This window comes from Phacochoerus africanus, chromosome 12, assembly GCF_016906955.1.
Source record: "Phacochoerus africanus isolate WHEZ1 chromosome 12, ROS_Pafr_v1, whole genome shotgun sequence".
NCBI lineage: Eukaryota > Metazoa > Chordata > Mammalia > Artiodactyla > Suidae > Phacochoerus > Phacochoerus africanus.
The window spans coordinates 626,779-770,957 of NC_062555.1; the positions used below are offsets into that span (position 1 = coordinate 626,779).

Below are 144,179 nucleotides of genomic sequence, written 5' to 3' on the forward strand. Positions count from 1 at the left end.
TTAAAATAGGTTCTTATAGGGTATCACAGAAAGTGAAGTCAGTCAGACAAATACAAATATCATATATCACTTATATGTGGAATCAAATGAAATGATACAAAAGATCTTATTTAAAACACAGAAACAGACTCACGGTTTTCAAAACCAATCCTATGGTTATCATATGTGAAACCACTGGAGGAGGGAAGAATTGGGAGGGTGGGGAATAACATGTACATACTGTCATATATAATAGATGATTAATGATAATAAACAGTATCATTTTAAAAATTTTAATGTTCTTTACTCCATGATACTCTCATAAAACTCTGACAAATCCTATTGGCTCTACTTTCAAAATATATCAAAAATCTGATCATTCCCTATTCTCCTTCCTTGCCAACTGAAATAGCCTCCTGCCAAGTTTCCCCTCTTCTTTTATTCTGACCTCCAAAAATTGGTTCTCCTTGAAGCAGCCCAAATTGTCCTTTTTAATCTCATTCTGATGACATCCCTCTGATCTTCAAAACTCTATACAATACTGAAGTCACCCACACATAATTTAATGAACCACATTTAATATTTACAGGAAAAATAAGGGTAATCTCCATTTCATAATTGAAGACACTGAGACTCAATATCTAATTCATTTTCTGAAAGTCACACATCTTAAGTGATAAATCAAGAATCAAATCTGTTTGATTTATCTCAAAGTAATTTAAGGTCTTACATAATAAAGAATGTCATGTAATTATGAGCCTGGTTCCAATATGTAGTTAGTCTTACATTGTGGCAGCATGTTCACAATTTTAAGACTGACTTTTTAACTCAATATGGAGCCCTGGAATTCTTTCATGCAGTATAACAACACTGGGCAAAATGCTGCCTTATTTTTTTTGTTTTGTTTTTTTGCCTTTTCTGGGGCTACCCCCACAGGATATGGAGGTTCCCAGGCTAGGGGTCTAATTGGAACTGTAGCTGCTGGCCTATGCCAGAGCCACAGCAATGTGGGATCTGAGCCATGTCTGTGATCTACAGCACAGCACATGGCAACACCATATCTTTAACCCACTGAGCAAGGTTAGGGATCAAACCTGCAACCTCATGGTTCCTAGTTGGATTCATTAACCACTGAGCCATGATGGGAACTCCAAAAGGCTGCATTATTATCTGAAGGAAAATATTTTATTTGATTCAGCTATTGGTCTATTTTCTCCATGGAGTCTTTGGATTATTCAGAAGGTCATTTTTATGAGAAATGTAGATTATTTATAAGGAATTCCATGGCACACACAGAAAAAAAATAAAATAAGTTTCCTTATCACATTAGGAAATTTATCAAAATGACATGAAAATTATATTTTACATAGGAAGATAGAAAATAGCCATTTCCCAGGAAAATTTTTCCAAGGTATCTTCTTTCCTACTAAATTTAGAAAGAAAAAAATAATATTGGATTATTTAGCCTTTCTCACTCTGTCATGTTGACATGACCATACTGTTGACTTGAGATTTCAAAAGACATTCCTCTGATTTCTTTCTTCTGGCATGTGTTAAGTCTAAGAAAGGATCTCCTGAAAAATTTATGTCTTTTACTAAATGGCTAGCATCTTCTTTCTAATAGGGGTGAAGATAATGGGACATTTTTATCCCTTTTACTGTATTTATCACTGAGTCTTGGAATTGGAATATGCCCAAGGCTGATTCTTGCTTCATTAATTCACTGGGTTTTCCACAAAGGTTTTAAAGAATATCCATATGTAAAGATACTACTAGACCAAATAATGTAATTGGGATCAGAAAGATGTAATATGGAAAAACATAGCTTTAGAACCATTGTGAGACTACTGCCAAATAGTCAAGGATAAAACATTAACCTAGTCATTTTGTCCCAGGGAATTTAATTATGATGTATTTCCCCATATGCCATAGCAAATTTTGCTATCCTATTATTTAATACTCAATTTATCCAGCTTAAATTCTAGCTAGACATAAAATATTTTTATTATCAATTTAGATGTAATAACTATTTCTCCAATTATTTTAATAAATTGTCCCAATTTATTTTTCATTTTTTTATCTTTTTATATAATGACTTTTTTCCATTATAGCTTGTTTACAGTGTTCTGTCAATTTTCTACTATACAGCATGGTGACACAGTTACACATACAACAATATATTCTTTTTTCTCACATTATAATACTCTATCATAAGTGACTAGACACAGTTCCCAGTACTACACAGCAGGATCACAATGTCCACTGACAAATGATTGGATTAGGAAGATGTGATATATATAATGGAATACTATTCAGCCAATTTTTATTTATATTTAATTATTTGTATAAGTGGTATATTTATTTTAATGAATGTTATTTTTCCATTATAGCTGGTTTGCAGTGTTCTGTCAGTTTCCCGTTCTACAGCAAAGTGATTGTTACAAATATATATATATATGCATATATATATATGCTTTTTATCACATTACTATGCTCCATCACAAGTAACTAGATATTTTTCCAAGTGCTATACAGAAGGATCTCATTGCTTATCTGTTAAAAATGCATTAGTTTGCATCAATTAATCCCAGATTCCCAGTCCATCTCACTCCCTCCCACTCTGCCCTAAGCAAGCACAAGTCTGCTCTCCAAGTATATTAGCTTCTTTTTTTGTGGAAAATTTCATTTGTGCCATATATTAGATTCCAGATATATGTGATATCATATGGTACTTGCCTTTCTCTTTCTGAGTTACTTCATGTCATATGAGAGATAATAATTCCATCCATGTTGCTACAAATGACATTATTTTGGCCTTTTTTATGGCTGAGTAGTATTCTGTTTATATATATATATATATATATATAGAAAATGTGATATATATATATCACATTTTCTAAATCCATTCATCTGTTTATGGACACTTAGATTGTTTTGATGTCTTGGCTACTGAGACTAGTGCTGATATGAACATACAGGTGCATGTATATTTCTCAAGGAAAGTTCTTTCAGGGTATTAATGGGTAATATGGTAGTTTTATATATAGCTATATAAGGTAGCTCCATACTGTTTTCCATAGTGGTTGTACCAATTTACATTCCCACAAAAAGTGTAGAAGTGTTCCTTTTTCTCCACACCCTCTCCAGCAGTTGATATTTGTGGACTTATTAATGATGCTCATTCTAATTGGTGTAAGGTGGAGGTTCATAGTTATTTTGATTAGGCTTTCACTAATAATAAGGGATATTGAAAATTTCTTCATGTGCTTGTTGGCCATATATATATCTTCCCTGGAGAAATAGCTATTCAGGTTTTTGCCCATTTTTCAATTGGGTGGTACTTTTTTTTCTGTGGACTTATATAAGTTGTATATTCTAGAAATTAAGACCTTTTCAGTTGCATCATTTGAAATTATTTTCTCACATTCTGTAAGTTGTCTTTTTTATTGTTTCATTTGCTGTGCAGAAGTTTTCGGTTTGATTAGGTCCATTGCTTATTTTTCTTTTTATTTCTGTTGCCTTGGGAGACTGACCTAAGAAAATATTTGTAAGGTTGATGTCAGAGAATGTTTTGCCTATGTTCTCTTCCAGGAGTTTGATGGTATCTTGTCTTACATTTAAGCCTTTAAGCCATTTTAAGTTTATTTTTGTGAATGGTGTGAGAGTGTGTTCCAGTTACGTTGATATATATGTGGCTGTCCAGGATTCCCAGCAATACTTACTGAAAAGACTGTTTTTTTCCCATTTTATATTCTTGTCTCCTTTGTGAAAATTAATTGACCATAGGTGTCTGGGTTTATTTCTGGGTGCTTAATTCTGTCCCGTTGGTCTGTATGTCTGTTTTTGTACCAGTACCACACTGTCATGATTACAGTGGCTTTGAAATATAGTCTGAACTCTGACAGAGTTCTCCCTCTTGCTTGGTTTGTGTTCCTCAGAATTACTTTGGCAATTCTGGGTCTTTTATGGTTCCATCTAAATTTTTGGATTGGTTGTTCTAGTTCTGTAACAAATGTCAACCAGAAATCAAAAGAAAATATTACATTCAAAAAACAAAAAGAAAAGTACACAAGAATAAAATAAATGGAAATCATCCACCCAAAAAAGAAAGGAACAAAGGAGAAACAGAATCAAGTGGAAAACAACATTTCAAGTGGCAATAAATACGTATTTATTAATAACTACCTTAAATTTCAGTGGAATGAATGCTCCAGTCAAAATACACAGAATGGAAGATTGGATAAAGAAGCAAAAGCATACAATATGATGTCTACAGAGAGGGACTCAACTTAGGGCAAAGGTGAGTCTCTACATATAGATTGTAAGTGAGGAGATGGGAAAATATATTTCATACTAATGGCCAAGACAGGAAATCAGGAGTGGCAATACCCATATCAGGCAAAATAGACTTTAAAATGAAGGCCATAGGCAGAGCCAATATGGTGGAGGAGTAGAGGGACATGCTCGCCCTCTCCCACAAACACAACAAAAAAAAGCACATCTACAGAATAAATGACTCGCACAGAACAGCAACCAATCACTGGCAGAAGAACCTAAACTCCAATAACGGCAAGAAGTTCGTGACATTACGGGGCAGAACGGGAGAAAGGAGGAGAGTGAGAGAAGGTGAATCCGAGTGGGACGGGCACTCCCGAAAGGGAACTGTGGAGGAGAAAGGGATCCCGCACCCTGGAAAGTCAGCTACACGGGGGAAAGATCAAACAAACCGGAGGAATCTCCAGATGCAGAGAAGAGTGTAGCAGTAAGTTGGAGTACAGAAAAGCCGATCAAGAAACGAATGGACCATCTGAACTATGGGCACAGTCACCAAAAATTGAGACGCCTGGGTGGGGGCTGGGCACTGAGTCCTCGGCTCCAGAGGTTAGTCCCTGGGAAAGGGCTGGGGGACGCCTGGGTGGGGGCTGGGCACCTAGAACTCGCCCAGGAGAGTTGGTCGCTGGGAAAGGGCCGGGGGACGCCTGGGTGGGGGCTGGGCACTGAGACCTGGGCTCCAGAGGTTAGTCTCCGGGCTGGGGGGGCGGGGCAGAGCGGAAACTGCTTGGGAGGTCTAGAAACCATTTGAAGGGGCAGAGACTGCCTGGAAGACTAGAAAACAAAGCTGTCGCAGAGGAAGGGAGCAATACTCTAGGGGCAGGGAAGCGGAAAGCCGCATCAGAGGGAACCTGGGAAAATAGCCTGGTCTGCGCCCGTGCTGGGGAGGGGAGAGAAGAAGGGGTGGGTCCCCATAGAATACCCCCCACACCACAGCAAGCTTACAGGCCCGCTAGCTAGCTGAAAGCTGTGGTTTCCAGTGCATCCCCTCCCCCCACTCCCCCCACCCCCTACGCTCTTGCCGAACCTGGGGCTGCCTGCCATCCAGGAGGGCTGGCCTCAACAATTGCCTGAAGCCTACCACCACAGGGGCTGTCCCTGCACAGGCCTGCTTGCCCTTTGGAGGGGCTACACTTCCGCAGAGTAGCACCAAATACCACCAGCCCCCGAGAAGGCCTGCAGCCCAGAAAAGCTAGAACAAGCCTAGCCAGGCAGTGAATAGATCTGCCTAATTCCCGGACGTTTTTTCTGAGTCGGGCTGCCCCGTGGAGGAGCCTCTTGGGTTTCCAACGGCCCTGCTACCCGCCCTAGCCCCCAGGGGGTGCCCTAGTGGTTCAGCTGTATAGGACTGCCAGCTCCAGGCAGGACCCCCTACAGCCCAGAAAAGCTGCAACAAGCCTGGCCGAGTCGGGAAAAGATCTCAGGCGGTTTTTCTGAGTGAGGCTGCCCCAGGGAGGAGCCTCTTGGGTTTCCAGTGGCCCTGCTACCTCCCCAAGCCCCTAGGGGGTGCCCTAGTGGATCAGCTGCATAGGACTGCCAGCTCCAGGCAGGACCCCCTACAGCCCCGAAAAGCTGCAACAAGCCTGGCCAAGCTGGGAAAAGATCTCAGACGGTCTTTCTGAGTCGGGCTGCCCTGGGGAGGAGCCTCTTGGGTTTCCAGTGGCCCTGCTACCCGCCCAAGAACCTAGGGGGTACCCCACTGCTGCGGAATAGTTGTTCAGCACCACCAGCCCCCTAGAAGAGCCCCTGCAGCCCAGAAAAGCTGCAACAAGCTTGGCCAGACTGTGGAAAGATCTGCCTACATTCTCAGGCCAGCCTTCTGAGTTGGGCTGCCCTAGGGAAGAGCCTCTTAGGTTCTCAGCGACCCAGATAGCTGCTCCAGCCCCCAGGGGGTGCTACACTCCTGAGGAACAGCTGCCCAACATCACCAACCCCCTGCAAGAACCCCACAGCCTAAAAACACCAGAGCAAGCTCTGCATGACCAAGTGAAATCTGCTACCATCGTGGTGTGGACCTCCCAGTCCTGTCTGCCCTCAGGAAGCCCTCCTTTGCTTCAAAGAAACACTGTTAGCCCCATCAACACTCCAGAAAAGCCACACTGCCTCAAAGAAGATTGACCAACAACACCAGCCCTCAGGAAATATTCCACGGCAGTGACAAGGCAAACACTGCCCAATAACAGAGAGTACAACTCCCTCAAGAGAAAGAAAACAACAAGCAAGATGAAGAAGCTGAGAAACCACCACCAGTCAAACCAACAGGAGAACTCACCTACAGCAGTCAACAATGAAACAGATCTCTGCAGTCAGACAGACCTGGAGTTCAAAAGAGAAATAGTGAAAATACTGAAGGAATTAAGAGAAGATAGGAACAGTAATGCAGATACCCTCAGAAAGGAACTAGAAAATATAAGGAGGAGCCAAGAAAAACTAGAACATTCATTTGCAGAGATGCAAACTGAACTAAGGACAGTAAAAACCAGAATGAATAATGCAGAAGAACGAATCAGTGATATGGAAGATAGAATAATGGAAATCACTCAATCCGGTCAACAGACAGAAAACCGAATCAAAAAACTGGAAAGCAATATAAGAGACCTATGGGATGATATAAAGCGGGCCAATCTACGCATAATAGGAATTCCAGAAGGAGTAGAAAAAGATAAGGGAATGGAAAATATATTTGAAGAAATTATCGCTGGAAACTTCCCAAATCTAAAGGATACTGGGTTCAAGATACAAGAAGCACAGAGGGCCCCAAAAAACTTGAACCCAAATAGACCCACACCAAGACACATCATAATAAAAATGGCAAAAGTTAGTGATAAAGAGAGGATCCTAAAGGCAGCAAGAGAAAAACAGAATGTTACCTACAAGGGAAGGCCCATAAGAATATCAGCTGACTTCTCTACAGAAACACTACAGGCCAGGAGGGAATGGCAAGAGATATTTAAAGTGCTAAAAGGAAACAATATGCAACCTAGAATACTCTATCCAGCAAGAATATCATTTAAAATAGAAGGGGAAATAAAAATTTTTTCCAACAAACAAAAACTTAAAGAATACTGCAACACAAAACCCAGGTTAAAGGAAATATTGAAAGGGCTTCTCTAAACCAAAAAGAAAGGAAGGAAAGGGAAGAAAAAAGAAAAGAAAAAAAAAAAGAAATAGAGGAAGAACTAGGACTGAGGAAACCGCAATCAGAGAGCAGTGACTCAAATAAGTCAGCATACAGATGTAATCATGAACAGGCCTCAAACAAAATAAAATTAAAAAGAAAAAAATAAAAAAGAGTCATCAAAACCATAAAATGTGGGCAAGGGATGTTAGGAAGTAAATAACCCTTTTTGTTTGTTTGTTTGTATGTTTCTCATCTTAATTTTAATATAGTAATGAAGTGTTTGAACTTACAGGACCATCAGGCTAAAACACACAATTATGGGAAGGGGTTAGCATACTTAAAAAACAGGGCAACCACAAGCCAAAACCAAATATTGCATTTGCAAAAATGAAAAAAAAATACACTCAAGCAGATAATAACAGGAGACCATCCAAACAAAAAAAAAAAAAAAAAAAGAAAGGAAGGAAGAATGGAGAAACATAGAATCAACTGGAACACGAGGTTCAAATGGCAATAAATAATCATCTATCAATTATCACCTTAAATGTCAATGGACTGAACGCCCCAATCAAAAGACACAGAGTGGCTGAGTGGATAAAAAGGCAAAAACCTTCAATATGCTGCCTACAAGAAACTCACCTTAGGACAAAAGATACATATAGATTGAAAGTGAAAGGGTGGGGAAAAATATTTCACGCCAATAGACATGACACAAAAGCAGGAGTCTCAACGCTCATATCAGACAAAATAGACTTTAAAACAAAAGACATAAAGAAAGACAAAGAAGGACACTACTTAATTATTAAGGGATCCATCCAAGGAGAGGATGTTACTATCGTCAACATATATGCCCCAAATCCAGGAGCACCCAGATACATACAACAAATATTAACAGACATAAAGGGAGATATTGATGAGAATACAATCAGAATAGGAGACCTTAATACCCCCCTCACATCAATGGACAGATCCTCTAGACAGAAAACCAATAAAGCAACAGAGATCCTAAAGGAAACAATAGAAAAGGTAGACTTAATTGAAATCTTCAGGACCCTACATCCAAAAAATTCAGAATACACATTCTTCTCAAATGCTCATGGAACATTCTCAAGAATCAACCACATATTGGGACACAAAGCGAATCTCAATAAATTTAGGAGCATAGAAATTATCTCAAGTATCTTCTCTGACCACAATGCCATGAAATTAGAAATCAACCATGGGAAAAGGAAAGAGAAAAAACCTACTGCATGGAGACTAAACAACATGCTACTAAAAAACCAATGGGTCAATGAGGAAATCAAGAAGGAAATTAAAAACTACCTTGAAACAAATGATAATGAAGACACAACCGCTCAAAATCTATGGGATGTTGCGAAAGCAGTGCTCAGAGGGAAATTTATAGCAATACAGGCCTTTCTCAAAAAAGAAGAAAGATCCCAAATTGACAACTTAACCCTCCACCTAAACGAATTAGAAAAAGAAGAACAAAAAAGGCCTAAAGTCAGCAGAAGGAAGGAAATTATAAAGATCAAAGAAGAAATCAATAAAATAGAGACTCAAAAAACAATAGAGAAAATTAATAAAACCAAGAGCTGGTTCTTTGAAAAGGTAAACAAAATTGACAAACCCCTGGCCAGACTCAATAGGAAGAGGAGAGAAAGAACCCAAATAACCCAAATTATAAATGAAAAAGGAAAAATCACAACGGATACAGCAGAAATACAAAAAACCATAAGAGAATACTATGAACAACTATACGGCAACAAGTTTGACAATCTGGAAGAAATGGACACTTTTCTAGAATCTTACAGCCTGCCAAAACTGAATCAAGTAGATCAGATCAACTGAACAGACCGATAACTAGAAATGAAATTGAAGAGGTCATAAAATCACTCCCTACAAATAAAAGTCCAGGACCAGATGGCTTCACATGTGAATTTTATCAAACATATAAAGAGGAATTGGTGCCCATCCTCCTTAAACTCTTTCAAAAGGTTGAAGAAGAAAGAATACTCCCAAAGACATTCTAGGATGCCACCATCACCCTCATTCCAAAACCAGACAGAGATACCACCAAAAAAGAAAACTATCGCCCAATATCTTTGATGAATATAGATGCAAAAATTCTCAACAAAATCTTAGCCAACCGAATCCAACAACATCTCAAAAAAATTACACACCATGACCAGGTTGGGTTCATCCCAGGTTCACAAGGATGGTTCAACATATGCAAATCAATCAGCATCATACACCACATTAACAAAAAGAAAAAGTCAAAAATCATATGATCATCTCAATAGATGCATAAAAAGCATTTGACAAAGTCCAACATCCATTCATGATCAAGACTCTCGCCAAAGTGGGTATAGAGGGAACATTCCTGAATAGAATCAAAGCCATTTATGATAAACCCACAGCAAATATAATACTCAATGGGGAAAAACTGAAAGCCTTCTCACTCAAATCTGGAATAAGACAGGGATGCCCACTCTCACCACTGCTCTTCAACATAGTTTTGGAAGTCCTAGCCACAGCAATTAGACAAACAAAAGAAATAAAAGGCATCCATATAGGAAGAGAAGAGATCAAACTGTCACTGTATGCAGATGACATGATTCTATACATACAAAACCCTAAGGACTCAACCCCAAAACTACTTGAACTGATTCATAAATTCAGCAAAGTAGCAGGATATAAGATTAACATTCAGAAGTCAGTTGCATTTCTGTATACCAGCAATGAAATATTAGAAAAGGAATACAAAAATATAATACCTTTTAAAATTGCACCTCACAAAATCAAATACCTCAGAATACACCTGACCAAGGAGGTAAAGGACCTATATGCTGAGAACTATAAAACTTTCATCAAAGAAATCAAAGAAGATGTAAAGAAAGGGAAAGATATTCCATGTTCCTGGATTGGGAAAATCAACATTGTAAAAATGGCCATACTACCCAAAGCAATCTACAGATTCAATGCAATCCCTATCAAATTACCCAGGACATTTTTCACAGAACTACAACAAACAATCCAAACATTTATATGGAACAACAAAAGACCCAGAATCGCCAAAGCAACCCTGAGAAACAAAAACCAAGCAGGAGGAATAACTCTCCCAGACTTCAAGAAATACTGCAAAGCCACAGTCATCAAAACAGTGTGGTACTGGTACCATAACAGACAGACAGACCAATGGAAGAGAATAGAAAACCCGGAAATAAACCCTGACACCTATGGTCAATTAATCTTTGACAAGGGAGGCAAGAACATAAAATGGGAAAAAGAAAGTCTATTCAGCAAGCATTGCTGGGAAACCTGGACAGCTGCATGCAAAGCAATGAAACTAGAACACACCCTCACACCATGCACAAAAATAAGCTCCAAATGGCTGAAAGACTTAAATGTAAGACAGGACACCATCAAACTCCTAGAAGAAAACATAGGCAAAACACTCTCTGACATCAACATCATGAATATTTTCTCAGGTCAGTCTCCCAAAGCAATCGAAATTAGAGCCAAAATAAACCCATGGGACATCATCAAACCGAAAAGTTTTGCACAGCAAAGGAAACCCAAAAGAAACCCAAGAGACAACTTTCAGAATGGGAGAAAATAGTTTCAAATGATGCAACCGACAAGGGCTTAATCTCTAGAATATATAAACAACTTATACAATCCAGCAGCAAAAAAGCAAATCAATCAATGGAAAAATGGGCAAAAGACCTGAATAGACATTTCTCCAAAGAAGATATGCAGACGGCCAACAAACACATGAAAAAATGCTCAACATCGCTGATTATAAGAGAAATGCAAATCAAAACTACCATGAAATATCACCTCACACCAGTCGGAATGGCCATCATTCATAAATCCACAAATAACAAGTGCTGGAGGGGCTGTGGAGAAAAGGGAACCCTCCTGCACTGTTGGTGGGATTGTAAACTGGTACAGCCACTATGGAGAACAGTTTGGAAATCCCTGAGAAATCTATACATAGAACTTCCATATGACCCCACAATCCCACTCTTGGGCATCTATCCGGACAAGACTCTACTTAAAAGAGACACGTGCACCCGCATGTTCATTGCAGCACTATTCACAATAGCCAAGACATGGAAACAACCCAAATGTCCATCGACAGATGATTGGATTCGGAAGAAGTGGTATATATACACAATGGAATACTACTCAGCCATAAAAAAGAATGACACAATGCCATTTGCAGCAACATGGATGGAGCTAGAGACTCTCATACTGAGTGAAATGAGCCAGAAAGACAAAGACAAATACCATATGATATCACTTATAACTGGAATCTAATATCCAGCACAAAGGAACATCTCCTCAGAAAAGAAAATCATGGACTTGGAGAAGAGACTTGTGGCTGCCTGATGGGAGAGGGAGGGAGTGGGAGGGATCGGGAGCTTGGGCTTATCAGACACAACTTAGAATAGATTTACAAGGCGATCCTGCTGAATAGCATTGAGAACGTTGTCTAGATACTCATGTTGCAACAGAAGAAAGGCTGGGGGAAAAATGTAATTGTAATGTATACATGTAAGGATAACCTGACCCCCTTGCTGTACAGTGGGAAAAAAATAATAATAAATAATTTATAAAAAGAGAGAAAAAAATAAATAAAATGATGGCCATAAAGAAAGACAAAGAAGGACATTGTTTAATACTAAAGGGATTCATTCAAGAAGAGAATATTATAATCATCAATATATATGCCCCTAATATAGGTGTGTGAAGATACAAACAACAAATACTAACATACATAAAAGGAGAAATTGATGGGAATACAATCATAGTAGGAGATTTTAACACCCCACTCACATCAATGGAGAAATCCTCTAGCCTGAAAATCAATAACGCAATGGAGAGCCTAAATGAAACAATAGAAATCTTAGACTTAGTAGACGTTTTCAGGACATTACATCCAAAAAAAATCAGAATATACATTCTTTCCAAGTACACAGGGAACATTCTCAAGGATTGACCTTGACCATATACTGGGGCAAATACTAACCTCAACAAATTTAAGAATTTCAAAATTATTACAAGTATCTTCTCTGACCACAACTACATGACTCTAAAAATCAACCACAGGAAAATAAATGAGAAAAAAACTGGCTACATGAGACTAAACATGTTTCTAAAAATAAAAATAGGTCAATGAGTAAATAAAGGGGGAAATCAAGAAGGAAATTTAAAAATAGCTCAGGACAAATAATAAAACACACCCATTAAAAATCTATGACAATCCATAAAAGCAGTGCTTAGAGGGAAATTCATAGCAATACAGGCCTTCCTCAAAAAAGAAAAAACATCTCAAACTGATAACTTAACAAAACACCTAAATGAATTAGGGAAGAAAGAACAAATAAAATCTAAAGTGAGCAAAAGGGAGGAACTCATATTCATTAGAGAGGAAACCAAGCAAGTAGAGATGCAAAAAACAATAGAAAAAATAAAAAAAATGAGAATTTATTCTTTGAAAATGGAAATAAAATTGACAAACCTCTGGCCAGACTCACCCAGAAGATGAGAGAAATAACCCAAATAAAAAAAAATTAAGAAATAAAAAAGGAGAAATCTCAATGGATACTGCAGAAATACAAGAAAAAGAGAGAATACTATGAAAATTATATGCCAACATATTTAAAAAGCTCTACTAAATGGACAATTTTCTAGAGACCTATAGCCCACCAGAAGTGAATCAAGAATAAAGAGGTCAACTGAACAGACTGATCACTAGAATTGAAATTGATTATGTAATAAAAACACTCCCTACAAATAAAAGCCCAGGACCAGATGGCTTCACAGGTGATTTCTACCAAACATACAAAGAGGTACTTATACGCATCCTCCTAAAACTTTTCCAAAAGTTTGAAGAAGGAGGAACACTCTCAAAAATGTTCTATGACATCACCATCACCCTAATACCAAAACAAAAGATACTACCAAAAAAAGAAAACTATAGGGCAATATCTCTGATTAATATAATTCATCACAAAAATTCTCAACAAAATTTTAGCTAACCAAGTCCAATATACACAAAAGATAATATATCATGGCCAAGTGGGATTCATTTCAGTTTCACAAGGATGGTTCAACATACACAAATCATACAACATCATACACCTTTCTGACTAGAAATCTCTCAAGTTTCTAGTTCCCAAGAGTCAGTTTAGTGGCAGTTCCAGCAAGGATGAGTGGGAGGGGGGGCAGGTAGTGGTACAGCCACAGCCTTTAAGCATATTTTTCAATTCCATGGTTGACCTGGGACCAGTCTGGTGGCCTAGTCATGCCCTAACCTATTGGCCTTCAGAATCCCACAGGAAAGTATGTGCTTTTGCACAGCTGTCAGTGCTGTTAGTCTGGTCTTCCTCCTCTGCTTGAGTCCTCTTCTGACCTGTAGGGACAGACACCCTTTGTTATTTACCCCAAATGCTTCTTTTTACATGTACTCATGTGTATGTGTGTGTTTGCACATGTGTGCATGTATGCACACACACACCCCATGTCTTTCTCCAAAATTGAAGAGTCTGCTCTTACGAGGTCACCATGAAAACCCCCTCGTGTTGGTATTCATGACGGCCTTGTAGGCTATCTTGACAACCAATGCCTACATTGCTTTTTTGGCTTTAATTGTATAGTCAGGACTACAGATTTTCTGTTTTGGGTTTTGTAACTTTGTAGCATTTTATGTAATGTTGTGTTTATATTTTTTTTGTGTAGAGTAAATGGGTTGTGTTAAATAAACCTTGAGTAGAGAGCCAAAAAAAAATAATCATATGCATTCTCAAAGGATTCCAAATTGCCAAAATGATCTTGAAAAAGAAGAAGAAATTAGCAGAGCTCATACTTTCTGATTCTAAAATATACTACAAGCCTGTTTTAATCACACAACTAGTACTGGGATAGACATGGATATACAGACTAATGGAATAATATTGAAAGTCTAGAAATAAAACTTTGTATATACATTTGAGTAATTTTCAAAAAAGATGTCAAGAACATTATACTAAGTGAAAAAAGGTAGTCACACACAAAAAGAAAACATTGTATCATTCCATTTACATGAGGCACTTAAAGTAGTCATATTCATAGACAGAAAGTAGAATGGTAGTTGCCTGGGGCTCAGTGAGCAGAAATGAGTCATTTTGTTTAATGCCTATGGAGTTTCACTCTGAGAATTTGGAAAAATTCTGGAGATGGACAACAGTGATTGCATAAACATGTGAATTGACAATGCCATTTTAAAATGGTTAAAATGGAAATTTTTCATATTTATTTAGCAACAATTTTTAAAATAAATTTAAGAACTAAGGTGATCCCATTAATTGGTTTATGATATGAATATAAACTATAGCACAATAGCCCAAAATATAGGCAAAGAACATTGGCTTCAGATACACCTGGTAATTTGTTTAAGAGGTAAGAATGTCAATCCAGTGACAAAACTACTAAATTAAAGTCTCTAGAACTGCATCTTGAGAATACATCTGTCTTTTACAAGAACCTTCAATAATTAAATTTTTAAAACCAATTTGCCAATATAAATTCAAATACAATTTTTATCCTGCTGTATAGCACTGGGAACTATATCTAGTCACTTATAATGTAGCATTATAATGTGAGAAAATGAATGTATACATGTATGTGTAACTGAGTCAACTTTTTGTACAGTAGAAAATTGACAGAACACTGTAAAACAGCTATAATGGAAAAAATAAAAATCAGTATAAAATATAAATAAATAAATAAATAAATAAATACAATTTTATATTGGCAAATAATTCCCTACCTGGACATTTCCTCAGAGGGGGTGTGTGTGTGTAAAATTTTGATACTGCTCAAATCATAAAGTTATCTTCTTTCCTCTACTCCATTTAAAAGACATTCATTTTATCTTATGGTAGTTTCCCAAAGTCACTTTCTCACACTAGAACTTCCTCCAAGCATTTTTCAGCTCTAAATTTCTGAGAGTGTGTAGGTTTAAGAAGTCTAACAAAGGTGTGATCATGATGGAAAATGTAGCCATTACTTTATCACTGTGGATGGTCGTAGTTGGGTACAAATATACAAATCATCATGGCACAAAGATAAAGATGATCACTGTGATGACAGTGATGTGAGAGACAAAGGAAGAGAGGACTTTGCATCGCATCTCCAAACTATAGGTCTTTAGGGAACACAAGATGATCACATAGGAGCCCGCCAAATGAAAATATTTTAACAAGTAAAGGAACCCACTTTTGGGAGCAACAGAGACCAAGGGTATGTGTATCCCTTAATGGTCTATAACACTGAAACCACAGAAGGGCAGCCTCACTGTGAAGAGGAACTGAGTGGTTACAAGGACAAACTGTACAGCTAATATCACTTGAAAGAGGGAGCCACATTTCTGTCACTCATGATGATTTCATAGTACAGGGTTTTGCAGAGGTCCACATAGCAGACATTGCCAACCACTTTGGGACAGAATGATCTCAGAAGCACCAAAACATGTTCATCAAAGGTTTGAGTTCTGGGAGTTCCCATTGTGGCTCAGTGGAAACAAATATGAATAGCATCATTGAGGACACAGGTTTGATCCCTGGCCTTTCTCAGTGGGTTAAGTATCTGGCATTGCTGTTGTGAGCAGTGGTGTAGGTTGCAGACACAGGTGGGATTTGATGTTGCTGTGGCATAGGTCAGCAGCTCTAGATCTGATTTGACCCCAAGCCTGGGAACCTCCATATGCCATGGATGTAGACCTAAAAAAAAAAAAAAAAAAAAAGACGAGTTCTGAACTGACCTAAAGAGATGAATTATTCTTACAGCAAGTATAAACTAGCACTGCAGAGATCATGGATAAAGAACATCACCCATTTACAAGGAAAAAAGTGACACAAGCAGGAAATGTAAGCACTAACCAAGCTTACGAAAGATGATTTGTTAACTGAAAAGATATATTCTGACTGGATAACAGTTTTTAATACTCCAAAGATATAAACTCTTCTGAAATTAATCTCTCTAATTGAATTTTACTTAAAATAAAACGTTAACACTATTTTGTGACTTAACAATTTTAAACTCATTTTAAATTAATTTTAAACTATTTTTAATTTTAAAGTTATTTATCTTATTTATAACTGAAATTATTATTTTATTTTTAAAAATTTTGAAGTATAAATATGCAAGTTTAGGCATTATTCTGTCTTTTTTTTTCTTTTTTTTTTTTTTTGCTATTTCTTGGTCTGCTCCCGCGGCATATGGAGGTTCCCAGGCTAGGGGTTGAATCGGAGCTGTAGCTGCTGGTCTACTCCAGAGCCACAGCAACATGGGATCCAAGCCACGTCTGCAACCTACACCACAGCTCATGGCAACGCCGGATTGTTAACCCACTGAGCAAGGGCAGGGACCGAAGCTGCAACCTCATGGTTCCTAGTCGGATTCGTTAACCACTGCGTCACCATGGGAACTCGTAGGCATTATTCTGAAAAAGAGTAGCAAATAACTGCTAATCCTCTCACATATCAAAATGTGTTTTTTATCACAGTAAATTATATTATGTGTCAACCAGCACGTGCAAAGAGATCAGTGAAACAGAATCAAATCTTGAATTGGATCCAAATACATTGGAACTTCAGGATAAAATAGTGTTTCTAATCAATGGCAAAATGATAATTATGCAATTTTTTAAACTAAAATGTAAAGAAACAACTAAAATCCATTCCCTAATAACACATATGAAGATATATTCAAGATGAATCAATAGTTTCAATATAAAATATCACATCAAAAATGCTTTTAAATTAAATGCTAAAAAAAGAGTTGAATGTTGGCACAAGTTAGAATTTTTTTATCCTAAGTACATGAAAAAGCAAAAAAAAATTTGAATATAAAATGTAAACAAAATTGATATCAAAAAAATCATTTTACATAGTATAAAATGTTAAAAGCGTATAACTAGCACATATAATATGTTAAAAACACTCAATTTGCAAAGATTATTACCAGATGAAAATTAATAAACAAAGTTGGGGCCTAACTCTGAGAATGAAGATTAGAGAAAATTCTGAGAGAAACATAGGAACTTTATTCTCAACTTCATACTGTACAGTTTGGCTTTCATTTATGTTATTTGTTATTGTCTATGATACTTCAGCTTTTCTTGTAAACAAAAGAATTAAACTAAACAAATTTGTGTATAATACAACCAGAACATAGTAAAGAGGTCAGCATATATAGAGTTAAATATTTTAAATTGTATAAATAAAAATTAAGTTAAATGACAAGGATCTAAATAAAATCATACTGTTTCTGAAAATAGTAAAAAAAATAAATGCACAGTATTATTAAAAATAAATTTAGGAGTTCCTGTCATGGTGCAGTGGTTAATGAATCTGACTGGGAACCATGGGATTGTGGGTTTGATCCCTGGCCTTTCTCAGTGGGTTGAGGATCTGGTGTTTCTGTGAGCTGTGGTGTGATTCGCAGATGTGGCTCAGATCCTGTGTTGCTGTGGCTCTGGCGTAGGCTGGTGGCTACAGCTTCAATTCGATCCCTAGCCTGAGAACCTCCATATGCTGTGGGAGCAGCCCTACAAAAGGCAAAAAAGACAAAAAATCAATTTAACTATGTAACAATCTCCTCAGTAATTCATTATGTATTACTGGCACATTATTGTTTATCATTACACCTTTCTAGGTACAGTGAGACTAAGGTAATTATGAGCCTTACATCCCAGCATGGAAGGAAACTTTTATGAAAAACATAGCTGTACACTTGTGTTCTTTAATTATAATTATCATTAGCTCTTTGAAGAATAAGAAATCAGAATCAGATTTAAGTTGGCCTCTGCATTCCAAAGAAATGGACACTGATGACAAATGTCTCCCTTCATGATGAATGCAAACTTATTTACTATAGGATATGATGCATTTTCTCCAGAACTTATTCATAGCATTAGTCAACTAAGAATTTCTTAGACCATATATTAATGGATTCAACATAGTGCTTACAATTGTATAAAACACACTCAGTGATTTGTCAATGGCAAAGATCATAGCAGGTCTTACATACATGAAAACACAGGGAACAAAGAAGCAGACAACCACAGAGAGATGGGAACCACAGGTCTAGAGTGTTTTCTTCTTCTCTTCCTGACTCAGGTTCTTTAGAGAGTTCAAATGACTCCATAGGAGATGACTAAGAACATAAATGAAATAGAACAACTCAGCTCTCAATTGGATGTAACTAAGAAGCCAGTCACATAGGTGTCATTACAGGCAAGTTTCAATAAGTGGTATGTTGTCACATGTATAATGATCAGCGACATTGGGGTCACAGAATGGGAGTCCATGAATAGTGCTAAATTCAATTACTGAGTGCAGAAAATTTCCAACCCAGGATACCACCAGTAGCACAACACACATATTTTGCTTCATGATAACCACATAATTCAAGGGCTTAGAGATGGCCATAGAGAAGTCATAGAACATCACCAAGAGAAAGACAATTTCTGACCCTTCTAAAACTTGCTCAGTTAAGAGCTGGATCATACAGGACTGGGAGGAAATGGTATTCCCCCCCCCCAAAAAAAAAACAAGTCTAAAATCAATCTAGGAGTAATAGAAGTAAAAAAATGTGAGATTCATAAATGATAAGCTGGCAAGATAGAAGTGCATCTGTGAGTTCAGGGCCTTACCAAAATTTATAGCCACAACAATGAACAGGTTGCCCACCCTGGTCAAACTGTAGAAAAGTAACATAAAAAAAGGACTTTTTGCTCCTTTGGATTCTGTGTGAGGCCCAGGAGGACAAAGGAAGTCACACTGTTTCTGGTTCCATTTGGTCTGTATAGGAATTGACTTCACACATTAAAAGCAATTTACCTATAAATCACTTCAATGCATTATAAGAATAACCTTTTATTTATAGATCCATTAGAATAACATGTATGGACTATATCTGTGTCCAATATATCATAAATATTGTGATTACCAAGCTAAATAAGCCCAAGTCTCCTACCCTCAGTGATATGATACATCATGAGGAATCAGTCAATTCCAGATCCATGTACTAAGTGGCATTAAATGTGTATTCACACAGTGCTAAATGTCATATAATAGGAATATATTAAGCTGGAATCAGAGAAGGCTTCCCAGAAGAAGTAATGCTTCAGCTGATTTTTTTTAATTTAACAAATAAAAAAGAGGGCTTACATCTGCTAACACCAATTATACACAGAGGAGATAAACAACCTACTACTGTATAGCACTGAGAACAATATTTAATGTTCTATGATAAAGCATAAAGGAAAATTGTATTTTAGAAAATAGTGTATCTGTACCATATTTTACATTCCACGTACAAGTAATATCATATGGTATTTGCCTTTCTCTTTCTGACATACTTCACTTAGGATGAGTATCCCTATTTGCATCCAGGTTACCAAACCTATCTACAAAACAAAAATAGGACTCACAGACATGGAGTTCAGACCTGTGGTTGCCAAGGGGGAGTTGGAAAGGAGTGAGCTGGACTGGGAGTTTGGGGTTAGTAGATGGAAACTAATACATTTAGAATGAATAGGCCATGAAATCCTACTCTATAGCATAAGGACTAGAGCCAGTCTCTTGTGATAGAACATTATTGAAGATGATTTGAAAAAATATATATATAGCAGAAATTTGCACAGCATGTAAATCAACTGTATTTCAATGAAAAAAGTATGTGTGTGTATATATATATGTGTGTGTGTGTGTATACCTGAGTCACTTTGCTGTACAGCAGAAATTAACACAAAGCTAAAAATCAATGATACTTCAATTTAAAAAGAAGATTTCATCCCATGCATTGACTGAAGTGGGTGATGGAGTCACACATATCTGTGCACATATTTTCACTTGGTTAAAACTAAGGTTTTAAAACTATAGCTCTAGGAGACAGAATTAAAATGGCAGAATAGGACTGTAGCTCAACTTCTCTCATAAAAACCAGACTCACAACCAAATTCTGAACAATCAAACCAAATGAACTGATACTCTACTCCAGAAGACAAAGAAGAGACCACATCAAGATTGTACAAGAGGTGATTATGTGATATAAGCAATCCCATTCCCACCAGGAAGGAAGCCCACAGAATGGAAAGTAAGTGTATCACAGAGACTCACCTACAAGAGTGAGAGATCTGAACCACACATCAGGTCCCCATGCTTGGGGACTTGGGATTAGGAAAAAGGACCCCCCAGAGCATCTGGCATTGAAGGTCAATGGGACTTATGTGCAGGAGCTCCACAGGACTGGGGGAAATGGAGACACCATTCTTGAAAGTTTCACAAAGACATTCATGTGCACTGAGTGTCAGGTAAGAGTGGAGGCTCTGTTGGAGTGTGGGTTGGAACTGAATGCAGTTCTTGCAGAATCTCCTGGGAAAACAGGGGATCACTGTGGATCATTGTTTGGGAAGGACGTTGGAGGCAACAGTCTCAGGAGTATTCATCAGTGTGTTTCTCTAGAGGTGTCACTTTCAGGAGAATCTGGCCCTGCCCATCAGTGCTGAGAAGCCCCAGGCCAAATAATAATCCAAGTCATATCAGGGCACCACCCATCAGCAAAACAGTCTGCCTAAAAACCCCTCAGGCACACAGCTGCCTATAATCTCACCAAGAGACAAAATAACACCCACTAGAGGGATAAGAATCAGCTGCAACTACCATGGGCAGACACCAGTCCCTCCCATCAGGAAGCCTACAGCAAGCCCCTGGTAACCAACTTCAGCCAAAAGGCAGATGGACATCAGAAGTAAAAAAGACTACAACTCTATTGTCTACAAAAAGGAGACCACATCATAAATGTGTAAAAATGAAAAGGGAGAGAACTATAACTCAGATAATGGACAACAACAAAAAAAACAGAACAACAGTTAAGTGATCTGGAATTTATCAGCCTCCAGGAAAGACTTTAGACTGATGATTGTGAAGATGATGCAGAACACTGGAAAAAGATTGGAGGCAAAGACTTATAATTTACAGCAAATAATGAGCAAAGAAAATAAAAAAATTTAAACTTAAGCAAGCAGAGATGCAAAATACAATAACTGAAATGAAAAATTCATTAGAAGAAACCAATAGCAGAATACAGGGTGCAGAATCAATAAGCGAGGTGTAGAACAGACTAAGGGAAATCACCGAAGAGGAAGAGAAAATAGATAAAAAGATTGAAAAGAAGTAAAGACAGTCTAAGAGTACTCTGGGACAATGGTAAAAACATCAATATCCATATTATAGGAGTGCCAGAAGGAGAAGAGAGAGAATGGGACATAAAAAATATTCAAAGAGATAATACCTGAAAACTTCCCTAAAGTGGGACAGAAACCACTCACTCAATTCCAGGAACCACAACAAGTACTGTATAAAATAAACCCAAGGAGGAACACCCTAAGACACATATTAATCAAACTGACCAAAATTAAAGACAAAGAGAAAATATTGAAAGCAGCTAGGGAAAAGAAACAAATAACATACAAGGGAACCCCTATAAGGTTCCCAGCAGATTTTTCAGCAGAAACTCTGCAGGCCAGAAGGAAGTGGCATGATATATTTAAAATGATGAAAGGAAAAAACCTCCAACCTAGATTACTTTACCCAGGAAGGCTCTCATTCAGATTTGAAGGAGATATCAAAAGCTCCACATATAAACAAAAGCTGAGAGAATTCAGCAACACTAAACCAGCCTTACAACAAATACTAAAGGGACTTCTCTAGGCATAAAGGAAAAGACCATATCCAGAAACAAAAATACCACAAATGACAAAGCTCACCAGTAAATGCATACATCAGTAAAGTTTGGAAATTATCCAGACACAAATATGCTACCCAAATCAGAAATCCTGAGAAGAGGAGGGTATGAATGGAGGACACTGGAGATGTACTTGTAATTAAGAGACCAACAACTTAAAACATATATATACTCTTGTATCAAAACTTCAGAGTAACTGCAAACCAAAAATATACAGTTGATACACACACAAATAAGAACAATCAATTCAAATACAACACTAAAGATAGTCATTAAACCACAAGAGGAGAGAACAAGAGAAGAAAGTGAAGAAAAAAGAGCAAAAACAAATCCAAAGCAATTAATAAAATGGCAATAAGAACATAAATATCAATAATTATCATAAATTTAAATGGGCTAAATGCCCCAACCATAGACTGGCTGAATTGATACAAAAACAAGATCCATACATAAGCTATTTTTAAGAGACCTACTTCCCTTTTATGGTCACATACAAATAGAAAGTGAGAGGAAATAAGGAAACATTCTATGCAAACAGGAATCAAAAGACAGCTGGAGTAGCAGTACTCATATCAGACAAAATAGACCTTAAAATAAAGAATATTATGAGATAAATAAGGACATTACATAAGGATCAAAGGATCAGCCAAAGAGGAAAATATAACAATTGTAAATATATATACACCCAACATAGGATCACCTCAATATATAAGACAACTGTTAACAACCTTGAAAGGAGAAATTGACAATTACACAATAATAATGGGGGATGTTAACACCCCACTTACAGCAATGGACAGATCATCCAGACAGAAAATCAATAAGGAAACATGGGAAATAAAAGAAGAATTAGACCAGATGGACTTAATAGACAATTATAGGACCTTCCAACTCAAAGCAGCACAATACACCTTCTTCTCAAGTGAACACTGAACATTCACTAGGATTGATCACATTCTGGGCCACAAATCAAGCCTAGGTGACTTTAAGAAAATTGAAATCACACCTAGTATCTCTACTGAACACAAGGTTATATGACTGGAAATGAGCAACAAGGAAAAAACTGCAAAAAAACACAAACACTTGGAGACTAAACTCCATACTACAAAACAACACATGGATCACTGAATAAATCAAAAAGGAAATTAAAAACTACCTAAAAGCAAATGACAGCAAAGATACAACACTCCAAATCCTATGGGATGCTGCAAAAGCCATTCTAAGAGGAAAGTTTATAGCAATACAAGACTATCTCAGGAAACAAGAAAAAGCTCAAATAAACAAGCTAATTTTACATCTAAAGCAGCTAGAGAGAGAAGAACAAACAAGACCTAAAGTTAGTAGAAGGAAAGAAATCATAAAGATCAGAGCAGAAATCAATGAAATAGAAAGAAAGAAAATCATGGAAAAGATCAATGAAATAAAAAGATGGTTCTTTGAAAAGATCAACAAAATTGATAAACCCCTAGCCAGACTTATCAAGCAAAAAAAGAGAGAGGACTCAAATCAATAAAATTAGAAGTGAAAAAGGGGAAGTAACAACGGACATCACAGAAATACAAAGGATCATAAGAGACTACTATATGCAACTATATGCCAATAAAACAGAAAACCTAGAAGAAATGGACACATTCTTAGAAATATGCAATCTTCCAAAACTAAAACAAGATGAAATAGACAAGATGAATGGATAAATCACAAGAACTGAAATTGAAACTGTGATTAAAAAACTTCCAACAAACAAAAGTCCAGGACCAGATGGCTTCACAAGCAAATTCTATCTAACATTTAGAGAAGAGCTAACACCTATCCTTCTGAAATTATTCCAAAAAATCTCAGAAGAACGGACACTCCCAAACTCATTCTATGAGGTCCCATCACCCTGATACCAAAACCAGACAAAGATACCACAAAAAAAGAAAACTGCAGGCTAATTTCACTTATGAACATCGATGCAAAAATCCTCAACAAAATCCTAGCAAACCGAATGCAACAGTACATTAAAAGGATTGTACATCATGATCAAGTGGGATTTATCCTTGTGATGCAAGGATTCTTTAATATCTTCAAATCAATCAGTGTAATATACCGCATTAACAAACTGAAGAATAAGAACCATATGATCCTCTCAAAAGATGCAGAAAAAGCATTTGACAAAAATCCAACACCCATTTCTGATAAAAACCCTTCAGAAAGTGGGCATACCGGGGACCTACCTCAACATGATAAAGGCCACATATGATAAACCCACAGCTGACATCATTCTCAATGGTGAAAAGCTGAAAGAATTCCAGCTGAGATCAGGAATAAGACAAGGATGTGTGTTCTCTCCACTACTATTCAATATAGTTTTGGAAGTCCTAGCTATTGGAATCAGAGAAGAAAGTGAAATAATAGGAATCCAAATTGGAAAGGAAGAAGTAAAACTATCACTATTTGCAGGTGACATGATACTCTACCTAGAGAATCATAAAGACTCTACCAGAAATCTATTAGAGTTCATCAATGAATAAGGCAAAGTCACAAGATACAAAATTAATACACAGAAATTGATGGCATTTCTATATACTGAAAATGAAAAATCAGAAGGATAAATTAGGGAAGCAATCCCATTTACCATCATATCCAAAAGAATAAGATACCTAGGAGTAAATCTACCTAAAAAGACAGAAGACCTGTACTCTGAAAACTATAATACACTGGTGAAAGAAATCAAAGAGGACACAAATAGATGGAAAGACAGCACATGCTCTTGGATTGGAAGAGTCAATATTATCAAAATGACTATACCACCCAAGGCAATCTATGGTTTCAAAGCAATCACTCTCAAATTATCAAAGTCATTTTTCACAGAACTAGAGCAAAATATTTTAAAGTTTGTTTGGAAGCACAAAAGACTGAGAATGGCCAAAACCATTCTAAGAAAGAAGAAAAAAGAGCCCCTACATAATTGGTGGTTTGAAAACAGGACAGCCACATATAAAAGAAGGAATTAGAACACTTCATAACACCATACATAAAAATAAACTCATAATGGATTAAAGAGCTAAATATAAGACCCAATACTATAAAACTCTTAGAGTAAACATAGGACAAACACTCTTCCACATTAACCAGAGCAATATATTCTCAGATCCTCTTCCTAAAGCAATGACAAAAAAAAAAAAAAACCCAAAAATCAGCAAATGGGACTTAATTAAACTTAAAAGTTTCTGCACAGCAAGGGAAACCCTAAACAAAATGAAAATACAACCCACAGAATGGGACAAGATATTTTCCAATTAAGTGACTGACAAGGGATTAATCTCCCAAATTTATAAACACCTCCTGCAGCTCAATATCAAAAAAAAAAAAGACCCCATCAAAAAGTGGGTGGAAAAATCTAAACAGACAGTTCTCCAAATAAGATATACAGATGGCCAAAAAACACATGAAAAGAGGTTCAGCATCACTCATTATTAGAGAAATGCAAATCAAAGCCTCTATGAAGTATCACATTACACCAGCCAGAATGGCCATCATCGAAAAGTATAAAAACAATAAATGCTGAAGAAGGTGTGTGAAAAAAGGACCCCTATTACACTGTTGTGGGGAATATAACTTGGTGCAGCCACTTTAAAAAATAGTATAGAGATTACTCAGAAATCTAAAAATATAATTACCATTTGATCCACCAATCCCACTCCTGGGCATCTATTTAGAGAAAAGTGCGAATAGAAAAAACACATGTACTCCAATGTTCATTGTAGAACTACATACAATAGCCAAGTTGTGGAAACAACCTAATTGTCCATTGATAGAGGATTGGATAAAGAAGAGGTGGTACCTATACACAATGGATTATTACTCAGCCATTAAACGGAATGAAATAATAGCATTTTTAGCAATATGCATGGACCTAGAAAATATCATGCTAAGTGAAGTCAGTCAGACAGTGAGACACCAACATTATATGGTATCACTTACATTTGCAATCTAAAAAAAGGACACAATTAACTTCTTTGCAGAGCAGATACTGACTCACAGACTTTGAAAAACTTAATGTTTTCCAAAGGAGCAAGGTTGGAGTTTGGGGCATGCACTGGTGGTTTGGGATGGAAATTCTATAGAATTTGGTTGTGATGATCATTGTACAACTACAAATGTAATAAAATTCATTGAGTAATTTTAAAAAAACTAAAAAATGATAATTTCTTACATATCACTTTGAAATTCTGAAAAGTTTTTTTTTCATAAAAAAGGATAAAAAAGACAGTAGAGGAATTTCATGAAAAAGGTCACCATTCATAAAGTCACAAAACTGTAATACTTGACGCCCACTTAAGGTAATTCACATAATCAGGGTGATAGGTCAAACCATGAATCACTGTCCTGAATTGTCTCCAAACTCGTTGGTAATTCCTAGGGTCTTCAGGTGGAAACTCCTCCTTTCATGACCAATAAATGCTGAAGCAGTTCAGTTTTGTGTCTACAGCACCTAGCTCTCCCTTAATTTTCAAACCTGTATATGTAACATCTCCAATTTTGAACATCTTCAGTTGGATATCAATTTAGTATCTATAAAGATAAATTTAAAATTGTTAACAACTAAATATATTCCCCATCTCCTTAAATGGTAACCCCTTCCATGTGATTGCTCAGACAAATCAATCTCACAGTGTCTTTTAATCCCTTATTGCTTCATGTTATTTATTGACTGTCAAATACTATTTTCTCAGAGTTCCCTTAGTGGTGCAGTGGTTAACGAATCTGACTAGGAACCATGAGGTTGAGGGTTCTGTCCCTGACCTTGCTCAGTGGGTTAAGGATCCAGCATTGCCATGAGCTGTGGTGTAGCTGCACATGTGGCTCAGATCCTGAGTTGCTGTGGCTGTGGCATAGGCTGGTGGCTACAGCTCCAATTGGAACCTCCATATGCCATGGGAGTGGCACTAGAAAATGCAAAAAGACAAAAAAAATACTATTTTCTCTACTTTCCTATTATATCTCAAATTTTATCATTTTCTACTCCATCTCTCTACTTTTATTCTATACTCCAAAAACTTATTCTCCTGAAGGATCCCAAATGATATTCGTTAAATCTTATCTCATTATGTCATTCCACTGCTCAAATCTCCTGGAGTCGATTCCAGTCATACACCCATAATTTAGTGTATCACATTTAATATTTGCAAGTAGTAAGAACTGTAATCCCTATTTTATAGTTGAAGAAACTGAGGCTCAGAGCATCTCAATAATTTTCCCAATATCACACATTTTTAAATAATAAAACTAGAACTGGACTCTAAATTTGGTTTATTTCAAAATGATTTAGTTTGCTACATGATAAAGTCACACAAATGTGAAGGCTTTTTCCCATTATTAACTGTTTAATCTTACTTGTGGAAGGTTTTACTCCATCTGGAGGAAGATTTCTTAAATTACTCATAAATACTTGGAAATATTATCTCATCTTTTTGACAACAAAGGGCAAAAAGCTTCATTCTTACTTAAGGAAATATTTTATTTCATTAAAATGTTTGTCACTTTTCTCCGTGGAGTTTTCTGATTATTCAGAAGGTTTTAATGTGGAATGTAAATTATTCGAAAGGAATTCCATGATGCACAAGAAAAAACAAGTATTTTCCTATCAAGATGAAGTATCAAAAAGACAAGCAAATCCAACTAGAGATTCTTGTATTAATTATTTAACTCAGAGAAAGACAAATACCAGATGATATAGCTTATATGAGGCATCTAAAGTGTAGCAAAAAATGAACCTATGTACAAAACAGAAATACACTTATGGACATAGAGACCAGACCTGTGGTTGCCAATATGGAGGTGGGAGGAGTGGGATGGCCTGGAGTTTAGTGTTAGTAGATGCAAACTATTACATTTAGAATGGATAGACTTGAGGTCCTATTGTATAGCACAGGGAACTATATCATGATCGATCATGATAGAAAATAATATATGACTGGGTCACTTTTCTGTACAGCATAAATTGGTACAATATTGTAAATCAACTATAATTTAAATTAAAAATCATAGCACATACAAAAAAAAAACACAAGCAACTCTTATCTTTAGGAAAATATCAACTAGTCACTTTCCAGGAGAATTTATCTCAAGTAAGTTTTTTTCATACTAAATTCAAAGTAGAAAAATATCTATTGTTTACCCTGTCTTACCCTTGTCATGCTGATATGGCCAAACTAGTTGAAGTTTTGAGAGACATAATTGTGCTGTTTTTACTTTCTTTTATGCACTGCTTTAAGCCTAACAAAGGACCTCTTGAAAACTTGATATCAGTTCTTATAGTGACAACAACTCCTTTTACCCAATGGGGTGAAGATCATTGAATATTTTATAATTTCTTTCCATATTTATTAATGAGTCTTGGAATTGGGACATATCCAAAGCAGGTTCTTACTTAATTTAATTAACTTGGATTTTCCACAAAGTTTTAGAAGAACATCTGTATGTAAAGATACTACTAGACCAAATCACATAATAATGGTCAACAAAGTGTAACATGGAGAAAGAATATCTTTATAACCATGATGAGACTATTACCAGTCAAGAATAAAATAACCCAGTCATTTTGTTCCAGTGAAGATTAATTTATCACATGTATTCTCACTTGCCATAACACATTTTTCTTTCCATTTATTTCATTCACAATGTATCCTGTCTTGAAATTTGTTTAGATATATAAAAATTATCATAGGATTTCCTGTTGTGGCACAGTAGGTTAAAAATCCAACTTCAGCAACTCCATTCTCTGTAGAGACTTGGGTTTGGTCCCTGGCCAGGTGCAGTGGGTTAAAGGATTCAGTGTTGCCACAGCTGTAGTGTATGTTGCAACTGTGGCTCAGATTCAATCCTTGGCTTGGGAACTTCCTTCCATATGCTGCAGGTGCAGACATAAAAAGTAAATAAGCAAATGTAAAAAATAAAAATTTTTCACTGGTTTAGATGTAATAACTAATTAATTTATCCAATTGTTAGTTATTTTTTAAGTTTAGGGTACCGTTTTATACCAGGGCCTGTGTTATCTGTGATGTCACAACTAATAATAAAATGGGGAAAATCATGTAATAGATTTTCCTTGCATGGACATTATATTCTCAAGATAGAGTCAGACAAAAAGAAGGAGACAATTGAATAATGTAGTGATGGTCTTATTCAGTGCTTATAAGACAACAAATATGGTACTGTGACAGGAAATAAGAGGGAGAATTCTGCTATTGATAATGTAATCAGAAGAAGAAATTTGGTAAAAGTTTATATTTAAGCTGAGATTGAAAAGTTAAGAAGTGCTTGCCACTGGAAGCACTGTTACAGACAGTGAAAGTAAAAATTAAGTAAAGTTATCTCACTTCAGAGTTCAGGGTATATATATGTAGAAAACTCAAAGAATTTCCTGGGAATTTCTATTGCAGCAATTCATTAAAATGAGTGAGGAGAGTGTACAGTCCTGTCCTATCCCTGATTTTAATGGGAAAGCTTCCAAACTTAAATGTTGAGTCTGAGGTAAGCTTTGGTTCTGTCACATATAGCCATTTTTATGTTTAGGTACATTCCTTCTTTTGTTGAGATAATTTTATCAAGAAATGATGTTGAATTTCTATATCATTAGTGAACATTCCAAAGAACATATTACGAAAAAAATTCCAAACCTGAACTCCTACTAAATAAAGTTTAGTTTTCCCTCCCCTCCCAAAAAAGAAAACAATACCATTTACAAAAGCATCAAAATAATAAAATACTTAAGAATAAACTTAACCAAGGAAACAAACTCTTGTATGCTGGAAACTATAAAGCATTGCTGAAAGACATTATGGAAGACATACATAAATCAGAAACATTCATGAGCTGGAATATTTAGTGTTACTCCGATGTGAATACTCCCTAAAAAGATCTACAGATTCAATGCAATCCCCACAAATATACCCTCAAAATAAATTTTAGAATAGATTTTTCCCTTTCTGAAAAAATCTCAATTTTTGTTGTAAAAATAGAAAACAATCCATCATAAAATGTATGTGAAATCTCAGCGTATTCCAAACAGCCAAAACAATCTTGAAACACACACACACACACACACACACACACCCACCCACCCACACACACACACACACACACACACAATTAAAGGAAGTACAAGACAGGTAGGAGGGCTAGAGATACGGAATGGTCAAATCCCATCCCCCAGAATTGGGGACACACAAAGGGGAGAATACTTACAATTTGCAGAGTTTTTCCATAAAGAGACTGGGGCCTGAGCCCCATATTGAGCTCCCCAGTCCATAATTCATGCACCAGGAAGATAAGCTCCCAAAACATTTAGCTTTGAAGGTCAGAATGGCTTACTTTGGGGAAATCCAGAAGGCCATGCAAAATAAAGATTCCACTCTTAAAGTTCACACACTAGATCATACATGTTCTAAAATCAAAGGCAGAAACAGTCATTTGAAAATGCCTGGATCAAACCCACTTGTTGATCTTGGAGGGACTCATGGAGAGATAAGGAACTGGGACTCACCCTGGGGAGATATATGCTGGTAGCATCCATTTTGGGGGGCTTTCTCAAGAAAGGACACTGGTGCTAAGAAGCACCATTTGGGAATCCTAGCTCATTTTTAATGATTTTTATTTTTTTCCATTAGAGTTTGCTTACAGTGTTCTGTCAATTTCTACTGTACATCAAAGTGACCCAGTCATATATATATATATATACATATATTTTTTTTCTTTTTCTCATATTATCCTCCATCATGTCCCATCACGAGTGGGACATACTTCCCAGTGCTATACAGCAGGATCTCATTGCTTATCCACTCCAAAAGCAAAAGTTTGCATTTATTAACCCCAGATTCCCAGGCCATCTTACTCCCTCCCCCTCCCCCTTTGTCAAAGGCAAGTTGTATCCCCACAACTAGCCACCAGCCCTGTCCACCATCCAGTCAGCATCAGTCCTAGGAATCCTCAGGCCAAGCCTCAGGTCCTAGGAACCCTATGGACAGGGACATAGCCCCAACTGCCAGGAAGAAGCTAATAATGTAGGAACCCTTGAGCCTTTAAATGTCCCTGGAACTAGGATCCACTCACAAGTTGGCCAACAATAAGCCTATGACCAGCCCCACTCAGAGGGGCAGTCACTGGACATGGAAACACTTGGTGCCCAAAACCACCATCCTGGATCTGCTCTAGGACCAATGACCCCCAAATCCAGAGACTCTAGGACATGGCCCCACCCACCAGGGAGCCAACCCTAACCCCAGGATCTACTGAATCACTGCTTGAAACACCACTAGACACCAGCCATAGGACCATCAAGGATTCTACCCACACACTGGTGGATAGGTACCAGTCCCAGAACCACTGGTATCTAGGGGTGATAACCATCTATCAGTGAGACAACACAAACTTTGGGATCCCTGGTCCCACAGCCAGGGACCCTGGGACCTGGCTCCTCCACCAGAAGGATACTACTAGACCCAAGTCCTGGTCTAACCCATTAGTGGGAAAGCACCAGCTCTGAGATGCACTGAGACAAAGCCCTCCTCCCGCCACAACTGCGACAGACCACAATGGCCCTGTTGCCAGTTCTGTCAATCCCCACTCACCTACCAGGTCAGCACCCTGTTCTGTCCCTTCCCATGAGTAGAATGACACCAGGTCCAGGACACACTGATTTGGGACTAGACTACATTAAACATAGGTTTCCTTTGTTTGTTTGTTTGTTTGTTTTCTGGAGTTTTGTTTTATTTTGCTATTTGAGAAAGATAAGTGAGGACTTATTTATGTAAGAAATACACACCTTAAAGATAAGTGGTCAGAGAGCTGAGCCACTGCCATGCAGTTCTCTGGCACACCAGTTATAAGGGGCATCCAATTGCATGGGTGGAGTATTCACTGGGAAGGTGAGGTTTGAGGGTCATATTCCTTAATTTTCATTCCAGTTCCACCTTTCCAAAGGGAGGAAAGATTTCTGAACTTATTTAACTTTGATCTCAAGTGCCATGGTGTCAGTGCATGATTGGTAGTTCTTATCTGCATAGCTAATTTTACTGTAATTTTATTACAATAACAACTTCATGAGTTTAACTTAACTGTAAACTTATTTTGATATTAAACTATAGGATTTATCTCATTTAAAATTAAACTTATTTTATTTTTAATAGTTTTGAACTAGAAATATGCAGGACTGGGCCTAATTCTGAAAAATAATAGTGATGAAGTCCTGCCAGTCATATCATGTATCTAAATATGTTATGTATCAAAACAACTATATTGTGCATCAAACCACACATGAATAAAGAGATCACTGAAACAGAATAGAGACCTTAAATGGATCCAAATATATTGGGACTTCAGTATTGAATACCAGGATTTCAAATCAATGTCAAAAAGACAATGATGTAACTTTAATATAAAAACTACAATTTAGAAAAACAATAAAACATCATCCCTACTTAAATCCAATATCAACCTAAATTCCATATAAATATTTGCATTGTTCTAGTTCTGCAAAAAAATGTAATGGGTAATTTGATAGGGATTACATTGAATCTATAGATTGATTTGGGTAGTATGGCCATTTTTACAATATTAATTTTTCAAACCCAGGAGCATGGAATATCTTCCCATTTATTTACATCTTATTTAATTTCCCTGATTAACATTTTATAGTGCTGGGCATAAAAAAGTCCTTTACCTCCTTGGTCAGAAGTATACCCAGATATTTGATTTTTGCATTGCTAGTATACAGAAATGTAACTGATTTCCAAATGTTAATCTTATATCCTGCTATTTAATGAATTTGTTGATCAGTTCGGGTAATTTTTGTGTGGAGTTCTTAGGGTTTTCTATATATAGTAACATGTAATCTACATACAGTGAAATTTTTACCTCTTTTCTTTCTATTTGGATGTGTTTTACTTCCATTGTTTGTCTGATTGTTGTGGCTGGGACTTCCAGTACTAAGTCGAATAACAGTGGTGAGAGAGGGCATCCTTGTCTTGTTCCATATTTTAGTGTGAAGGCTTTCAGCTTTTCTCCATTGAGTATTATATTTGTTGTGAGTTTGTCATAAATGGCTTTGATTATGTAAGGTATGTTCCCTCTACACCCAATTTGGTAAAAGTTTTTATCATGACTTTGTCAAATGCTTTCTCTGCATGGAACCACAAAAGACCCATAGGTGCCAAAGCAATTCTGAGGAGCAAAAACAAAGAAGGAGGCATAATTCTCCCAGACTTCAGGCAATATAACAAAGGCACAGTCATCAAGACAGTGTGGTACTGGTATCAAAACAGACAGACAGACCAATGGAACAGAAGAGAGAAACCAGAAAAAAACCAAACACCTAGGGTAAATTACATTTTTTGACAAAGGAGGCAAGAATATGAAATGGGAAAAACACAGTATTTTCAGCAAGTATTGCTGGGAAAACTGGACAGCTGCATACAAATCAATGAAACTAGAACACACCCTCACACCATGCACAAAATTAAACTCCAAATGGCTGAAAGACTTAAACATAAGACAAGACACCATCAAACTCCTAGAAGAGAACATAGGCAAAACATTCTCTGACATCAACCTTATGAATATTTTCTCAGGTCAGTCTCCCAAAGCAACAGAAATAAGAGCAAAAATAAACTAATGGGACCTAATCAAACTGACAAGCTTTTTCACAGCAAAGGAAACCAAAGAGAAAACAAAAAGACAACTTATAGAATGAGAGAAAATAGTGTCAAATGATGCAACTGATAAGGACTTAATCTCTAAAATATACAGGCAACTTATAAAACTCAACAGCAAAAAAGACAACAACCCAATTGATAAATGGGCGAAAGACATGAATAGACATTTCTCCAAGACCAGATGTACGGATGGCCAACAAGCATATGAAAAAATGTTCAACATCCCTGATTATCAGAGAAACATAAATCAAAACTACTACGAGGTACCACCTCACACCAGTCAGAATGGCCATCATTAATAAGGCCACAAATAACAAATGCTGTAGAGGGTGTGGAGAAAGGGGAATCCTCCTGCACTGTTGGTGGGAATGTAAGCTGGTACAACCACTATGGAGAACAGTATGGAGTTACCTTAGAAAACTATACATAGAAATACCATACGAGTCAGCAATCCCACTCTTGGGCATATATCCAGACAAAATCTCCTGAAAAATACACATGAAATAATGCCATTTGCAGCAACATGGATGGAACTAGAGACTCTCATACTGAGTGAAGAAAGTCATAAAGAGAAAGACAAATACCGTATGATATCACTTATATCTGGAATCTAATATAAGCCACAAATGAACACTCCCACAGAAAAGAAAATCATGGACTTGGAAAATGGACTTGTGGTTGCCAAGGGGGAGGAGGGAGGAGTGGGGGTGATTGGGAAGCTGGATTTAATAGATACAAACTATTGCCTTTGGATTGGATTAGCAATGAGATCCTGCTGTGTAGCACTGGGAACTATGTCAAGTCAATTATGATGGAACATAATAATGTGTGAATATACATTGTGTACATGTATGTGTAAATGGGTCGCCATTCTGTACAGTAGAAAAAAATATTTTGGGGATATAACAATTAAAAAATAAAAATAAAAGTGAATCCAAAATAAGGAAATAAATAAAAATTTAAAAACCCCTAATTTCCAAATGAATCAAAATGTTGTATTACACAAAACAGAAAAATATACTTCAGAAGTTAGGTGCTAAAAAAAGGGGCTGAAAAATATTGTGATAAAGGTGAAGTTCTTTTTATGAAAGTTAACCCTTAAATAAATATAAAATGTAAAAATAATTTTCATGCCCAAATTATTCTACATTGTATAAAAAAGTTAAAAACATATAACAAGCCATAAAAAATTTGATACACAATAGCAAAAATTATCTTTTGCTTAGTATATAATTATTTCATAAAAATCAGTATTCAAAAGATCAACAATTGAATAAAATAGATAAAAGACATTAATAGAAAGTTCTCAGAAAAAGAAATACAAATCACATCAAACAAGTGAAAATATACCCAAACTCAATTATATAAAAAGGGTTTTGGTTAAAGAATAAAATTAAAATTAAAGTAATTTTAATCAGACTGTCAGATGGCATCAGTGTTTATCAGATACTGGTTGTTGAGAAGGTGAACAAAAGCATTCTCACAGACTGTGAGCAGGAGTGTAGCCATAGTTACTACAACTTCAAGGATGGCAGCAACTATGAATATCAACACTTTAAATGCATACATTATCTGACAATTGATTTAAATATGTATACTAACAGTTACAGTTCTAGGAACACATATGTGCATATAAAAATATATATTTACTGTGAAATTATATGTAGAAGAAAAAATTTAGGCACAACATGTAAAGGAATGGATAGATTAATTTTAGTGTATATTTACAAGGGAGTATTGTGTGGTTTCAGAAAAAAATAGAATTAGAGCTAAATGGACTACTTTTGAAATATCCTCCAGATATTGCACACTAAAAAAATAACCTTACATATAAAGGAAAAATACATATATTTAAACACAAATACATTCACATAGATTATTACCTCATGGATTTTAAGAAACAGATTAAGTAACTCCCTCTGGAGAAGTAGAATGGAGAAAATGCTCAGAGACAAGTAGGAAATTTATTCTATATTTTACACTATTTTGTATGGCTTTCATATTGACAATTTATTATTATATATTACATTTCAATGTTTCCTTCAAAAATTAGAATTATATTAAAATTGTGTACATAATTAAACTAAAATTTTATAAAGAAGATAGCCTTATATAGCATTAAATATTTCATATATCATAATAAAAGGAATAAATTAAATGATAAGAATAACAAAAATAATACAGCCTTTGAAAATGAGTAAAATATAAACTGCATACATTAGTTAAAAAACAGTGTAACTATATAAATATATCCTTACAACTTGTTACATCTTATTGATCTTTCAATATAGGCATTAAGCCTTTCTAGATGATGTGATAAACAAGACATTATAGACCATATAGACTATGGAAGAAATGGTTATTAATAATAGAGTTGTAGAATTGTATTACTTTATTATATGGTTGCATTCTTTAATTATAATTATCATAAATTAATTGACAGAATGATAATCAGCATTAGAACTAAGAACACTTCTGCATTTCAAAGAAGTGGCCCTCAATGTCAAATGATACCCTTCCTGGTGGATTATGCACTTATGAACTATGAAATATATTTTTTCTCCAGAGTTTCCTCATATCATTTGCCATCTCTGAATTTCTCAGAGTGTAGATTAATGGGTTCAGCATGGTGGTTATGACTGTATAAAACACTCTTACTGACTTGTCAGTGGAAAAGGTCTTAGCAGGTCTTCCATACATGAAATTACAGAGAACAAAGAAGCAGACAACCACAGTGAAGTGGGAACCACATGTCTGCAGGGCTTTCTGCCTCCCTTCCTGACTGAGGTTCTGTAGAGAATACAAGATAATTCCATAGGAGTTGAGTAAGAGCAGAAATACAATACTGAAGATCAATCCTCCATTGGCTGCCACTTAGACACACATGACAGAGGTGTCCATGCTGACAAGTTTCAATAAGGGGTACATGTCACACATATAGTGATCAATAACATTGGGGCCACAGAATGGGAGCCCATAAATAGTGCTCAGTTGAATTACTGAGTGCAGAAAACCTCCAACCCAGGACACCACCAGCAGCATAGCACACACCCATTGCTTCATGATAACCAAATAACGTAAGGGCTTACAGATGGCCACATAGCAGTCATAGGCCATCAGCAACATAAGGATGACCTCTGATCCACCAAAAACGTGCTCTGTAAATAGTGGATCATACAGAATTGGAAGGATAAAGTATTTCCCCCAAAGAACAAGATTGAAATCAGTTTGGGAAAAATAGATGAGGAATAAATGACATCCATAAATAATAAACTAGCAAGAAAAAAGGACATCAGTGAGTTCAGGGTCTCACTGTAAGTTTCAGTCACTACAATAAGCAGGTTGCCCACCATGGTCAAAATATAGAAGCAAAATAACATCTGAAAAGCACTTTATGTTCCTTTGAATTCTGTGTGAGGCCCAAGAGGACAAAGTGAGCCATATTTTCCTTGTTTCCATTTCTTTGGTCCCATCTATTCTGTACAGGAAAAGATGTGAGATGTTAGAAACTGTTTACCTATAAATCAAATGAAAATTTTAAAAATACACATATTATAAGCTTAACATTTTCTATTCATTTGATCAAAAATGCACCCAGCAAATCTATTTGTGTCAAATCTGTCATAGATATTGTAATCACCAAGTTGAAAAAGACATGGTTCATTGTTCTCAGTGATGAGATATATAATGAGGGGTAAGCACATACAGAGCAATTTAATAAGTGTCAGTATAAAATATTCACATGGACAGTTTAAGAACATCTAAATCAACTCTGGCATCTGGGATAGCTTCCCAAGTAAAGCAATTCTTCAGCTGACTTTTAAAGGATATATGAGGGAATGAGAGTGGATGGAAAGGGCATTCCATGAAAAGAGGCACCATGTTTAAAGTCAGAGAAATATGATATTTAAGTGAAGAATTACTTAAATTAATTGACATATTCAAAGTGAGGAGAACAACTGAAGAATGGATCTGTGTATACAACCACTTGACATCTCCAAAGGATATTAATTTGATATTTATTAAATATTATTTTTTAATTTTCCAAAATAAACCTACTCCTTCCTAGGTGTTCTCCATCTCATTGCATGTTACAGAACAGTTTAATGAAAGAGAATATTAATATTCCAATAATATGTATCAATTTTATGCAGAATTATATGTCAGATGCTGTGATCATTCTTACTTAGAGGTTATATATATACATATATATGCATGTATATTCATACATATATTTATAAAATTACACTTAATATATAACATTTAATCTTTAGGGTAACTTGTAGTATTATCATCAATTTTTAGTGGAAGAAATATGCTTAGAATATTTAATTTTCTCAAAATCATATATTTTTTAGTGAGAGAAATGGAATTATAAACTGGTTGATTTAAAAATGTCTGTAATTCTAAGAAGAGTTTTTCAATTCTTCAATTGTTATAAATCCAAGTTTATAATTTCCTACATACTGAATTAATTTACACAATTGAAAAGCCTGGCACCAACTATTAACTATTATAAGTTTACCCTTTGTATTCTTGTTCACAGTCAGCAGGGAGTCCTTTTAACTACCTCATATGGATCTCAAAGTGTCTTTTCAATCCAGTACAACTAGCACGGATAAAAATCTGTATTATTTCTTAAAGACATACTTGATTTTGCATGATTATGTCTGCCCATTTTCTTCAGAGACTTCTAAATATTTCAGAAAATTGTTATTACTCACATTGTAGATGTATCTTAAAAGAATTCCACAATACACAAAGGAAAAAAAAAATCCAAATTAGGGTAATTAATCCAAAAGGCAAATAACCTTCATCACATAAGAAGTTAACTACTAGCTATTATAAAAGTTGTTCTCTGGTAATCACATTTTTTTCTAGTCTTCAATAAATAAACTTTACCATGAAGTTTTATTGACCATCTCATTCTATTGTGGTACTGTGGAAAAACCAATCTTACTGAGATTTTGAGAGGACATTCTTGAAAAAAGTCACAATTCTGAAGAGGATGGAGCCTTCTCTCTGATAGAGGTGAAGATCTGGAATTACCTGTGCCTGGTAACCAGATATAGGAACCCATGCACTTGGAGTTGATTCTTGCTTAATTATATTAAGATTGATTAATTGATTCTTTCTTAATTATATTCACTGTGATTTCCATCAGGTCTTAAAAGAACATCTCTGTGTAAAGATACTGATAGATCAGTCACATAATTAGAGTCAGGAAGACGCAACAAGGAGAAAAACAAAGCTTCAGAACCAATGACAAACTTTTTCCAGTAGAAAACAAAAACTAGCCCAGTCATTTTGTTCCAAAGAAAATAAATTTAATGCTTATATCACCACCTACCCATAGGAAGATTTATTTCTTATTATTTAATACTTATGTTTTCTACCTATAAGTGTGAGGTTTGGTATGTTAAAATTATATCTCCAATTTAGATGTAGTAACAGTATTTATCCATTTTTTTAATTTTATTGAGGACCTACTTTGTGGCTCTGAGCTGTGAACTAGAGAATACAGCATATAGTAAACAGAGGAAAAAAATCAGGATAAAGTGTACCTTCTGCATTGATCTTGAAATATATTCAGTCATTGAAAAAGTGAATAACCTAATAAGGTAATTACAATCTGTGATCATGTGATGAAAACAAAACACTGTTATTTACTGTAACAGAAAATAAGAGGGTGAGTCTACTGTGGATAATCGTAGATAAATAAAAGAACTTTATAAAAATTAACATTTTAGCTGAGATCCAACAGATGAAAAACAGCTACTTTATGAAGCACATGGGGTAAGCTCCAACACTGAAAAGAGCTTGGAGAGTTCAAGACACTGGAAGGACACTGTACCTGAAGGGAAATAGGAAAGAGACAGGGTAGAACAAACTGTGGTTGAAGAGTTGAACAAGACCAAAACCCTGCTGTGCAGAACAAATCTTGGTCAGAAGTTTGGATTTCACTTCATCTCCCTAAAAATTAGAGAAAATAAAGAAAGACATTTTTTAATTATGGAAAGCATCCATCTAATAAACACCTCAAAAGTAATTTAACAGTGATCCTTGAAAGTGCTACCAAGTGCTGTGCTACACTCTGCTAATACCAGAAACCTGCACAGACTGTTAGTTTCCAAAGTGTGAATCCATTTTCCCAAAATAAAAGCCAAAGAGCTAACTTTCTCTATGTCCCTGCAAATTGTGTGAATATAAGTAATTGTTTCCTATCACTAAGAGCATTTGTGCAAATATTTGTGTGGATATCAGTAATCTTAGGCTAAGGAGTTCTGAGAATCAAAGTGGTTCTGAGGAAAGTTGTGACACCTCAGCAGTTTAGCCAGTGGTGGCCTTATCTTGATGCCAACAGGACAGCACCTCCATAAGCAAAACTGTCCTGTCAGGTGTGCTTCTGTAATTGTTAATTGTAGACTATATTCTGTGACTCAAGTCCTTCCAAAGCTTCTTCAAACCAAGTAATTGCATATACTAAATGCATTCTACTAAGCTAAATAGATGTGATTCTGTGTCTTCAGATAAGAACATTCACATGTACCAAACAGATTTAAATTCTCCATTTCAATTTATCAACATTAATAGAATGTCATCAATTTAAGGAGCATTGCAGTTAAAGAGTACCCCACTTTAAAAAATAAAAAGGGAGTTCCCATTGTGGCTCATTGGTAAGGAACTTGACTAGCATCCAAGAGATGCAGGTTCAATCTCTGTCCTTTCTCAGTAGGTTAAGGATCTGGTGTTGCCATGAGCTGTGCTGTAGGTTGCAGATGCAGTTCAGATCTGGCAATGCTGTGGCTGCAGCATAAGCTGGTGGCTACAGCACCAATTCAACCCTTAGCCTGGAAACTTCCATATGCCATGGATGCAGCCCTAAAAAAACACAAAAAGAAAGAAAGAAAAAAGTGTCCCCTTCCACTTTTTCTAACAAAAGCAATAAATCTTATGAGGGTTAAATAGAGATGATAGTAATTCATTCAATAAATATTGTGTAAGCATTCATTCTGGGCCAAGATTTCTTCTAGGTTCTGGATATTTAATATTGAACAAAATACACATTCTATTTATCTTCTGAATAAAGAACTTTCTGCATTTTGCTTTGCACATTCTGCTGACATGCTAAATTGACTTCACATTCTCAGTAAAATAATGTTTTGACCCCTCAGACAGATATTCTCAGGGGAATCAGACCCACATCTGGATCACCTCTGAGTTTTTGGAAGTACAGGCCAAGGTAGAGCAGAGAACAAGAAAGAGGGCTTCCAGTAAGGCCAAGGAAAGTGGAAACCATTCTAGCACCAAGAAAGCTCACAAGACCATTAGATTTCAGAGTGCTCTTCCTCTCAGCAAACACAGATGAATTATATGTGTAGAGCCAAGGAGATGCAGGAGGCTGAGGAAGGGAACTAGCCTGATGGCACAGTTCTGAAGGCAGGGTTCCTAACCAAGGAAAAAAGCCTACCTGCCAGCACAGTTCTGAGGGCAGGTTTTAAAAATAGGGAAAAGGGCTTACCTGGTGGCACAGTTCCAAGGGCAAGTTCTAAAAACAATGAGGCTCACCTGCTAAACCAACAACAATGGAAACAATAAAAAGAGGAAGGCTTTGCACAACAGTGCAGAGAATAAAATTGCTTCTTGGAATAACCAGTCTTTCTTGTTATTTACTTATTATTCATTTTTTCCTGTTATTTGTTTGTTATTCTTTCTTATTTTCCTATATTGTTTTGTGACAATAAAATTGGAACAACAAAAAAATTGGAACAGTAATAAAATAATAAGAGCTCCACTTTGGTTGAATTCCCCCTATTCAGATCCAATGTATGTAAAAACAAAGTATTCATTAGTTTGTTATAAGTAAGAATAGTTTTGGAGTTAGGTAATTGTGTTATGTACAATAGGTTAGAATAGGTTAGACATACATGAAAAAGCATAATAATAATCTTGCTTTTAATGAATTTTGTAGGAGGCTTTTTAGTTTTAGGAAATTAAGTTGCTTTGATATAAAAAATATTTTCTCATACTGTCCTCTAACCATAATGCTTTGAAGTTAGTACCCCAAGCTTTAATCTAAAAAATGAGTTTTTGTAAATGTCAAATTCTTGTGCTTGTGACCTTTCTAGTTGTTAAAGATTAGCTTAAAACAATAACAGGTGGCGTTTGCTAAAAGTAACCACAAAACGTTTTGTACCGAATTGCCTATTTTCATATAATGTTTTTTCCACATGATGTTTTGTACCCATTATCATTTTACATGAGGTATTAATTATATCCATTGGTTTTAATTTAAATCCTTTAGAATATAATGTGTATCTACTGTACCATGTAATCTAAAATTTAACCTTTAAAAATATGACCTAAGCACTGTAATGTAAGTTATAATTAAGCTGTCTATATAAACTGCTACTTATGCTAATAAAATTTGAGCAGTCCAGAGCCCTGAAAGAAAGGACAAAGAGGCTGTCTCTGTGTGCATTGCCAACACTGTCCATCCCCGCAGGCACACCCTGGCTGCTGAAGCTGGACTATGACAATTAGACAATATCTTTTCTTTTCTTTTTCTTTTTTTTTTTTTGTCTTTTTGCCATTTCTTGGGCTGCTCCCGCGGCATATGGAGGTTCCCAGGCTAGGGGTCTAATCGGAGCTGTAGCCACCGGCCTACACCAGAGCTACAGCAACGCAGGATCCCAGCCGTGTCTGCAACCTACACCACAGCTCACGGCAACACCGGATCTTTAACCCACTGAGCAAGGGCAGGGATCGAACCCGCAACCTCATGGTTCCTAGTCGGATTCGTTAACAACTGCGCCACGACAGGAACTCCACAATATCTTTTCTAAAGCAAGTAGGTGGATTAGCTCAACACTCAACCAAGTAATTCTATTACAGTTTAAAAGATAGATACCAATATGTTCATAAAAGCTAACACTGATGAGTATTTCAGTGTCTAAAAGCTTATACAGGTTATTTTATTTGACCTTGAAAATTTCTCCATCATTCCCATTCACTGAAGCTTAATGAAGCTGTGTTTTCCAAAGTTTACTTTACAGGTGGTAAATCTAAGGTATGAGCTCAAACCATCTTCCTCAGACACTATGCTGTTTACCACTATAGTCTACTACACCTTATCACCCATTCTTCAAAGATGTATATAAATTATATGATACATAAAGTCCCAATCAACACTTAAAACTGCAAAATTAAGATTCTTAAAATGAAAGACCAGGTTATCATAATAATCTTTTTCTACAAACAATAAAGCAAGAATAGATGATAGACTTTACCTTTTGGAGGAAGAAATACAAAATAGAGAATGAGACAAGGTGTGCCAGTATGTTAGAGAGTATAGAAAGAGAAATTGGAGAATAGATATTCTAAAATTCCTGTTATACACAAAGTGCTTTATTTTTTTGTTTGCAATTTCATAGGTCATGAACAACTGTATTTTAACAAGAAGTCAAACTGGTTCTGACAACACTCCAACATTTAACCAACAAATAGTTGATATATATATATATATATATATATATATATATATATATATATATATAGTGTTTTATAATGATTATATCTTATTTAGGCCATTGTTCAGATTGCATAATGCAAATATCAATACACTTTTACATACAGTGTTCCTTTGGTCCTGAAAAATAGAAATTATCTTCTTTAACTATTCCCATTTTAATGGATAAAAATTATTTACATTGTTCTCATTATTTACCCATTAAAGCCATCTTTTGGCTAAGAGCTTCTTCACATCTTTTTTTTTAACTTCTGCATTTCTGAAGGTGTAGAATAAAGAATTTAACATAGGTGTTAGCATAGTATAAAATATACCTATTACTTAATTGATCTAAAAGATAATAATCCAAGGCAGATACACAAATATGCAGCACACAGAGATTAAAGTGACAAGAGTGATGTGAGAGATTCAGATGGTGAGGCCTTTCCACCTACCATCCAAACTGTGAGATTTCATGGTGTATAGCATCACACTAGGACACCATCAAAAAAAAAGTAAGTTCAACAGGCATTTGAACCCTATGTTGGCAGCAACAACAACAAAAAACCCCACAAATATATGAGTGTTCTTGATGAGCTTCAACAGAACTCACATCACATACGAAGTGATCAATGTCATTTGTACCAAAAAAGGGCAGCCAATTGGTGAAGAGGTTCTCAACTGTTGCATGGACAAAGCTACCAGGCAGGGTGACTCCTGAGAATGGCCACATGTATTTCAACTTATGATGATCAGGTAGTACAGATAGGCACATAGTAGTCAGAGGCCATACCTGTCAGCAGAATGATCTCAGCAGCACTGAAATGTGATCATCAAAGTTTTGAATCATGCACTTCCAAAAAGAGATGATGTTTCCTTCAGTGAGAATGTCAGTTAACATTAAAGGAGTCAGGGAAGAAGAGTCACAGCTATCTGTAAGAGATAAATAACATGGAAAGAATATGTAAAGCACAACCAAGGAGCACAAAAGACTAAAAAAAAACACCTAATCTCTTCATGGATAGGAATTCTGAAATCACTAAAGATATAAATCCTTGTTAAAGTAATCTTGCTGAATCTAAACATGTGGAAATGTATAGAATTTTTGTGACCTGCTTGGCTTATTATAAATTTAATTTGACAACATGAATATTCAAAACCAGACATAATTCTGAAAAAGAAGAGTAATGTGGAAATATTACTCTTGGATTTTTTTTGGATTTTAAAATGTATTATATCATGCATTAAGTGGGTCATCACTGAAAAGAATGTGGAACAAAATTAGAATCCTGAATTGCATCCAAATACATATGGAGATTTAGCAGAGTTCCTGTTGTGGCACAGTGGTTAATGAATCTGACCAGGAACCATGAAGTTGCAGGTTTGATCCCTGGCCTTGCTCAGTGGGTTGGGGATCCAACATTGCTGTGACCTGTGGTGTGGGTAGCAGACGTAGCTCAGATCCTTTGTTGCTCTGGCTCTGGCATAAGCCAGCAGCTACATCTCCAATTAGACCCCTAGCCTGGGAACCTCCATATGCCATGGGTGCAGCCCTAGAAAAGGCAATATATATATATATATATATACTATATATATATATATATATATATATACACACACACACACACACACACACACACGTATATATATATGTATGTATATATATAGAGAGAGATCTAGAAAACAATAAAATTAGGATTTCAAATCAGTGGTGAAAAGTAATTTTGCAACCAGAAAAAAAATTTCATTCAGAAAACAACAAAACACATCTGTATTTCATTCCTTGCATATCAAAATAAATACATGATAGATCAAAAATTTCACATAAAATAATATCACATAAGTGCTAAAAATTATTAACTTCTAAAGAGACATGGGAAATATTTTGGTTAGAGGGAAATGAGCAAAATCTTTAAGAATGATTAAAAAAACAAGAAAAATATTCATAAAACTGTCTAGATAAATAACCAAATAACAACATATTCAAAAATCTATATTGCATAAGAAAGTCAAAATCAAGTCAAAATTCAGAAAATCAAATCATAAGTAATGATTTTTGAAAGATTATTTTCTCAGTATAGAATTGCTCATAAAAATCAGTATGGAAAAGACTAGAAAAAAAAGAAAGGTTGAAATCATTAATACATTATTCAAAGGTAAATACAATTAACTTTAATGGGAAAAGTGGCTTAAATAAATAATATTTTGAGAATATCAACTTAACTACCCAAATGAATTACAATTTGTTAAATGAGTTATATTGCCATATACAAACATGTTTATTCAGCACTGGTTGTTGAGAATGTGGACAAGCTGATATTCTCAAAGACTGGGCAGAAGTGTAGGTACAACCTCATGAATTACATTTTGGCAATAAGCATGACTATCAATATTTTATGGCTGAGTAGTATTCTACAAAGAATTGAGAACTGTATATATTCACTTATGATGGAGCATGATAATGTGAGTAAAGGAATGTGTATATGTATGTGTGGCTGGGTCACCTTGCTGTACAGTAGAAAATTAACAGAAAACTGTAAACCAGCTATGATGGAAAAAATAAACATTATTTTAAAAATATTTTAAATATGTATCCCCTGTGACACAAAAACTATAAATCTAGGAACTAACATTTCTAGGAACACATACTCCAGAAAATATACGTTTATTGCAGAATTATATGTGATAATAAAATACTGGAAATGACATGAAAATTACCAGATGCATTCATTCAGGAATATTATAAGGGAATATCACATATTATAAGAATAACCAAAAATGAGTTAGATCTATATAGACTGGTATGGAAAGATCCATAAAATATCGTATAGTAAATCTGAAATGTTTACATGCAGACATCTATACACATACCCATATGTAGATATGCTTATATTTACAAAGATTATTACTTGAAGAATCTTGAGAAAAAGACTTTTGTGACTACTCTGGGGAAGAACACTGGAAAACACTATAAAGGGATGGAAAGGAGGTTTGGTTTGGTTTGATTTTCTTTGGTTTCATTTGTTTTGGTTTGGTTTCATTTCATTTTACAAGATGTTTTCCTAATCTTTCAAGGAGAAAATCATCCCAACTTTCTATGAACATGTTCTATGAATATCAACTCAGTCTAACTGCCTTTTTGCTTTCTTTCAAGTGTGTTTGTTGAACAGAGGCTCTTAGTATGTCAAATTAATCATTCTTCATAAATTTTTAGAAGTATTTTGAAAGAAGACTTTTTACTCACACCATTTCATGTGGTTTCTATTTTTATTTTTTGTTATTGTTCTTCCTTTGCCTTTTTTTTGTGCATTTTTAGGGCCAGACCTGCAGCATATGGAAGTTAACATGCTAGGGGTGGAATAGGAGCTACAACTGCCAGTCTATAGCACAGCCACAATTACATGGGATCCAAGCTTTATCTGCAACCTACCCTACAGCTCACAGCAATGCCAGAGCCTTAACCCACTGGGCAAGGCCAGAAATGGAACATGAATCCTCATCGATCTTAGTCAGGTTTGTTTCTGCAGAGCCACAGTGGGAACTCCTTCTTTGTTATTTTAAAAAGAAAAATGTCACAGACAGAATATTTTGTATGTAATGAAATTAAAATTGAATTCAGAGGCCACTACATACATAATATATATAAATAAAATTAAATATACTTACATATAGAATATAATATTTTCACTAGTAAAATGAAAATAATGGACAAATGGCAAGAATATAACTAAAAATAAAACAGTCTCAGAAAATAATGTTAAGTTAGGATTAATAGATACAAACTATTACTTTTGGAATGGATAAGAAATGAGATAATTTTGTATAACACTGGGAGCTATGGCTAATCACTTATGATGGAGCATGATAAAGTGAGAAAAAAGAATGTATACATGTATGTGTAACTAGGTCAACCTTGCTGTATAGTAGAAAATTGACAGAATACTGTAAACCAGGCATAATGGAAAAAATAAAAATCATTATAAATAAAAAAGGACATAATGTTAGAGATAAGTGCATAAATTTATTAAAAATCATTGATACTGGAAAAAATTTATTAATTATGTATTTATAGCAGCTTTCTCCTTATATGTAATATACTCTTCTAGACAATGTGATAAACAAGACACTATATAGATAGTTGGCATTATATCAGATAAACATATTAATAACCCAGTAACACAGTTAATGCTTTATTATAATAAATGCTTTAAAGGAAAGGAATAGGTGAGTCAGTTTTAAGAGACTTTTGGTTTCCAAGAAGTTGAACCTAAAAGTCATATGATTGAAACTCTTCATGGTGAATGTCAGACTTATTTACAAAATAGGATGTTGCTTCTCCAGAGCTTCTTCATAGCATTAGTCAACTCAGAATTTCTTAGACTATAGATTAACGGGTTCAGCATTTGGGATATGATTGTATAAAACACACTAAATGATTTGTGAATGGAGAAGGTCTTGGAAGGTCTTGCATACATTAAAATACTGGGAACAAAGAAGTAGATAACCACAGTGATGTGGGAGCCACAGATCTGGAGGTCTTTATTCATCCCTTTCTGACTTAGATACTTTAGAGAGTATAAGATGACTCCATATGAGATGAGTAAGAGCAGAAACACAATACCACAGATCAGTCCTCCATTAGCCACCACTAAGAGGCAAATGACAGAGGTGTCAGTACAGACAAGTTTCAGTAAAGGGTATATGTCCCAGATGAAATGATCAATGAAATTAGGGCCATGAATGAGAGCCCATAAATAGTGCTCAGTTGAATTACTGAGTGCAGAAAACCTTCAACCCAGGACACCAGCAGCAGCACAACACACACCAATTGCCTCATGATAATCAAATAATGCAAGGGCTTACAGATGGCCACATAGTGATCACAGGCCATCACCAACAGAAAGAAGACAGCTGATCTACCAAATGAGTGCTCTGTAAAAATATGAGCTATAACAAACTTGAAAGATATGATATTTTTCCCAAAGAACAGCTCTGAAGTTAATTTTGATGAGATGACTAAAGAATAAATGGTGAACTAACAAGAAAGAAGTGCATTAATGATCCCAGAGTCTTAGTGAAAGCAACAGTCACAACAATGAGCATGATCCCCACCAGAGTCAAAATGTAGAAGAACAAAAACATAACAAAAAGGACTTTCTGTTCATTTGGATTCTGTGTGAGGTTCATGAGGACAAAGTAAGTCACATTGTTCATTAGTTTCATCTATTTTTTCATGGATGCTGATTTTAGATATTAGAAATAGTTTACCTATAAAACAAGAAAAATATATTTGAAAGTATTTTTTTTTACTTTATAATGATATATTGTCTTTTTGCATTTTCTAGGGCTGCTTCCACGGCATATGGAGGTTTCCAGGCTAGGGGTTTAATCAGAGGTGTAGCCATCATCCTATGCCAGAGTCACAGCAACATAAGATCCAAGTCATGTCTGCAACCTACACCACAGCTCATGGTAATGCTGGATCCTTAACTGACTGAGCAAGGCTAGGGATCAAACCCACAACCTCACGGTTCCTAGTCAGATTCATTAACCACTCAACCATGATGGGAACTCCATAATGATACCTTTTTAATTCAATTTTTAAAACATCTATGGAGGATATACTTGTATCAAACAACCTGCCATAGAAATTGGTGTTACTATTCTAAATGTAATAATTTGCATTTATGAACCCCAAACTCCTCATCCATCCCACCACCTCCCCCATTCCCCTTGGCAAACACAAGTTTGTTCTCTATGTTCACAAGTCTGTTTCTATTTAGAATAGATAAGCAATATGTTCCTACCATATAGCACAGAGAGCTATATCTAGTCTCTTGAGATATATCATGATGAAAGATAATATGAAAATACTAGCCATAGAGACAGGCAGGATTTGGTCCTGAGCATTTGGCTCACTGAAAAATGGCATCAGGAAGCCTGGACATCAGGAAATGAAAGATGCTGGAAGGCCTGCCATCAATTACTTGGCCCACTGTTGCTGAGTGTCTTTGATGTGCCCAGCCCTGGTATCAGAGACCCTCAGCTTACACATGCAGGGCTGTGAAGGAGAGATGAGTCCTGATCATGGATAACTGACACAGGACAGAAGTGGAGAGGAGGGCACGAGCCTTTCAGTTGCACAGGCTGACAAGTCCCCATGGACGAAGTTGGCTTTTAGGCCAGACATTTAAAGCTGTGTAAATTTTGTTAGGATTTGATAGAGATCAAGGGACACTTCAGGAAAAGGCCATTTTATAAGGCAAAGCTTGGAGAGCAGAGGTGAGTATGGGGCATGTTCAGGTAGCCAGATATCAGTTCAGTATGACAGAGAGAAAATCAAAAAGGAAAACTGTGGCTGGATTAGGAAGAGGCTGGGACAGCAGGTGGGAGGTGACTTGGGGTCACAAGAGAGATGGAAAGGCTGTGTCCCAGCATGGCTCAGCCTTCCTTGGAAAGGGGCAGCTGAAGACACTGAAGCAGTGGTTGACCAGAGACACAAATACATAGTGTGGAAAAGGCAGGGTTTGGAATTAAGCCTCAGAGCCAGCAACTCCAGGCTGTGGGCATTCGGTCCTGCCTTTGACTTCTAAAGCTGGCATTTCCCTGATCAGGGAGGTTCTTAGGATCCAGGCATTGGTGGAATTGATTTCATCTAGGGGATGGGAGTGCTTTTTTGGGGGGTCAACAACTTTGACCATGTCACCACTCTATCCCATGTTGCCTTTCCATTCAGTAACCACATGTTTGCATTTTTTTCTTGCTCCTTCCCTCTCTTCCTTCCTCACTCTCTCTCTTTCTTTCTTTGGTTTATTTGAATATTCCAGGGTGCCTGTCTTTTATTTGAAGCCTGGAGGTCAGAAATGGAGGGATGGTAGAAAGGGAAGCTTGGAAACCAAAGTTCTACTTCTAGAAAGTCCATACAAGGGAAGAACTTGGTGAGGCAAGAAAAACCCAGATCCAAACTCGGGCTCCCTGACTTGTAAACTGTGTGATCTTGGGGAGTCTCTTTAACCTCTCTGTGGCTCAATTTCGTTATCTGCAAATTTATCAGAGAAATGTATTTCACCAAGTAGTAGAGAAGAAAACTAATAATGTTACCATTTGGTGGCAGCTGTCCTATAGCAGGAACTGTTTTGTTTGTTCCATAAATGATTGTATCTAATGTATTTTAAAGTGTCCAACTTGGCTCCTGAATCATAGAAGTTTTTCTCTGTTTTCTCAAATTCATTTCTCCACATTTCTGGGCTTCTATTTCTCCCTTTGTAACATGAGGCACTTGGACTAGATTTTCTACAAAGCCCCTTTTCTTCACTGAGCCTCTAAGAATCTCCAATTCTACAAATCTTGGCAGATGGTTCTTTGAAAAATTAAAAGAAACAGAATGGGGAGGGTGGGGGAAACCCTAGAAAGTCATTTTGCCCAATGCTGATGACTTGCATATGAATTTGTAGTTGTAAAGGAAAGCCTCTATCAGGAATATGGCAAATGCCCAGGAAACCAAGGGACTGAAAAGAGACCCGTGTCTTAATTCTAAGTGATGGAAGGTAGGAAACTGTCTCATTATGCCTTTAGGTAAAATACTGAAAATGGCTTTATCCACTGGTTTTTCTAATGTGCTTTTCTGAAGAGTTGGAAATTTTATTATTTTTTCTAGGAACTTAGATGTAGACATTTCCCTCAAGTTAAAAATCTCTTTACTCATCTCTAAGACTTCACTGTGGCTGCCTGGGACAATGATGAATAATAATAATCTTTTTCAATTCTACATAGAGGTTCTGAATCTTAGAATGAGGACTTTGTGGTCAGACAACTCAGAATTGTAACCACAGCTTAGAATTGGGGAACTGGGGAATATGCCCCTTTTATACTTGTTGTTGCTGGATGTGAGTGAGCTTGCATGTAGCTCATTAGGAAGCTAAATGGTCATTTTTAATGAGAATTATTGGTGTTTTGGTTTTTATCAGTAAAAAAATTTGTGCCATTTTTTTCATTGGCTATAGTAACCTGCCAAGTCATCTCACACGGAAGTCAATGGAGGGTGAGGCAGGGGCACGCTTAATGCAGACAGACATAATGGAACTGTCCTCTCAGTCCATTACTTTTTTCCAGGTCTGGCAGAAGGCTGAGGTTTGTGAATGCTTTGAAATCTTGTGGGGACATTCCAGTGTGTCCACAGGCCCCAAGGATGATCTCATCACACTTGTTCACTACTGTGTCCTCTTTTCCTTCCCACCCTTGGATTTCTGCTCTTGACATGACCACCAGAATTCTTCCCTCAAAGAGGAATCTTCTAATGGCTGTCAGTAGAAACAGGTCCAAACTGGCCACCAAGTTTAAGGACCAGGAAGACACTGTGTCCCTCGGGGGCACCCTGTGAACTGTACATGTGGTCCTCTTTGCCCTTTTCTATATGCAGCCCCCTTTACCTAGATTACCTTTCTTCCCATTACCTGGTGCACATCCACCAATAAGGGGGCCTCCTACATCAGAAGCTCTTCAGCAGAGCCATCTGTGCCTCCTGTGTTTCACTGGCCATCAGTGCAGAGCTTCACCATGAGCCCCTCACACTGGATAGTAGTTGTCTGTCTTGTCTCTTGCAGGGTGAATTCCTGGAGGGTAGGGATCATTTTCTATCCCCAGGGCCTAAAACTGTGACTGCACAGAGGAGGCGTTGTTGAATGTAGGAAACTGCCTTAAAATAAGGGGCACAAGGACTGTGTTACAGGATAAAAGAGGGGAAATGACTAGATGTGCAAACTGTTATGTCCAACTATTGCCCAACATAAATTCTCTTCTATACAAAGTGCTGGTTTTATCTAGACCTGAATCCCCACTGCTGCTTTGAATCTTGATGTCTTCCATGGCTGCAGTGGCAGTGACTGCTTGCTGGGAGAGGTGCTGCTTGAGGCATTTTTAGCATATGTGACCTGGGGAACTCTTTAGACTCAAGTTGGTTTCACAGTAGTGGAGATCAAAGCCTACTTTTAGAATCAAACGTTTGAGGATTTCCCATCATGGTGCAGTGGAAATGAATCTTACTAGGAACCATGAGGTTGTGGGTTCAATCTCTGGCCTTGCTCAGTGGGTTAAGGATCCAGTGTTGCCATGAGCTGTAGGGTGGTTCACAGACATGGCTAGGATCAGGGGTTGCTGTGGATGTGGCTGTGGCAGACAGCTACAGCTTTGATTAGACCCCTAGCCTGGGAAACTCCATATGCCATGGGTGTGGCCCTAAAAAGCAATAAATTAAAAAATAAAATAGTAAAATAAAATCAGAGTGTTGAGGAAAGGAACAAATACAAGCCTTTCATTGTGTTTGGCAGGATATAAAATGTATCTCATTTCACTCTTGCAAACATCCTACAAAGTAAATATTTTTTTTTCTATTTGTCTTTCTGTTCTTTGCTCCTTTTCTCTCTTTCTTTGGCTTATTACTTTAGTCTTCATTTTATCTCCTCTATTGATTGATTAGTTATGCCTCTGTTTTATCTCTTAGTGCTGCTCTAGGATTTACAACATGCATATTTAATATATTTAATATATCAAGATTTAGATAGGTATTCTAACTTCAATTTATGAATCAGGAAACTAGAATTCAGTGGAATTTATATGAATTTTGTGACTGTAATATCTTAGAAATAATGGTTCTTTCTTTCTTTGAGTTCTATGTCTAAAGTCTGAATTTTTCATTATATCAACTAAATATGAACTGATTTTTTTTCTTTTTTTTCCATATCTTCTCCCAACTTATCAGGGACTCATAACCAGCCTGATCTTTGGGTCAAAAACTTTCAAAGTGAATTACAAGTGGCACATCCAGAGAGATACCAAGGTTTCAAGGTGAAACAAGGTGTTGGAGAAATGGTAAGTATATGAAACAGTTCTTTTTACTACAGGATGTCTCAGAGCTTTTATTTATTTATTTATTCATTTATTTATTTATTTTTGTCTTTTTAAGGCCACACCTATAGCATATGGAAGTTCCCAGGCTAGGGATCAAATTGGAGCTGTAGTCACAGCCATGGAAACACCAGATCTGTGACCTATACTGTAGCTCATGGCAATGCCAGATCCTTAACCTACTGCAGGAGGCCAGGCATCTAACCTGCATCCTTATGGATATTAATTGGATTCTTAACTTGCTGAGCCACAACAGGAACTCCCCAGAGCCTTTCATAAGCTGAAATGGATCATGAAAATTTAAGAATAGTGGTTGTCCTGTCAAATTAATTTATGCCAAACCAGTTTTTCCAGAGCATTCTCTGAACTAGTGTTTCCTCAAAAATACTCTGGAAAATGCAGCTCTAAGAAAAAGTCAGTGCTTCCTGTTACCCTGTACTGGCTTTATTAAGGAAGACTGTCTTGTCAGAGGACCAGAGCAACCATAGTTCCAGTCCCAGAATGACTCCTGATACTCACCTGTCATGAAGCACTTGATGTCCAGAGAGTTGCTGATTTGGTTGTTATTTTTAAAAATATAGAGATGCAAAGCCATGATATTGGTCTTGCTAAGGTGCTTCCATAACTTGTGGTGTGGGCTAGTCCAGCAACCAGCCATCATGTAATAATCCTGCCAGCCCATTTGGATAAGCTTGGTGAGCAGATTGTAGAGGACACCATGGTAGCCAATGACGATCTGGAGTTGGGGTCAGTGTCCATTTAGATCTCCCTCTAAGATATGTAGAGGATCTGCTTGATCATCAAGCCCACTACAATGAAGACATGATATTGTCACAGGATATCTAAAACTCATCTCCATGGCTCAGCTCCATACCAAAGTGGTGTCCTTTCAGGTCATAATAGAGAGTTATTATCTCATAGCTGGAGTAATTGTAGAGGTGGGTGAACTTAGTGGGGTTGGTCAGGTCTGCATAGAGGAACTTCAGGTGGTGGCTGTGGCTGCTCTTGCTGGATACCTGCTGACCCAGGTCATCATAGCAGTACCTGATTCTCCAGCTATAATCCCAGTTGTAGGCCTTGATGAGCAGTCATGCTGAGTTGTACTAAAAGATATCACTGCCCTGCTGCCTCAGGAAACCATCCTTGTTCATCCTTTACTGCATGTCCCCCAGCCTGGTGATATGGCCCTGAAGGTTGTACCATAGTGGAGTGAGCCATGTGCTATTCCTAGGGATCAGCAAGTACAGGTTCCCACTGAAGTCATAGCTATATTGCCAAAGTGGTCTGTCATTGTTAGAGATTGTCTGCAATTGGCTCTTGGCATCCTCCTCAGAGGCATAGCAAGTGGTATCGATGTAGGGCCCCATCTTCATCTCTTTATTCATGACTTGCCCCATGTTATCATACTGCATGGTCATCCAGTACTTGAGCAAGTGGAAGACCTTGTATTGAATTTCCTTCATTTGGCCATATGCTTCAAAGTGTTTGGTGTGGGTCATGGCTGCCATGGTTATGATCTGGTTCATGTCATAGTAGATGATGCCAAACTTCCTGAACTTCCCCACCTTGCCTGACACATCATCATTGTGAGAGAGGACAATCAGCAGTGCAGTCTTGTTGATCATGGCCTGCATGCTGGTGACTCAGAAGTTGTTACCACAGCTGTAGTCAAATTGGGCATTGATTGTGCCTTCCTTGGTGAAGAGGAAAATCTTCTGGTCAATTAGATACCCGCTATGACCATAGAAGATGGTGTATTGAGGCTCTTATTCTGGAGGTTGATGGTTTTCAGCATGCTGGCCACTTTGTCATAGGTGAAGCTCACCTTGATGGTGTCATACAGCATCTCAGCTGGCTTGGACAGCTTGCCATACTCCTAGGTCACTTTGCAGCTGATGCCAAGGTAGAAGTTGTGGAGGAGGTTTCCATCCTCAATGAAGTCCTGGATCTCTGAGTTATTGCCCTCAGGGGGCTGATAGATGTTCCTGCAGTAACCCACTGAGTGGATGGTCTCCCGCATCTGCAGGGCACACTGGGCATGGTTATGGAGGAGAGGCAGTCACTTTTGTTGAATCAAAGATGTTTTGCCTCTGGTGGTGGAGCAGTACCACCATGGAATGGAGGGAGAGGAGAACTGATAAATGAGAGGAGGATGCTGGGAAGGACCAGGGAGTTGGTAATTCCAAGATGTACAGGAAGGGAATGAAAGGCCAAAGAAGCTGGTGGTTCTCCTAAGTTATGCCCAAACCAAAGCTTTCCAACCATCATGCCCTAGGATGCTACAGTGGGGCCCAGGTGTGCTAAGAGAAGGATTTCCCTTTGCCCTAGGCCCTGCTGGGTCCTGGGGCACCAGGGTACCCATGCCATTTGCCTCCCTATGGTGAGAAGCCTTTTCTGTTTGCCCCTTTAAGTGGCATGAAAATGATTATTTTCATGTGTGATGGCATAGGAGAAAGGTGGTGGAGCCCTGGCATAAAGTATTGGTGGTAACCTCTCTCCTGGCTTCCTTGCTCCAGACTCCTTCTCAGATCCATCTTCCCATTCAAGCAAGAGTGACTATCCAAAAACACATTGTGACAATGTCTACTGCTTGCTAAACAATCTCTGTTGACTCCCCATGGTCTACAGGATAGAGATATGTCTGAGAAGGGCATTTAAGGTTTTGCATAATTGTTGGTGTAGTAACAGATCATATGCCCAACCTGGGGTGGTGGTTAGGCTGTGATGGGAATGGGGAAACTTGGGTTCTAATAACAGACTCACTGTGTGGTTCTGGGAATCCTCTTTCCCTCCCTACATTTGATTTTTCAGCATGTTGGATGACTCCCAAGTCTCTCTTACCACTACCCCAGAACACTGCTCTGATTTGAGATGCAACCACTGAGCAGAGTATGAGGGACATATCACAGATCAAGCAAAGCCCAGGTGCTGGACAGGTAAGAAGAAGCAGAACACAAAGATGTCAGAACTGGGTCATGGAATATAGACTCTTTCAGGAATATGTCAGCAGATAATAGGCCTTAAAGCATTTGGGCAGCAAAATTACCATTTTTTCTTATTTGGGACCAAATTTAACTTCAGGATCTTTCTGGTTCCTAGTCCCTGGGATGAAATGAATCCCGCCCTGAAGCAGAAGAGACTTACTAAAGCCACATCTAGCACTTGAAGCTCAGGATTAAACACCTCATGCTTAACACTGATCCAAAGGCTTCTGCCTTGTTCTCAGTGACCAGATCAAACCCCAAGTCCTGACCTATAAGTATAGTCAGTGTTTGGGCCTGATCCGTGCTACAGCCTATCTGGTGGCATGTTCACATTCTCCTGCCCTTGGTCCACCCCTCCACCCGACTTGCTACACTATCACCACACCATCACCACAATCCAGATGCCTCTTAGGACCCCCCTCTTCAGATGCAGATTCTCCCAAACATTTCTTTTTGTGGACAAGATAGATCAGACCTATCTCATTGATGTCAGTAGTCTGGGCCGACCATTGTTGAGCCACAGTGATGGGTCTTCTACTTGGAAAGGCAAGTGATGGATAGAGACAGACACCTGCCTTTTCTAAGTGTGTGTAGCTCCATTTCTTCCTGTCAGTAAAGACCTTAGAAATGATACAACTTGTCTATTCATACTCCATCCTTTTATACATGATGCCCTTCTGGACAATGGCAATGTGGCACCCTGGGGAGTATGTTCTGTTGATGCCATTTGGCCTGCTGCTGGGTGACCAGATGCTGGACCACCCTGCCTGGTTTTATAAGATATGGATGGTGAATCTGTGGTGGTCATCATAGATTTTCTCCATGTGTCACACAGTCAAAGTCCAGAGATGGGAGGTTTTTATTGTGAACTTGGAGAAGAGGTAGGAAGAAAGAGACAGTTAACCTAGACACAGAGAACTTGGTCTGAGTAGCTCCTGATTAGGGAGGCAGCATAGGGCATGGGTTCCAGTGGACAAGGGTTTGTGTCCTGGCTTTGTCACTAGTTAGCTCTGTGAAGTTTCCTCATCTTTAAAATGGAAATAATCATGCCAATTACATAGAGCCATTGTGAGGATAAAGAGAGCAGATGCTGGGTAAATAGTTTCTGATACTAGTGACCATCCCCATCATTTCCAAAGTGATTCTCCTAATGAGGACAGAATGGCACATCCAGAAACTTTGTATCATGGGCACCACACATGTGTTTGACACTGGGGAGACCACAGTCAGTTCCATAACTGGTGAGTGACTAAGCCTGGATCTGCTCTCATCATGGCCATGTGCAGCATCTGGTCTGTGGTACTCTGATTGATTTCAACCCTTCTTAGGGCTTTGTACCTCCCATCCCCTATGGGTTCTCTCCTGCCTTCTATGCTTATGGCTCCTTGTTCAACCAAGTTAGCTCCCCAGGCATCTTATTCTTCCTGGAGGTTCTGGGAGGCAGAGCATATTTGAACCTGTGATGGCTTCTCTGGCTGTGGGTGAGCCAGGGACATGGTCCTAGGTTTCAGGACATTTTGCTCCTGTCTGTAGTCTCCAAAGCCCTTTGTTTGATTCCTCACTTGGGCTGCTGCAAGGTCTGCGCACAATTCAATTTACTTTCAGAATCAGGAATACAGGGGTCCCACAGGGTAACAGTGAACCATGGCCCTTCATATTTTAATAAAGAAATATACTCCAGAGTTCTGTTTCTGTATTTGGACCTACCCCTTAGGAACAGGTTACCCTGAAACACTATTCTGAAGCTAAAATGCTAGTCCCCTCTAATTGGTGCCTGGCCTGATGAAGAATCTGGACACAATTTCTGACTCCTCCATTAGATACTGCTTAGGATTGACAAGTAGGTAGGAGGACCCAAGAGGAAAGCAGACAATGCAGGTCAAAACATGCAAACCCACACATGTGGATTAAGGATATGAAAGGCCCTGTGGTACCCTGTGTTGGGGAAAGAAAAGGGCTCATTTCTAGTATCAAGGCCAGAAGTCGAGCCTAAACTGTGTGACCCACTTTTCTGTGGACCTTGGACAAGTGTCTTTCCCTCTCTCAGTCTCAATTTCTTCCCCTGTAAAACAACAGAGCTGTTGCTAGGATTGAAGAAATTTCCTATTGGAGAGTTGGGCAAATTAGAAGGTACTGAGATAATGGTTGAAGTTATTTCCAATAAATGACAGCAAATGATAATGGTCATTCTCAGAGGAAGTAGAGACATGTGTGCCTCCCACTACTCACCAAATTCTAAAGCCTTAAAAACAAGGATTTAAAATGTTGATACTGGGATTATTTTAACTGTGAATGGCCTGGTTATAAAAAGGTTGCCTTCCCAGGCATAACCAAATACAATTTAAGAAGAAAAAACACTATGGAGCAAAAAGCCAGGAATCGACTAGCATCCTAAGAGACAATGTCAGGTCCATAACATGCTAAGCCACAAGGGGAAGTCCTGAGTGAGAGATTTCTTGATGCCAGTTCTTCTAAGTCTTTCTTCAAAGCATCTCTCCTCCATGCAAAGTCAGATGTTTTGGTCCTTGAGACTCACCCTGCCTTCTCCCATCATTTCACTAGATGCCCATGGTTCACCACAGAGGAAGTCAGGGAGAGATATTGCTTTTCTGATTTACTCATCAAAAAATCTTCATGGTTCTGCCTTCTCAAATCCTTCTATTCTCACAACATAGAGACACCAGTTTTATTCGAGTGCATGACTCATCTCTGTGCTATTTCCCCAAGGTAAGAGTAATTAACTTTAGGGGACTTTGCCACAACAACAACAAATGCTTCTCCCTTCCACCTATGGCCCTTCTGACCAGAATAAAAGATGTTTTTGGCAAGGGTTAGGCTTCATCTACAAGCTGTAGTCAGAACTTGGATCTTCATTCCTTTTTTCTTTTTCAATGTGTGTCTATGGAACATCTGAAATGCACCAACTTTGTTCAATAACAAAGGTGACAGCAGGCCAGGCCCTGTAATAAACAGAACATGTGAGGTACAATTTCTTTTTTTAATTCATTTTTTATTGTTATTTCCCCCAACACACTTTTTTTCCACTGAACATCATGAGGACCCAGTTACACATACATGTATAAATGTTTTTTTCTCCCATTGTTGTGCTGCATTGTAAGTGTCTAGACATAGCAGCATGATCTCATCATAGTCCATTCCAAAAGCAATAGTTTGCATCTGTTAAGCCCAAGCTCCCAATTCCTCCAAATCCCTTCCCCTCCTCCTGGGCAACCACAAGTCCAATCTCCAAGTCCATGGTTTTATTTTCTGTGGAAAGATTCATTTCTCCTATATTTTAGATAACAGATATGTGTTATCATATGGTATTTGTCTTTCTCTTTCTTTATTCACTCAGTATGAGAGTATCTAGTTCCATCCATGTTGCTGCAATAGCATTAGTTCATTCTTTTTTATGGCTGAGTAGTATTTCTTTGTATATATATACACCATATCTTCCTAGTGCTACCATTTATTAATGGACATTTGGGCTGTTTACAGGTCTTGGCTAATGTGAATATAGTTGCAATGAACATGCAGGTACATGCGTCTTTTTTTTTGTCTTTTTGCCATTTCTTGGGCCATACTAATGGAATATGGAGGTTCCCAGGCTAGGGGTCTAATCAGAGCTGTAGCTGCCAGCCTATGCCAGAGCCATAGCAACACAGGATCCGAGCTGCGTCTGTGACCTACAGCTGCGTCTGCAATGCCAGATCATTAACCCACTGAGCAAGTGCAGGGATCGAACCTGCAACCTCATGGTTCCTAGTTGGATTCGTTACCCACTGCACCACGATGGGAACTCCCATGTGTTTTTTTTAAGGAAACTAGAACACACTTTCACCCCATCAATGAAAATAAACTCATAATGGCTGAAAGTCTTAAATATAAGATAAGACTCCATCAAATTCCTGGAAGAGAAAATAGGCAAAACATTCTCTGACATCAACCTTATAAATATTTTCTTAGTTGTCTCCCAAAGCAACAGAAATAAAAGCAAAAATAAGCAAATGCAACCTAATTGAACTGATAAGCTTTTGCACAGCATAGGAAACCAAAAGGAGAACAAAAAGACAACTTACAGAATGGGAGAAAATAGTTTCAAATGATGGAACTGACACGAATATACAAGCAATTTATACAACTCAACAGCAAAAAAGCCAATCAACCAATGGAAAAATGGGCAAAAGACCTTAACAGACATTTCTCCAAGGAAGACATACAGATGAAAAAATGCTCAGCATCACGGATGATTAGAGAAATGCAAATCAAAACTATGATGACATACCACTTCCCACCAGTCAGAATGGCCATCATGGATAAATCCACAAATAACAAGTGATGGAAGGGGATGTGGAGAAAAGGGAACCCTCCTGCACTGTTGGTGGGAATGTAAGCTGATACATCCACTATGGAGAACAGTATGAAGGTACCTTAGAAATCTATACATAGAACTATGATATGACCCAGCTATACCACTCTTGGGCATATATCCAGAGGTACACGTTCTGATGGGCACTATTCTTATTCCCATTTTACAAATGAGGAAATTAAGCACTGTCAGTTTAGGGAATTCAGTCAGGATCAGAAGAGTAGCGGCAGAAAAGAAATTTAAATGCCAGTCTGCCTCCAAAGCCTCAAAAATATACCTACCTTCATGATGCAAAAATTCAAGTATTAGGAGTTACAGTTGCAGCTCAGCAGTAAAGAACCCAACTATTATCCTTGAGAATGTAGATTTCATTCATAGCCTCACTCAGTGGTTTAAGGATATGACATTGCAGTGAGTTGTGGTGTAGGTTGCAGACCCTGCTAGGATACTTTTTTTTTGTGGTTGTGGTGCAAGCTGGCAGCTGAAGCTCTCATAGGAACCCTAGCCTGAGGAGAAGTTCCATATGCTGTAGCTATGGTCCTAAAAAGGAAAAAAAAAAAAAAAAAAAAAAAGGAAAAGAAATATGTAAAAGAATCTAACTTAAAAAAGAGCAGTGAGGAGGGCATTCCTGTGTGGTGCAATGGATTAAGAATCCAACTTCAGAGGTCCTGGTCGTTGCAGAGGTTCTGGTTCAATCTCTCTCCCAACTCAGTGTATTAAAGGATCTGGCATTGCCATAGCTACAGAATGGGTTGCACCTGTTGCTCAGATTCAGCCCCTGGCCCAGTAACTTCCCTATGCTGCAGGTTAAGTCATAAGTATAAAAATTAAAAAAAAATAGAGAATGAGCACTGTAAAAAAATGACATATATCTTTGTGTAATGGAGACATGGCTAAAAGTGTGGTGAATGTAGAATAGGTAGGCAAGGTATTTTTTTTAAAACTGATATTGAAGTTAAAGCCAAAAATATTAGCCAAGCCCTAGATTGGATACATGAAGCAAGATATTGGGACTGTTATCAGGTGTAAAAACTGAGCTGGACTTTATCATTTTATGAATCTTGGAGAAGTTACCTATGGAAGCTCATCACATGCATTTGTAATTCCATCTTATTATGAGCTAAATCCAATTAATTGTACTTTTCCAAAGAGTTAATTAAGCATTTGAGAAAATGGTAATCTATAAAATTGAATTAAAATTTGCATACCTATTTTTATTCAAAAATACATGAGGTTTGAATTTTGATATTTAAATTCTAAATCTAAATGATTTTAACTATGAAATTTTGTCAATCCCAATTCCTAAATATGCCATGATGGCTGGCACAAGATTTACTAACTCTGTTTAATATAATTTAGTCAAACATTCGTTCAGGTTTCTTGTGGAGGATTTACATTTTTTAGTCTTATCTTTAGATGTATAATTTTATTCAAATAATTTCTATGTGATTTGCATGATACATTCAGGTTTATTATTATCCACATGAATATCCACTTATTCCAGCACCTTTTGTTGAAAAGACTTTCCTTTCCCCATGGTTACTTTGGTTAAAACTGATTAACCATATATGTTATTTATATAGGGGATTAAGAGGGTGGAATATAAGGACTGGAGCTCAACTTCTCTCCTAAAAACAACAAAATTTACAGTCAAATGCTAAGAAGTCTTCAACCAAATGGACCAGAGAATTTCAGAAAGTTTTCCTACTCCATAAGACATAGCAGAGGCCACATCAAAAGGTAGCAGGGACTATTATGTGATATAAGCAACCCCATACCTCTTTGGTGGGAAGCCCCACAGACTGAAAAATAACTGTATAAAAGAGATTCACCTATAGGAGAGAGAATTCTGAGCCCCATGTCAAGTCCCCATACCTGGGGATCTGGCACTGGGAGAAAGAGCCCCTGGAGCATCTGGCATTGGAGACCAGTGGATTTTGTGTGCAGGAGCTCCACAAGACTGGGGCAAATGGAGACACCATTCTTTAAAGGTACACACAGACATTCATATGCAATGGGTCCAGGACAAAGCAAAGTCTCCATATGAATCTGGGTCACACCTGACTGCAGTTCTTGGAGGACCTCCAGGGAAAACAGGGGGTGAATGTGGCTTGCTGTAGAGGAAGGGCACTGGAAGCAAAGCTCTTAGGAATATTCATCAGCAGGGATTTCTCTGGAGGTGGCCATTTTGGGAAAATCTGGCCCCATACATGAGCACTGAGAAGTCTCAGGCCAAACAACAATCCAGGTGGGATCACAGCCCTGCCCCTCAGTAAACAGGCTGCCTAAAGACCACCAGCCACACAGCCACCTCTGATCTCACCCATAGACAAAGCCCCACCCACCAAAGAGATAGGAATCACCTCCACATACCAGTGGGCATTCACTAGACCCTCCCATTAGGAAGCCTACAGTAATCCCCCATTCCAACTTCAGCCACAAGGGGGGAAGACACCAAAAGTAAGAGAGGCTAAAACTCTATTGTCTGTAAAAAGGGCACCACACAAAAAAATCCAAATAAAAATGAAAAGACATTGAGCTGTAACTCAGATAAATGACAAAGAAAAATACCCTAGACAAAACATCTTAAGTGATCAGGAGATTCTCAGCCTCCAAAAGAAAAAAAAGACTTTAGACTGTTGATGCTGAAGATGATGCAAGACATTGGAAATGAACTGGAGGCAAAGATGGATAATTTTCAGGAAACACTGAGCAAAGAAATACAAGACATAAAACTTAAGCAAGAAGATATATGAAAAACAATAACTGAATTAAAAAATTCATTAGGAGCATCCAACAGCAGAATACAGGAGGCAGAAGAACGAAAAAGTGAGCTGGAGGACAGATAATTGGAAAGCATGGGTGCAAAACAGAAAAGAGAAAAAAGATTGAAAACAAATGAAGGGAGTCTCAGAGAACTCTGGGACAATGTTAAATGCACCAACATCCATTTTATAGGGGGCCAGAAGGAGAAGAGAGAAAGAAAGGGAAAGAAAATATTTGAAGAGATAATAGCTGAAAACTTCCCTAACATGAGAAAGGAACCACTTGTTCAAATCCAGGAAGTGCAATGAGTACCATATAAAATAAAGACAAGGAGGAACACCCTAAGATACATATTAAACTAAATGACCAAAATTAAAGACAAGAAGAATATATAGAGAGCAGCTAGGGAAAAGAAATAATATAAAAGGGAACCCTGACAAGGTTATCAGCAAATTTTTCAGTAGAAACTATGCAAGCAAGAAGGGATTGGCATGATATAGCTAATGTGATGAAAGGAAAAAAAACTCCAACCAGTATTACTTCATATAGCAAGGCTCTCATTCAGATTTAAAGGAGAAATCAAAAATTCTACAAGCTTTTGAGAATTCCTTACAAAGCTAAGAGAATTCAGCAACACTAAACCAGCCTTAAAACAAATACTAAAGGAACTTCTCTAGGTAGAAAAGAAAATGCTGCAACCAGAAAAATATATCACAAATGACAAGGCTCACCAGTAAATGTATATATACAGTAAAGAAATGAATCATCCATGTACAATTATGCCAGCAAAATCAGAAATCATAGGAGGGCACAAGTGCAGGACAGTGCAGATGCACTTGCAATTAAGAGAACAACATCTTAAAATAAACTTGTATATATATATATATATATATATATATATAGACTCATATCCAAACCAGAATAATGGCAAACCAAAAATCTACAAATGATCAACAAAAAAATAAGAAAAATCAACTCAAATACAACACTAAAGAAAGTCCTCAAACCAGAAGTGGAAAGAACAAGAGAAGAAGGGAAGTAAAAAGAGCAACAAAAACAAATCCAAAGCAATTAATAAAATGGCAATGAGAACATACATATCCGCCGAGACCAGCTCAGCAGAATGGGGCTGAAGAATGGGTGCTATGGAACGTAAGGAAAAAAAGTTAACATAAAACTAGACACAGAGACATTTATCTTAATTAAAGGTGGGAACTGGGGGACTCAAGGTCTCAGGGACCAAGAGACCTGCCTTAAGAAATTTCACTGCTTTATTGTACTCTTGAGGATTAAGTCAAGTGAGGAGAGGGTTGTAGGTGCAGGATATAGGTTTTTTAAAATTATTTTATAAGTTTTTTTATTATTTTAAAAGTAACTTAGCTGGTAGATGGTTAAACTTTTACTCTAAACTTTAGGCATTTAAGAATCATTAGCATTTGAGTTAGCTATCTATGCATAGCATTTCAGAGAATCCTCAAGTCATTTACCTTCACCAAGACTGTTTCTCAAGCAGGAAGAAAGGACAAAGTAAGGAAGGACAAGATGGAGTTTTCAACAAAGAGGCTAAGGAAATATTATAAAACATGTCTCGCAACACATATCAATAATTACCTTAAATGTGAATGGACTAAACCCCCCTACCAAAAGACATAGACTGGCTGAATGGATACAAAAACAAGACCCATATATATATGCTGTATTCAAGAGACACACTTCACTTCTAGGGGCACATTCAAATTGAAAGTGAGAGGTTGGAAGAAAGTACTCCATGCAAACAGAAATCAAAAGAAACCTGGAGTAGCAATACTCATATCAGACAAAATAGACTTTAAAATGAAGAATATTTTAAGGCACAAGGAAGATCACTACCCAATGATCAAAGGATCAATCCAAGAAGAAGATATAACAATTTTAAATATCTATGCACCCAACATAGGTTCACCACAATATATAAGGCAACTGCTAACAACCTTAAAAGGAGAAATCAACAATAACACAATAATAGTGGGGGACGTTAACACCCCACTTACAGCAATGAACAGATCATCCAGTCAGAAAATCAATAAGGAAACACAGGCCCTGAATGAAGCACTAGACCAGATGGACATAATAGATATTTACAGGACATTCTATCCAAAAGTAACAGAATACACATTCTTCTCAAGTGCACAGGGAACATTCCCTAAGATTGATCACATCCTGGGCCACAAATAAAACCATGGTAACTTTAAGAAAATTGAAATCATATCAAGCATCTTTTCCAACCACAATGCTATTCGACTGGAAGTCAAAAACAAGAATAAAACTGAAAAAAAACAAAAACATGTGGAGACTCAACACCATGCTATAAAACAATCAATGGAATGCTGAAGAAATCAAAGAGGAAATTAAAAAATAGCTAGAAGCAAATGGCAACAAAGATATGGCACTCTAAAACCTATGGGATGTGGCAAAAGCAGTTCTAAGAGGAAAGTTTATAGCAATACAAGACTATCTCAGCAAACAAAAAAAAAGCTTAAATAAATAAGCTAACTTACATCTAAAGCAGCTCAAAAGAGAACAACAGACAAGACCTAAACCTGGTAGAAGGAAAGAAATCATAAAAATCAGAGCAGAAATCAATGAAAAAGAAATAAAATATAACCATAGAATGGATCAATGAAACCAAAAGCTGGTTCTTTGAAAACATCAACAAAATTAATAAAGCCTTAGACAGACTCATCATGAAAAAAAAGAGAGATGACTCAAATAAAAAAATTAGAAATGAAAAAGAAATAACAACGGACATCACAGAAATACAAAGGATCATATGAGACTACTATTGTCAAGAGCCATAAGGCTGCTCCAGTAAAGAAGCCACAGTCAGCACCTGCGTGAGTCTTGTCTGGTTAGCAGAGTTACAGACAGGCTAAAGAAAGAAGAAGGATTGCAGAGCAATTCCTTAAAAAAAACATCAGTTTCCTGGAAGAGAAAAATGATACCCCCTAAAAAACATGCTGATTTACTTTTTGTGTTTGTTCTTCTCTTTCCATCTTTGACTCATAGTTTCCTTATAACTAGGGATTTACCCTGGGTACGTAAACACCAGGAGCAAAACAGAGTGAAGTCACTTAAACAGTGCAATGGAATAATCCTTTGTTTTCGAGTAATAATTTATGGCACTACAGGCCAATTTCACTGATGAACATCGATGCAAAAATCTTCAATGAAATACTAGCAAACCAAATGCAACAATACATTAAAAGGATGGTACATCATGATCAAGTTGGATTTATCCCAGGGATGCAAGGATTCTTAAATATCTGCAAATCAATCTGTGTGATACACCACAATAACAAACTGAAGAATAAAAACCATATGATCCTCTCAATAGACACAGAAAAACCCTTTGACACAATACAACACATATTTCTGATAAAAACCCTTCAGAAAGTGGGCATAGAGGAACCCTACCTCAACATAATAAAGGCCATATATGATAAATCCACAGCACACATCATTCTCAATGGTGAAAAGCTGAAAGAATTCCCACTGAGATCAGGAACAAGAAAAGGATGTCTGCTCTCAACATTACTCTTCAACATATTTTGGAAGTCCTAGCCATGGCAATCAGAGAAGAAAAAGAAATAAAAGGAATCCCAATTGGAAAGGAAGAAGTAAAACTATAATATTTGCAGATGACATGATACTATACCTAGAGAATCCTCAAGACTCTACCAGAAAATTATTAGAGCTCATCCATGAATCTGGCAAATTCACAAGATACAAAATTTCTGTGTAGAAATTAATGGCACTTCTATATACTGAAAATGAAAAATCAGAAAGAGAAATTAGGGAAGCAATCCCATTTACCATCACATCCAAAAAATTAAAATACCTAGGAGTAAACCTATCTTAAGTGACAAAGGACCTATACTTTGAAAAGTGTAAGACACTGATGAACGAAATCAAAGATGACGTAAATAGATGGAAAGACATACCATGCTCTTGGATAGGGAGAGTCAATATTATCAAAATGAATTTACTACCCAAGGCAATCTATAGATTCAATGCAATCCCTATCAAATTACCAAGGACATTTTTCACTGAACTCAAAACAAATATTTTAAAGTTTGTTTGGAAGAACAAAAGACCAAGAATAGCCAAAGACATACTGAAGAATAAAAAGGGAGCTGGAGGAATCAGGCTCCCTGATTTCAGACTATACTATGAAGCAAGAGTCATCAAAACTATATGGTACTGGCACAAAGAGAGACATATAGATTAATGGAACAAGGCAGAGAGCCAAGAATTAAACTCATTCACCTATGGACAACTAATCTATGAAAAAGGAGGTGAGAATATACAATGGAGAAAATACAGATCCTTCAATAAATGGTGCTGGGAAAACTTGACAGCCACATGGAAAAGAATGAAATTAAAACACTCCCTAACATCATACACAAAAAGAAACTCACAATGGAGTAAAGACCTAGATATAAGACCAGACACTATCAAACTCTTAGAGGAAAACAAAGCCCAAAAACTCTCTAACATAAATGACAGCAACATCTTCTGAGATCCACCTCTTAGAGTAATGGCAGTAAAAACAAAAATAAACAAATGGGACCTAAATAAACCTAAATGTTTCTGCACGGCAGAGGAAACCCTAAACAAAATGAAAAGACAACCCACGGAATGGGAGAAAATCTTTGCCAATGAATCGACTGATAAGGGACTTATCTCCAATATTTATAAACACCTCCTACCACTCAATACCAAAAAAACAAACAACCCCATCAAAAAATGGGCGGAAGATCCAACCATATGATCTTCCAACGAAGACATACAGATGGCCAAAAACACATGAAAAGATGTTCGACATCACTCATTATTAGAGAAATGCAAATGAAAACCACTATTAAGTACCACCTTATACCATCCAGAATGGCCATCATCAAAATGTCTACAAACAATAAGTGCTGGAGAGTGTGTGGAGAAAATGGAACCCTATTACACTGTTGATGGAAATGTAAATTGGTGCAACCACTGTGGAAAATACTATGGAGATTTCTCAGAAAACTAAAAATAGAACTACCATTTGATCCAGCAATCCCACTCCTGGGCATCTATTCAGATAAAACCATGACTCAAAAAGATGCATGTACTCCAATGTTCATTGCAGCACTATTCGCAATAGTCAAGACATGAAAACAACCTAAATGTCCATTGACAGAGCACTAGATCAAGAAAAAGTGGTACATATACACAATGGAAGATTACTTATCTATTAAAAGGAAATAAATACAAGCATTTTTATCAACATGGATGGACATAGACATTATCATGCTAAGTGAAGTCAGTCAGATAATGAGACAGCAACATCAAATGCTATCACTGACATGTAGAATCTTAAAAAAGGACAGAACTTCTTTGCAGAACAGATGCTGACTCAGAGGCTTTGTAAAACTTATGGTTTCCAAATGAGACAGGCTGAGGGGTGGGGGGATGCACTGGGGGTTTGGGATGGAAATTATATAACATTGGGTTCTGATAATCATTGTACAACTAAAAATGTAATATATTCTTTGAGTAATATAGAAAGGAATACACATACACACGTGTGTATATGACTCTATCACTTCACTTTGCTATACAGCAGAAATGGACTCAACATTTTAAATCAACTATAATTTCAAAATGAAAAAGAAAAAAGAAACACCAGCCTCTGTTTCAAAATATATGTTTTGGATTCCTGTCATGGCTCAGTGGTTAATGACCCAACTAGCATCCATGAGCACCCTGGTTCAATCTCCGGCCTCACTCAGTGGGTTAGGGATCTGGCATTTTCATGAGCTGTGGTGTAGGTCACAGACACAGCTCAGATACCCTGTTGCTGTGGCTGTGTCATAGGCTGGCGGCTACAGTTAAGATTCAAGCCCTAGCCTGGGAACCTCCATATGCTGCAGGTACAGCCCTGAAAAGACAAAAAGATTGTGTATATATATATAGGTTTTAATACTATTTATTTGTCAGGGTAAACAGATCAGGAGACAACTGTCATCAGAGAGATGGTTATACTCAAAGAAGTACTACAGATGTAATGTACAACATGATAAATATAATTAACACTTCTATAGCACAAACAAACCTATCTACAGAAAAGCAACAAGCTCATGGACTTGGAGAACAGACTTGGGGTTGCAAAGGGGAGGGGGAGAGAATGGGGTGGACTGGCAGTTTGGGGTTAGTAGATGTGAACTATTTGAATTTGGAGTGGATAAGCAATGAGGTCCTGCTGTATACCACAGGGAGCTATATCTAGTCACTTGTGATGTAATATGATGGAGGATAATTTGAGAAAATGAAAATGTGTATATATATGTTGGTTGGGTCACTGTTGTACAGCAGAAATTTCCAGAACATTGTAAATCAAATATAATACAAAATATATGTTCTGGCCTATTTCCAGACTTTGTATATATATATGTATACTTATGTTAATATCACACTATCTTGGTTATTGTATGTTTTATATAGTCTTGAAACCATGCAGTATAAAATGCAAGGTAGAGTGCTTGTATATGATCTAGTAGATTCATTCTTAAGTATTTTTGTTTTTATCTAATGTAAATGTTTTTTTATTTTAATTTTTCAATGTATTTACTCTTGATGAAAACACAGTTCATTTTTATGTATTAACTCTTTATACAATATGGCTACATTCAGTCATTATTTTAGTAGGGATTTTACTGCATACACAACCATAAATTTTGCAAGTACAGAGTTTAACTCTTCATTTTCAAACTCTATCATTTTCCCTCTTTATTGTACTTCCTACAACCTCCAATCTTTACAAAATAGCTTAGAAAAGTCATTATAACAATAAGCAAATAGGAATTCCTATCATGGCTCAGTGGTTAATGAATCTGACTAGGAACCATGAGGTTGCAGTTTCAATCCCTGCCCTTGCTAAGTGGGTTAAGGATCTGGCATTGCCATGAGCTATGGTGTATGTCACAGACATGGCTCAGATCCCGCACTGCTGTGGCTGTGACATAAGCCATCAGCTACAGCTCTGATTAGACCCCTAGCCTGGGAACCTCCATATACAGTGGGAGCAGCCCTAGAAAAGGCAAAAAGACAAAATAAATAAATTAATAACAAACTAAACCCAACCAAAACACTATCCTCAAAAATAAGGAACATTACAAGGGTGTTCACTCTAAGTATTTCTACTCAGCATTTTACCACAAGTTTCTACCCTAAAACTAGCTCTATAACAGAAATAAAAATCATTCAAATTAAAGAGGAAAAATCAAAACTACCTGCATTTGCAAGTGAATAATCTTATATATAGAAAGACTTAAAGAATCCACACCTCCTAAAAAAGCGGAAAAAAACTATTAGAACTAATAAACATGATCAGCCTTGCAGGATATAAGATTAACATATAATAACTGGTTGTATTTCTAAACACTAGTGGTGAACAATATTAAAAAAAAATTAACTAAACAATTTTCAGTAGCATAAGAAATAATAAAATACTGAAGAATAAATTTAAGCAAGAAGGTAAAAGACATTTACACTGAAAAATGTAAACTACTTTTTAAAGAAATTAAAGACCTAAATAAATAGAAACATATTCTGTGCTCATGGATTGGATGATATAATTTAGGTAAGATCACTCTTCAAAGTGATCTTCAGATTCAGTACCATCACTTTCAAGACCCTATGTCTTTTGTTGCATAAGCAGAAAAGCCAATTCTAAAATTCATATGGCATTGAAAGAAACCCCAAGTAGCCAAAGTCATATTTTTCACTCTCTGAACTTATGAAAAGACATAGCAACACTATAGTACTGACAGGAGACACATGTAGAGTAGTAACAGGATAGAATTGAGAGTCCAGAGAAAAAACCCATACATGTTGTCAATTGGATTCTTGCCATTCATTAAAGAATGAATAGTATCTTCAACAAATGGCACTGGGACTACTGGATATCCAACACAAAAGAATTAAATTAAGTGGGGGGTGAGAAATGTTGCAGGCCTAAGTGTGTGGTGCGAGATTGTCCCAGAGCTCCTCTGCATGACTGTGAGGGCTGCTGGGTAGACAGCCCTTTCCCTCTCAGAGAATCTGTTTGTTGACTTAAAACAACACAAAAGTACAACCTAAAAGTGGAGATTCATTTTATTTGGGGCAAAATGAGGACTTAAGCCTGGCAGGCAGCAAGCATATCAAGTAACCCTGAGAAAACTGCTCAGAGGTGAGGAGGGAATTAGCATACATTTTTACAACCAAAGGCAGGCAGTAGAAACAAAAACTTACTACTAGTAACAGAAAACCAGATATCTTAAGGAATTGAGAGCTTTTCTGTGGTAAAATTCTCACTGAAGTCCTGGGGTCACTAAATCATTACTTTTACATTCATCTCAATTATCAGGGGCCAGTATTTTATGATTTCACAGGGAAAATGTTAGGGTGGCTGCAGTCTGATGGCTGCTAGACGGCAGGTGTTCTTTGTTTCCTTCCTGAGAGCTCTCAGGGCTCACCTGCTCAACTTTGGAAGTGGCTGCAGTCACTGATGACTGTGACATCCTTTGTCTTTGTTTTGCTTTGCTTTTAAATACATAGGCTATTTTTCAGATAGCTCTGAAATAGAGCTCCAAATGGGCAGGAGGAAATAATATCTGGGTCCATGTGATTGAGGTGAATAGGCAGGTGCATGCAGCCATGTACACATGTTCACAACAATTTTCTGCTGGTCTCATGAAGGTTACTACTGATCATGAGGAGCAGATATCATCATTAAATATTTTATTGTTTTTATAGATATATGAAGATGCAAGTATCGGGCTCATCAAATTCTCTCCTAAAAATATCTAACTATATATAGACTTGTTCTGCCAGCTTTCCAAGAGCACAGAATGCCTCACTCCTGATCTCCAACTTGAGCTCCACTCAGGTGGTGTTGTGGTTTGGCAGATACAGTGGCACATGATTTAATCCTTGTAAAGGCAGAAGGTAAGTGCCAAACTCCAGTGCACACAAGGAATACTTTTAGGTCAGTTGAGTACCCTCTATTTATTTATTATAGGGGATTTTCATAAATTTCAAATCAACTAGGAGAATAAAATTAAATAAACACTTACTAATTAAATCCTAGAAGATTATAAATCATGATTTGAAGAAGGCCAGTTATGAACCTGGATGTGGGATAATGACCTTGTCATAAACAGCCACACAAAGCCATGTGGTAGCTCAAAAAGAAATGAATGTATGCTGCATGGCTCCAAGGTTCTGTCTGTTCTTGGTGACTTCAGCTACCTTCCCAACTTGCTTTTTGAAAAAAATAAAGTCTGTATGATTTGTTGCAAAAAAAAGAGATTTAATGCATTTGGGGGGACTTCTATTGGAATTCCTACCCTTGTCACTTTGTGCTGTGAAAAAAGTAGATCCTTTTTCAATACAATATTTCAGGGAATATTTATTAAGCATCTAAGTCATGTTCTGGTTTCCAAGATAGAACCTAGGAGGTCACTGCCACACAGGGAGTATGGTTTGGAGGTACTGGGATAGCTGAACTATATACAGCTTTTTATATCTGGCTTAAAGAAAATAGTATATCACAACAAAGCATAATTAGGCCATCTTTCTGAATAAAAGACCTGCTGTTTTATTTAAAACTGGAAACATTTTTTTTTTTTTTACTTTTTAGGGCTTCATAGATGGCTCATGGATGTTTCCAGGCTCTGGGTTGAATAGGAGCTGTAGGTGCCAGCATACACCACAGCCACAGCAATGCCATATCCAAGCAACCTCTGCAAAATACACCACAGCTCACAGCAGGTCAAGGATTGAACCTGAATCCTCATGGATACTAGGCAGATTCATTAACCACTGAGCAACAATGGGAATGCCAGAAAACTGGGAAACAATTAATCATTATGTTTGTATACTATCATTTAAATTTAGATCTGTAGTTTTTCTAAAATGTGATCTTCCTATATTCCAATACATCTCTTATTGAGTATGAATAATTATCCCTGTCTTTTAATATTTTTTAATATATGATTTAATGGCTGTGCAGTGTTATTTAGCATATCTTGCACATAAATAACATAGTTCTAGAGTTCCTCTGGTCATCTTCCTCCAGCGAACATATCTTGATTTTGTCTGAAAATGAAGTTCAGATCTCTAGGTAGCTCCCAAATGTAGGGCTATTTGCTGAACTTATAGAGCATTTTTACTTTATACTTTTCTCTTAGGAGGGCAGGTACTTAATGTCTAGTCTCTTTCTTCAGATCAGAAGCTTCTCCCAGGCCATGATGCTGCTCAATCAGTTCCCCATCCAGCTACTCACACAGTGCTTGGTGTATGGTAAACTCAACAGAGGCATCAAAAAAGATATGCAAAGCAATATATATGAGTTACTCATTTTTCTTTTTTTTTTTTTTTTGCAGAGAACTGTGTCTGTCAAAATCCATTCTCCCCATCTTGGGAGCACACAGCTGGGCTTCATTATCTGGTACCACTTGCAGCATAGTACCACGTCCATGCCAAGGAAAAGGAAAGGACTGAGGTATGACATTCTTAACTGTCTGATAAAATCCTCCACATGTGTTTATTTACATCAATCAGTGAAGATATGGATGACTTCCTGGGGCTGGACATAGTGTGTGATGGAACAATGTTGAGTTACCGAATGGCCACATCAAGGAACATGGTCTTTCCAATTTAACTGCCCCCCCAACACTGTTATGTGGGAAGATATATAGTTATATGCTACTAAAATTTTGGGGTTATTTGGTAATTCATCATAAACAATATACTTGCAAAAGGTTTAAATCACAGGATTAATTTAAATAATAGTCAACCTATGACTGAATTTACTAGGAACAATTATATGCAAAGAAATATGACAACTTAGAAGAGATGGACAACTTTCTAGAGGCATACAGCCTGCCAAAACTGAATCACAAAGAAATAGACCATTTCAACAGACACATCACTAGAAATGAAATTGAATATGTAATAAAACACTCCCTACAAACAAAAGTCCAAGACCAGATACTTCACAGGCAAATTCTACCAAACATATGAAGAACTTATACCCATCCTTCTTTAAGTTTTCCAAAAGGTTGAAGAATAAAGAATAATGCAAAAGACATTCTATGAAACCACCATCACCATAATAACAAAAACAAATATACTACCAAAAAAGAAAATTATAGGCCAATATCTTTGATGAATAGATGTGCAAAAATTCTCAACAAAATTTTATCCAACCAAATCCAACAACACATCATAAAGATCATGCACCACAACCATGTGGGATTCATTCCAAGTTCACAAAGATGGTTCAACATACACAAATCAAGTAATGTCTTATACCACATTAACAAAAGAAAAGTAAAAAAGCACACAATCATCTCAATAAATGCAAAAAAAGCATTTCACAATATCCAACATCCATTCATGATAAAAACTCTTATAAAATTGGCTATAGAAGGAATTTATCTCAACATAATAAAAGGCATTTATGACAAACACAGCAAATATAATACCAATATAATACTCAATGGAGTAAACCTGAATACCTTCCCACTAAAATCTGGAATAAGACAAAGATGCCCACTCTCACCACTTTTATACAACATACTATGGGAAGTCCTTTTTGGAGACCACTGAACTGATGAACTCTGCAGAAAGCAAACTTGGTACAAAAGCACAATAAGCCAAGGAATGCTTGTGATGGCAAAAGCCAAATAAGCATGTTTGCTGATGTAGAGTTCTAAAGTTCAGGGTCTCCCCTGTCAAAATAAAATAAGGGGCTTATACATTAATTATGTTGTTCTTTAGGCAGCAGCACTATATCCTAGATATATACACCTATGACTTTTACTTATAGTAGTCTCCCTAAATCTCACTAAGAGATATCTTTAACACTCCCTATGCCTACTCTTGCTCACTAATCTAAACACATCATTTTCCTTTATAAAAGTCTTGTGGGCTAAAGCCTATGGGCCTTTGTTCAGCATAACAGAGTGCCTCCTGGTCCCCAGTTTTTAAAACATAAAAGAGTTTTGCATGTTTTTTATGTCCTGCTGTCCCTCTTTCAGGATCTACTGTTGACCTGCAGTACAGAACACAGCAACTGTTCCCAAATGATTATGAGATAGACATCACTGTTACTATATTTACAAATATAAATTTTGAGGTAAAAATCTTAAATAACTTTCCCAGATGACATTAAAACCCAGGAAATATGACTCAAGTTTGTTCTTACCATTTCATCTTCTGCCTCCTCTAAATAAGTATCTGTTTGTATTCTGATTACTGTTGTGTCTATCTCAAGTTAATAGAATTACCTATTGGTCCTTTAATCACAAGAAAATCATAGCTATAAATGGATCAGTCCCAAAGCCTAGGAGGCATTAGGCCAATGGAAATCAGAAAACCAGGGGAGAGCTGTACAGTAATGGCCAAGGATGTTGGGAATCACTCTAGCTCCCAAGAAATTCTACAAAGTAGTAAAAAAGGGAACAACTTAGTAAGGTAAATTGTCAGTCAGTTCAAAGTATCATTCTTCACAGCAGTTACAGAGAAATAATGCATTATCCCTTCTAATGCTCAAAAACATTAGATTAATGAATGATTCTATATGGTTACAGAGACTCCAATAATGTGTGTGATAGCTAATAGTTGTGGAGCATTTATTGGTAATAAAATATCTACAAGAATTATTTAATCCTGATAATAACTCTGTCATTCTCATTTAACTCAAATTTAAACAGGTTTGATTTGCTAAAACTCACATTCTATGTGGCAACACTAGGCTTAGTTCTCAAAGATATCTTAATCAAAGACTACTCTCAACTATTACAGCATATTAAATGCTATCACCCATTTCTGAAAAATATGCATAAATAAAATCTCCTTCACACAGGGAAATTTTGAAAACAATATTCTAAATATGAATAAGTTCAGATTATAATAACAATTAAGTTTATTCAAAATAATTCACCAAGAATATATGATAGACCCTCCCTTTGTAAGTACAGAAGGAGAAAGAGATTAGATGTAGCAAAAGATTAAAAAAAATAAGAGTTCCTGTTGTGGCTCAGTGATAATGAACCCACATATATCCATGAGGATACAGGTACAATCCCTGGCCTCACTCAGTTGTTAAAGAATCTGGCATTGTTGTAAGCTGTCATGTAGGTCACAGGCACAGCTCATATCCTGCATTGCTGTGACTATGGTGTATTCAGGTAGCTACAGCTTGGATTTGACCCCTAGCCTCCATATGCTGCAAATGTGGCCCTAAAAAGACAAAGCCCAAAAAGTATAGAAAGAGAAGATTGGACATAAACACCAAAAAATTTAAATTTTCTCAAAATGCTATATTTTTGTTTTATAAATTCAAAGATAATGAACTTGCATTGTGTGATTTATGAAGAACTGAGAACTTCATGTTTTTCACAGCATCTGCTATGAAAGATAATCCCAAGGAAATGCCTTAATTGGGTGATCCATTAGTAGGCTGAGGATGCAAACACAGTCTATAGCAATGTTATTCAAAGTGTGCACATAAATTACCAGCTTAGAAACATCTGGATAATTTGTTAAGAATGCATATACATCTATCCAACAACAGCCATACTAAATTAGAATGTCTAGAGCTGTACCCAGGGAATGTACATTTTAACAAGAATTCCACATAGTTCTAAAAGTACACCAAAGTTTGAAAACAAAACAGGCACTAAATCAATATAAATAGGATAGTTCTAAGTGATAATTTTCTGCCTGGACTTTTCCTCCAAGGATTTATATGCCAACAACAACATACTTTTATATATAGTGTTCACTTGGCCTGAGCCATAGAAGTTATATTTTCTTTCGCCATTTAAAAGACAATATTTAGCCATAAAAAAGATTACAATAATGCCATTTGCAGCAACATTGAATGAAAGTTGAAGCTATCACACTAAGTGAAGTTAGAGAGTGAAAGACAAACATTATATGACATCACTTACATATAGAGAATCTAAAAAAAAACCAAAAAAGGATATAGATGAACTTATTTGCAGAAGAGATACAGACTCACAGACTTTTAAAAACATGGTTACTGAAGGGGAAAGTTTGAGGGGTGGGTATGGACTAGGGGTTTGGCATTTGCATATGTACACTGAGGTATATGGAATGATTGGCCAATGGGAACCTGTGATATAGCACAGGGAACACTACCCAATATTCTGTGAAAATCTATATTTAAAAATAATCTGAAAGAGAATGGGTATGTATCCATGTATGACTGAATCACTATGTTGTACAGCAGAAATTATTGCAAACTTGTAAATCAAATATGCCAATAAAACTAAAAAATAGCAAAAGATAAAGTCATTTCATGCTACTGTATTTTTCTATTGAAATTACCTTTTTATCCATACCTTCTTCAGAGCATTTCTGAGAATTTATATTAAAAGTTCACTGTAGGAGTTATTATGGTATAAATCACAGCCACAGCTTTATCAATGGAAAAGCTGTGCCCTGGTGACAGATATACAAATATCCAGGGCATAAAGAATAAAATGACCACAGGACACACAGGTAGAGAGGGCTGTGCATGTCCCTCCAAGCTGTAGGTCCTTAGGGAGTACAGGATGATGACATAGGAGACCATCAAAAGGAGGAAGTTTAGCAAGCAGATGAACCCACTATTGGCAGCAACAAAAAGACCAAGGGTGTGAGTGTCCATGTAGACAAGTTTCAACAAAGGGTTCAAGTAACACATGAAATGATCTATGACACTAGGGCCACAGAAAGGCAGAATACCATAAAAAGAACCTGAATTGTTGAATGGACAAAGTCTCCAGTCCAAGCCACTCCCACAATAAAGCTACACACCTGTTGGTTCATGATGGTCATGTAGTGCAGGGCTTTGCAGATGGGCACACAGTGGTCAGAGGCATCACCAAAAGAAGGATAATTTCAACAGCACCAAAAAGATGCCTGACAAATACTTGAGTCATACATCCCCTAAAAATGATTATTTTTCTCGCAGTAGGGGTGTTGGCAAACATTTTAGGGGTCATGGAGGAAGAAAAGCAGCCATCTATAAGGGATAAGTAAAACAGGAAGAAGTACATGGGGGACCCTAGGGCTCTGCTGGTGCTGATGGTGATATGATGAGCAGACTTCCTGCCAAGGTGACTGAGCAGACCATTAAAAACACAAAAAATGCAAATTTCTGAAGTTCCATATTTTGAGTCAAGCCCAGGAGGATGAATTCTGTCACATTATTCATCATCTCCATCGATTCAGTTCAGGTGGCAAATGATTTCCCTGAAAAGAAAGTCACAGCCATCCTCAATAATGATACATTTATTAAGAAATGAGTATATTCATTGAGTGTCTTATTTTCTGTAGTTTTACAAAGGATAAAACAAACACAAAACCATTAAAAGAGATTTTATGTGTATGATCTTACAAATGCAAATACAGTGGTATTTATTTTGTTCTTTATAGTTTTCTCATATTTATTTATTTATTTATTTATTTATTTATTTATTTATTTATTTAATTTTAGGGCCACACCTGAAGCATATGTAAGTTGCCAGGCTAGGGGTCTAATCAGAGCTGGAGCTGCCAGCCTACACCACAGTCACAGCAACACATTTCCAAGCTGCATCTGCAAACTACAACACAGCTCACCACAACACCCAATCCTTAACCCACTGAGTGAGGCCAGGGATTGAACCTGCATCCTCATGGACACTAGGTGGGTTTGCTTCTGCTGAGCCACAATGGGAACTCCCTGTTTTTAATTTTAAATAATAAAAAATGTGTACATTTTATCTTTTAAATTTGTATCATATTTGATTTACAATGTTCCTTCAATTTATGTACATCAAAATGACCTATCCACTCATACACAGTCCATTTTTTTTTCATTTTCCATCAGGATCTTATCTAAGAGACCAGATAGCATTCCCTGCACTGTACTCCCATCGCCATCCATTCTGAATGTAACAGTCTGCATCTACCAACCCCAAACTCCACATCTGTTCCCCTCTCTCCCCATTCCCCACTGAAAAATGTATAACTTTGATAATCAGAGAAGAGGAGTTCCTGTCCTGGTGTAGTGGGTTAAGAATCTGACTGCAGTGGCTCAGGTCACTGAGGAGGTGTAGGTTCCATCCCTGCTGGGTGCAGTGGGTTAAAGAATTCAGTGGTGGAGCAGCTGTAATGAAGGTCACAGCTGTGGCTTGGATTCAGTTGGTTGCCAGTAATTTCCACATGCCACATGAGCAGCCATAACATTAAATAATAATAATCATAAAATAAGAAAGGAAAAACTCTCAAGTTTTAGGACCCAGCCCATGATATGATCATATAGGTGATACATTCACAAATATTCAAGATACATGTATTTCACCCCCAAAATGGCTGGACACATTTACCAGAGAAAAATCCAATTTGTTCCAAGAATTAAAGTCATAGGAAAAAAACTCAAATACCTATAAAGATTCTTTTTGAGCTATACCTGTTCCTACTTTTTTGTACTATTTTGTACCTAGTCATACTTTTTTGTACTGGCTGGAAGCTTCTCAGCTCCCTTCAAATTGAAAAGTGGGGCTTCCTCCTCCTCCCAATCTCAAAGACTGTGGTGAATGTCCACTATAGCACTGACCATAGTGCCTCCCACTTGTACTTCTTCATTCAACACTGTGGGCCTTTGAAGGCAAAAATAAGCATTACTAAAATTGTAGCCTTCTTCATATCTGTATCCTGAGTGCTGACCAAAAAGTAAATACTCATAAGACATTTACTGGGAGATGTAGAGGAAGAAAGAATGTAGGAAAGAAAGAAAAGAGAAAGGGAAACATAGGAATGTATTAAAGATTAAAGAGAGAGAAATGGACTTGAAATCCAAAGACTTATCTGGGAATATGGGACCCACCCTTTATTAACTATATAACATTAATTTATTTTATCACACTCATTCATTTTTCTCATTCATTAAAGGAGGAATGAACATGCCCATATTTATGATTGCTGTGAAGATTAAATAACTTAAACATTATTGTTAAATTATTTTACTATTCTCATGGGTGTATCACTAAAGAAAACTTTCAAAATTGTCTCTGAACACCTCTAAATGACAAAGATTTTGAAAACATAAGCTAACCAATTGAGGAGAACAAAGATAAATGTCAAAAAGTAAAGTTCTCTTAAGATTATCACACTATGTGAAGTACATCATACAGAAAAAGACAATTATCATAGGAGATCACTAATATGTAGAATCTAATTATTTAAATGATACAAAAGATCTTATTCAAAAACATATAAACTCAAATATTTCAAATCCAAACTTATGGTTACCAAGAGGGAAACACTGGGGGGAGGGATCAATTAGGTTGTGATTGACATATACACACTACTATATATAAAATAGAGAGGTAATAAGGACCTACAGTATAGCACAAGGAAATCTACTCAATACTGTGTAATAACCTAGATGTGAAAAGAACCTGAAAAACATGGATATATGTATATGTATAACTGATTCACTTTGCTATACACTGAAATGAATATTGTAAGTCAACTATACCTCAATATTTTCAAAAAAAGTTATAAGGTTTAAAAAATGAGTCAAGCTATGAAAAGAATCTTTAACTTAAAGATTTAATTATTATTTAGTTTACATACTTTTGTGGCATTTTGTTTCATTATTGGTTTTATTAGCTGATTTGCTAAAGCCATATTCCAATACATAAAACATTTAGTCTTTCCAATTTTGATTAAGGATTGAGTGTGGAGTTTGCTGGGAAACATGAAACTTTAAACTCAATTTGTTATTCAAATAGGGACTTTATGGAAAGCTGTGACTTTCTATTGTTATGAGCATGAAAGTGGGTACAAAATGTTGGCCAATATGAGGTATTATGAAATACTGACAAATAAATAAGTCTCACATAAAAAGTGGTCAGGAAAAAAGCTATTCCCATTGTGGTTCTGCAGGTTAAGAACCCAACATAGTGTCCTAGAGGATGCAGGTTTGATCCCTGGCCTCACTCAGTGGGTTAAGGATCATGCACTGTAGCTTGGATCACAGATGTAGCTTGGATCCAGCATTGCCATGGCCATGGCTATGGCATTGGCTGGAAGCTGCATCTCCAATTTGACCCTTAACCTAAGAACTTCCATATGCTGCAGGTGCAGCCATAAAAAAGAAAAATAGAAATTCATTTTTTCCCATGTCAGCACTGAAGGTTATAAATTACTGACTTATTATCAGTTGGTTCTTTGGCAGGCTCAAAAATACTTCAATTCCATCATAATTTTCTTCAACCCAAGGTGTGTACAACCAGAGTTATGATCATGTTAATTTACTGCACACAAAATAAATAAATACATAAAATATTTCCAGAAAAGAAAATCCTAAAGTAAAATAAAAATAAAAATGCTGTAACTCTTGACATTGTTCACCACATCCTAGGTGTTTAGGTCTCCTATCCCTGACTGACTTGTTCACATAATAAACACTCCCAGATGGAAGACATACTCACTTTGCATTTAAAATGAATTTGGGTTTCGGAGAGAGGGGAACATTTTAGCAGCTCTAATATATTTCTATTTCTATGGGACTCATATGTGCCTATAATTTTGTTTTAAATAGAACTTGGTCTGCTAGACCCCAAGCATGTGGCAGCCATTTCTAACACTAGAAAACTAAATCCAATTAGGAAAATAATCTGTTGATTAAAAGCGCTTTGGGTGAGAAATTTTGTTCTATTTTTACATGGCAACACCTGCAGCATATGGAAGTTCCTGGACCAGGGGCTGAGTTAGAGCCAACGCTGCTGACGTATACCACAGTTGCAGTAACACTGGAACTGAGCAATATCTGTGACCTACACCACACCTTGTGGCAATGCTTGATCCTTCACCCACTGTGTCTTCCTTTGCCCTCTCTTCAGAGAACACATCTTCCACCTCTTATGCCTTTGATATTTCATGGATATTGTCTGACATACTGTTTTGCTGTAAGAATCCAGGTCCTGCCTCATTTTCAGTGTTCCCTTTCCATTCCTAGGTAGGAGGCCTGAAGCTGAAGGGAGAGAATCAATGGAGATTCTCAGATATAATTAGGGTTCTAGCAGTAGTTTGCTTAGGATTCAGTATTTGCTGGGTATTCCTTAGAGACAGACAAGAGTTCAAGCACTACTTGGCTATCAGTGCCTGGTCCCTGCTTCTTGTCCCAATGCCTCCTGCTCCATTGTGAATCACCTGTGCATGGGTCCAACCTGGTTCAGCTTCTCTTCCCCATCAGAGTGGGGGTAATTTATGCCTATGCTCCCATCCACACCTGGTGTGAGACATCCTTCAGGTAAAGTCTGTGAAATGAATAAATAAGTAAATGCACTATGGACAGTCAATCACATATCCTTTCCCAGCAGACTATAGGACAGGGTGTATGCATTTTATTTTTGTCTCTCAGCTTAGAGGTAGTATGGGTTGTGATAGTGCATGTCTTAGAATTGGATTACTGAGATTCAAATTTCAATTTCTCTACTTACTGTTGTCATGTATTTGGACAAATGTTTCATTTTTTCCACCTGCAAAATGGGGATAGCAATTGTACCCCTCTGGCTCTACTATGGTGACAACTAAATGAGTGAATGCATTTCAAATGCTTAGAAAAGTGCCTGAGACATAGTAGGCCCCCAGTGCATATTCATCCCCACCCAAATATTGCTGTACTGAGACATACTTAATGCACTTGCAAAACTGCATTCTAGGAAGATACCTAAGGGCCTGGTGTGGCTGTCTGGCAAGTGGGATGGCTCTCAAGAAATAACGGTTCCAGAGTTCCCATTGTGGCTCTGTAGGTTAACAACCCAACTTATATCAATGAGGATGTGGGCTTGATCTCTGGCCTCTTTCAGTGGGTTAAAGGATCCAGTGTTGCTAAAAGCTGTGGCATAGGTCACATGTGTGGCTCTGATCCTGTGTGACTGTGGTTGTGGCATTGGCCATGCGCTACAGCTCCTATTTGACCCCAAGCCTGGTAACTTCCATTTGCCAAGAGGGTGGCCCTTAGGAAAAAAAAAAGACCAAAAACAAGCAAAAGAGAAAACAGTTCATCTCTCCAGCTCCTTCTCCTCGTTATCGATGTTATCATTAAGGACCATTTGAAGAAGTCCAAGCTAGGTCTCCAGATCCCATGAGCCATGAGTGCTGTTTTGCCCACCCTCCTCCAACCCCAGGCTCAGTGGTGGCCTCTGAAGTTGTCCCCATGGTGCTGGGAACAGCACATTCAGGACTGAGGCATACTTCTTCCAGTGGCCCAAGGCTTATAAGGCACTTAGGCAGGGGAGGAAATAATCTGCAGAGTTGATTTTCTGTCTCTGTCCCCTTTCTGGTTTGTGTGTGTGTGTGTGGTGATTATGGTAGGTAGCATCATGTTATATTTTGGGGATTCTGTGTAGGTCAAAAGGATTCCTGTATGAAGGTCATCTGTACCATGCAAAGAAGAGGGACAGGGTGGGGATTATTATGATACTATGTGGTCTCACCATGTCTTTGAGCACATCAGTCTGGAGAGACGGGAAAATTTGACAAGTGACGACTAGGCGGTGGGATCCATGTGAAGAAATCATGAGTGTATAAGCACATCACCTGCCCCGTACACTAGCCAGGAATATCAGATAAACCTCTATCTGGAGAAAGTCAAACCCCTCAGCTTGATAAATTCCAGCCATCTGGTAAGACTTGGGGAGCAAATGGAAACTATCCCAGGAGAATGTACACAGTGCAGGAGGACAAAAGCAGAGGGAAGAGGAAAAGTCTGGCCCTGTTCACTGGGTCCAGTCTGGATTCCTGAGACCCCTCCTATGCCTCACCCAGGACCATGCCCTGCTACCTGGAGGACACCACAGTGCCTCTATCTCACCAGGCCCTCTGCCGGCCATTCCCTCTTTATTACTTTCTCTTAAAATTCAGTCTAGATGTTGTCTCCTCTGATCCAAGAGGAAAAGGCATGTGGATGCTTTGTTCCCCACCAGCCCTGCACCTGCTTCTTTCCTGGGTCTTTGCCATGTCAGTGGACTTGGCTGTTTCTCACAGAGTTGGGATTCCCTGAGTTGCCATTGATGGGGGTGGGCAGAAGTCAGGCTTGTTCTCTTCAGTACCCCCTCAACGATGTATTAAGGCTTTCTTGCCCACAGCACCTCTTTCAATTCCAGGGACCACCCTATGGCTCATGGCCCTTAGGATGCTCTAGAATGCTCAGTTTGTCCCTACTGGGTAAGGAGTGTGGGGAGGACTGGTTATATAACTCACACAGCCTAAGGCACAACAAAAATACAGGACCCCTGATCTAGAATATATGAAGAATTTCAAGTTGGGAGCAGCAGAGCATTGAAATGTGAGGTCTCTGCAAGATGCACTGGGTGCTCCCAGAGGCAGGGAGCCACTGGCTGGCTGAAGCTGAGGTTCCCTCATGCCTCCTGAGAGGTCATATATACTGAAACCTCCTAGCCTCAGCCAAACATAAATTCAAGACTATCAAATCATCTACATAATTCAGCCTTTGCCCAGTGGGCCAGAGTGGGGGATGGAGAAGAGTAACAGCTAGGATGCTCGAGGCATCAGTCCATGACAGTCTGTGCTAAGCCTCCTGGGAGGCCTGTAGTCACTGACCTGGGCTGGCCTGGCCAGGTGCCAGTGGCACCTCTCTCCTTCTCTTCTTCCTTCCTCTGCATGCACCTCCTCCCCACATCCATCTCTGATATGCATAGGTCACACAGAAAACACATGGAACATCCATGGATATGGGGTCAGCATCAGGAGAGCAGCTCCTGCAGCCCAGGCTGCCTCATTGGGATGCCTAAGCTTGTGCACCTTGTGCTCTCAGAACTTGTCCACTAGCCTATGGAAAGCATTGGCTCAGAGCAGGATCACCACCTTGGCTGCCAGCCCAATCTGAGCCCCTTCCCCATCCCTGGCCCACAAACAGGGAGTTGTGCCATGCTCCTCTGTGGCCCCAAGTCCACCCCATCAGAAGGACTGTTCTTAAACTTCTCCCCCACAGACCACTAAAGGGTTGGGGTCAACAGGGACCCCCAGATACCCAGGTCACCACTCTGGCCTGGGTTGGGGCAGCTCTCTCAGGGGGCATCCATCTGCCCCCTGCTGTTCTAGGGACACTTAAGGCACAGTTATGCTTGGAGATCTCAATGTTCCTCTCTTAGTAACTGATAAAATGGGTGGAGGAAAATAAGCAAGGATAGAGAACAGAACTGCATCAACCAACTCTATGTGTGCATACACACATGTGCAACTACACATACATGCTTTTATGTGTACCTGTGTGCATACAGTGGATTAAGTGTGTGGTCAAGAATGGCAGGCCTACCTTCTGACCTGACTTTTTGGGAGGAGATACAACCCCTTTTAGGATCATGCCCCTCTGACTCAATTCAAGCAGGACAGTTGCTGTGTGTGTCACACATTCTGGGACAGCCATGCAACAACTTCTTTGCTCCTCATACTTTGTCATGGCTCTGAGGATTCAGGAACCACCAATGGTGACATCAGGAGATCTAGCAGCATTTGATAAGTTAACAGATCTTCAGGAATTCAAGGCAATGGTTGCCTTTTCCAGTTATGAAAAAATACACCTAAGGGTGGAGCAAGATGGTGGAGGAGTAAGAGGTTGTGCACACCTTCACACACAAAACCATCAAAAAAACACATCTACATGTAAAATACCCATGCAGACCATCAACTGAATGCTTGCAGAAGAACTTAAACCTCCAAAAAGGGCAAGAAACTCTTGACATAACTGGGTAGAACAAAAGAAAAAAGAGATAGAAAAGGAATAAGGACAGGACTAGCATTTCCAAGAGGGAGCTATGAAGGAGAAAAGGAACCCACCTCCTGGGAAGCCACCTAATTGTGAAAAGATTGGCTGAGTCAGAGGGACTTCAAAGTCACTGAGAAAAGCAGAGTGAGAGCCATGGGACCTCAAAGTTGATGAGAAAAATGCATCAGCTTGATTGAGAACAGCAAAGCAGAATGAGAGCTGCAAAGATCATCTGAACCACCTGCCTGGACACTATAGCCTGGGCATGAGACTCAGGCTTTGAAGGTCAGCCCTGGGGACAGAACTGGGGATGGCATGAGGGACTAAGGAGCAGTGTACCATGGGCTAAGAAGTGGAACACAATGGCAGAGGGAACCTGGGAGAAGGTCTGGACCCACAGGAGAAGCAAGGCACCATTGATGGGGAGAGGAGAGGAGGATGGGTGGGCTGCAATAGGAAACTCCATGCTCTGGATCACTCAGCTTAGAGGGCAGGGTGACTCTGCAGATGCTGTGGGCAGTTAGAAAAATTTTCCTTGTTTAGGGGAGATTAGACACTTTCATGCAGGCCACCAGTGGCCAGGCACCTATTGTATGGGCTAAGGGCATAAGGGGATAAGTGCAATGTGGTGCCTCTTGCATTATCTACAGGTGGCAGGGACAGACTGCAGTGGTCATCTCAGAGGCCAGGGGGAGGCATGGCTTTCCACCACTGGAGGCTTATGAGTGGGCTCATCCTGTGATCCCAATCAACTCAGGGATTGTCAAAAAAGAAAAAGGACACTGCAACCAAGCATCATATTCTCTTGCTCTCACTCCCCTGGGAACACACCCACCCTGCAGCTGCCACTGTCAAATGCTCTAGGTAGCAGCCAGACACTTGGTCATTGTCCTTTCCCAAGATCCTATATCTAGAAACAACTGATGCAGCACTTCTTGCATGGGCTATGTGGGACAGGGTGCTTCTTGTGTGGTCAGCAGGGGCAGGGGCAAACCACTAAGTTTATACCTGATTCCAGAGGTGGGTATGGCCCACTGCAATAAGAAATATCAGAATAATAAAAACTTGTGGCCCCATTCACCTAAGGGGCACCACATAGGAGGGCATTGTGATGGAACACAAACTGTCCATGCTCTCATACCCCCAGGAACACACCTGACCTGTTGCTGCCACTGCCAAACATTCTGGGCAGTACCCACATGCCTGATCTCTGTCACTTCCCAGGATGCTGCAAATAGGAGCAGCCTGTACTTCACCTCATATGTGGCCTAAATGAGATAGGTTGCTTCATGCATGGTCTACAGGTGGCAGGGTCAAGCCACTGCAGTTATCGATGACTCTAGAGATGGTCATGGCCTGCTCCCAATAGGGATCACTGAGCAGGCACAACCTGTGGTTCCAATCACCTCAGAGGAGGGCATTGCAATCAAACACAAGGTGTTGCTGCTTTCATAACCTTGTGAACAGATACCCTACTTTTGCTACTACCAAGGGTTCTGGTCACACTAAAACTCAAACACTAAAAATAAATAGCGACTGTACAAAAAATATGAAGAGGTACACTTGAATAGAAGTATCCTTACAAGACTACAGTATGGCTTTCCCAAACTCACAGAAAAGGAAAAACACAAGCAAGATGAAGAAGCACAGAAACCATTCTCAGGTAAAGGAACAGGACAATTCACCTAAAGCAATCATCAATGAAACAGACCTCTGCAATCTGACAGACATTGAGTTCAAAAGGGATGTAATGAAAATACTGAGGGAGTTAAGAGAGGATATGAACAGTAATGCAGATTCCTTTAGAAGGGAACTGGAAAATATAAGGAGGAGCCAAGAAAAACTAGAAAATTAATTTGCAGAGATACAAACTGAACTTACGGCAATAAAGAGCAGAATGCATAATGCAGAGGAACAAGTTAGTGATGTGGAATATAAAATAATAGAAATCACTCAGTCAGGACAGCAGAGAGAAAACCAATTAAAAAATATGAAAGCAATATAAGAGACCTATGAGATAACATAAAGTGAGCCAATCTATGCATAATAGGAAATCTAGAAGGAAAAGAAGATAAGAAGGTGATTGAAAATATATTTGGTGAAATTATGGCTGAAAACTTTCAAAATCTAAAGGATACTGATATCAAGATAAAGGAAGCAGAGAGGGCCCCACAGAAGTTGAACCCAAACAGACCCACACTAAGACATATTATAATAAAAATGGCAAAATTTAAAGGTAAAGACAGGATTCAAAAGGCAGCAAGGGAAAAGAAAAGCATTAATTATAAGGGAACCCCCATAAGGCTATCAGCTGATTTCTCTACAGAAACACTACAGGACAGAAGGGAGTGGCACAATATATTTAAACTGGAAGGAAAAAATTTGCAACCTGGAATACTCCATCCAGCAAGAATATCATTTAAATTAGAGGGGAAATAAAGAATTTCTCCAACAACCAAAAGCTAAAAGAGTACAGAAATACAAAACCCATCTAAAAGAAATACTGAAAGGGCTTCTCTAAATTAAAAACAGAGAGAGATAGAAAAAAGAGAAAAAGAATAATTAGGATGGAGAAAACCACAACTGGAAAGCAATCAATTAACTTAGCCAGCATGTTATCTAAACATGAAGATGTTAAAAAAAAAAAAGACATCAAAATCATACAATGTGGGGAAGGAAAGTAAGAAAATATAGATTCTTTTTTTAAATGATGTGTTTGAGCCTATATCACTATCTGGCAAAATCAAACAGATATAGAAAGGGCTTAATGTGCTTAAAAATCAGGGCAGTGTGCTTAAAATCAGGGTAACCACAAATCAAAACCAAACATTACATTCACAAAAACTGAAAAGAAAAGTACTCAAGCATAAAATAAATGGAAACCATCCAACCCGAAAAGAAAAGAAGAGAAACACAGAATCAACTGGAAATCAAGTATTAAAATGGCAATAAATATGTACCTATCAATAATCACCTTAAATGTCAATGGACTGAAAGCTCCAATCAAAAGGCACAGAGTGGCAGCTTGGATAAAAAAGAAAAAGCCTTCAATCTGCTGTCTACAAGAAACTCACTTTAGGGCAAAGGACACACATAGATTGAAAGTGAGGGCATGGGAAAAGATATTTCATGCCAATGGACAAGACAGGAAAGCAGGAGTTGAAAGACTCATATGAGACAAAATAGACTTTTTAAAAAAAAGGCCATAAAGAAACACAAAGATGGACACTATTTAATGGTTAATGGATCCATTCAAGAAGAGGCTATTACAATCATCAACATATATGCCCCCAATATGGGAGCACCCAGATACTTTCAACAAATACTAACAGACATGAAAGGAGAAATCAATGGGAATACAATCACTGTAGGAGACTTTAACACACCACTCACATCCATGGACAGATCCTCTAGACAGAAAATCTTAATAAGGCCACAGAGATCATAAAGGACACAAGAGGAAAGTTAGACTTAACTGATATTTTCAGGACTTTACATCCAAAAAATCAGAATGTACTTTCTTCTCAAGTATGCATGGAACATTCTCAAGATTTGATCACATACGGGGACACAAAGCTAACCTCAACAAATTTAAGAGTCTAGAAATTATTTCAAGTATCTTCTTTGAACATACTGGCATGAGACTAGAAATCAACCACAGGAAAAGAAATGAGAGAAAAACTGACTACATGGAGACTAAACAAATTGCTACTAAAAAAAACCAATGGGGAAATGAGGACATCAAGAAGGAAATAAAAAAAATACAGCGAGACAAATGATAATGAAGACACAATCAGTCAAAACCTATGGGATGCCACAAAAGCAGTGCTCAGAGGGAAATTCATAGCAATACAGGCCTCCCTCAAAAAAGAAGAAAAATCTGAAATTGACAACTTAACCCAACCCCTAAATGAATTAGAAAAGGATGAACAAAGAAATCCTAAATTCAGCAGAAGGAAGGAAATCATAAAGATCAAAGAGGAAATCAGTAAACTAGAGATTAAAAAAACAATTGAAGAAATCAATAAAACCAAGAGATGGTTCTTTGAAAAAAGTAAAGAAATTGATAAACCACTGGCTAGACTCACCAAGAAGAGCACATAAAAAAAAATGAAATACACTAAATAATAAATGAAAAAGGAGAAGTCACAACGGATACTACGGAAATACAAAAGAGAGAGAGAGAGAGAGAGAGAGAGAGAGAGAGAGAGAGAGAATACTATGAACAATTGTATGCCAAAGAATTTGACAACCTGGAAGAAATCAACAACTTTCTAGCGACGTACAGCCTGCCAAAACTGAATCAAGATGAAATAGATCAACTGAACATAATGATTCCTAGAAATGAAACTGAATATGTCATAAAAACACTCCCTTCAAATAAAGGTCCAGGAACAGATGGCTTCAAAGTCGAATTCTACCAAACATACAAAGAGGAACTTATACCCATCCTCCTTAAACTTTTTAAAAAGTTTGAAGAAGGAGGAACACTCCCAAAAATATTCTATAATGCCACCATCACCCTAATTCCAAAACCAGACAAAGATACCACCAAAAAAGAAAACTACAGGCCAATATCGTTGATGAATATAGAGGCAAAAATTCTCAACAAAATTTTAGCCATCTGAAGCCAACAACATATAAAAAAGATCGTACACCACGACAAGGTGGGACTCATCCCAGGTTCACAAGGATGATTCGATATACACAAATCAACCAATGTCATACACCACATTAATAAAAGTCAAAAACTGCATGATCATCTCAACAGATGCAGAAAAAGCATTTGGCCAAGTCCAACATCCATTCATGATCAAAACTCTTACCAAAGTGGGTATAGAGGGGACATAACATAACAAAAGCCATTAATGACAAACCCACAGCAAATATAATACTCAGTGGAGAAAAGCTGAAATCCTTCCCACTAAAATCTGGAACAAGACAAGGATGTCCACTCTCACCACTGCTATTAAACATAGTATTGGAAGTCCCAGCCACAGCAATCAGAGAAACAGAAGAAATAAATGGCATCCAAATAGGAGGAGAAGAGGTAAAAATCTCACTGTATTCAGATGGCAGGATACTATATATAGAAAAGGCCAAAAGACTCACCCTCCAAACTACTTGAACTGATCAACAAATTCATCAAAGGAGCAGGATATAAGATTAACATTCAGAAATCAGACTGTATACTCACAATGAAATATTAGAAAAGGAATACAAAAATACAATACCTTTTAAAATTGCACCCCAAAAAATCAAATACCTGGGAATGCACCTGACCAAGGAGGTAAGGGACTTATACGCCAAGAACTACAAAACATTAATCAAGGAAAATAAAGAAGATGTAAAGAAATGGAGAGATATTCCATGTTCCTGGATTGGAAAAATTAATATTGTAAAAATGGCCATACTACCCAAAGCAATCGACAGATTCAATGCAATCCCTATTAAACTACTCATGACATTTTTCAAAGAACTGGAACAAACAATCCAAAAATTTATATGGAACGACAAAAGACCCAGAATTGCCAAAGCAATCCTAAGGAACAAAAACCAAGCAGGAGCCATAACTCTCCCAGACTTCAGGCGACATCACAAAGCCACTGTCATCAAGACAGTGTGGTACTGGTACCAAAACAGACAGACAGACCAATGGAACAGAAGAGAGAACCCAGAAATAAACCCAGACACCTATGGTCAATTAATCTTTGGCAAAGGAGGCAAGAATATAAAACAGTAAAAAGACAGTCTTTTCAGCAAGTGTTGCTGGGAAACCTGGACAGCTGCATACAAATCAATGAAACTGGAACACACCCTCACACCATGCACAAAAATAAACTCAAAATGGCTGAAAGACTTAAATATAAGACAAGACACCATCAAACTCCTGGAAGAGAACATAGGCAAAATATTCTCTGACATCAGCCTTACAAAAGTTTTCTCAGGTCAGTCTCCCAAAGCAACAGAAATGAAAGCAAAAATAAGCCACTGGGACCTAATCAAACTGACAAGCTTTTGCACAGCAAAGGAAAGTAAAATGAAAACAAGAAGACAACGTACAGAATGGGAGAAAATAGTTTAAAAATGATGCAACTCACAAGGGCTTAATCTCTAGAATATACAAGCAACTTATAAAACTCAACAGCAAAAAAGCCAACAACCCAATGGAAAAATGGGCAAAAGACCTGAATAGACATTTCTCCAAGGAAGATGTATAGATGGCCAACAAGCACAAGAAAAAATATTCAACATCCCTTTGTATTAGAGAAATAAAAATCAAAACTATCATGAAATACCACCTCACACCATTCAGAATAGCTATCATTCATAAGTCCACAAACAGCAAATGCTGGAGAGGGTGTGGAGAAAAGGGAACCCTCCTGCACTGTTGGTGGGAATGTAAGCTGGTACAACCACTATGGAGAACAGTATGGAGTTACCTTAGTAATCTATCCATAGAACTACCATACGACCCAGCAATCCCACTCTTGGGCATATATGCAGACCAAAGTTTCCTTAAAAAAGACACATACCCCTGCACATTCATCGCTGCACAATTCACAATAGTCAAGACATGGAAACAACCCGAGTGTTCTTCAACAGATTATTGGGTTAGGAAGATGTGTTATATATACACAATGGAATACTACTCAGCCATAACAAGGAAGGAAATAATGCCATTTGCAGCGACATGGATGACACCAGTGACTTTCATACTGAGTGAAGTAAGTTTAGAAAGAGAAAGACAAATACCATATGATATCACATACCTGGAATCTAGTATAAGGCACAAATGAACCTTTACACAGAAAAGAAAATCATAGACTTGGAGTTGCCAAGGGGGAGGTGGAGGGAGTAGGGTGGTTGGGGAGCCTGGGGTTAATAGATACAAACTATTTCCTTTGGAATGGATTAGCAATGAAATCCTGCTGTATAGCCCTGGGAACTATGTCTAATTATTTATGATGGAGCAGGATAATGTGAGAAAATATAATGTGTACAGGTATGTGTACCTAGGTCACCAAGCTGTACAGGCAAAAAAAAAAAAAAAAAAAAAGTGTATTGGGGAAAGAATAGTTGAAAAAAATCTTATAAAAAATGCCCCTGGTTCCATTATATCCCTCAACAGGAGCAAAGAAAACCTGTTCCCCACAGCCCTGATGGCTACAGCTTGTGGCTACAGAGGGAAACAGGCTCAGAAACACAAATGCCTTTTTTTCTCTTTTTTCCATGTTTCATAAGTAGCCTGCTGTGTCTTACTGAAATTATCTAAGGCAGACAGCTCCCACCATACTGCCTCAGTGTGGCCAGCTCCAGACCTGGCTCAGCCCTGTACAGCCCATCACCTGGCAGGATGGTGGCCCAAGGAAAGGAATGAACTGATGTCACAATGATGCCTGGTGGCAGTGAGAGGTAACCCTGGAGAAACTGAGGCAACATTGCCCGTTGCCAGGCCTTCTGCTAAGTGTGTGGCTCTGTGGTATACCTCAAAGTAGCCCCAGCGTCACTCAAGAGGAGGGTCTTAATATCCCCTGACTTCAAAGCTGGGCTCCCACACAGGCTCCCACAGTGACCATGATAGACTGAGTCTGTCTGATGTCCCTTCCTCAGCTCCCGGCAGTCCCTGGATGGGACACCAGAAGGATGCATGTGCTGGCTGCTCTGAAAGCCAGGACAGAGTCTTGCCTATGTTCACCTCTTCTTGTTCAGTTTTCAGGGTTGGGGTGAGGAGGATAGGCCTGCGTCATCCCCTCCAGATGCTTTTGGACTGGGTGTAGGCTCTGCACTACCTGGTCTTGCTCTGTTTTATCATCTTTATAGAAATCATCAGCCTCCAATGATCTGTGCTCTTCCTGGCCTGTTGCCTCCCACTGGACCATACACTCCATCGGAACAGATCCTTGACCAACTTGTGCACATGGGCCAGGCCAAGTAAGTGGCTGGTCCTGAGCAGGCCCCCAAAGAGGGGCTTTTCAATGGATCTCCCAAATTTTTGGCTGTTCCTGAATCATGAGGATGTTTCAGGTCAGGGAGTTTGAACCACAGCAGTGACAATGACAATCCTTAACCACTGAACCACGAGGGAACTCAAATTAATACACATTACAGATGTGCAAACTAAGAACAGAAGGGGAATCAAATGACTCCCTGGTGGCATCCCATGTTTTCCTCCATGGCAAAACTTCTCCCTGGTTCAATACCTTTCACCCAAACAGGGAGCCCCAAAACTCAGCATCAAAGTCACTGTCAGACCTAGGAATGTGCAGACAAGGTGCTGTCTTGGCCCATGATGTCTCTGACCTCAGAGTCACCCCCTTTAATTATCCAGATGCCACCCATGGTTCCACATTCATAGGCTCTCACTGCCAATGAAGCAGAAATGAATACCATCACTTGGTAACAGCAACATGTGTGGCAGTGGTAGACATCCCCACATTTTCACCTACCAGTGTTACTGTCTTAATAGATCATGCAGAAACACTGTATTTCAGGGTGCAACAAACCCAGGCTCCAAAGGGCAAGGACTGAGGCACACATTGTGCAGATAGGACTGTCTGAGGCACATGCCCTGCACTTCACATGTCAGCCCCAAGAGCACATGACTGGCCCCTGCAGCTCATAGTGCCCACCATCATGAGTCCAGGCATCATGATACAGATAAGAGGAGGGTGACCATGGGATTCCCTGCACCCATGGATAGGAAGTCTGACTCAGGGAGACAGAAGTGAGCCTTATCCTGCATGCCCAGGGCTCACAAGTCCTTCTGACAACAACTTGGGTCAGACACAAGCTTTGCTTCCACCCCAGGTTCTCTTCAACAAATTTGTCAAATCCACAGTGAGAACACAAATGGCTAAAATTTTCACAACAGCCCTCAAATCATAACCAAATTAGCTGAAACCTCAAGATAGGAAACTGAGTTTTTTAAGGCCACGCCTGCTGCACATGGGAGTTCCTGGGCCAGGGATTGATGGCAACTATGGCTGTTGGCCACAAGCACAGAAATACTGTATCCAAGCCACATCTGCAACCTACAACAGAGCTCACAGCAATGCTGGCTCCTTAACCCACTGAGCAAGGCCAGGGATTGAAGCTGCATTCCCACAGACACTATGTAGGGTCCTCAGCCCACTGAGCCAAAACAGAAAGTCCCTAATTTTTTTGATAAGACTAATTTCTGGACCCAAGCCAAACTTGGAGCTCATTAATGGCCCTCCCCCACCAGTGCCCAGACTTTAAGCAGGATCAGTACCTAAAGATAGTGGATGCCCTTACCCAAGACCTGGGGGTACTCCACAGAAGTCATTCCTCATCCAAGAACTTACTGCCCAGCCATCACTCACCAGCTGGAACAGCCTATATTTTAGGACATCCTTCAGGCTCTGGTTAAAGGAACACAGAATCTGCTGCTTTGCAACCCACACTTGTGACATCTGGGCTGCCTCAGGTGCACTTGTGCAGCAGAGGGACAAATACACCTTGTTCGTGATGTAGGAGACCAGCTGGGCATACGGCTTGAGATGCCAGAAATGCTTCCATCCTGCTTCTCTGTGCCCTGGAGCCCCCAGATTTTCAGGGTGAAAAAAGTATGACCTTCTCGTCACTTTGGTACATAGAAGAGGGACAACTCATGTTGACTCACTGTTTCTGTGGTCTCCACTCTCACCCTTAGCTCTACTCTCTGGGACTGACCATGTTCCCTAGTCAGCCCTAACAGCCTCAGACAGTTCTCTCACTTATGTAGAGCTTGTCCAACTTGCATGCTTGTTGAAATACATATTGTCACCCCTCCCCCTCCCAGTAGAGTGTCTGAGGCAGTGGGTATGGGTTGGTCCCCAGAAGCTGTATTTCTCACAAGTTTCAAGGTGATGCCATTGCAGCTGGTCCAAAGAACAGAGGGCCAAAGCTCAAGCAAATCACATTGTGGCTTGACTTTCATGCCAAATTCTGTCAACTGACACCACAGATGCAGATGGACATGCCCTCTCACAACCTCACCAATGGGAACGACCAGGGCACAAGTGTCTGTGCCCCCTCCTGCCTCACTCAGAAACTAAGAGCTCTAAAGAGAATGATGCCAGCTCTGCCAAACCATAAAGTAAGGCAATTGTGATAAACATTTTGTTTCTGAAATCCTACCAGTTGCCATAAAACTTAATTTATGAAAAAGTTTCACAGTACAGATGGCACCTGCAAACTAATCATGAACACTTTTCAAAACATAGCAGTGCTGCTAAGAACCAGAATGACACGACTTGGTCATGGCCCCAGGTCCCTTATGTGAGACCTGCCAGTTATCCAGGAAGAAAAATGGGAGATGAAATCCACTTCTGACCATGGCTTCTAATATTTATCAAATTAAAACCCTATTCTACTGCAGAGCCATCAACAAGAGCTGGGTCACAGTAGAAGCATTCAAAAACTGTGAGCTCTCACTTGGCTGTGAGGCTGAAATCATTTTTCTGCAGGGAGATTCTGCTCACTCAAGGATACAAAAGACCCTACTCTCTTGCTCAGCCTCTGCCTTGGCTGGGTGAGCTCCTTTCTGCTGTATAAGATGATCCAGCTGCTCCAAACAATGAGGTTAATTCAGCAGGCACCCTGTATTCCCCTGCTGGGAAAGCTGATGCCAAATACCTGAATTTGAGTCTGTCTCTCACCAATGGCAAAGGCTGAATTATTGAGGAATACTCAGAGCACCTCTCAGGGCTTGAGGTGGGGTGGGGCCAGCTGTGCAATTCAGTGATTTCAGGTCGCACTCCCACCCACCCTTGCTGAGTGAGAAGAATATCCAGAAACTCTGACACCACAAATGAGCTAGACCAGGTGAGACCAAGACTGCAGTGTGTAGCTCACCAATTTCTGCTCCAGAAATCATTGCTGACCTTGGTTCCAATGACTCAGACACCCAAACTCAAGTTTCCTAGATCTTAGCATCCAAAGAGGGCCTGAGCCTCCCCACCACCCTCCATGCCTAGCAGGAAATATTCCACCAGCAGGTGATTGCTGAGGAGAGCACAGTCTGGAAATAATCTCCCAGGGGATCTGTGTAGAATGTGTGGATAAGCCCAGAGACTGGTGTCCACTGTCACTTAGTGGACAGGGCTGGGGATGCCGAGCCAGTGTGGTGTATAGACCGTCTGTGCACAAAGAAGCTCCTACTGCCAAGAGGGCCCCACTGAGAAACTTCTAGAAGGAGCAGGAACTTGGAAGTCAGAAAGACTTGGGCTTGTAACGCAACTGCATACTCTAATTTTGAACCTGGGCAAACATAACAACCAACCCTGCAGTCCTGTTTCTATAATGGAAACCAGGGAAACTACATAACTTATAGTGATGCTTTGAGGAACATATATGATATAGATAAAAATGCTGTTATGGGCTGAATGGGTTCCTCCCAAAAATAAGTCTTCTTGTCCGTTAAAGAACTATGATCTTAGTGGGGTGTGATGGTGGGGCATTGATGGTGATGATGACAGTGGTGGTTATGGGGATGTGGATAATTATGGTGATATGATGTGGTGGTGATGGTGATATGATGATGTTGGTGCTGCTGCTGATTGTGGTGGTAATGATGGTGGTGGTGGTATTAGTATTGATCATGGTGATGATGTGGTGAAGGTAGTGATGATGGTGATGGTGGTGATGACAGTGTTGTTCATGATGGTGATGGTGAATATAATGATGACATATGATCATGATAATGACACAGTCATGGTTGACATTTATTTACTCCTAATATACCTGAAGATGTGCTAACAGTATTTACCTTCACCACAACTGTTAATGGAGAGTATTATTACAATCACTATTATTTATGTGATTATTATTATTATCAGTAACTACAATATAATTTTATATTAAAATATAATATAATAATAATCATTATTATTCCCATTTTCCAGATGAGGAAGTTGAGCCCTAAGATTCATGCAAATACCCCAAGGTCCTGTATCTAGGAAATGGTGGAGGTTCAATCTCAGCCAGGCTCCTGAGTCCTTGCTGTGTAAGTAACACATTATTTCGTCTCCATAGAATCCCAGGGCACCCTCAGCACAGACAAATTATAAAACACTGGACAGTCATCAAGAAAAGAGAAGAGGCTCTTTATGTCCAGGTCTTTGTGGACAACTGCCTTTGTTAAGATTTCCCAATTAACTGTCAGTTTGCCCCTATGCTGAACATTGACAGTTACAAGGGCAAAAGAGTTTAACCTCCATAGAGAGGGACATGATTTGAAAGACTCTATATAATTTTTTCAGAGTAAAATCTAGGTTCTGAGGTGCTTTTAAAAATAAACAAAGCAGGAGTTCCCATTATGGCTCAGTGGAAATGAATCTGACTAGTATCCTTGAGGATGCATGTTTGATCCCTGGTCTCACACAATGGGTCCTGCCTTGCCATGAGCTGTGGTGTAGGCCAGCAGCTATAGCTCTGATTGTACTCCTTTCCTGGGATCCTCCATATGCCATGGGTGCAGCCGTAAACAGGAAAAACAAGAATCTGGTATTGCTGAGCTGTCCTGTAGGTTGCAGATGAAGCTCAGATCCCATGTTGCTGTGGCTGTGGTGTAGGCCAGTGGCTACAGCTTTAATTCAACCCCTAGCCTGGGAACCTTCATATGCTATGGATGTTGCCCTAAACCCACCCCCCACTCCCCCACACACACATTAAAAAAATTAAGTAAGTGAAAATACCCAGAGTGACAAAGCTCAAAGCACAGGTCTATGTCTCTGTGAAAAAGTAGTGGGGAGAGACTTGAACAGAGTGTCCTTCCTTCCATCTTGAGGCTGGGGCTCTGGGGAAGGTGGACGAAATAAAGCCCTCTAAGGAAAAACAAAGCACTCCAAAGGATTTTTACCTGTGGGTGAGTTCATGGCTACAGCAGTGGAAAGGCTGCAGGACTTTTGGTGCAAAGGAAGGTACTGACCATGAAGTCAAGTTCACAAAGAAGGTAGACTCAGGGAATCTGGTGCTCATCAACAGATGAATAATTGCAGGATGGCCTCTGTGCAGACACCTGACCTAAGAAATAGACCAAAGCCAAAAGGATCCCCCCACAACCCCTGCCCCTGCCCAGCTCCTCCAGTCTTCCTTCCCCAAGGGGCAGGACACACTCCTATGAGGAATTCTTGTCTCTGCCCTGTGCCTCACCTTCTAGATCAGTCTGGATTAATCTCTGACCCAGAGTCCTTGAGTCTTAGTCTATCCCCTCACTGTTGTCCAGATGCCCCATCCTTTTTTCCCCAGGTTACATTTTGCCCCTGTGAGGACCTCACCCCATGCCTCTCAGAGCCAGACAACTGGATTCCCCAGCAACAACTAGTGTCCCCTCTCAAGCCAACAGCTACCACATCCCACCTGTTGGTGCCTAATGCCCACCTCTGCCCTTGCCCCAGCCCCATACATGTGTTCCCTGGCACACTCACACACACAGAGACATGCACATAAACATGAATACATAAACACACACACAAACATATGCACATAAACATAAAACATGAAAACATACACAAACATATGTACATAAACACATAAAAGTACACGTATAAGCACATACACACACACACACACACACACACACATTCTATCTCTTTCTCTCTCTCTCTCTAGCAATGCACAAACACTCATGGGCAATCCTTTGGAATGCCAGGTCACATGCACCCCTGAGTACATGCTTCCTGCTGACTGTCCTCTGCCAGCTGAAATCACACACACACCTCCCAAGGGGGTCCGAGACTTTCCCTCCCTCCAGACACTCAGGGCTGGGCAGAACAATGAGCTTCCTGACTTGAACCTATGTCCCATGGACCATCCAAGCTAATCCAGCTTCCCCCTGTGTGGAGAGCTGAGAAGATACAAGAAGCCGAGGAAGGGAGCTTGCCTGAAAGGTGAAATTCTGAGGGCAGTCTCTTAATCAGAAAAAGAGGCCTGCCTGAATGGTGCAGTTCTGAGGACTAGCTCCTAATCAGGAAAAGGGGCCTGTCTGAATGGTACAATTCCGAGGGCAGGTTCCTAAACAAGGGGATGCCTGCCTGTACTGCACAATTCTGAGGACAGACCCCGGAAGACAGTAAGGCTTGCCTGCTGACATCGGTGGAAAACTAAATTTCCCAGGAAATAATTTCCATTTTGTGTTGCTGAGTGGGGATTGTTCCATGGATAACTTAGTCTTTTCTGTTATTCACTTGCTATTCAGTTTTCCTCAGTCTTTCCTGATTATTTACTTATTATTACTATTTCCCATTCTTATTTTCCTGTGGTGATTTGTGATTTAATGAAGTTACAACAATAATATAATGAGAATTTCATCCTAAAGGACTTTCCCCTATTTAAATCCAAATTAATTAAAACATTGTGTTTATCTATTAACTAGTTATATAGTTAACTTTAGGGTTAGGATTTTAATGAGGTTCATAGAAGTTAGACATATATTAGTCTTGGCCAAAAGACAGCTAGCTATGAATTATAGAATCTTTTAAGTGATATCTAGTTAAGTTGCTTTATATTTTCTTACACTGTCTCCCTGCCATAATGCTGTAAAGATAAGCACCAGTCTAAAAACAAGATTTGTGAATGCCAAATTCTTGTGTCTGTGAACTCTTCAAATTGTAAGGACTGGCTGGCCATGGGATGATTTGTACTGTCTCCTCCTTTCCATGATGTCTTGTACCTAACTGCCCTTAAATTGTACTCACTAAGTTTAGGTAAGATAGAGATATTTAAACATGATGTATTGTACCTAATTGCCCCTAAATTGTACCCACTAACTTTAGTTAAAACAAAGATCTTAAAACATGATGAATGGCTGCTATACCATGTAATAATTAACCAATGTACTTTTAACACTGTGATGTAATGTGTAGCAAAAAGCTGTCGATAATCAATCACTGTTGCCAATAAAGTTTGAGCAGTCCAACGCCCTGAAAGAAGGGACAAAGAGGCTGTCTCCGTAATTGGTCCTATGTGGTCAGGGCCCACCCTGGTGACCTCAGTTTCTCCTCATCACCTCTTTAAATGCCTTCCTCCCCAAATACATTCACATTCAGGTGCTGGGCTTAAGGACCCAAGATATGGATACTGGGGGACAGAACACAGCCCATCACACTGTGAACATGGAGAAATCTCTGCCTGACCATGAGGGCCACACTGGGCCATGTCTGTGTGTCCAGCTAACTCACATAATTCACAGCAGGTCACCAAACCTGGTGCTTTGGGGCCAAGTGTGTCTATGGAAGGGGCCAGCCCACAGCACAGAAGCCAGAAGAGGTTGGATAAGGCTGTTCTGATTCACAACAAGATGGAAAGAGAATCTTATGTCAGTGAAACAATTACTTTCCAAATTTGTTCTGGGCCCTGGAAGAGGGAGCTGTCAACAGTGGCTGTTCTGTAAGATGTTGTAAGGGTAGGAAGCAGCTAGACAAAGCTTGATCACATGGTAAATATGACACCATCTGCAACAGATATTGTTAGAGAGCTGTCTGGAGGCCAAGGGATAAGCGTCCACAGCACAGGTTGAATTATATGACCTGTTCACATCACCTCCCCCTGCCTTTCTGTCCACCCACAGTCCTCGGGAGATTTCGATCCAGCTTGCTCTTGACTTCCTCCCAGAAAAATCAAGAAGAACACCAGGGTGGGGTGGGGTGAAATGACAAAGCACTTGGAGGTTCTGGTGCCAAAGGGGACTACCTGATCACCCTATGCAGGACATGGAGCTGGATGCACATATCCAATTGAGGACAGACACCCAAGTTCTGAGGCTTGTAGCTGAGTTTAGTAAAAAGGCAGGATGTTCTGAAAGAAACCACAGTTTCTGAGAAGGCCCTTCCTTGCACAAGAGGCACATTTCACATCACCACAGATTTCTTTACAATGCACTTAAAATACCCACAATAAACAGACATTGCCAGGAGTCCTGTAAGTTGCATGGAGCTGTGTCCAGGCCTCTCAGCTGTTCATGTGCCTTCTGTGTACCTTCCAGCCTCTACCACACAAACTGTGACTGGGGGGTTTCCAAATGCCCTCATCCCAATTAAATAATGCTTTCTGCTATTGGCAGAGACCCATAAGTCTATACTTATGGTGGCAAACATAAAAATTCTGTCATGGGAAACCCATGAAGGGATGTGTATATACACCATGGTGAATACTATGGGTGACCTTTGCCAGGAAGGACAACCTGATCCAAAGAGGTTGAAGGCCATGAGCTAGTGATTTTGAATATTTAAACACTAAGGAAGTCCAGAGTGTCCCTGAATTTATTTTTCCAATCAGTAACACTTTGCAAACAAGAAAAGCATGACAACAGGCCATGGTTTCTGTGGTGAAGTGGTGGGACAACTGTGCATCCCGCTGACATTTAAGGCAGAGCTAGTGGTCCTCTGCCACTGACAAGGCCATGGTAATGGACAGGAACCTTCTGGGATCTTTTGGAGATTCACACCCTCCTTAGAGGTGAGTTAATTTCCCCCATTGGTATCACAATTTCAGGCAGGCCCAGAGAAAAGCAGAGGATCGGATGCTGGCCAGAGAGGACCTTCTGGAATCATTAAGTGTGGCTGGGGTAAGAGCAGGCTGGGAAGATTGAAACCATCCTTATACAAAGCACATGCCTCAAGCCGCTGGGCCAGCAAAGGAGGCACATCAGTAAGCATCACTTCGCAAGAAACTATCCTCAGCAGGAAGGCCCTTTTATTGTCACTTTAGCAAAGCTACTTTGTAATGAATTTTTAAACCAGGCACCCTCATGCTTTACTCTTCTTCAGCCCAAGCATACCTTTCAGATCATTTTTTTTTTCTTTTTTGGCCACCAAGGCATGTGGAGTTCCTGGGCCAGCTATCTGATCTGAGCCACAGTTGTGACCTATGCTACAGTTGCAAAACTGCTGGATCTTTTAACCCACCACTTTGGACAGGGATCAAACCTGTGTTCCAGTGGTCCAGAGACACCTCTGACCCTGTTAATGCCACAGGGGGAACTCCCAACTTTCAAATCATTTAATCACATAATACATGGACTAATTTGTCAGTTCTTTTCATAAATTAAAGTAGTAGAAATGAAGAATAAGTAACAGCTGACAAGATCTCTTATCTAGCTTTCCCTTTGGTCATTTCCTAGACAAACTATGTGACCAAACTGTGTGAACAGGTAAAAGCTGGGCCTTCCTGCTGTGGCACAATGGTCACTGTGGTGGTGCAGGTTCAATCCCAAGCTCAGTGCAGTGGGCTAAGGATCCAGCATTGCCACAGATATGGTATAGGTCATAGCTGTGGTTCAGTTTTTATTCCTAAACCTGGCAATGTCCATATGCCATGGATTTGGCTAGAAAAGCAAATATCTAGAGAAAGAGTAGACAAGTATTTACACAGTGGGGACAGTGATGACTCTGACTGCCATCTCATTAATTATCTGAGAATACCTCCACTTTCATTGTAAGTTTCATCTCCTAGCAGAAAATTTGGAGGTGCTTTATAGGGAACTCTGAGGCCACCATCCCTCCAGATTTACAGCATTCCATTTAAAGGCACCTTCCCTTTCTACTGATATTTTTTATTATATAATCAATTATGTAAGAGGCAGTGGACCCCCAACTCAGCAAGGCATAAAATGCATTATCATTTCATATTCTCTCAGAGGAGGTATTAGCAGTCCCAATCCAAAGAGGAACACCCAGAACCTTGGATCTGCCCCCAGCATCACACAACTGCCATTGGAAGGGCTGGAATGAACGGTTGATATCTTTCAACTTGATCCACATCCCAAGATGGAGCTGGATATCAGGAGGGTTCATCAGGTGGGGGGGGGGGGAGATAGGGGTGGGAGAGGGTGGGTTGTGACATGGATTCCATGGGGAGAAAGGGGGATTGGAGTCTGCTGCCCAAACAGATGAGGACAGACACTGCACTGACCTGCTCTGCTGACCAAGCAGGCTAAGGGATCCTATCTGTGCCCCAGAAAAAAAGGGCTATGAGCAAAATAGTCAGAATCTTTAGGCAAGGAAGTCCAAGCCCCTGTGTGAGGAGCCACAGAAATCCAACCACAAAGCCTGGGTTCTGGAAAACAGCCTCAACTTATGCATCAATACAGAAAGTTAGATACTGAAGATTTGCACACTCCTACTGCCACCTTCTGGATCACTCTCATCAGCCTGGGAAACTGGGCAGGAGGGGAATCTCTGCACTTCCCAGCATGGCCTCTAAAATGCAATAGTATCACCACAGTATGGGATTTACACAGCTTTCTACAAAGGTTTAAGAATTCCAGACAAAAAATTTTCTCAAAGGGATTTAATATTGGTACTAACATGAGTTTTAAACAGAAGAGCCTGTAGGGACAGATGTTTTCCCTGGGGTGACAGAGAACCCAGAGTGAGCCCACTGCTGTCTTATGTGGAGCACTAGGCTAACATCTAACAGGAAGATGAGGCTTAGAATCCTTACCACAACCAAGCCTGAGCTGGTCCAATAGGTGATTTGGATTTTTAATGATGCATATGAAAATAAAGCCCCTCTTGGCCTTTAGCTTCCACATGAGATGAATGATAACCAAGATCAGGGCCTGATGTCCTTGGGGCCTTTCACTGGAGGGCCCCTGAGCCTTCTCCTTTGTTTTAAATAATTAATGACTCACCAATTTCCTGATTAAAACAGTAAATGTTAAACCATTACATTTAAGGAAAATGAGGCTAATTATCACTAAATTATGGAGAAAATGAAGGCATAGGGGTGTCAGGGGCTGGTATAGGAGGGCTCTCTTTGGCCTTAGCAGCTAATAAATGATACCTCAAAGAAAACTATATGCCATGCTTTCATACACAAAAAGGAACGCAAATGCATACTACAAAAAAAAAAAATAACAGGGTTGCTCAAAATAGAGATCAAACATCCAAACCATATGTTCCTTCAATGCCAAAAGATGGATGGATGGACACAGACACTATCAAAGTTGATAGACAGATGTTTAGATGTATGGATTGCCACTATCAATGATAGTGGATAGACAGATGGGTTGATGGATGGATGGATGGAAACTATCAATAAAAAATCTTAACAATATAACACCAAGTGGAAAATTTAAGTTATAAATAACATGCCCAGTGTGATTTATATTACACTTTTTGTTTTCTTAAGTTTTTAATTTTCTCTGGATTAAAAAAAAATCAATCTGGAACTTACAGTGTCCTCAACATCTTGAGGGCTTCCATGGCTGGACTGGAGTCAGCCATAGGCTACACCATTTTGCCATAAACAAAGTTCTTGAAAAAGAATAGTATCACCATTTTCTCTGTGTGCCCATCGATTCTTCATTGATGACATTTTTAAGGGCAGAACATGTACTCAAGTCAGAGTCACATACAACTAATTTTCTAATCAAGTCTAAAATACCAGAGTTCATGTCGTGGCTCAGTGTTTAATGAATCTGACTAGGAACCATGAGGTTTCAGGTTAAATCCCTGGCCTTGCTCAGTGGGTTAAGGATCTGGCATTGCTGTGAGCTGTGGTGTAGGTTGCAGATGTGGCTTGGATCCTGCATTGCTGTGGCTCTGATGTAGGCCAGAGGCTACAGCTCTGATTAGACCCCTAGCCTGGGAACCTCCCTATGCTGTGGGAGTGGCCCAAGAAATGGCAAAAAGACTAAATAAATAAATAAATAAATAAATAAAATACAAAAAAAATCCTCTTTGGGCTCAGCAAGCAAGAAGGTAGGAATGACAGTATCTTCTTGGACAGGAATATTGGAAGACATATTGGGGAGGGCAAGGTTCAGCCAGCCTGTGCTTCCTCAGCCTGAGCCACCTGCTTTCTGATCACCCAGTGCCTAGATGTCCAGAGACCTGGGCAGGAGGCATACCCAACTCACAGCATGTTCTTGTAAAAAATACATCAAGAACAAAGCTTCTGGGAATGGAATTCAGAGGCTGCCATTAACTCACAGAAGGAGTCTTGCGCCCCACACAGGCCCAGAGTAATGAACTGGACACCTGCCCAACTATGTGCTCCAATGTAGCATCTTAGTGTGACCAAGCCACTCCTGCACAGGCTTTCCATAACCTTCTCTCCTGATGCATGCCCACCTCCACAAATTTGAGGAATGAGAGGCGAGCCACAGCAGCTAGATTCCCAGTAGGAGGAAATGGGCTTTGAAACTGCCAAGACAGGCATCATCCCCCTCACATACAGAACCATGAGAAGCCTCACATTTAAAAAGCAGATATGATGATTGTCTGCAGCAACAGGGTAAAGGAGGGGTTTCAAAACCTGTAGAAGGAGGAGCCAAACTCTCTGTGTTCTTGGCATTCTATTACGATGCTCAGTGGTAAGCAGGAGGGCCAAGGTCACTAAAATGAGGCAGAACTGACAGCCCAATTGGAGGAAAGTGATAGATCAGAGAGGATGCCTGTAGACAGATGTGTGGGGCAGGGTGGGTGTGGCAAGGGACAAGGCTTGGAGGGGATGCAGGACACAGAGTGCTGCAACTCTGGGGGAGAAATTTGAGTGAGAGCAAGTATGTGAGTGAGAGAGGAATGGGTGTATGAAACAAACCGTGGTTGAGGATAGCAGATGAAATGCTTTTCCTAAATGAACATCATACTCAAAAATGCAGTTATCATATAACTGGGAACATTAATTAAAACCAAAGGTAATTTCCCCAAAGCCTCTGCCAGGGGGTGGGCCAGGCCCCTGCATGCCCATGAACTCACTCAGACAGGTCATGGGGCTGACAGCTACAGTGTGGCTACTTGGTGAAAACACTTGAATGAAGGTTGGCTTGGGGGCTGGTGTTGCACACACCAAGGAGACCCCCAAAGCTCATCACTGTTCATGTCTGTTTTCCTCTGCGCTGTTCTTTTGATGTGACATTTGGGGAGGGTCCCCATGCCAGCTCTATTCCTACTTCCCTGTTTCATGTATCCCAAAATAGATCTGATACAAGAACTATAGTTTCTATTGATTTGGGCATATGCCTCTTTCTTCAAAGGTCAAGTTTACTTATGCCTTTACTCAACCCCACAGTAAGCACTTTTTGCATCTGGGATGCTCCATGGAGGATAAGGAATGCCTGCCCACCCTGTCCCAGCACCCACACAGCACCACCACCCCTGCCTAGCCTTCACACCACCACCCAGGACTCTGAGCATAGGAGTTGCAGTGGGTGGGGGGAGGGTTCCTAGAAGGGGGCCAGCACTGACAGAGGCTTGTCCCCTAAGCTTCAACACTGCATTCCCACTGGATGCATGTCACATGGAAACAGCAGTCACTCAGGTGGAGAAGTGGGCCCAGACCCCACTTGGTGTGGGAGAGGGATGATGATACAAGCCATCATGGACTATGATAAATGTTTCAAAAATGCCCTCATATTTAAGGGAGAACTTTCAGAATTAAACTTTTATCCAATGGATAACTATCCTGCCCTCTGATATTGGAAATGTCACCCAAAAAGCAGAAGCTAAATGGACTAGCCCTATGGTACTGGTAACAGGCTCCAGGTGGAAAATGAAACCATGGGAGAAAAGTGACAGTAGCAATATGTCCCATGAAAACTAATTTGAACCACATCTACTACTATAGGTAATATAAAATGGAAGAATATTGCTACTACAGGAAGAGTTAGCCAGAAAAATCTGGGATAAAATTAGGAATATATACTGTTCTAGAGATTTTTCCTGGGGCAAGATTAGCATCAGCTTTCTGTCAGACTTAAGATGTTTTGAAATCTATTGAGATAGATGCCAAATATACCATTCACAAAATACATTTTTAATTAAATTTTATTGGAGTGTAGTTGACTTACACAGAATTCTTAACTGAAGCACAACACTGCTCCTCAGACCTTTAAGAGGAAAATGGATACAAATCTCAACCAAAAAGCTAGTTATTAATTATAGTTGGCAGTATTTTTTGTTTGTTTAAGTTGGGAACTTTCATAGCTGTGGACAAATAAGCTCAGCCAATGAAATTATAAATGTTCAGATAAAGATCAATTCTCAGGAGGATTTCCTCAAGAGGTAGGGGAACAAGACACAAAACACCCCCTGCACAGATTAGGGTAACTTTGTTAGTGATCATTTCTGTAGTTTCTACAACCTTTGGTTAATGTGTCACTTAGGCTATTTTCCCACGTGGTGGCAATCAAGTCAAATAGTAGGCTAAGTCCATCTCCTTCAAGTTTCACCCAAAATGTAGATTGGCTTGTCTTCAGAAAATTGACAATCCCCTGGCCAGACTCACCAAGAAGAGGAGAGAAAAAAATTAATAAAATATGAAGTGGAAAAGGAGAAATCTCAATGGATAATGCAGAAATACAAAAAATAAAAATAAAACATAGGATAATATTATGAACAATTATATGCCAAAAAAATTGTCAACCTAGAAGAAATGGCAACTTTCTAGACACTTACAGCCTGCCATAACTAAATAAAGAAGAAAGAGATCAACTGAACAGAGTGATCACTAGAAATGAAACTGAATATATATAATATATAATAAAAAAAACTCTCCCTACAACAAAAGTCCAATAATAGATGGCTACACAGGAAAATTCTACCAAACATACAAAGTAGAATTTATACCCATCCTCCTTAAACTTTTCCAAAAGGTTGAAGAAGGAACACTCCCAAAGATATTCTATGAAGTCTCTATCACCCTAATACCAAAAGCAAAGATGCTACCAAAAAAAAAAGAAAATTATAGGCAAATAACTTTGATGAATATAAATGCAAAAGTGTTCCAAAAAATTTATCCAACTGAATCCAACAACATATAAAAAAGATCATACACCACGACCAAGTGGGATTCATTCCAGGTTCACAAGGACAGTTCAACCTATGCAAATCAATCCCATCATATACCATATTAACAAAAGAAAAGTCAATCCACATGATCATTTCCATAGGTGCATAAAAAATGTTTGATAAAATCCAACATGTATTCATGATAAAAACTCATGCCAAACTATGTAGAGAGGGCACATACCTTAACTTAATAAAAGCCATTTATGACAAACCCATAGCAAATATAATGCTCAATGGAGAAAAGCTGAAAGCCTTCCCACTAAAATCTGAAACAAGACAAGGTTGCCCACTCTCACCAGTTTTATTCAACATAGTATTGGAAATCCTAGCCACAGCAAATCAAAAAAAAAAAAAAAGAAGAAGAAGGAAATGGTATCCAAATTGGAAGAGAAAAGGCCATAAAATTGTCACTGTATGCAGATGGCATAACATTATATACAGAAAACCATATGGACTCAACCCCAAAAGTACTCAAAGTGATCAACAAATTCAGCAAAGTAGCAGGATATAAGGTTAACATTCAGAAATAAGTGGCATTTCTGTATACTAACAATGAAATATTAGAAAAGAATACAAAAATACAATACTTTTTCAAGTTGCAACCAAAGAAATCAAATGCCTAGAAATAAACCTGACCAAGAAGGTTAAAGACCTATATGCTGAGAACTATAAAACATTAATCAAGGAAATTAAAGAGGAGTCAAAGGAATAGAGAGATATGCCATGCTCCTAGGTTGGAAGAATTAATATAGTAAAAATGGCCATGCTACCCAAAACGATCTACAGATTCAATGCACTCTCTATCAAATTACCCATGACATTTTTCATAGAACTATAACAAACAATCCAAAAATTTATATAGAAGCCTAAAAGACTCAGAACTGCCAAGGCAATCCTGAGGAACAAAAAAATAAGCAGGAGGTATAACTCTCCCAGACTTCAGTTAATATTACAAAGCTACAATAATTAAGACAGTGTGGTACTGGTACCAAAACAGACCTACAGACCAAAGGAACAGAATAGAAACCCAGAAATAAACCCAGACACCTTCAGTCAATTAATCTTTGCAAGGGAGGCAAGAATATAAAATGGGAAAAAGTGTTTTCAGCAAGAGTTGCTGGGAAAAACAGACAGTTGCATGTAAATCAATGAAACTGGAACACACCCTCATGCCATGGGCAAAAATCAACTCAAAATGGAGTAAACACTTAAAGGTAAGACAAGACACCATCAAACTCCTAGAAGAGAGTGTATTATATATTAATTCCCTGCACAAATCTGTGTGCTGGCCATAAGCAAACATGGCCCTAGAGTGAGTCCCAGACTGTTCCTCTGGGCATCCCTAGATTACCCAGGGCACTCGCTGGTCTCCTACCTTGCAGTTGGCTGCTGTATATGCAGGAAGATCTCTGATCCAAGGCAGGGATACCTAGCCCTAACACTTTGGGTGTGTGAATCCTTCTGCCAGGTAAAGTCAGGTAGAATTTCCACACAAGATAAAGAGAACTGGTGCTTTGGGGTGTGGCCGTGGGTGGAGGGATATGCCCTTGTGTTGAGCTCCTGAAATGCCAGAGACTAGCAGGCAGCTAAAGAACTGGGTGGGTAAAGTGCATAGGTGGACTATGGAGACCGTGCAGACCTGTGGAGACCGTGAGGACCTGCCAAGACCATTAGGATCTGCCCACCCAGAGAGGCTCCCTGTGCACCAGGACACCCTGATGGGCACGCTGAAGTGAGAGGAGTGCATGTCCTGGAGAGCTCCACCTCAGCTTCAGGCCAACTTTGCAGTAATTTTGAGGGAAACAAAATTGGGGCCCAACTGTGGTGATTGAGGGGTAAGTTGTGGGCTCCTTACAAATGCCTGGATGAGCCAGAGCCTTCTGTCCCTGTGGGAGGGAAAACTTGCTGCAGCACAGTGTGCTTTTGGTTCCAGGGGTCCATGCTTCAGAGCTCTGGAAATGAGATGGAAAGAAAGCTCCCCACTGGATTGCACTGGGGTACCTAGGTGCTGGTCCACTTGGAGAGTTCAGGGCTGGCCCTTGATTCCTGCAAGTTGGTGGGGGAGGAAGTGGAGCAGCAGAAGCAGATAATTTGCACATGATCAGAATGGTAATTACTCAGAGCTGGAGCGAGGAGCTGGTGTTGGTGACCCTGGGTGCAACAGGTTTGGCCCAGGAGCCATTTCTGGAAAGCAGAGTGGTGGCCCAGGCGGGGGAACATCTGGCACAGAGGAGCTAGGAAACATCATACACATGTCCCACCCCACTTTCTTAAATAAAGTGTGAGTTACTTTCTTAGGTGAAAGGTGAGTCTGCTAAAGACTCCACTGATCTGAATCCACACTTAATTCTTCCAATTTGTGAGATATTCAGAATGTAGGTCTGATGTAAATAGAGGTCAACTGCTAAGGGACAGTATCTTTTTGATGGAGTCATGGAGTTCCCCTGGATATTTTGTGGACCTGAAGGAGTGCTGCCTTGAGGTGTGAGTTGGAACTGGTTGAATATACCTAGAATAGGTGCTTTTGGCTAAAACTCTGGGCTGAACATTTGCAACTGTGCTATCAGTTTATTTATGTCTTTTTTGTTTGTTTGTTTTTTTGGAAGAGAAACTGGTAAAGTCTTAAAAAAAGTAAAAGAAAAAAAGAGATCCTGGTTCTTTAAGTGCTTTTTGTTACTCCAACTGCTTTCCACTAGGAAGTTGACTTTCTATTGTCTCTGTAAGATGTTTTGTTCCCACTGATGTGAATTGTGGGGCTTTGAAAACAAGGACCAATTTTATGAATTAGGAAAGTAAACTCATAAATATCTTGTATGCAGTTAGTTTGTTTTTTTTTAATGTGTTAACTATGGTTTTATTAAATGGCTTTTGTTAAGCAACTCCCTGGTGCCTGGTAGAGAAAGTTTTGTTTGTTTAATTTTGTATTTACAGTTGCTATTAAAATCTGAAAGATTTAATAGACAGATGATTTTCATTTATTTTTATATATTTTACAAAAGCAGATTCTTAATGCTTCATATATTCAGATATAGGTTTCAGTATATTAAGAAGATTTCTACCTGTAAGTGTTAAAATAAGTAATGGTGATGTTTTTGCATAATACCCTTAGAGTTGTGGTGCTCCAACACATTCACTTTGTGCAGTTACTCAGAAAATGTGTTTCTTCAGGTCTGAAGTTTAATTCTTATGTTTATCTTTGTGCTTTAGAAGGACAATTCTGGTGCCACAAGTAGAATTATTATCCCCCTTTCTTTGCTGTGTATTTAAGCTTCATGATGAGTGCAAAAGTACATAAAACATTACATAATTTTTAAAAGCAATTAATATAATCCTAAGTTATGTCAGACATAGCACTTAACACATTAATTCTAAGGTTTGGCTTGAATAAATTTTGCAATTCTGTATTAATTCCTTGAAAAATTAATAGCTTAAATGAGCCAAATTTTTTGTCACTCTGGAAGGAAGTGTGATTATTAGAAAACTTCAGGAAATCTCTCAGGCCACCTGTTTATGTACTCATTTGTATCTTTTAATTAGTTACCAGAAATACTACTAGTGGGGTTTCATCATGTTAATAGATCATTTAAATCCCCATTATGTATGGCTGTGAAAAGAGGAATCTAAAAATTGTGTACTGGAGCCCCTGTCATGGCTCAGCAGTTAACAAACCTGACTAGTATCCATGAGGATAAGGGTTCAGTCCCTGGCTTCACTTGGTGGGTTAAGGGTCCTGTGTTGCTGTGAGCTGTGGTGTAGGTCACAGAAGTGGCTTGGATCTGACATTGCTGTGACTATGACTAAAGTTGGCAGCTGTAGCTCTGATTCTACCCCTAGCCTGGTAATCTCCTTATGCCTGGATGTGGCACCTAAAAGACAAAAAAATTAAAAAAATTAAAAAATTAAAATTTTGTGCAAAGTAATACCATTTTTATTCCCTGGATCCCATGTCTTCCTAGGCCTATCTGTTGAGTCATCTCTGAAGCAGTCATTTCTTTGAATATTAGATATGAAAGGGCTATTATAGAATATTTTAACTCCCTCATCAAGTCTACCAGCACCTGTTTTCCAACCAAGTTTGGCTGGTTTTACATAGAATCAATAAACCTAAGCAAAATAGTGCATTACTGCTGCATTAAATGTTGTCTCCATGGCCTAAAGGATCTGATTTAATAGGAGGATACCATAAGGCTAGGTATCTTTTTAATTTTTATGAGTGGGAAATTGCTATAGGTGAGCTTTCTTTTGACTAAATTATATAGATGATGAAGCCAAACTGTGTCTTTTTTTCTCAGTTGTTCAATTTGTAAGTATTTATCCTCAGGCACTGGTAAGGAGCTTTTGAAATGAATGATGCAGGTAATAGCTAAGATCAGAAAGTTGTCTTTATTTTTTCTCATCTCCTGGCTGAGAGGAGCTCTTTATTTCAAAAATGTATTCGAGTATAGGAAGACTTTGTATATTTCACATTTTTAGGTTTGTATTAATCTTTAAGTCCCAGATTTAAATATTCCCATTATGGTGCATCAGAAAAGAATCTGACTAGTATCCTTGAGGATGTGGGTTACATCCCTGGCCTCCATCAATAGGTTAAAGCATCTGGCATTGCAATGAGCTATGGTGTAGGTCACAGATGTGGCTTGGATCCTGAGTTTCTGTGGCTGTGGTGTAGGCAAGCAGCTGTAGCTCCAATTCAAACCCTAGCCTGGGAACAGCAGTATGCTGCAGGTGCAGCCTTAAAAAGCAACAAATAAATAAATATTTGGCAAAAATTCTTGTTTCATTCCAAAGGTTTATTTTATATGTGGAGCTAAATTTATGATTAAGTGTCTTCTGCAGACCACATAGGAAAATCAGCCATTATTTATTCCTTATCTTGCTAGGATATTCAAGCATGGTGCTTATAACAAGCTCTGGAGTAGGGAACTCTATAATCAGGCATCACTTGAAGCCACACTGGAAGCATTTTTAGGTGGGTGGTGACATGTTCCTCAGCTGCTGGTAATTAGAGACATCTTCAGGGCATCCATATGCAACATTGTCACTGGCCCGGTGGTTGCACCTGGATTTTCTGTGAAGTTTACAAGGATGGATGGATGTTGCCATGTTGCCACTCCTTACCTCCCTGCCCCTATTTCTGTCCTGCCTTCCAGCCTTAGTCCAAATCCATTTGTCCACTCATGAACCCAACTGTGGATCTCCTCTGTGCCAAACACTGGGCCAGATACAGTAAAGGCAAATGGACAAATCATTTTGCCTTACAGTCTGGGGAGGGTAAGAAAATATAAACACTTCTCTCCATTGTGATGAGAGAGATCCATCAGAATCTGGGTGGTTCATCATTGCACCTCAGTAAGCTGGGAATCTGGGGTGGGTGGGTATTAGGATTGGGTGATGTCTGAGGGAAGAGTGAATCAGGGGGACAATTCAGGAAGAGCAAATATATGTAAAGCAAGTTGTAAAAGCCTAGTTGTGATTGATTTGTAGTTTGATGAATGGCAAGTAAAGAGACCTAAGCATCCAATGTTATCATTCAGAAGATGATTGGTTTATCATCAGTGTTTCTTTAATTCTGTTTTCACATGACTATGACTTCCTTTTTCCTTTTTATATAACTTAGAAAATTGGCTTATAAAGAAAGAGAAGGTAATTTGTATGGGGGTTAAGAGAGAGGAAAGACAGAAATTCTGAAGGGAAAGATGAAAATAAATAAAATGTATATGAGAGTGAAGGGCATGGGGAAAAAGTCATGCTTGCCTTAATTTTACAAGTGAAGGGGTGGAGATTTTACAAGTTTAGAGCCCCCACCACTAGGTGGTAACATTGGCCTAGGACAGCATGTTTTTTCAAGCCTTTGGGAAGGATAACTTTTTGGTTTGAAACAGGAAATAATATTGGGAGATTAAATTAGGAAAGTAGGTAGAGGTCAGATTATCAAAGATATTTATTATAAGACAGCAAAAGATGCTTAATTAGTAGGCTAAGGGGAAATACTGAATATTTGCAAATGAGGGAATAATATTTCAAGGAAATTTTAATAAGATTAATTTGTTTGAAGTTTAAAGGCTAAATAGTATGGGACAAGAAAGCAGGAACACTGAAAGGCAATACCAATGCTCTGTCTGAACAAATACAAGAATTAAGTAGCAGAAGCAGAGATGTAAAGGGAACAATTTTGAGAAATTGAGCAAAAAAAAAAAGTCAAGTCTTGGTAACTTTTTAGATATGGAAGTTAGGCAGTTAAGAATAAAAGATCATAGAAATCCTTAATTTCTGAACTCTCTCTCTCTCTGTGTGTGTGTAGAGAGAGAGAAAGAGTTGGAGGCAAAAGAGGGAAAGAATATGTATCTGTGGAGAGTAAGAGGCTGTAAAGACTTTAGTCCAGTCTGTTTTTTCAAATAAAGAAATGGAATCCAGGGGTTAATTAACTTCCTTGAATTCACACAGTTGATTGGTGACAAGGCCAGGGCTATATCATAGGTTTTATGTTTCCCAGCTTATTTTTATATGATTTCTTAGATTTCAAACTTGAGTGATTTAGAACATGTTGAAAACCTTCATGAATGTGGCAAAATACCATGTATTTTCAGTGGAATAGCTGTTATTTTGAAGTGGGGAGTGGGAGAAAACACTTTGTATCTTTTGTCTGAAGGGATCTCTAGAGTGGTATTCATGCCACCTGAAGGAGGTTAAGGTGGGATGTGGGATTCTGCAGTGATCCTTTATGATTAAGTGATAGCAGATGAGATCTATAAGGGTGATGATATGTGCATGTGTCGAAAGATTTGGAAGCAGAAGTCTGCAGTGACAGACTTGAAGGTGGAAAAGTCAGTGCAGAGTTTAAAAGAGTATTGAAGAGCATCAGTAAAATGTAGTGTTTTCCATCATTCACACATTCTCTGTGGATGAACTCTTTGTTTCATACAGTTTGTGACAGTAGGAGAGACACACAATGGGGAGGAGTGTCAAATGTGACATTAAATCAAGGAAGCTGAGTATTGAGAAAAAGTCCATTGATTTAACATTAGCATTTGTCACCAGAAGTGCCAGGTTGGATATGAGCTCATGAAGAGTACTTGAGGGTAGAAATGAAGTCTTTAGAAGAGCAGTTTCTAAGGGAGTCAAGGTGGCACCGAGAAACTGCTTTGTTGGAACTCTTTGCCAACATAGAGAAATCAGGTTGGAAGGAAGTGCAGGTTTGAGTGAAGGTTATTTTATGTGGGGAGGAACCTGTGAGTATTTGTAGACTCTGCCAAAGGTGAAGGAAGTGAGGGGTCACTTGAGTGTGAGGGAAAATTAAGGGAAGAGCTGCAGGAGAGGTAAATTTTTATGGCATCAAAAAGGGTGTCTATATTTGTACCTTGGGTGGGTTGCATCTCTCCTGAGATGTGGGAAGTGTACATTTTAAGGAGAGGAAGTGGAATGAGTTTCTATTTGATGACTTCTATTTATTTACCATACTGGTAATATCCCTGATCCTGTATTTGAATTTGTAACTAAATACACCATGAGCATCATCATTTGGTCCCTAATGAAAACTGTACTTATTTGAGAGTGGAAGAGTGGCCAGTGTTAATAACTGGCTGCCCTGCAGAAATATTATCATTTACATGGCATCTGTTGGCAGAGAAACATACATTAGGTTAAATTATCTTTTAAAATGGGAGAAAAGAAAAAGAGAAAAAAATGAGAGAAAAAATATTTTCAAAATAGCTCATTGTGTGTAAATTGCTGTAAACCTTATAAATATTTTAAATTATTGGCTACTTAGTAAATTTGAAATGTTGACCTCTAGACAAAAATGAACATTTTGTTACTGTATTTTTAGGAAAAACTCTTGGATTTCAGTACTAGGCACCAAGGATGGAAATTAATCCATTTACCTAGGAATCCCAATTCTGTATTTTTTTTCCTTTACCACATTAATAAAGCCTTTAAATATCACCTGTATGAAAAAAAATGATTTTCCCACAATGAACGGCTGTAATCCATAATTTACACTTGTACTGAGCACTTTACATTGGCTCTCTTGACCTCCATTCCACTTCCCTTCACTTCATAAGGTTTGGAATGCTAAAAGCCATGTTTCCCATATGCTCTAGATCTTGGCCTCTGAATATTAATTAGATCCCTCCCTTTACATGCTCTCCTGAGGGATTTGGATGGTGATACTTCAGAGCTCTTTGGAACATACGCACAAAACCAGCCTAGAGGAATGTGAGTAATTTGCTTTATACCCAATATTCCACAGATGGTAAGCATTGTTAAAGTATCCAACTCATAATTTTAAACCTCACTTCACTACTCTGTGTACTAAAACATAAATTTTTTGATGGGCAAGATCATTCTTGTTAATCCAACTCTAATTATACCCCCACTTATTAAAATAGTTTGACTAATTACTTCAAAAATGAAGACAAAGTTGTCACACTTCATCCTCTGTAATTTTGGGCAATAATGTTCTAGGAAAATTTCAAACTCCTGGCAGGTCATCTGATAGTCCTGTCCTACCTGGGAACCTTACATACAACCATAGCATGTCAAGGGTCAGCACTGCAGAAATATTGGAAAAATACCACTTAATCCAGGGCACAAGCAAACTCATGAATGGGAGTTTAATTGAAAGACAACAAGAGCTTAGTGGGGCAGGAACTAAAATAGTTTTGAATGAGAAATAAACAATAAAAAATGGCAACAATTGGCATTCCCATGGTGCCTCAGCAGATTAAGAACCCAACTAGTATCCAGGGGAATGCAGCTTGATTCCTGGCTGTGCCCAGTGGATTAAGGATCCAGCCTTGCCATGAACTGCGTTGGAGGTTTAAGATTTGGCTAGGATCCCACATTGCTGGGGCTGAAGTGTAGGCTGGCTGCTGAATTTCCCATTTGACCCCTAGCCTGGGAATTTCCATATACTGCAGGTGCATTCCTAAAATAATATATATAAAATATATAAATAATGTATGTTATATAATATCTATATTACATACATAGTTATATCATATATAAATAAATACATCATATATATATATATATATATATATATATATATAAAATTTAAAAAATTTAAATGGCAACAGTAAATCAGGAAGTATCAGGACCCTAGGAGGTAATTGAGTAAGTTTGGCTATCTCAGAATGGAGGATCTTGCTTTGTTAGGTATTCTTTTATGGACCCAAATCTTGCTTCACACTTAAGTTGTAGAACTGCTCAATAATGCCAATTACTGTCATAACCTACTTAAGCTTTTTTAAAATCACTATTTATTTCCATTATACCTTATATATGGTGCTTGATGTCTCTTTCACAGCAAAGTGATCCAGGCATACATGCATATACAGATTTGTTATCTCACAGTATCCTCCAACTGGTTTCCCCAAAAATTACTAGGTATGGTTCCCTGAGCTATACATCAAGATCACAGTGCTTACCCACTCCAAATGCAAGAGTTTGGATTTATGACCCCCAACTCCCAGGCCTTGAGACACACCACATCCTCCAATCAGGCAATGAGATCCCTGCTGACCAGTCCATGCTTTTCCTTTGTGTAGAAATGTTCCTTTGTGCCATTTGTTAGTTTCCATAGAGAAGGCAAAATCTGTAGTATTTGTCTCTGTTTTGATCTCACTTAGTAGGAGAGTTTCTAGTTCCTTTTATCTGGGTGTGAAGGGTTTTTTTTATTACTCAATGAATTTATTACATTTATAGTTGTACAATGATCATCATAATAAAAATTTATAGGATTATCATCCCACAACCCCAACACATCCCCCCAACCCCTGAATTATTTTCTTTGGAAACCATATGTATTTCAAAGTCTGTGAGTCAATATCTGTTCTGCAAAGAAGTTGATTATGTCCTTTTTTCATATTCCACATGTCAGTGAAAGCATTTCATGCTGGTGTCTCATTGTATGGCTGAATTCACTTAGCATGATAATTTCTAGGTACATCCATATTGCTAAAAATGCTGGTATTTTGTTCATTTTAATGGCTGAGTAATATTCCAAAGTGTATATGCATCGCATCTTCTTGATCCACTGCTCTGTAGATGGATATTTAGGTTGTTTCCATGTCTTGGCTATTTCAAATAGTGCTGCAATGAACATTGGAGTACATGTGTCTTTTTGAGTCATGGTTTTCTCTGGATATATGCCCAGGAGTGGGATTTCTGGATCAAATGGTAGATCTCTTTGTAGTTTTCTGAGGAAACCCCATAATGTCTTCCACATTGGTTGCACCAATTTACAATCCCACCAACATTGTCATAGTGTTTCTTTTTCTCCACACCCTCATGAGTATTTATTGTTTGTAGATATTTTGATGATGGCCATTCTGGTTGGTGTAAGGTGGTACCTCATAGTGGTTTTGATTTGCATTTCTCTAATAATGAGTGGATGTTGAATATCTTTTCTTGCATTTTTTGGCCATCCAAATGTCTTTGGAAGATCATCTGTTTAGAACTTCTGCCCATTTTTTTGATGGGATTTTTTTTTTTTTGGTATTGAGTGGTAGGAGGTGTTTATAAATATTGGAGATTAATCCCTTATCTGTCAATTCATTTGCAAAGATTTTCTCCCATTCTGTGGGTTGTCTTTTCATTTTGTTTAGGGTTTCATTTGCTGTGCAGAAACTTTTACATTTAATTAAGTCCCATTTGTTTATTCTTCTTTTTACTGTCAATACTCTAATAGGTGGATCTGAGAAGATGTTGCTGTTGTTTATGTCAGAGAGTGTTTGGCCTATGTTTTCCTCTAAGAGTTTTATAGTGTCTGGTCTTATATCTAGGTATTTAATAAATTTTGAGTTTATTTTTGTGTATGGTGTTAGGGAGTTTCTAATTTCATTCTTTTCCATGTGGCTGTCCAGTTTTAAGAGCACCACTTATTGAACAGGCTGTCTTTTCTCCATTGTATATTCTTGCCTTCTTTGTCCTAGATTATTTGGCTGTAGGTGAATTAGTTTAATTCTGGGCTTTCTATCCTGTTCCGTTGATCTATATTTCTGTCTTTGCGCCAGTACAATATGGTTTTGATGACTGTTTCTTTGTAGTATAGTCTGAAATCAGGGAACCTGATCCCTTCAAGCTCCCTTTTTCTTTTTAAGGATGGCTGTACCTATTCTGGGCCTTTGTGATTCCAAACAAACTTTAAAGTATTTGGTTTGAGTTCAGTGAAAAATGTCCTTGGTAATTTGATAGGGATTGCATTGAAACTATAGATTGCCTTGGGTAGTAAATTCATTTTGGTAATATTGACTCTTCTAATCCAAGAGGAGCATTGTATGTCTTTCCATCTATTTGTGTCCTCTTTGATTTGTTTCATCAGTGTCTTATAGTTTTCAGAGTACAGGTCTTTTGTCTCTTTAGGTAGGTTTACTCCTAGGTATTTTAATTTTTGGATGTGATGGTAAATGGGATTGCTTCCCTAATTTCTCTTTGTGATCTTTCATTGTTAGTATATAGAAATGCAGTCAATTTCTCAGTATTAATTTTGTATCCTGTGACATTGCCAGATTCATGGACGAGCTCTAATAGTTTTCTGGTAGAGTCTTTAGGATTCTCTAGGTATAGTATCATTTCATCTGCAAATAGTAATAATTTTACTTCTTCCTATCCAATTTGGATTCCTTTTATTTCTTTTACTTCTCTGATTGCTGTAACTAGGACTTCCACAGCCGTGCTGAATAGTAGTGGAGAAATGGACATCCTTGTCTTGTTCCTGATCTCAGTGGGAATTATTTCAGCTTTTCACCATTGAGAATGATGTTCGCTGTGGTTTGTCATATATGGCCTTTATTATGTTGAGGTAAGTTCCCTCTATACCCACTTTCAGGAGGGTTTTTATCAGAAATGGGGTTGGATTTTGTCAAAGGCTTTTTCTATGTCTTTTGAGTGGACCAAATGGTTTTTATTCTTCAGTTAGGTGATGTGGTCTATCACACTGATTGATTTGCAAATATTGAATAATCCTTGCATCCTTGGGATAAATCCCACTTAATCGTGATATACGATCATTTTAATGCATTGTTGGATTCAGTTTGCTAAGATTTCAGGGAGGATTTTTGCATCAATGTTCATCAGAAATATTGGCCAGGGATCAAACATGCATCCTCATGGATACTAGTCAGATTCATTTCCACTGAGCCATAATGGGAACTCCTGCTTTGTTTATTTTTAAAAGCACCTCAGAACCTAGATTTTACTCTGAAAAAATTATATAGAGTCTTTCAAATCATGTCCCTCTCTATGGAGGTTAAACTCTTTTGCCCTTGTAACTGTCAATGTTCAGCATAGGGGCAAACTGACAGTTAATTGGGAAATCTTAACAAAGGCAGTTGTCCACAAAGACCTGGACATAAAGAGCCTCTTCTCTTTTCTTGATGACTGTCCAGTGTTTTATAATTTGTCTGTGCTGAGGGTGCCCTGGGATTCTATGGAGACGAAATAATGTGTTACTTACACAGCAAGGACTCAGGAGCCTGGCTGAGATTGAACCTCCACCATTTCCTAGATACAGGACCTTGGGGTATTTGCATGAATCTTAGGGCTCAACTTCCTCATCTGGAAAATGGGAATAATAATGATTATTATTATATTATATTTTAATATAAAATTATATTGTAGTTACTGATAATAATAATAATCACATAAATAATAGTGATTGTAATAATACTCTCCATTAACAGTTGTGGTGAAGGTAAATACTGTTAGCACATCTTCAGGTATATTAGGAGTAAATAAATGTCAACCATGACTGTGTCATTATCATGATCATATGTCATCATTATATTCACCATCACCATCATGAACAACACTGTCATCACCACCATCACCATCATCACTACCTTCACCACATCATCACCATGATCAATACTAATACCACCACCACCATCATTACCACCACAATCAGCAGCAGCACCAACATCATCATATCACCATCACCACCACATCATATCACCATAATTATCCACATCCCCATAACCACCACTGTCATCATCACCATCAATGCCCCACCATCACACCCCACTAAGATCATAGTTCTTTAACGGACAAGAAGACTTATTTTTGGGAGGAACCCATTCAGCCCATAACAGCATTTTTATCTATATCATATATGTTCCTCAAAGCATCACTATAAGTTATGTAGTTTCCCTGGTTTCCATTATAGAAACAGGACTGCAGGGTTGGTTGTTATGTTTGCCCAGGTTCAAAATTAGAGTATGCAGTTGCGTTACAAGCCCAAGTCTTTCTGACTTCCAAGTTCCTGCTCCTTCTAGAAGTTTCTCAGTGGGGCCCTCTTGGCAGTAGGAGCTTCTTTGTGCACAGACGGTCTATACACCACACTGGCTCGGCATCCCCAGCCCTGTCCACTAAGTGACAGTGGACACCAGTCTCTGGGCTTATCCACACATTCTACACAGATCCCCTGGGAGATTATTTCCAGACTGTGCTCTCCTCAGCAATCACCTGCTGGTGGAATATTTCCTGCTAGGCATGGAGGGTGGTGGGGAGGCTCAGGCCCTCTTTGGATGCTAAGATCTAGGAAACTTGAGTTTGGGTGTCTGAGTCATTGGAACCAAGGTCAGCAATGATTTCTGGAGCAGAAATTGGTGAGCTACACACTGCAGTCTTGGTCTCACCTGGTCTAGCTCATTTGTGGTGTCAGAGTTTCTGGATATTCTTCTCACTCAGCAAGGGTGGGTGGGAGTGCGACCTGAAATCACTGAATTGCACAGCTGGCCCCACCCCACCTCAAGCCCTGAGAGGTGCTCTGAGTATTCCTCAATAATTCAGCCTTTGCCATTGGTGAGAGACAGACTCAAATTCAGGTATTTGGCATCAGCTTTCCCAGCAGGGGAATACAGGGTGCCTGCTGAATTAACCTCATTGTTTGGAGCAGCTGGATCATCTTATACAGCAGAAAGGAGCTCACCCAGCCAAGGCAGAGGCTGAGCAAGAGAGTAGGGTCTTTTGTATCCTTGAGTGAGCAGAATCTCCCTGCAGAAAAATGATTTCAGCCTCACAGCCAAGTGAGAGCTCACAGTTTTTGAATGCTTCTACTGTGACCCAGCTCTTGTTGATGGCTCTGCAGTAGAATAGGGTTTTAATTTGATAAATATTAGAAGCCATGGTCAGAAGTGGATTTCATCTCCCATTTTTCTTCCTGGATAACTGGCAGGTCTCACATAAGGGACCTGGGGCCATGACCAAGTCGTGTCATTCTGGTTCTTAGCAGCACTGCTATGTTTTGAAAAGTGTTCATGATTAGTTTGCAGGTGCCATCTGTACTGTGAAACTTTTTCATAAATTAAGTTTTATGGCAACTGGTAGGATTTCAGAAACAAAATGTTTATCACAATTGCCTTACTTTATGGTTTGGCAGAGCTGGCATCATTCTCTTTAGAGCTCTTAGTTTCTGAGTGAGGCAGGAGGGGGCACAGACACTTGTGCCCTGGTCGTTCCCATTGGTGAGGTTGTGAGAGGGCATGTCCATCTGCATCTGTGGTGTCAGTTGACAGAATTTGGCATGAAAGTCAAGCCACAATGTGATTTGCTTGAGCTTTGGCCCTCTGTTCTTTGGACCAGCTGCAATGGCATCACCTTGAAACTTGTGAGAAATACAGCTTCTGGGGACCAACCCATACCCACTGCCTCAGACACTCTACTGGGAGGGGGAGGGGTGACAATATGTATTTCAACAAGCATGCAAGTTGGACAAGCTCTACATAAGTGAGAGAACTGTCTGAGGCTGTTAGGGCTGACTAGGGAACATGGTCAGTCCCAGAGAGTAGAGCTAAGGGTGAGAGTGGAGACCACAGAAACAGTGAGTCAACATGAGTTGTCCCTCTTCTATGTACCAAAGTGACGAGAAGGTCATACTTTTTTCACCCTGAAAATCTGGGGGCTCCAGGGCACAGAGAAGCAGGATGGAAGCATTTCTGGCATCTCAAGCCGTATGCCCAGCTGGTCTCCTACATCACGAACAAGGTGTATTTGTCCCTCTGCTGCACAAGTGCACCTGAGGCAGCCCAGATGTCACAAGTGTGGGTTGCAAAGCAGCAGATTCTGTGTTCCTTTAACCAGAGCCTGAAGGATGTCCTAAATATAGGCTGTTCCAGCTGGTGAGTGATGGCTGGGCAGTAAGTTCTTGGATGAGGAATGACTTCTGTGGAGTACCCCCAGGTCTTGGGTAAGGGCATCCACTATCTTTAGGTACTGATCCTGCTTAAAGTCTGGGCACTGGTGGGGGAGGGCCATTAATGAGCTCCAAGTTTGGCTTGGGTCCAGAAATTAGTCTTATCAAAAAAATTAGGGACTTTCTGTTTTGGCTCAGTGGGCTGAGGACCCTACATAGTGTCTGTGGGAATGCAGCTTCAATCCCTGGCCTTGCTCAGTGGGTTAAGGAGCCAGCATTGCTGTGAGCTCTGTTGTAGGTTGCAGATGTGGCTTGGATACAGTATTTCTGTGCTTGTGGCCAACAGCCATAGTTGCCATCAATCCCTGGCCCAGGAACTCCCATGTGCAGCAGGCGTGGCCTTAAAAAACTCAGTTTCCTATCTTGAGGTTTCAGCTAATTTGGTTATGATTTGAGGGCTGTTGTGAAAATTTTAGCCATTTGTGTTCTCACTGTGGATTTGACAAATTTGTTGAAGAGAACCTGGGGTGGAAGCAAAGCTTGTGTCTGACCCAAGTTGTTGTCAGAAGGACTTGTGAGCCCTGGGCATGCAGGATAAGGCTCACTTCTGTCTCCCTGAGTCAGACTTCCTATCCATGGGTGCAGGGAATCCCATGGTCACCCTCCTCTTATCTGTATCATGATGCCTGGACTCATGATGGTGGGCACTATGAGCTGCAGGGGCCAGTCATGTGCTCTTGGGGCTGACATGTGAAGTGCAGGGCATGTGCCTCAGACAGTCCTATCTGCACAATGTGTGCCTCAGTCCTTGCCCTTTGGAGCCTGGGTTTGTTGCACCCTGAAATACAGTGTTTCTGCATGATCTATTAAGACAGTAACACTGGTAGGTGAAAATGTGGGGATGTCTACCACTGCCACACATGTTGCTGTTACCAAGTGATGGTATTCATTTCTGCTTCATTGGCAGTGAGAGCCTATGAATGTGGAACCATGGGTGGCATCTGGATAATTAAAGGGGGTGACTCTGAGGTCAGAGACATCATGGGCCAAGACAGCACCTTGTCTGCACATTCCTAGGTCTGACAGTGACTTTGATGCTGAGTTTTGGGGCTCCCTGTTTGGGTGAAAGGTATTGAACCAGGGAGAAGTTTTGCCATGGAGGAAAACATGGGATGCCACCAGGGAGTCATTTGATTCCCCTTCTGTTCTTAGTTTGCACATCTGTAATGTGTATTAATTTGAGTTCCCTCGTGGTTCAGTGGTTAAGGATTGTCATTGTCACTGCTGTGGTTCAAACTCCCTGACCTGAAACATCCTCATGATTCAGGAACAGCCAAAAATTTGGGAGATCCATTGAAAAGCCCCTCTTTGGGGGCCTGCTCAGGACCAGCCACTTACTTGGCCTGGCCCATGTGCACAAGTTGGTCAAGGATCTGTTCCGATGGAGTGTATGGTCCAGTGGGAGGCAACAGGCCAGGAAGAGCACAGATCATTGGAGGCTGATGATTTCTATAAAGATGATAAAACAGAGCAAGACCAGGTAGTGCAGAGCCTACACCCAGTCCAAAAGCATCTGGAGGGGATGACGCAGGCCTATCCTCCTCACCCCAACCCTGAAAACTGAACAAGAAGAGGTGAACATAGGCAAGACTCTGTCCTGGCTTTCAGAGCAGCCAGCACATGCATCCTTCTGGTGTCCCATCCAGGGACTGCCGGGAGCTGAGGAAGGGACATCAGACAGACTCAGTCTATCATGGTCACTGTGGGAGCCTGTGTGGGAGCCCAGCTTTGAAGTCAGGGGATATTAAGACCCTCCTCTTGAGTGACGCTGGGGCTACTTTGAGGTATACCACAGAGCCACACACTTAGCAGAAGGCCTGGCAACGGGCAATGTTGCCTCAGTTTCTCCAGGGTTACCTCTCACTGCCACCAGGCATCATTGTGACATCAGTTCATTCCTTTCCTTGGGCCACCATCCTGCCAGGTGATGGGCTGTACAGGGCTGAGCCAGGTCTGGAGCTGGCCACACTGAGGCAGTATGGTGGGAGCTGTCTGCCTTAGATAATTTCAGTAAGACACAGCAGGCTACTTATGAAACATGGAAAAAAGAGAAAAAAAGGCATTTGTGTTTCTGAGCCTGTTTCCCTCTGTAGCCACAAGCTGTAGCCATCAGGGCTGTGGGGAACAGGTTTTCTTTGCTCCTGTTGAGGGATATAATGGAACCAGGGGCATTTTTTATAAGATTTTTTTCAACTATTCTTTCCCCAATACACTTTTTTTTTTTTTTTTTTGCCTGTACAGCTTGGTGACCTAGGTACACATACCTGTACACATTATATTTTCTCACATTATCCTGCTCCATCATAAATAATTAGACATAGTTCCCAGGGCTATACAGCAGGATTTCATTGCTAATCCATTCCAAAGGAAATAGTTTGTATCTATTAACCCCAGGCTCCCCAACCACCCTACTCCCTCCACCTCCCCCTTGGCAACTCCAAGTCTATGATTTTCTTTTCTGTGTAAAGGTTCATTTGTGCCTTATACTAGATTCCAGGTATGTGATATCATATGGTATTTGTCTTTCTCTTTCTAAACTTACTTCACTCAGTATGAAAGTCACTGGTGTCATCCATGTCGCTGCAAATGGCATTATTTCCTTCCTTGTTATGGCTGAGTAGTATTCCATTGTGTATATATAACACATCTTCCTAACCCAATAATCTGTTGAAGAACACTCGGGTTGTTTCCATGTCTTGACTATTGTGAATTGTGCAGCGATGAATGTGCAGGGGTATGTGTCTTTTTTAAGGAAACTTTGGTCTGCATATATGCCCAAGAGTGGGATTGCTGGGTCGTATGGTAGTTCTATGGATAGATTACTAAGGTAACTCCATACTGTTCTCCATAGTGGTTGTACCAGCTTACATTCCCACCAACAGTGCAGGAGGGTTCCCTTTTCTCCACACCCTCTCCAGCATTTGCTGTTTGTGGACTTATGAATGATAGCTATTCTGAATGGTGTGAGGTGGTATTTCATGATAGTTTTGATTTTTATTTCTCTAATACAAAGGGATGTTGAATATTTTTTCTTGTGCTTGTTGGCCATCTATACATCTTCCTTGGAGAAATGTCTATTCAGGTCTTTTGCCCATTTTTCCATTGGGTTGTTGGCTTTTTTGCTGTTGAGTTTTATAAGTTGCTTGTATATTCTAGAGATTAAGCCCTTGTGAGTTGCATCATTTTTAAACTATTTTCTCCCATTCTGTACGTTGTCTTCTTGTTTTCATTTTACTTTCCTTTGCTGTGCAAAAGCTTGTCAGTTTGATTAGGTCCCAGTGGCTTATTTTTGCTTTCATTTCTGTTGCTTTGGGAGACTGACCTGAGAAAACTTTTGTAAGGCTGATGTCAGAGAATATTTTGCCTATGTTCTCTTCCAGGAGTTTGATGGTGTCTTGTCTTATATTTAAGTCTTTCAGCCATTTTGAGTTTATTTTTGTGCATGGTGTGAGGGTGTGTTCCAGTTTCATTGATTTGTATGCAGCTGTCCAGGTTTCCCAGCAACACTTGCTGAAAAGACTGTCTTTTTACTGTTTTATATTCTTGCCTCCTTTGCCAAAGATTAATTGACCATAGGTGTCTGGGTTTATTTCTGGGTTCTCTCTTCTGTTCCATTGGTCTGTCTGTCTGTTTTGGTACCAGTACCACACTGTCTTGATGACAGTGGCTTTGTGATGTCGCCTGAAGTCTGGGAGAGTTATGGCTCCTGCTTGGTTTTTGTTCCTTAGGATTGCTTTGGCAATTCTGGGTCTTTTGTCGTTCCATATAAATTTTTGGATTGTTTGTTCCAGTTCTTTGAAAAATGTCATGAGTAGTTTAATAGGGATTGCATTGAATCTGTCGATTGCTTTGGGTAGTATGGCCATTTTTACAATATTAATTTTTCCAATCCAGGAACATGGAATATCTCTCCATTTCTTTACATCTTCTTTATTTTCCTTGATTAATGTTTTGTAGTTCTTGGCGTATAAGTCCCTTACCTCCTTGGTCAGGTGCATTCCCAGGTATTTGATTTTTTGGGGTGCAATTTTAAAAGGTATTGTATTTTTGTATTCCTTTTCTAGTATTTCATTGTGAGTATACAGTCTGATTTCTGAATGTTAATCTTATATCCTGCTCCTTTGATGAATTTGTTGATCAGTTCAAGTAGTTTGGAGGGTGAGTCTTTTGGCCTTTTCTATATATAGTATCCTGCCATCTGAATACAGTGAGATTTTTACCTCTTCTCCTCCTATTTGGATGCCATTTATTTCTTCTGTTTCTCTGATTGCTGTGGCTGGGACTTCCAATACTATGTTTAATAGCAGTGGTGAGAGTGGACATCCTTGTCTTGTTCCAGATTTTAGTGGGAAGGATTTCAGCTTTTCTCCATTGAGTATTATATTTGCTGTGGGTTTGTCATTAATGGCTTTTGTTATGTTATGTCCCCTCTATACCCACTTTGGTAAGAGTTTTGATCATGAATGGATGTTGGACTTGGCCAAATGCTTTTTCTGCATCTGTTGAGATGATCATGCAGTTTTGACTTTTGTTAATGTGGTGTATGACATTGGTTGATTTGTGTATATCGAATCATCCTTGTGAACCTGGGATGAGTCCCACCTTGTCGTGGTGTACGATCTTTTTTATATGTTGTTGGCTTCAGATGGCTAAAATTTTGTTGAGAATTTTTGCCTCTATATTCATCAACGATATTGGCCTGTAGTTTTCTTTTTTGGTGGTATCTTTGTCTGGTTTTGGAATTAGGGTGATGGTGGCATTATAGAATATTTTTGGGAGTGTTCCTCCTTCTTCAAACTTTTTAAAAAGTTTAAGGAGGATGGGTATAAGTTCCTCTTTGTATGTTTGGTAGAATTCGACTTTGAAGCCATCTGTTCCTGGACCTTTATTTGAAGGGAGTGTTTTTATGACATATTCAGTTTCATTTCTAGGAATCATTATGTTCAGTTGATCTATTTCATCTTGATTCAGTTTTGGCAGGCTGTACGTCGCTAGAAAGTTGTTGATTTCTTCCAGGTTGTCAAATTCTTTGGCATACAATTGTTCATAGTATTCTCTCTCTCTCTCTCTCTCTCTCTCTCTCTCTTTTTTTTTGTATTTCCGTAGTATCCGTTGTGACTTCTCCTTTTTCATTTATTATTTAGTGTATTTCATTTTTTTTCTGTGCTCTTCTTGGTGAGTCTAGCCAGTGGTTTATCAATTTCTTTACTTTTTTCAAAGAACCATCTCTTGGTTTTATTGATTTCTTCAATTGTTTTTTTAATCTCTAGTTTACTGATTTCCTCTTTGATCTTTATGATTTCCTTCCTTCTGCTGAATTTAGGATTTCTTTGTTCATCCTTTTCTAATTCATTTAGGGGTTGGGTTAAGTTGTCAATTTCAGATTTTTCTTCTTTTTTGAGGGAGGCCTGTATTGCTATGAATTTCCCTCTGAGCACTGCTTTTGTGGCATCCCATAGGTTTTGACTGATTGTGTCTTCATTATCATTTGTCTCGCTGTATTTTTTTTATTTCCTTCTTGATGTCCTCATTTCCCCATTGGTTTTTTTTAGTAGCAATTTGTTTAGTCTCCATGTAGTCAGTTTTTCCCTCATTTCTTTTCCTGTGGTTGATTTCTAGTCTCATGCCAGTATGTTCAAAGAAGATACTTGAAATAATTTCTAGACTCTTAAATTTGTTGAGGTTAGCTTTGTGTCCCCGTATGTGATCAAATCTTGAGAATGTTCCATGCATACTTGAGAAGAAAGTACATTCTGATTTTTTGGATGTAAAGTCCTGAAAATATCAGTTAAGTCTAACTTTCCTCTTGTGTCCTTTATGATCTCTGTGGCCTTATTAAGATTTTCTGTCTAGAGGATCTGTCCATGGATGTGAGTGGTGTGTTAAAGTCTCCTACAGTGATTGTATTCCCATTGATTTCTCCTTTCATGTCTGTTAGTATTTGTTGGAAGTATCTGGGTGCTCCCATATTGGGGGCATATATGTTGATGATTGTAATAGCCTCTTCTTGAATGGATCCATTAACCATTAAATAGTGTCCATCTTTGTGTTTCTTTATGGCCTTTTTTTAAAAAAGTCTATTTTGTCTCATATGAGTCTTTCAACTCCTGCTTTCCTGTCTTGTCCATTGGCATGAAATATCTTTTCCCATGCCCTCACTTTCAATCTATGTGTGTCCTTTGCCCTAAAGTGAGTTTCTTGTAGACAGCAGATTGAAGGCTTTTTCTTTTTTATCCAAGCTGCCACTCTGTGCCTTTTGATTGGAGCTTTCAGTCCATTGACATTTAAGGTGATTATTGATAGGTACATATTTATTGCCATTTTAATACTTGATTTCCAGTTGATTCTGTGTTTCTCTTCTTTTCTTTTCGGGTTGGATGGTTTCCATTTATTTTATGCTTGAGTACTTTTCTTTTCAGTTTTTGTGAATGTAATGTTTGGTTTTGATTTGTGGTTACCCTGATTTTAAGCACACTACCCTGATTTTTAAGCACATTAAGCCCTTTCTATATCTGTTTGATTTTGCCAGATAGTGATATAGGCTCAAACACATCATTTAAAAAAAGAATCTATATTTTCTTACTTTCCTTCCCCACATTGTATGATTTTGATGTCTTTTTTTTTTTTTTTAACATCTTCATGTTTAGATAACATGCTGGCTAAGTTAATTGATTGCTTTCCAGTTGTGGTTTTCTCCATCCTAATTATTCTTTTTCTCTTTTTTCTATCTCTCTCTGTTTTTAATTTAGAGAAGCCCTTTCAGTATTTCTTTTAGATGGGTTTTGTATTTCTGTACTCTTTTAGCTTTTGGTTGTTGGAGAAATTCTTTATTTCCCCTCTAATTTAAATGATATTCTTGCTGGATGGAGTATTCCAGGTTGCAAATTTTTTCCTTCCAGCTTTAAATATATTGTGCCACTCCCTTCTGTCCTGTAGTGTTTCTGTAGAGAAATCAGCTGATAGCCTTATGGGGGTTCCCTTATAATTAATGCTTTTCTTTTCCCTTGCTGCCTTTTGAATCCTGTCTTTACCTTTAAATTTTGCCATTTTTATTATAATATGTCTTAGTGTGGGTCTGTTTGGGTTCAACTTCTGTGGGGCCCTCTCTGCTTCCTTTATCTTGATATCAGTATCCTTTAGATTTTGAAAGTTTTCAGCCATAATTTCACCAAATATATTTTCAATCACCTTCTTATCTTCTTTTCCTTCTAGATTTCCTATTATGCATAGATTGGCTCACTTTATGTTATCTCATAGGTCTCTTATATTGCTTTCATATTTTTTAATTGGTTTTCTCTCTGCTGTCCTGACTGAGTGATTTCTATTATTTTATATTCCACATCACTAACTTGTTCCTCTGCATTATGCATTCTGCTCTTTATTGCCGTAAGTTCAGTTTGTATCTCTGCAAATTAATTTTCTAGTTTTTCTTGGCTCCTCCTTATATTTTCCAGTTCCCTTCTAAAGGAATCTGCATTACTGTTCATATCCTCTCTTAACTCCCTCAGTATTTTCATTACATCCCTTTTGAACTCAATGTCTGTCAGATTGCAGAGGTCTGTTTCATTGATGATTGCTTTAGGTGAATTGTCCTGTTCCTTTACCTGAGAATGGTTTCTGTGCTTCTTCATCTTGCTTGTGTTTTTCCTTTTCTGTGAGTTTGGGAAAGCCATACTGTAGTCTTCTAAGGCTACTTCTACTGAAGTATACCCCTTTTTATTTTGGGGGCAGTGGCTGTTTATTTTTGGTGTGGGCTTTTGAATATTTTCTGTCTCTTTCTTTTGTGTGAGCAGGCTGTTATTCCAATGAGCCTCACTGTGTTTTCAGGGAGATTGGGGCAATGGGTAGGGCCAGCTGTCAGTGCCTGTTTCTTGGGCTCTCAGTAGCAGCAAGAAACTGCAAGAAGGTGGCACAGTCTACTCCTTGTTTCAGGGCCCTGGAAGTGGTAACAATCTCTGGCAGATCTTTAAATTGACCAGAACATTTGTTCACAAAAGCAGCGTGCGTGATTTTCCAGGGGAGTGAGAGCAGCAACAGCTTGTGTTTGATTGCAATGCCCTCCTCTGAGGTGATTGGAACCACAGTTGGTGCCTATTCAGGGACCCGTTTTGGTAGCCAGCCCAGACCATCTCTAGAGTCAGTAATAACTGTGAGTGGTTTGCCCCTGCTACCTCTAGAACATGCATTAAGAAGTATTTCTCACTTAGCCCACATATGATGTGTTGAAAATGGTGCTCCTAGTTGCAGGATCCTCCAGAACCTAGTCTCAGCACCCATCCCCCACATGATCATCTCAGGCTGCATGGTCTGGGCCAGTGGTTCAGATGGTGCATGTGGCTCTCACTCTCTTTTGCTGTTCTCAGTCAAGCTCCTGCATTTTTCTTGTCAACTCTGAGGTCCCGTGTGTCTCACTCCGCTTTGCTGTTCTCAGTCCGGCTGCTATTGTTTTCTTGGTGACTTAGAAGTCTGCTGACTCAGCCAAAGTTTCATCAGTTTGGTGGCTACCAAGGAGGTGGTTTCCTTTTCTCCTTCACAGATCCCTCTGGGGAATGCTAGTCCCATCCTGATTCCTTTATCTCTTTTTTTTCTTTTGTTCTACCCAGTTATGTCAAGAGGCTTTTGTCCTTTTTGGAGGTTAAAGTTCTTCTGCCAGCATTCAGGTGATGTTCTGTGTGAGTAGTTTTACATGTAGATGTGTTTTTTTTTTTTTGATGGTTTTGTGAGAGAAGGTGTATGAGACCTCTTACTCCTCTACCATCTTGCTCCACACCACCTCAATTTTCTTAAAGTTACCATGGTTTTATTTGTGGCCCGGGATGTGATCAATCTTAGGGAATGTTCCCTGTGCACTTGAGAAGAATGTGTATTCTGTTACTTTTGGATAGAATGTCCTGTAAATATCTATTATGTCCATCTGGTCTAGTGCTTCATTCAGGGCCTGTGTTTCCTTATTGATTTTCTGACTGGATGATCTGTTCATTGCTGTAAGTGGGGTGTTAACGTCCCCCACTATTATTGTTTTATTGTTGATTTCTCCTTTTAAGGTTGTTAGCAGTTGCCTTATATATTGTGGTGAACCTATGTTGGGTGCATAGATATTTAAAATTGTTATATCTTCTTCTTGGATTGATCCTTTGATCATTGGGTAGTGATCTTCCTTGTGCCTTAAAATATTCTTCATTTTAAAGTCTATTTTGTCTGATATGAGTATTGCTACTCCAGGTTTCTTTTGATTTCTGTTTGCATGGAGTACTTTCTTCCAACCTCTCACTTTCAATTTGAATGTGCCCCTAGAAGTGAAGTGTGTCTCTTGAATACAGCATATATATATGGGTCTTGTTTTTGTATCCATTCAGCCAGTCTATGTCTTTTGGTAGGGGGGTTTAGTCCATTCACATTTAAGGTAATTATTGATATGTATGTTCTTATTGCCATTTTATTAATTGCTTTGAATTTGTTTTTGTTGCTGTTTTGTTCTTCCCTTCTTCTCTTGTATTCTCCTCTTCTGCTTTGATGATTATCTTTAGTGTTGTATTTGAGTTGATTTTTCTTATTTGTTTGTTTATCATTTGTAGATTTTTGGTTTGCCATTATTCTGAAATTTTGATATGAATATATATATATACAAGATTATTTTAAGATGTTGTTCTCTTAATTGCAAGTGCATCTGCACTGTCCTGCACTTTTGCCCTCCTCTTCTCATGATTTCTGATTTTGCTGTCATAATTGTGCATGGGTGAATTTGTATTTTTACTGCATATGTGCCTTTACTGGTGAACCTTGCCATTTGTTGTACTTTTGTTTCCTGTTGCTGTCTTTTCATTTCTACCTAGACAAGTTCCTTTTGTATTTGTTTTATGGCTGGGTTAGTGTTTCTGTATTCTCTTAGCTTTTGCTTATCTGTGAAGGTTTTGTTTTTTCCTTCAAATCTTAATGAGAGCCTTACTGGATAAAGTAATCTTGGTTGGAGGTTTTTTCCTTTCATCACATTAGGTAAATCATGCCACTCCCTTCTATCCTGCAGAGTTTCTGCTGAAAAATCTGCCAATAAATTTATCGGGGTTCCTTTTTATGTTATTTGTTTCTTTTCCCTAACTTCTTTCAATATTTTCTCTGTCTTTAATTTTGGTCAGTTTGATTAAAATGTATATCGGGGTGTTCCTCCTAGGGTTTACTTTATATGGTGCCATTGTGCTTCCTGGATTTGCGTGAGTGTTTCCTTTCCCATGTTGGGGAAGTTTTTGTCTGTTATCTCTTTGAATATTTTTTCTGTCCCTTTCTCAATCTCTTCTACTTATGGGCCCCCTATAATATGAATATTTGTGTGTTTTATGTTTTCCCACAGTTCTCTGAGACTCTCTTCATTTGTTTTCAATCTTTTTTCTTTTTTCTGTCCCTCATCTGTAATTTCTACTAATCTAATCTCCACCTTGCTTATTTGTTCTTCTGCCTCCTATATTCTGCTGTTGGCTGCATCTAATGAATTTTTATTTCAGTTATTGTATTTTGCATATTTTCTTGTTTAAGTTTTATATCTTGTATCTCTTTGCTCAGTGTTTCCTGTAAATTTTCCATCTTTGCCTTCAGTTTATTTCCAATGCCTTACATTATCTTCAGCATCAACAGTCTAAAGTCTTTTTCCTGGAGGCTGAGAATCACCTGATCACTTAACTATTTTTCTGTGTTTTTTTCTTTCTCTATCATCTGTGTTATAGCCCTCTGTCTTTTCATTTTTATAGGTTTTTGGTGTGGTGATCTTTTTACAGATAATAGAGTTATAGCCTCTCTTACTTCTGGTGTCTGTGCCTCTTGTGGCTGAAGTTAGTATTGGGGCTTGAAGTAAGCTTCCTGATTGGAGGGACTGATGCCCACCCACTGGTATTTGGAGATGGTTTTAATCCCTCTGGTGGGTGGGGCTTTGCCTCTGGGTGAGATTTGAGGTGGCTGTGTTCCTAGGGGATCTTTCAGAATCCTGTTTACTGATGGGCAGGGCATGACCCCACCTGGATTGTTGTTTGGCCTGGTGCTTCTCAGTGCTGACTGACAGGTGGGGCCAGATTTTCCAAAAATGGCCACCTCCATAGAAAGGCATGCTGATGAATATTCACAAGAGCTTTGCTTCCAGCGATAAGCACAATATGCCATATTCACCCGTTTTTTCCCAATAGGACCTCCATGAACTGCAGTCAGGTATAACCCATATTCCTATGCAGACTTTGCTTTGCCCTGAGACCCAGTGCACATGAAAGTCTGTGTGTGCCTTTTAAGAATGGTGTCTCCATTTACCCCCATCCCATGGAGCTCCTGCACACAAGCCCCACTGGCCTTCAATGTCAGATGGCCCAGAGGCTGTTTCTCCCAGTGCCAGATCCCCACATGTGGGAGTTTGTTGTGGGGCTCAGACTCTCACTCATGAAGGTCTCTCTGAAACAGTTAATTTCCAGTATGTGGGGCTTCCAACCCAGGAGGTATGACATTGCTTATATTGTGTAATCACCCCTCCTACCTCTTGATGTGGCCTCCTCTTTGTCTTCTGGTGTAGGATAACTTTTTGAAAGTTTCTGGTCCATTTGGTTGAATATTTCTCAGCATCTTATTGTAAATTTTGTTTTTTCTTAGGAGGGAAGTTGAGCTCCAGTCCTTCTGTTCTCCCATCTTAATCCCATCTCCTAAACTACTTAAGTTTAAATATATTTTTTTTTAGCAGGAGGGAAACAAAGCACTGCATGTTAAGTAGCACATAACTTTGTTGGGTGACATCACTTGTGGTCATTCTGTAGTTGAGGGACAGTTTATACTGAAGGAAACAATATAAATGGTTAATACTGTGATCTATATTTCTGCATGTCAATCTAGCCCAGTGATGGTCTTATCTCTGGGAACACACTATTATTAATATAGGCAGGTGGAAATTCACTGCATTAGGGATTAACAACTCTGTCAGTGGAGAATAAGCCTCAAGGGCTCAACTAGAATGATGGAAATCTATGCCTTGTGATAGGTGCTCAGATGGCTAATAGTCTGAATCCATCACCACAGGGGAATCTTACAGCTGTAATGTAACTTCTGAGAAGTGGAGTTAAAATTATTTCTACTTTGATGAATACCACACTCAACTAGGATTCCAAAAATGACCTGAATGATTTGGTAAATGCTGTACTTGGATGCCTTTTAGCAATGGTCCTTAAGCCATCATGAGATTTATTTTCATATAATACCTTGACTAAGTTTTTTTATTTCTCAAAATTTTCTAGTTGTTCATGTTTAAATTCAGCTTATATTATTTAAATTTATAACTTTTAAAGTATGCTATGTTGTCCAAAGTTAAATTGACCCTGCTAGTCATTGTTTTTTTCTAAATCTTTCAGTATGTTTTCTTAAGACTCATGGACTCATTGAATCTAACATGAAGGAAATATAGAAGGAATACATTTTCCACAAATAAGAACATTCTTTTACATTTCAGATTTAAAGATTAGAACTAGGGATTTAGAAAGTGAACACAGGAAGCTCCAAGTCAAACATGAAATTTAGAATATATAGAATTTTTGTGATATAAATCTTAAATATCCTGTACTCTCACTTCAAGTAAGAGAAGATAGAAATAAAAAGTAATTATTTATTCATATCTAGCTGTATGCCAAAAACTGGACAAACTCTTTTAGGTGCCCTTATATTCTCCAAATAGCAGTAACAAATTATGAGGCAAATATAAAGTATATTTACAACTCATATACCAGTCAAAAACATAACATTCAAGTGTAATTGGATTTCACTTGTCAATCTTAAAAAATACAGTAAAATGAATAATAGGCAAAATAATGGATTTTCAAAAACGGTTTTATTACATATAATCAAGCATATACAAATATGCTAATTTAATACACAATTAAATTCATTCAAATTAAATGTCCAACCAGACAATGTTGGATTAACCAAAGAACTTCCCCATGCCCCATATGTGGCCATAAAATTAAAAAAAAAAAAAAACAAAGAGGGAATGTGCTTTTATTTATAGTTCATGTTGATAAAACCATTGATATAAAGGAAGCAGATATATATGCAGTGGTCTCTAAAGTATATTCTAAAGTGAAAAGTAAGAGGGCATTTTGTGCTAGGTTGATATGAAGTAATTAAAACAAGGATATTATATATTACACTCCAAAAATCCTATATAAATAAATTGTATTTAGAAGAATGCCAACAAAACTAGCATTTGTACCCTGCGTATGGGGAAACTGCATTCTTGGCAGGAGATATATAAGCAATGCTCTTTTTTTAATATGATCTTTGGTCAAATTTGAAAATGTATCATTATCATGTGTTATCATGTAAAAGTAAAGCTTGTGATGGTTTTTTATTCACAGCAGCATATTCCTGAGCCATAACTGTCCTGTGATGTAAACAGGAAGGACAGCAATATTTGGTGGGTGTGGGAACAGTAAGACTCAAGAGCATGAATAGGGTAAGCTATAGAGGTGAGTATGAACTCAGGGCTTTTTAATCCCATCATAAACCATCACAGTGCCCTTAAGTATAGGTTCATGGACTCTCTGGATGTTTTATAAATAAAATCTGGATGAAGCTCTTCAACAAACATGAAAAATCACTTGCAGTTTATATCAATTATGAATGTTATAGGAGTTCCTGTTGTGGCTCAGTGGAAATGAATCTATCATCCACGAGGATGCAGGTTCGATCCCTGGCCTCACTCAGTGGGTTAAGGATCCAGTGTTGCCTTGAGCTGTGAGGTAGGTCACAGAATACATGACTCAGATCCTGTGTGGCTATGGTTGTGGTGTAGGCCAGCAGGTACAGATCCAGTTTAACCGCTAGCCTGGGAACATCCATATGTCATGAATGCAGCCCTAAAAGGCAAAAAAATAAAATAAAAAAATTAAAAAAAGAAGGAAAACGTTATAGAAATATCTCTACTTATCTATTTCTGTATATTTATACACACATATATATATATATTATATATATATACATTCACATAGGTATAATGCACATATCTACATGTCTATGTAGATATAGAAATATAAACATCCAAATTATATATATATATATATATATATATATATATATACACAATTAACACACATTAGAATGAAGCATCATAAGAATAGTTTTTATCTATAAACTACTGTATTTCAGCATCTAGAAACAAATGCACACTGAAATATTTTTGAGTGAATGAGAAGAGCTGAAAAAATATTCTGTAGACACACAATAATGTCCCACATGGTGCTACACTGAAATGCATGAAGGAAAAGGGAAGTCTGAATTCTACTATATCACTGACAAATCATCATGTCTAAGCATATCCTGAAACTCCTGTAGATAGGCATGATTTCTATATTCTTATCTCTCACACCCTCCATTCCAATACCCCTTACATAACAGTGCAGCTTTCTTTCAGGAGAGTATGCACAGATTTTATTTCCATCATCACACTTTAGAATGTAGAACAACCCTAAAATATCCTGAACTTTCTATCATCCCAAAAATGCATTGTATGAGTTAGATACTCACATTATCAGATTCATTTTCTCTGAGTATTATATAAAACTAAGTTAATCTCCAGTACAAACCTTAACCATGTTTGAAAGAGTTCACGCAGAGATTAGGATGTTTAGTTGCTCTCTTTTCCTCCCAAGGCAATTTGGATACCCTTTACTCAAGTGAGAAAAAAAATCCTAAAGTTCTATTTGATTATCTAGAACCAGGATCTCTTAGATCTCACAAGGAGACTTTGCTTCTCGCCTACATAACAGAAGGCAGACTAAGTTGATCCAGATTCATTCCTCACTTTCTGAAATCCACTATCACACAAGATTAATGAGAGGTGCATCTCTTTGCCTTCCCTGGAGGAGTATGTAATCATGGTTGATACAAAATATAGGCATCTGGGGAATGTCATTCCCTAAAGTGTCCTTTCCCTTCTAGTTAAGATACCTGAGCCACATGTGAAAAATACTTTAATCTTCAAATTTTCTTGTCAGAGTATATAGAAATATTCTGGCTTATTTAAAACTAAAGATGTTTATGTGGGTCATAAATTACATATTTTGACTGGAATAAAAAATTATAGTCTCCTAGAACCCCAGACTTGGTTTCTATATACTGTACTCCAATAAAAGGAATTAGGGTCTCTTGAAGAAATTACTGATTTTAGGTCTAAGCCAAGGAATGTAAAGATGAACAGGGGCAGCTAGGAATGCTAGAAAGTAAGTGCTAAAATAACACCCCCAACACACATAGTAATGAGGATATGACAAAGGGTCACAGGAGCCAAATGAAAGACCCCCAAAGTCCAAAGCTGGAAAAAAAATCAGCAACACAGTGCATAACATAAAATTGAGATATAACTCAAAGCACAAAATAAATATTCATGAATTATAATGACATAAATAATTGAATAAATGACAAATGAATAGGAAAAAACAGACTAAATAACTCTAAATGATTTATGTAGATACTATGTCCTTAAGTGTGAGCAGAAATTAATCTAATTTGTATCCACGAGTATGCAGGTTTGACCCCTGGCCTTGCTCAGTGGGTCATGGATATGGTATTAGCATGAGCTGTGGTGTAAGTCACACTTAAATTCCTTATATGGAATGAGGGAATAGAGTAAATTTCCAAAGGAGAATTATGACAAATGTACCTTATTCAGGTTATCAAGATTAAGATGTACAAGGACAATTCCTTTTATGAGAATATATACATACTTATATGATGTGATAAAAATGGTACTTGATTTCTGTGGTCTTTCTTCCAATAACCCATAACCCCAGTCTAATCTTGAGCAAAATATCAGACCTCAGTGGAGGGGTTTTTACACAAAATCTGACTAGTCCTCCTCAGAAATATCAAAGTCAACCTAGGCAAAAAAAAAATCAGATAAAACATCACTATCTGGAGGAGCTCAAGAAAACTTAACAACTGAATACAATGTGATTTCCTGGATCAGATTCTGCAGGTGAAAACTGCATTGGTAAAAATGAATGAGTCTGGTTAAAGTATTTTTTGATAGTGTAATCAGAGTTCCCATTGTGGCAGGGCAGAAATGAGTCAACTGGTATCCATGAAGATGCAGGTTTGATCCCTGGCCTTGCTCAGTGGGTCAGGGATGTGGCATTAACATGAGCTGTGGTGTAAGTCATAGATTTGGCTTGGATCACATGTTGCTGTGGCTGTGGTATCGGCTGGTAGCTTTAGCACTCATTTGAACTTCCAAATGCTGTGGGTGCAGCAGAAAAAAGCAAAAAAAAAAAGAACCAAAGAGTTAATAATGATGTTTAGTTAGTTGTGACATATGCACCATACTAATATAATAACAAAGGAAACAATGTGGGGTATATGGAAATTCTCTGTGTTATTTTTTACAACCTACCTGTAAATATAAACCAGTTATAAAATATAAAATTAATTTAAAAGAAAAATTTAATTTATTATTGCTCACATTATTTCTGTTGTAGCATGCATCTGATACTACTTATTTTATTGCTGAATAATATTCTATTGTATGGATACCATTTTTTGTTTATCTATCCATGTGCTGTTGGAGACTTTGGCTCCTTAGCCATTTTGACTGCTCTGAAAAACTTTTTATGAATATGGCTTTACACATATCTCTTTAAGTCCCTGTTTTCAGTTCTTTTTGGTTTATACCCAGAAGTGGAAATGCTGGATCATATTCTAATTTGATTTTTAACTTTTTGAAGAATGCCTCACTGACTTTCATAGTGGCTGCCCCATTTACAGCCTCAGAAACAGTACACAAGTGTGATTAATGATGTTGGGCAACTTTTCATGTACTTATTGACCATTTGTACATCTTCCTTGGAAATACAAATATTCAAGTTGTTGGTCTACTTGTTAACTGGGATTTTACATGTTACTGAATTGTAAGAATTCCTGGGTGTTCTGAATATTTACTTCTTAGCAGAGATTTGTATTTTCTCCAATTCTGTGGTTTGCATTTTCTCTCTTTTGATGCTGCCCTTTGATGCTTAGAAGCTTATAATTTTGATATCATCCAATTTACCTGTTCTTCTACTGTCAACTGTGTACTTGATGTCATATTTAAAAATTTATTGCTGAAGTTCCTATCATGGCTCAGTGGTTAATGGACCTGACTAGTATCCATGAGGATGTGGGTTAGATCCCTGGCCTTGCTCAGTGGGTTAAGAATCTGGCATTGCCATGAGCTGTGGTGTAGGTTGCAGATGTGTCTCAGATCCCATGTTGCTATGGCTGTGGTCTAGGCCAGCAACTACAGCTCCAAATAGAACCCTTGCCTGGGAATCTACATATGCCATGGGTGTGCCTATAATGACAAAAGACAAAAACAAATTCATTGCCTAATCTAATGTCCTGAATTATTTCCTCTAATTTTTCTACCATTATTATATTTTTTCTCTTATATTAAGCTTTGATCTGTTTTGAGTTTATTGTGTATATGGTGTACTTTAAAGGTCCACCCTTATCTTTTGCATGTGGATATCTAGTTATGCCCACTCCATTTGTTGAAAAAACCATTCTTTCCCCCATTGAAGTTCTTGGCACTTCCATAGAAAGACATTTGACCAATAGTATGATGGTATATTTCTTGGCTCTTTATTCTGTTGTTGTATATGCCTGTCTTTATGGTAGTACCACAGTTTTGAACACTATGTTTTGAAATCATGAAGGATGAAATCTCCAACTTTGATTTTTTGAAGTTACTTTGCTTGCAGGTTCCCTTGAGATTCTATGTTAATTTTTCAGATGATTTTTCCAAATCTCCAAAAAGTGTCATTGGGGCTTTGACAGGGATTTTTTGAATCTGTATTGTTTTAGGTATTATTGATATCTTAAAATATTAAGTTTTATAGCACATGAAAATGTGATGTAATTTAGAACAAATAGTGATTCATAGAGAGAGGTTTACTTTAAGGGACTGGCTCTTGTGATTATGGAAACTGGCAAGTGCAAAATCTGAAGGACCAAAGTCCTGATTTGAGTCTAAAGGCCAGAAACTGCTGTATGCTAGTAGCAGACAATGTCCCAATTCAAGTTCATTGGCAGGAAGCTGCTATAGAATTAGGAAAGGCTAATTTGCCAGCATGCAGTCCTTCAGTAGAAAGGGCTGGTGTTTCAGCTTGAAGACCCTCAGGCTGAAAATTTCTCTCCTACTCAGGGGAGGTCGTCCTTTTCTTACTTTCAGACTTTCTCCTGATTGGATGAGGACCACCCACAGCATAGAGGACAACATTCTTTGCTCAGTCCACCAGTTAGAATATTAATTTTATTTATAAAAACTTCAAAGACACAACCCAAAGCAATGTTTTGGTAAATATATCTTTGCATCAGGTGGCATAGTTAACACCAAACACTGGCCATCACAAATCTATTTCATGTGATTTTAGTACCTATATGTACCACCTTTAATCATAGTTAATATCTAAATAAGGACAATACTGAGGTCATAATTCTACCTAACATGGCACAACTGTCCTGTGTGCAAGTGAAAGTGCACCAAATCTTTCCCCTCAAAGGAGTTAGAGTCCTTGTTATCATAAAACTTTAAATACTGTGATGGAAATTACAATACTTAAGTACTGTGATAGAAAATTAACATCTTATTTTATGTGATGTAGTAATAAGATAAATAATAAAACAAGATATACATGTATATGCATACCTATATAACATATATGTGGGTATTTGTATATATGTGTATATATACACATAGCAATGTGTATAACACATACACAAGCATATTCATAAATTAAAGAGCACATAGATCATAGACATAGAACATGTAATTACATGTCTCATATCTGTAACTGGTCACATGGCTGTAACTCGTCTTTATAATGAATTCCTTCTTTTACACACATATTCCGCATTCTCTGTGCATTCAGCAACACCTAAGTTGATGGTGATCTTTGCATGGTGGGGTGACATAAACTTTCATTGCTAAAAAGTCTGGGCTGTTAATAGTTCTGCCTGGATTGGGTTGTTGCAGTTCCTATGATTCTTAGTCATCATATATGGTGATACTAAAAGTGGCTATACAGGAGTTTCTGTCTTCCAGACATAGTTTTCCTCATCACTGCTGCAAAGTAGTATTGTAATTTCCCCCTAGAGTCAAGATCAATCACTCCTACCTTCAAAGTTCCTCATTTTCCTGTTGATTCAGAGGCAGGAGTTTTCTAAAATTTTCAGGCAGAAAGCTTAAGTTGCAGTTCAAGAGAAACTTGCTTTATTTCTGGTAGCAGCACTTCTCCCTTTGGAACTAAAACCTCTAAGCCAGCAGAGCATAACATCTCCCTGTTCCTGGGAACAGGAAGCATCATTTTTACTAATAGTTACTAAAAATAATCATGAATGGTACCACTTGCATTTTTATACTTAGCACTGTGAAACGCAAATATTTTCGTATATTTTGTCCTTTCAGAGAAGTATGTAAATACACATTTTCTTCATTTTTTTTGGTTATCAATTATTGTCATGTTCCTTCCATATCCCAGGACATCCAGCTAAATCAGTGGTCAAAAATCATGTATAAGTATATACTGAACATCTGGACATGTCTCTTTCCAAGCAAAGTCAAAAACCAGGTGCAATACTTGAACTTGTACCCTTTGGGAGGATTTCCACTAATACTGACCTTTAGGAATTTTCCAGAATGGGGTTCAGCACTGTAGCTTTCCACTTTCAGGTTATTGTTTGTTTGTTTGTTTGTTTGTTTATTTATTTATTTATTCTTAGAGTTGCACCTGTGGCATATGGAAGTTCTCTAGTTAGGGATAGAATCAGAGCTTCAGCTGGGGCCTACACCACACCAACAGAAATGACAGATATGAGCCCCAT

The 144,179-nt window shown here is 38.5% G+C and overlaps 3 pseudogenes; all 3 read right to left on the bottom strand.

The window, feature by feature from the left end:
* Window positions 1-36,465: 36,465 nt before the first annotated feature.
* On the bottom strand, window positions 36,466-37,378 carry LOC125112955 (olfactory receptor 4A47-like; annotated as a pseudogene).
* A 10,370-nt stretch (window positions 37,379-47,748) lies between these two features.
* LOC125113018 (olfactory receptor 4A47-like) lies at window positions 47,749-48,661 on the bottom strand (annotated as a pseudogene).
* Window positions 48,662-51,496: 2,835 nt separating this feature from the next.
* On the bottom strand, window positions 51,497-106,490 carry LOC125112956 (teneurin-4-like; annotated as a pseudogene).
* Between the last annotated feature and the right edge of the window lie 37,689 nt (window positions 106,491-144,179).